The 140,505-nt window shown below is 55.3% G+C and overlaps 2 protein-coding genes across 8 annotated transcripts; both read left to right on the top strand.

Annotated features, from left to right (window-relative positions):
• Window positions 1-41,949: 41,949 nt before the first annotated feature.
• Rasa3 (RAS p21 protein activator 3) lies at window positions 41,950-119,775 on the top strand. Of its 2 annotated transcripts, XM_027938797.2 has the most exons (25): window positions 41,950-42,204; window positions 69,158-69,275; window positions 79,043-79,146; window positions 81,016-81,110; window positions 86,725-86,801; window positions 91,987-92,067; window positions 92,454-92,526; window positions 94,665-94,741; window positions 96,423-96,527; window positions 97,181-97,337; window positions 97,743-97,891; window positions 98,594-98,708; window positions 99,335-99,409; window positions 100,065-100,188; window positions 103,739-103,845; window positions 104,564-104,641; window positions 105,686-105,763; window positions 106,430-106,503; window positions 108,953-109,059; window positions 109,576-109,658; window positions 112,586-112,711; window positions 113,147-113,355; window positions 114,308-114,411; window positions 117,046-117,229; window positions 118,506-119,775. In XM_027938797.2, exons 1-25 carry the CDS (start codon window positions 42,150-42,152, stop codon window positions 118,579-118,581), a joined length of 2,631 nt encoding a protein of 876 aa, XP_027794598.2. In that variant the 5' UTR covers window positions 41,950-42,149; the 3' UTR covers window positions 118,582-119,775. The 2 variants fall into 2 exon arrangements, with proteins under 2 accessions (XP_027794598.2, XP_027794599.2); XM_027938798.2 differs by lacking the exon at window positions 112,586-112,711 and having other exon boundaries at window positions 41,952-42,204.
• A 1,557-nt stretch (window positions 119,776-121,332) lies between these two features.
• Window positions 121,333-130,769, top strand: C4H13orf46 (chromosome 4 C13orf46 homolog). 6 transcript variants are annotated; one of them, XR_003583277.2, is made up of 9 exons: window positions 121,333-122,570; window positions 124,058-124,109; window positions 125,233-125,401; window positions 125,489-125,536; window positions 126,418-126,465; window positions 128,892-128,959; window positions 129,443-129,521; window positions 129,598-129,767; window positions 130,669-130,769. XR_003583277.2 is itself a non-coding variant. In XM_071611683.1 (9 exons), the coding sequence occupies exons 2-9, from the start codon at window positions 122,384-122,386 to the stop codon at window positions 129,646-129,648; spliced, it is 702 nt and encodes a 233-aa protein (XP_071467784.1). In that variant the 5' UTR covers window positions 121,333-121,642; window positions 122,379-122,383; the 3' UTR covers window positions 129,649-130,769. The 6 variants fall into 6 exon arrangements, 3 of the variants coding, with proteins under 3 accessions (XP_071467784.1, XP_071467783.1, XP_027794662.2); XR_003583276.2 differs by having other exon boundaries at window positions 130,568-130,769; XM_071611683.1 differs by having other exon boundaries at window positions 121,333-121,642; window positions 122,379-122,570; window positions 129,598-130,769.
• The last annotated feature ends 9,736 nt before the right edge of the window (window positions 130,770-140,505 follow it).

Genomic DNA, 140,505 nt, shown 5'->3' with positions numbered 1-140,505 from the left:
AATCCATAACAGCTGATATCCAAAACTCCAGTTTGGCTATCCTTACATCTGCGACAGAACCAGAATGCTTTTTTCAATATCTATTTTATTATTGCCCTTTCCGACATCATGAAGTTCTATTTTGTTTTTTGAGCTCATACAGACCTAGGTTAATGTTTTGCTGATCAGTTCTATTTTCTGACTATAGAGTTTTTAAACATTGCAATGGAGATTTCACCTGTAAAAAGTTATAAGGCCTTTACTATTATGTTATGTGTTGTATGTATTATATTATGTGTGCACACTTGTGTTTTATGTTGTATGTTTGTATGTACGTATGTCCATATATCATATATGATGAGCGCTCATGAAAAAATGGATCCAAATATTTTTTTTTATTCACGTGATTTAAGTGGTTTAATTTAAATTGGGTAAACAGCTGTTGAGGATTGTTTTAATATGTGAACAAAAAAGAGGTTAACAGATCTGTTTGTTTACTTTCACCTTTCCTTTTCATTATATTTAATAATTCTGTTCAGGATAATGTAAATTGTTCAGAAAATTGTTTTCTTAATGCCTTCTGGAATGTTACATAATTTTTTTCTTTAGCCATTATTGCCAGAATCCCTATCTTCATCCCAGTGCCAGTGAAGACAAAGATAAAACCAATCTACAGCTTCTGCAATAGCCATCACTGAACTGCTTGCAGAACTTGCCTGGACTATGTATCACTTGTATGCATTGTGAACTATCTGTTGGTGCAGCGACTTGTGGTAGTGTTGGGGTATTTTTGCTGATGATGTCATCTGTGGTACAATTTTTCCAAAAGGAGCCGTCAATTGGCTTGGTGTATCTTCCTCCCTTCTGCTTGTCATGGTCATTCAGCTAAAATTTGGGGGCCAACAGAGGTGAGGCAAAGAACCTCACCCCCCCCCCCCCCCGCTGGTACAAAGACTTATCCACCAGGTGTGTCTGTATGGTGGACCAGTAGTCAATGACGGGTAAGATCCAATTGCAATGGTACCAACCTAAGACAGGAGGCTGACGCCTTGAGGTCAGCTCATCCGATAACGGGTAAGGACCATGTGTACTATTGGACAACCTAAGGCAGGCACGGTCCCTAAGCTGTGGTGAGCCGCTTCTGCCGTTTCTGCAGACTATGGTCGCCATTACGAGATGGTGCTGGCTCCGCTGTAGTATGTGACAAACAACTCCTTATCTGAGAGAGTTGGCACATGATTCTTCACCACCCTGTACACCACCCTGTGAGAAAGCTCCACGCGGCAGCTTTGCATTGGGGCTTGGGATGCTTTATTAAGGCTGGGAGGGGCATCCGGGAAGAGAGAAGAGAAGAAGAAAAAAGAATAAGAAATATCAGGGACCTGAATAAACTGCTGAAAGAAGATTCCCGAGTGTTGCGTCTTCCTTGCGGGCAAGGGGTCGCGACACTAAGCCACATGCTTGTTGTTTAAACAGAGAGGGGGAGATGTTGAGAGCCACAGCCGAAGGGGCCCCAGCAAACTTCCAGCTGCCAGCAAATTTCCAGCTGCCAGCTGATGATTGGCTCACAGCGGCCCCAGCAAATTTCTAGCTGCCAACTGATTGGCTCCTCTGCGGTGATGCTCATTGGGCTGTTTCCCCACCCTTTCAGACCACAGAGCTGCTCATTGGGGGACTTTTTTGGCTCCGCCCACGCGACCCAGCCAATCAGCCTCAAGAGCAGGAGGAGTGGGGGAGGTGGAGAGGCTTGTGGGAAGCCGGTGGTGGCAGTTGGGCTCTGAGGGTTTTTCCTGAGGAGCTGTGTGGTGTGGTGTGTGTGTTCTAAAAATAAAGTTTGTTTCTTTTGACAAGTGGCTCCTGAATTGTGCCCAGCCAGACTGCAGCACATCTCCTGTAATCGCTAGCTTAATTTATTCCTTAGATCTTCTTTTAGTTCATTGAACATTTTAATATTCAGTTATTTATAGCCTTTCTCTGGAATTTCACTTCCATATCTATGGATTTCTTTATTGGGTGTAGGGAGCCACCCATGAAGCTACTTGAGTGGTCTTTTACTCGGTACTGAAGCACAGGGGCCTTAGATCTCCCCTTGGGAATGATCCCAGCATTCTGGTGCAAAGACTGCCCAAGGCATGAGATCTCTGCCCTTGCTCTACTAGTGGGACAGCTCTCAGCTCGGGAATTGGGCATGACCCATTGGACCTAGGCAACCCACCTCCTACTTTATTTGGCAAAAGAACATTCTGTAGAAATTTTTTTTGAGAGAGAGAGAGAGAGAATTTTAATATTTATTTTTTAGTTTTCGGCAGACACAACATCTTTGTTTGTATGTGGTGCTGAGGATAGAACCCGGGACGCATGCATGCCAGGTGAGCACGCTACCGCTTAAGCCACATCCCCAGCCCTGTAGAAAAATTTTGATGTTTCTCCCATACAAATAAACCAAATGCAGGCTCTCACTCTCTCTCTTCCCAGTGTGGAAGCAGAGTCTCTAAGGTCAAAAAGTCGTCCCACCCCTGCTTCCTAAAATTGTGTAGAGTGGTTTTTTTTGCCACCTTCTTTTCTTAGCTTTATGTCACAGCCAGCTCACTCCACGCAGAGGAAATCCAAATTCCACCACCTATGCAGGACGTTAGCAAGGCTTGGGGGTTGTGAATTTTGAGGGGAGATTTGTTTCCTCATGTTTTCAGAGGTCTTGGACTTGTGCATCTGTTGAAATGGATTCCCTTTCCTCTTTAATACACATGTCATTTTGTGTGTAATTGTCTTTTTCATTCTGGGACTTTTCTGTTTTTGATGGGTGAGTAGACGTCCAGGAGTGGGACCTGATCCTCCTCTGGTTGCTCCTCCTTGGGGCCTGGTTGTTGGTTTGGGATTCTTGTCTCCCAAGTTCTATGTGTTGAAGCACTGATGAGACTCAGTTGGGGCTAAATCATATGTGGGTGAGATTTACTGCCAGTTGGTATTGTTCAGCAACAGATCTCTACTCTGTGAACTGGAAGTGTCTCAATCACTTTCTAGCCCTTCTTAGAGGAAGTGGGGAGCCAGGAATAGCACTAATGTTAGTAACAGATGTACAGCCTTAGTGTCTGGAGTCTACTTTGATATCTACAGCACTAACTTCCACCTGTATTGGAATAGTGGGGTCAGCATTTAACATCAGCACCAACTATAAACAACTGGGACTTAGATCAGGCATTAAACAGCAGGTGTCTCCTGCATCGAACACTCCATTAATAATCACAACAATGTGTGTGGACTAGGAATTACATAAACTATGTAATTCTATCATATAGTGTGATTACAGATTCTTACAGATTCTTAGGATGGGAAAAAGTTTGAGATATTTAAAAAGTGAGCACAGGAGAGCTGGGGGAGAGCAGGTGGTGGCTCTAAAGAAGGGGGAGTAAAACCAATAACTAATCCACCTCTTCTCCCAACTCAGGGCCACACCCCTTATCTGACCCTCATGACCCTGAGGCTGCATTTCTGTTCTCTGAAGCTGATGTTCCTGATTCTACCGGATGCCAACAGGATTGCTCTCTGCCTCCTCCCACCCTGACCACAGTAGGTGCATAGGGACCACACCAGCACCATCAACACTAGCACAAGTGCTGGAAGCCCATCCTTCTCCATCACGTGTCTTCAGGGATCTCACTGTAAATGCATGAGTTCTGAGTTGCAGAGGCATTGGACTGGTCCTCTCAATGTGCTCATGACACCAGTGGCATCGACAACTGAGTGCATTTCATTCTCGGTAGTTAGGGATGGTTTAACATGTAATTTCTCTTACAATGTGTGAAATATTTTCATGATTCCAAAGCCAGATATGCCAAATGCTTCTGCTTCCAAGTGATCTGGTTTCATCATCTTAACCCTGTTTCCTATTGACAGTTCTCCTAATCTTAGTTACTTCTTTCATTTTAAAATTGTAAGTATATAGAATATGCATATATATCTTTATATATATAGGTGTGTGTATCTGCATCTGTATCTGTATCTATATCTATATACATATGTACACACATTTCCATGTTCTCTGTTTTAGGCATATTTTACACATTTTTCTCTACTTCCTTTTTTCATTAAGCAAGTTATATTAGTCAGTTTTTTCTTTAATTAAATACCTGAATCAGGCTACTTTATAGAGAAAAGAGGTTTGTTTTGGTGCACAGTTCTGGTCCAAAGTTGGGGAGCCACATCTGATGATGACCATGTCACTGGTGGAACCCCAAGGCAGTGCAGTGCAGTGCTTCATGAGGTGAGAGGGCACGTGTGTATGTGTGTGTGTGTGTGTGTGTGTGTGTGTGTGTGTGTGTGTAGTTTCTGGTCTGTCTCTTCTTATAAAGTCACCAGGAGTCAGTCATAGGGCTTCTACTTCATGACCTCATACAACCCCAACAACCTCCCAAAGGCCCCTCTGCACACCACAGTTGGATTAAGTCAACACCTCATGATGGGGATGACATTTTAGCACAGGAAGCCTTATGAGACACTGAAATCAGACTAAACTGCATGAGAACATTCTGGAGGTACCTTCATGGGGGTGCCTGGGATGTTCACACTGCTCTTCATATCTGTGCAACTCTGCTGTGTGGGAAACACCTACTCATTTACTCCTGCTGGCTCTCTACTGATGGGCCTTTGAACAGTTCCAATTTTGCTATTACAACAGTGCTGCAGCTAACATCTTCAGCAATTTGTTTTTTGTATCTTTGCCAGGTGTCTTTGGAATTGGGGTTGTGGGCTAAAGGGTAAGTGAACATGTGGCTTTGTTAGATATTGTTCAGTCCCTCCAGGACCCTGCCCTTCAGTGCAGGCCAGCATAGTGATTAGCCCCTCCCTCAGAGTGCTGTGGACATCTGGGGATTTTTGCCAGTCTCAGAGTTGAGACCCCGCAATGGAGTGCAAGTTTAATTTGCAGTTCTGTTGTAAGTGTAGTTGATGGTCTTTATAGGTTTCAGAGCAGTTCACAATTCTGCTGTGAGTTTTGTTCAAACCACTTGCCCATTTTTATAGGGCATGATTTTTAGAAATTCTTTGTATGTCAGTATAGTAACCATTGTCTGTGGTGTAAATTGTAATTATTTCCTCAGTTTATATTTGCTTTTTCTTTACTTTGCTTTTTTTGTGTCATGAAATGTCTTTTTAATTTAGTCAAATTTATCAAAAAAATTCCCCTCAATAACTTCTTGATTTTAAATTATGGTTAGTAAAACTTTCCTACTCCCAAGTTATGGAATTATTTCCCCATCTTTCTTTGGTAATTGTAGAGTTGCTTTTATATTTAAATTTCCAATCTACTGGGAATTCATCTAGAGTGTTTGTGGTAGACTGAATACTCATCCTCAGGTCATATTACAGTCCCAACTCCAAGGTGCCAGTGCCCAAAGAGTCTTCCAGAGGGGACTCTGGTCTGTAGGGGTGGCCTTGTAGGATGAGGAAGGGAAAGAGATGCACCAAGAGGCACTGTCCACAAGTGGGGAAGAGGCTCTGCCCAGGAATTACCTCTGCCCTAGAGCTGAGCCCTACCAGAAGCTCGACCTCGGATCCCAGCCCCCAGATCTGTGAGAAACAGACCTTACTCTCAAGGTTGCCAAGCTGTGGTGTCTGCTGGGGCATCTCGAGTGACAGAGACAGTGAGGATAGATCCAGTCCCATCTTTTGCAATATAAACATCCCAGTGACCAACACCATGCTTCCTTTAGATATGAGGCATCATATCTAAACCAAAGTTTAGGTGTTAGGCAATGTAAAAAAAATGTAGAGGTGAAACGATTGGGTTATGAGAGCCTTAACCTCTTCAGTGTATTAATACAGTTGAATGGATTGACTGGGTGGCAGGTGGGGTGTGACTGAAGGAAGTGGGTCTCTGGGCTGTGACTTTGGTCCAAGGTGAGGGGAATAGTCTCTTCCTCTACTTCCTGGTGCCATGTCCTGAGCACTTTCCTCCATCAAGCCCTTCTGCCATCATGTTCGGCTTCACTTGGGCCCAGAGAAAGAGTCAGTCATTTATGGACTGAGACCTCCTAAATAAACTTCCTCCTAAGTTGTTCTTGTAAGGTCTTTTGGCCACAGAGACAACAGAGCTGAGAAAAATTATAAGTGAAGCAGTTTGAGGTGTTTTGTTAAAGCAGCCCAACTAGACACTGCCGTGCCCCAGTAGGTCACCCTGGGAATGTCAACCCCAAAACGCCACCCAGAGCAGCTGTGGTGGTGTGCCAACCCTCAGGATGGACTTACGCTGTTGCAGAGGTAATTGCAGGGGCCCCTCCCCGGCACTTCATGCCAGAACAGGCTTTGTCCCATTGCCCTACTGCCATCTGTCTGCCACGTGAGGACCCCCAGCCTAGGGTCCTGAGCAGACTGCACACACTGGCCTTGATCTTGGCCTCGCTGCCTCCAGAACTGCAGAAATGATCTCTGCCCATGCTCCATGGCCCTCTAAGGCAGACACCCCTTGCGCCGTGTTCTAGTTTCCAGGTGTGGTGAGCCTTTCTGGATATTCTACTCTGCCCTACTGGTGGGTATGGCTGTTTGGGCTTTTTCTCTCTCCTTTCTTTCTTTCTATTTTATTAGTTGTCCATGGACCTTTATTTTATCTATTTGTATGTGGTGCTGTGTGGGAGGCCAACATAGCATGTGACCAGCTTTGTCTCCCCTTTTGATCAGTGAGGCACTGTAGGTCACCCTGATATCTGGATGTTTAGGTAACCAAAGATAGTAGCCCCGATCAATCTTTAGGGTTGAGAAAACCCAAATGTGTCCTCGTGCATGGGCGTGCCTCCTTACATCCCCAAGGGTCAAGCTACACTCACCTGTTCCTTTGTGATATTACCCCTTGCCCTGTTTAGGATAGAAAGTTCCATGGAAACGCCCTTTGTGTGTCCCCTTCTCTTACTCTGCCCTTGGGTGTGGCCTACCTAGATGTCAGTCAACCTGCTGACAGCAGACATCAAGAAGCTGGATTCAGCCCCTTGAAACCTGACCCCTTACCTCATTTGAATGGCTTCTCTTCAATAAAAGGGGTCAGCACTTGCATGCAGGCTCTCTCTTTCTGTGGACCCTTAAGGTCAGAGGAGCCGCCACAGCACCCCCAAAGAAAAAGGTGCCTCTGTCTCCTGTGTGGTTATTTCTTGCAGTCCAGTTCCCTGAAGTGACCCTGAGTGTTTAAGTTGCTGGAACGCAACAGGGCTGAGAACCCAACCCAGTGCCTTGCGCTCGCTAGGCAAGTGCTCTACCACTGGGCCCCAGCCCCAGCCCCTGGGCATTTCTTATTAAGATTCTTCCTGGGTCTTTAGTCCCTTTGCTACTGTTATAAACAGGGTCTTCCTTTCATTTTATTTTTTAAACTGGTATTTGTGTGCTTGTATATATATGCATACATTGTGTATAAGAAGGCTCTTTATAGCCCAACACTTTACTAAATTACCTTATTATTTGTAATAGTTTTTCCAGTGACTCTTTTGGATTTTTCTAGATATTTAATAATTTTGTTTATAAATAGAAAAAAAGTCCAGTACCCATTTTTTCCATTTTCATGCCTATAAAAATTTATTTGTTCAATTGCATTGGCCAATAATTGCAACATGGTTTAGAGATTATAAGAAACAGAACCCACCTCCTCCAGCTACATAGAACATTTTTGTATTCATGTAGTTGTCTGATTAATCAGTTTTATAGTTTTCTTCATGGATCTTGTGCATCTATTGTTGGACTTACACCTAAGTATTTTATTTTATTTTTTTGAGTGCTAATATAAATGGTTATTTTGTTTTAAATTTCAAATTACACTTGTTCATTGATGGAATACAGGAAAACAATTGACTTTTCTCCATTGACACGTAAACTTCATCATTGCTATAATTGCTTATTGGTTCTAGAAATTTTTGTTGATTCTTTGGGATTTTCAAAATAGACAATCAAGTTATCTCAAACAAAGTCAGTTTTATTTCCTCCTTTCAATTAATATACCTTTTATTTCCTTTTATTGTGTTAGTCAGAATTTCCAGTGCCTTGCCTTGCTCCTATTTCTCGCTAGCAAGTATGGTGTAGGCTGTACGTTTTTGTGTAAACATTCATTATCAAGTTGAGGAGGTTCTCCTCTGTTTATTGAGAGTTTTTTATCATAAATGGGTATTAGATTGTGTTAAATAATCACTATATCTCATTTTTAAAAATATTTATTTATTTTAGTTATAGTGGGACACAGTACTTTTATTTTTATTTATTTAATGTGGTGCTGAGGATCGAACCCAGGGCCTCTCATGTGCTAAGTGAGCACTCTGCCACTGAGCCATAGCCACAGTCCTCACTGTATCTCTTGATGTGCTCATGTGACCTTTCTGTTTTTCTAGCCTATTGATATATTACATTAATTGATTTTTGAATGATGACCCAGCCTTGCTTACCTGGGATAAGTTCCACTTGGTGATACTGTATAATTGTTTTTATATGATACAATACTCAATTTGCTAACATTTTTGGAAAATTTTTGCACCTATACTAATTAGAGATGTTAGTATGCATCTATATTCATGAGAGTAGTTTTCTTGTAATGTCTTTGTCTGATTTGGGTTATAAAGTAATTCTGGTCTCATAGAATTAATTAAAAAGTATTCCCTTTGCTTCTATCCTCTGAAACAGATTGTCAATAATTGGATAATTTCTTCCTTAAATATCTGATGGAATTTATCAGCAAAACTTCAGGGCCCAGAGCTTTCTGTTTTGGAATGTTATTAATTATCGACTCGATTTCTTTAATAGATATAGGTCCATTCAGATTGTCTAAATTTTTGAGCTTTTTTTTTTTTTGTACTAGGAATTTGAACTCAGAGCACTCGACCTCTGAACCATATCCCCAGCCCTATTTTGTATTTTTTAAAAATATTTTTTTAGTTGTCAATAGATCTTTATTTTATTTATTTATATGTGGTGCTGACAATCAAACTTAAGGCCTCACATATGCTAGGCAAGCACTCTACCACTGAGCCACAACCCCAGCCCCCTATTTGTATTTTATTCAGAGACTAGGTCTCACTGAGTTGCTTAGTGACTTGCTTTTTTCTGAGGCTGGCTTTGAACTCACAATCCTCCTGCCTCAGCCTTCTGAGCCACTGGGATTACAGACATGTGATTTTTGATAGTTATTCTTAAAGGAATTGGTTCATTTCATCTAGGTTATCAAACTCGCATGCATAGAGTTCATATGCATACAGTATTCCTTTACTATCCTTTCATGTCCATGACATCTGTAGTGATGTCTCCTGTTACATTTCTGATATTAGTAATTTGTGTCCTCTGGCTTTTTTCTTAACCTGCCTAGAGATATTTTCAGAGAACTAGTTTTCAAAGAGCCAAGTTCTCTCACTTTTTTAAAAAAGTTGATTTCCTGTTTTCAGATTTGTTAATTTACTTTTATTATTCCTTCACTTCTTCTAACTTTGGATTTAATGTGTTCTTCTTTTTCTAGTTTCCTAAGGTGAAAACTCAGATTATTTATTTTAGGTCTTTCTTCTTTTCTAATGTATGCCTTCAGTGTTCTAAACTTCCTTCTAAGCACTGTTTTCGTGGCATCCCACGGGTTTTAAGAAGTTGTGTTTTTGTTTTCATTTTGCTCAAAATATTTTAAAATTTTTCTGGATATTTCTTTCTTAATCCATGTGTTGTTTAGAAGTATAATTTTTCGTGTTCAGTGTTTGGGACTTTCCAGTTATCTTTCTGTACTTGTTTTCTACCCCTGTGGACTAGGAGCAGACTTTGTTTAATTTTTGTTCTGATAATGTGTTGTGATGTGTTTTGTGGCCTAGAATGTAGTCCATCTTGGTGAATGTTTCACACTCACTTGAGAAGGATAGTGTTACACCATTGTTAAATGGAGTAGTCTATAGAGGTCAATCCAGTTGACTGATGATATTATTGATTTCAAATATGTTCTTACTGATTTTCTACCCCCTGCAATTGTCCTTCTGACAGGGTGTTGAAGCCTACAACAATGACAGTGGATTCCTCTATTTCTTCTTGTAATTTTTACCAGTCTTTGCCTCACCTGGTGTGTCACTCCATTTTTAATGTATACATGTCAAAGATCAGAGAATTAATCCTTTATCTTTGTGTACTGTCCTTCTTTATCCTTGATAACTTTCCTTTCTTTGAAGTGTAATCTGCCAAAAATTAATACCCACTCTTTCTTTCTTTTGATTAGTGTTAACATTATATATTTTCTCTATTTACTTCTAATCTATGTATTTTTATAGTTAAGATGGGTTTCTTTGGGACAACACACTCTTGACAATCTGTCTTTTAACTGGAGCATTTAGACCATTGATGTTCATAAATAATCCAATTCATTATTTCTGCTATTATTTTGAACAGTTTCATCTGTTATATTAAGAATAAGATAAATGGAAGATTTTATCTCATCTTCATTGATTTCTTCCCTGATGCTCTTCCTTTTTATATAGACCAAGCTTCTGACAAGCACAATCTTTCTCTCTGAAGAAATGCTTTTAACCTTTTTTGCAAGGCAGTTCTGTTAATATCAAGCGCCTTCAAATTTTGTCTGAGAAAGTCTTATTTCATTTTTATTTTTGAAGAATAATTTTACAGGGTACAGAATTCTCAGGTTTTCCCCCCTTTTAACACTTTGAATTCACTCCATTCTCTTCTTGATTGAATGTTTTTTAGATTAACTCTTTCCTTTTTTCCTCTATAGGTAAGGTTTGTTTTTCTGTTTCGTTTTGTTGTTTTGTTTGTTTGTTTTAACAGCCCTCTGGATCCTTTTGGAATCTTTTTCTGTATCCTTCATTCTCTGTGGATTGAAAGTCCTTACTTAAGTGTCATTTGGACAGTTTGCCCTTGTCCCTTCCCTGAGCTCCCTGGGTCTGTGCTTCAGTGTTTGACATTGGCGTGGGGAAGACTCTTACTCACTTTTGCTCCAGTATTTCTCCTGCTCCTTTCTGTCTCCTTTTCCTTCTCGAATTGTCCTCACAAACACACTGCACCTTTTGTACTTGTGCCAGTCCTTGGATATTCTGGTCTGTTTTTTTTTTTTTTCTTCTGTATTTGTCCTCTTTATTTTAGTTTTGAAGGTCATTGTGGTTCAGGTATGTGTCTCTCCATAGTTCATGCTGAACTTAATCCTCCTATAGTGTCAAGATGGAGGCCTTTGGGGAAGTGGCTGAGTCACAAAAGGGGTTCAGGACCTTAGGCATGAGGCCTCAGAGCTGCCTGCCCTCCAGCTCCTCCACTGCACGAGGAGTAGGGTACCATCTTGGAAGCAACCCTCACCAGATGTGGACTCTGCAGGCACCTGGAGTTTGAATTTCCAGTCTCCAGAACAGTGAGCAACCGATTTCTGATATGGATCAGTTACCCAGGCTGAGGTGTCCTGTTATAGCAGCAGGAAGGAACTGAGACAGGCTTCTGCTGATACATCCTCAGGTGTAGAGTTCTTCCCTGAGCAGTGTGCAGTGTGTTAGTAAGCCCTCAGAGGGGGAAGGCCAGGGAGCACAGTGCAGGGGGAGGAGGCATTTCTGACAGTCAGCGAGCAGGACAAAGGTGATTTGTCCACCTGATTGGACAAATCAGGTGCAAGTCCACCTGATTGCCAGGTTGAGAAAATAGGAAGAGCAGCCCAGACTCTAGGACATAGGCTTGCTGGGATGCAAGATAGGGACAGAGGCATGGCCGTAGGGATGGCTCTGGGGATCTTACTAGGAGCTGGGCACTGTGTCCTCTTTGTTGCATCAAATCCCTTGTGTGTCCAGGGACTCTCAGCTGGCAGCAAGATATCAAGCTACATAGCTGCCATCCCTGCTCTTCACAGATCAGAAGGGGAATGTGTTTTCACCCCCACTGGTTATCTGGGTGGCAGAGAGCTCTCTTGTTCTGCTTCTAGGCCCATGTTCCTCACCTTTCCCCACCTACCCATGTTTCCCCTCACTGAGTGGCACCTTTGGCACCTGGTCCACTGTGGGAGGCTGACTAGCACGTGACTGAGTCTGACTCCCCTGCTGAGCAATGTGGCATCCGGCGGTCATGCTGCTTGATAGCCCTGGTCTTCTAGGGTTCAAGTGACTGTGTCTTGTGCATGATGTGCCTTCCTACAGCCCCATGGGTGGAGCTCCGCTCACCTGTTCCTTTGTAATATTACCCCTTGCCCTGTTTGGGATAGAATGTTCCATGGAAGTGCCCTTGGGTGTGGCCTACCTAGATGTCAGTGACATGTGACATCTGACAGCAGACATCATGAAGCTAGATCAGCCCCTTGAAACCTGACCCCTTGCCTCATTTGAATGGCTTCTCCTTGATAAAAGTGGTCAGCATGTACGCTCTCGCTCTCTCTCTCTCTCTCTCTCTCTCTCTCTCTTTCTCTCTCTTTCTGCGGCCCTTAAGGTCAGAGGAGCCATCACAGCACCCCCAAATAAAAAGGTATTTCTGTCTCTTGTGTGGTTATTTCATGCAGACTAATTAGTCCAGTTCCCCTCGAGTGACCCCTGAGTGTTTTAGTTACAAGCAACCCGGCAAATGTTGTCCCTGGGTGGGCAAAAGGTTTGAGTGTTTATGTTGCTGGGACAAAAGTGGCAGTACATGATCATGTGCTGCCCCCACCCCTTTTCCTATGCCTGGGGGGACAGTCCTGCCAGCTCCCACCTCCATTCTCTGGCCCTCTTTGGTCCTGCATCCACTGTGGTCCTCACCCACAACTGTCCCCTCTCCAGCTTCCTGGTGCCAAGACTAGTTCCTCACCCTGTGACTTCTCATTCTTGTCTTGACCCACTCTGTCCTCACTCTTTCTCTCCAGCAAGGTGCAGAGTGTGCTCTTCACTCCTGCATTTGAGCCTTTGATTCCCTAGCCGTGTGCTCGGTCACTAGCCAGAAGCCACCGCACTATTCCAGAAGCCGGGTTTGGCCCCAGCAATCACAGTCTCCAGGAATCAGACATGGGAGCCAGTGCTGTGAGCCAGAGCTCCAGCCACCAGGGCTCCTCCCTACCAGCAGCCTCACTGAGCCACTGTTCCATCATGGTCATTTCCAACCTTCTCTGTTCTGCAAAACCTCAGGTGCAACTCTAGACTCTCAACGCAAGCAGGGGTGTCACTGACAGCTATCTCAAGCAATTCCCAGGGACACAAAAGAACCACGAAACACCCACAGGAACACCTTTCTTTCTCCCTCCTCCCTCCTTTCCTTTCTTCCTTTCTGGACTGGGGTTCAGATCCAGGTCCTTACTTGTGCTGGACAAGACCTCCACCACTGAGCTACATCCCAGCCCAACCACAGGTATAGACTTGAAGATATTCAGAGAAGCCATGCTGACTGGCACATTATTGCCACATCCACCTTCTCACGTCCCCTGGTGACAGCTCTTTACTCCGTGGTCCCTATAGGCTGAGAACATGGCAGCAAGCAGAATGGGGCCAGCACTCATGGAGTGGGAGAAGCAGGGGTTCCGATCAGGAACATGCCTGTCAGTTGTATGGTGGGATGGATTAGTAGAACATGGAGCTAGGAAGTGACTCCCCCTGGGGACATGTGGCCTGGCAACTGCCCCTCAGGGCAGCATTCCCAAACAGCCTCCATATCTGCACCCAGTGAAGGGCAAGAGGTACCACTACCTCTCGCAAGGCACAAGTAGGCTTTTAGTCCCCTCTGCACATGGGGTTCAATGAGGAGGGAACCCATGGGTGTTTCTGTCCTGAGATGCTTCTGTCCTCAGGGGAAGATTAGGCACTTTAGAAACAATGCGCAGCTGGAGTTTGGAGGCTCCTAACGGGTGGCACGTGAAAACTGTATTTTATGGAGGTAACAGTCATGCTTGGCCACATAGATGACAAGCACTGGGGGGCAGTGGCGCTCCAGCCCCCACCCTGAGTCTCCTCAGTCTCGCCTCTGGGTCTGCCACAGCCTGCCCTTGTGGCTGGGCCACTGCCTGCCTTGCTCCTGTGATCCTCATGGGCTTTCTCCCACTCTGCTGCCTTCAGAGAGGAGCTGGCTTGGCCAGCAGCCCAGCTGGCCTGTTGTGGAGTCCTGTGACAGTTGCCAAGGAAGAAGAGGTGAAGGAAGGGGGAGGAAGAGCCTCCGCTCATCTCCCCTGCCCAGTGTCCTCCTTGGTGCCTGCTGCCTGCCTCCTTCTCTTCCCTCCCCTACTCCCTTGTCCCTCCCCCACCTCTTGCCCCTTCTCCCCTCCTCCTCCTGCTTGTCCCCCTGCTGTTCCCTCCTCCTCCTCCTTTCTCCCTCCTCCCTCCCTCCCTTCAGTCCTCTCCCTCCCCCTCCTCCCTCCCTCCCTTCAGTCCTCTCCCCTTTTAACTCCTGCCTTACTTTAGGCTCTCCTCATCCCTGGTGTCCAATCCTCGAATCGTGTTTTTTTGTTTTTTTTTTTAACTAGACAGCTCCAAAATATTTTAAATTGTTGCTTAGGTAGCAGATTTCCATTAATATTTTTTCAATTGGCTCTAGGATCAGTCATGGAAAGTTGTAGTCATTCAAAGCTTTCCCCCTCAACTGCTTCATCTGGCCAGAATAAGCTTCTTCTGAGACAGAGGGCAAGAATGTCCAGGGCAGCAGCTGGTGGTCCATCCTGTGACCCTACAGACAGGATTTTGCATACACCATGATTAGAGATTGGGTACGGTGGAATGGCATTCAAAATACTGCACTTTCATACCCACGGCTGTGGTCAGATTAAGGATGGGAGACTCGTTCACTTTTGTATGAATTAAGACTAGGGTGGGTGTTTCATAAGGAATGCTCCTCATTTCACATGAACCACTGGCTGTGAGCCAGGCTGACTGACTGGAGGGGTAGGGGTGCGGGGCTGGTGAGAAGAGAGTGAGGCGGCCGCACTGTGGGGTGCACGGGGTGGACAGTCTGCATCTGCGAAGGCTGATAAGATCGTTGGAAGTTACAAAGTTTTCTGAGATTTTGAAAGGTGATTTATTTTAATCCAGAATTGTTGACAAGTATTGACTTCTGGGAAACTGGGCCTGAACGGTAGGACATGAATGTGAGAATTATCACCTAAAAATACATCCAGTACCTTAAGACACAAGGCTTAATTAAGATTTCCTGTCTGAGAAAATCTACATGTCATATTCAGAAGCATTCTATTATAATAATTAATTTCCTTGACCTGTTGTTGGTGAGAAATAGAGAAGTGCAGTGACCAGGAGATGCCCGGTAGACACCAGCCTGGCCGCCCAGGATTGGATCAGATGGGGGCTTGCTCCTGGACCTCCAGCCTCCTGCCTCAGCCTCACAGCAGAGAGGGTTCTCATATGCTCTGTGAGATCTTCTGAGGGTGGAGACTGTCCTGCCCCGGGTGCTCGCTAACTCAGGACAAAGTGGACGGGACACGCGACGTTCAGAGTCTTTCTGCCTTCCTCACGTTCACACATGCGCACTGCTATGCTCAGAGACGTGTGGGCCTGGAAAAATCAGACGAGCAGAAGCCCTGGCCCCAGCACCCCCAGGCGCAGACAAGGCAGTTCTCAAGCAGCTCCTGCAGTCCCTCCTGCAGGCAGACCCGAAGGCTGAGGGACACTGAGAGGCCTGGAGCAGTTCCTCATGCCCGGGAAGCTGCACAGGCTGTGACTCAGTGCACAGTGTGAAGGCTGGTTCCCAACAACACACTTCTGTGCCAGGGTCCAATCCCTGATCCACTTTGCATCTTATGGCTTTTATATTGTGAGAGAGAGAATATCCAGTGGTCCATTTTCAAAACACAGTATTTAGCATTGAATGTAAAGTGACTTGGGATTTAAGAAGGGGGCACAGCAGGTTGGAAATTTACAAGCAGGTAACATGGGAGTGTGAAAATTCGGAGCCCATTGACAGACATAAGGGGAGAAGGAAGGGCCCCTCTGACCAACGGAGATAAACTGTGTAGGTGCAAAAGGCACTCAGTCCAAGGGACTTTCCCACCACAAGAGAAAAAAGGGAGGCAGAGACAACTAAAGACATATTTCTTTAAATAACCCTGTGGGAGACAGTAAAACCTAGGCATTGTACACCCCAAAGTACTCAGCTAAACCCTGGTTGTGCCCAATCTGGGGGTCCCTGATCACTAGGCACCCCGTCTTGCAAGACCCTGGCTTTTTGCTGTTTCTGTGGCTCTCAGTCCATTTGGGGGCTTGGAGAGGGCCCCTCCTCCCTGACCCCACTTCTCTTAGCCCTGGGCTTAGAGAATTCAGATAATGCTAAGCCACCTACGTCCTTCACTAACAGATCTTCTCCTGAAGCAACAAGCCCTTAGCTTCTGGACCCCACCATTCCTTCCTGGGCTCATGTGGCCAGGGGGTCCTCTGGGGCTCAGTACCTGTTTCCATGGTGTCTGCAGAGGGTGTCCCAGGGTGTCTGCAGAGCTCCTGGCCTGCAAGAGAGAGCTCTTGGGTAGGAGGCCCTGACACAGCCCCTGGCTGCCTTCCTCCCTCTGCCAGACCAGTCAAGGGAAATTCAAGGGCTTGAATTTCCAGTTCTCTTTTGCTGGGAAGCTGGACCCACCTAAGTAGCTGGACCCACCTGAGCTCACCTGCAGAGAGGCTGCAGCTGGACCCCTCATCAGGACAGGGCCTGGCTCCCATGCTGTGGGCGAAGGCTCCCCATCCTGACCGACTCATTCTCTACCCTCCCTTCTCTCCCTCTCCCCTCTCCCTCCCTATGTGATTCTGAGCCCAGGGCTGTGCCTGGGAGGACTTCCAACAGCCCAAATGGGCACAGGGCTCTGGAGCCTTCCCTGTTGCCCTATTAGTGGGATGCAGTGGTACAGCAATAACCACGTCTAGCACCGTCCCAAGGAAGCAGTGCAGAGGGATTTCTGGCAACATACCCTTCCCTCAGAAAAAGGAGAAAATGCAACTCAAACAACTAACCCTTTGTCCAGTTGACAAGGAAAGCGAAATGCAGGGTTGAGGCGGGCGGGGGACAATGTTCATCTGCCTTGGCCTCCTACAAGGGTGGACATCCCAAATGGGAGATTGCAGGGACGGTTCTGTGCCCCAGATGCTTCTGTGTCCCAGGATGGTGTTATGTCCCAGGTGGGGGCTGTCACTGGAATAGTTCCTTGTCCCAGGTGGGGGCTGTCATGGGGGCAATTCTGTGTCCCAGGTGGGGCTGTCACTGGGGTGACACCAGCCCTGCAGCTGTGGCTCCACAGTTCCCTGCTCTGCCGCACAAGCTTCCTGACTCCCTCTGGACCCGCTCCAACCTTAGTCCTGACCTCTGACCTTCGTGGAGACCCTGCCAGTGAGGATTTCCCAACATTTCCTTGTTCTTTGCCAAATCCAGAGTTTCCCGTTCCTTCTCCTTGCTTCTGTCCAACCCTGTGCTCTCCAACCCACTCTGACACACTGGCCCCTCTCCAGGAAAAATGTGCAGGCTGACCACCAGCTGAGGAAGGTTTGCCAGAGCCAGTGCAGGCCCTAAGGCCTGAGCACTTTCTCTACCACCAGGTCCCCCGAGTTGTCACGGAATACGCAGGATAGGAGGCTGGGAGTGGGTCTCACATGTTCTACCTACCAGGGCAGCTCTTCTGGAACACACTGAGTACACTGGTGTTGTGCACAGTTAGAGGAAAATGTCCAGAGCCCACAAAGCCTGAAGAATTGGCTGTCACACAGATGCCATGCTGAGGCATGCAGCACTTTGCCTGTGAACACAAGGAAGTAATCTGCTTGTAAGATCTACTTTTTAAAAAGGTGCTGCTTCAATTCAAAATAGCTAAACTATGGAACCAACCTAGGTGCCCTTCAACAGATGAATGGATAAAGAAAATGTGGTACATATACACAATGGAATATTACTCAGCCTTAAAGAAGAATGAAATTATGGCCTTTGCTGGTAAATGATTGGAGCTGGAATATCATGCTAAGCCAAATAAGCCAATTCCAAAGAACCAAAGGCTGAATGTTTTCTCTGATATGCAGATGCTAATCTAGGGAAGAACAGAGTTACTTTGGATTAAACAGAGGGGACTGAGGGAGAGGAGGGGTTTGGGGCAGGAAGGACAGTTGAATGAATCGGACATTATCACCCTAAGTGATATATGACTGCAGGACCAGTGTGATCCTACATCATGCACAACCAGAAGGATGAGAAGTCGTACTCCATTTATGTAGGATGTGTTAAAGTGCATTTCACTGTTGTGCAGAACTAATCAGAACAAATTTTTTAAATGAGAAAAAAAAACAAGTGCTGAGGACTGGAGAAGAACCCGTGGAGACGCAGGGCGGCAGGCGCTAGGGCTGGACGCGCTGGCTTCTCCTGTCCTGAGAGGCTCCACCAGGTGACGCTCAAGAGCAGCTCACAGCCTACTGGGACCTGGGGTCATCTGGCCTTGCTCCTATGTTGGAGGATGTTGGGAATGCTACATGGGGTTTTCAGGTACAGTCCTGAGTGACAACTGTGGCATGGAGCTGGCGCTGGGAACCCCAAGCACCTGCCTGGCCTCCCCCATCCAGCCCTGGATCAGAAGAAAATGAGAATGAGGTGCAGCCTGCAGCAGAGAATGCAAGACGGCCTGGGCAGGGGAGGGACACTGACCTCTGAAGGTGAACAGGTCGGGGTTGGCGGCCAGGCAACGAGACGGCGAGGTGCCAGAGGTCAGCAGCAGAGGCCTGGGAATCATGCTGTGGATCCCAGAGAGCTCAGAGCTGGGTGTGGGGCAGAGACTCCTATTGCCGGTTAACAGCTACTGGGGGTAGACCTGATGCTACCCCACACCACGCAGGTCCCAGGGGACAGACACAGGGGCTGCCACCCAAAGACTTCACAGTGACAACCAGGTCAGGCCACAGCTTCCAGCAGCAGCCTGGGACCCCAGAGTGACAGCTTCATTCTAGCTTGGCTTGAGGTCTGGCGGAGGGGGGTGGTCTGTCTGCCTATGGCCAAGCCTTCATCTGTCCACCCTAAGTAACACAGCAGCACCCTGCCTCTGGACCCCATTTTCTTTCCACTCAGGAGAAGTCCACAGGGAAACCATGGCAGCTCCTTGGGATAGACTCTGAAACACAGAGTGTCCAGGTCCCCTGTTGCAGGGGACAGATGAGGCAAAACACCAAATAGGAACAGGAAGCAGGTCTATTTAGCGATAGCCAGGTTAAGAGGGCAAAGCTTTCGCTGTAATCGGTCAATCCCCCTGAACCCCGAGTTCAGGCAGTTTCAGAGTTTTATACCCAGCGCTGTGAGGGGAGGGGCTCAGAAGTTCACAGCCTGCAGCAGTTCACATAAAAGCAGCTTTTCACTGTTCTGGGCAAGTTAACCCTTGAAGGACAGCGCCTGAGAAGGGGAGAGCTCCTTCTCCCCTTCCTTTCCTCCCCTGCCAGCTGTGACCATGGAGCCCAATTGGTAACTTCTCTGATCTTAGAAATGTAGACATCTCTGTGAAGCCCAGCTCAAGGCCAGAGGCCTTGTTAAAGGATTTTTTTTTAATCACACTCTGCATTTGCAAACACACTTCTACAAACTACTATACTGGATACATGTTTGTGAAAAACAAGTAAAGGGGCCTGCAGCACCTGGAGTGCTGATCTCTTCCAGGCCAGTGGCCAAGTAAAATGGAGCAACAGGAAAATAGTTTAATTACACTGAACTCTTTTGTAGAGACTCTTGCTGATAGTCCTAAAATCAGCTGTGGTGAAGATTTCTGGAGAAGCTAGTTAAGATTCTCTGTGGAGAAGGGGGGCCACTACATCCAAGGCTTTCAGAGGTATCAGAAATTCCTGTTGTTGCAGGGATCCAAACACAGGTTTTGAAGCAGCTCGGCAAGGCAGACTTCACTTCTGTCAATGGGTGCACCCTGAACCTGGTGAGCAAGCAACCTGGGCGGCCATCCTGCTTTGATCCCTCAGACAGCACTGCTCCTGGCCCTGCTAGGAGGAGCTCAGGGTCACAATCTACATCCCTGGATGATGCTAAAATTGGGGCGGGGAAAGGGAAGAGCTGTAGTTAGAATGGGTACGATTGGATCTTGCCTCCCAATTAAGGTTATTTTGAAAATGGACCGCCAACTTTATATTTCTCACAGAAGCAAATAGCAGAATACAGAACGGGGTCCATGAAGATGGCAGCTGACCCTAGAGGAAAGAGTAGAGGTAGAAGACAACAGACAGCAAGGCAGGGCTGGGGCTGTAGCTCAGTCATAGCACACTCGCCTAGCCCAGGTGAGGCACTGGATTCGATCCCCAGCACCACATAAAAATAAAATAAAGATGTTGTTTCCACCTAAAACTAAATATTTGGAAAAAAAAAAAAAAAAAAAGCACCTTTGTCCTCAGCATTTAAAGGGCAGGTGCAGGGCTGGGGATGTGGCTCAAGCGGTAGCGCGCTCGCCTGGCATGCGTGAGGCCTGGGTTCGATCCTCAGCACCACATACAAACAAAGATGTTGTGTCCGCCGAAAACTAAAAAATTAAAATTAAAATTCTCTTCTCTCTCTCTCTTTAAAATAAATAAATAAATAAATAAATAAATAAATAGTGCAGGTGCAGGCCTGGGCAAAGTGGTGCACGCCTATAATCCCAGTGGCCTGGGAGGCTGAGGCAAGAGGATCATGAGTTCAAAGCCAGCTTCAGGAATGGCAAGGCACTAAGCAACTCAGTGAGACAAAAAGAAATATATATATATATATATATATATATATATATATATATATATATAGAGAGAGAGAGAGAGAGAGAGAGAGAGAGAGAGAGAGAGAGCGCGCAAGTGAGCGCACATGCTCGCGCACTGGTGATGTGGCTTGGTGGTCTAGTGCCCCTGAGTTCAATCCCCAGATAACAGGAGAGGCCCTGGAAATAGCATCACTGAGCTCAAAGCTCCACAGAGAAGGTCAGGGTCAAAGGAGCCTTTCAGAACACATCTGACAAGAGAGAGGGAGAAGCCTGCAGCAGGAGAGACCAGGTCGGAGGTGATAGCAGAAGAGCTTAATGCCCGACTGATGGGGTTTCAGAGGACAAATGAGGAATGAGCCACTCAAAAACAACAGGAGACTTTCCCGGAGCAGAAAGATGCCACTCATAGACTAAAGCCCAGAGACTGAGTGGGCAGGGCTCACAGTGAGGGGCTCTCAGAGCACCCAGAGCAAGAGTCCCCTGGAATCCCCAAAGGAAGGACTGTCTGGTGACAGCTGAGGACCTGATGGAAGGCCTCAGGCAGTTACAAAGCAGTGACACCAGAGAGCAAGTGCAGAGATGCTTGACTTCTAGGGAAAAGTAGAATAGAAGGAGAAACACACCCCAGTGCCAACATAAGCCTTGAGTCTAACCCACAATGGGCTAGGACAAGTGCCAGGAGGGGCAGGCAGGCCCCAGAGCCCTCAGTCCTCCTGGGAGGCAGCCTGTTGTCAGACGAGACGAGACGGGTTGACAGTAAGGGTGGTGCTGGGGACCCAGTGCTGTGAACAGCCCACCCTGCCGTGGCCGTCACTGTCACTGCACACACCCAGCTTGACTCACAAGGGCTTCCTGCCTTTGTGACATGGCGCTGACATGCCCCAGGGAACCTCCACAAACAGTGCATCCAGGGAGGGCTCTCACCCGGGTGAGGTATACAGTCACAGAGGAACCGGCAGGGGGTGTGTGCACAGATGAGAATCAGAGAGGAGGCCAGAGGCCAGTGCATAGGGAGGGGAGAGACCTGGCAGGACTGGGGAGAGCCGACCTCGCCTGCTGGGCCACAGGTTCGCCTCCAGAGGCAGCCACTGCCCACAGGAACAGGAGGATCTGCCAGATTCCTTAGAGGCGCCATGACAACCAGGCAGCAGCACCAACCCGACCAGCAAGTCCCCAGGGAATGCACTTGCCTGTCACAGTGAAGGACACTCAAGGACTCTGGCAGCAAGACTCCCCTGTGTGCACAAGAATACCTAGGGCAGCAATTTGGAGAGCTTGCAGCGATAGGGTTTGGGGCCACATGTGCAGGAGCTGGGAGAATGCCCGCCCTCCTGGATTGTTTCCACCCAGACAAGGTAAAGAATCAAACTGGCCCAGAAGTATCTGAAGAGCACTGATAGGTGGTGAGGTAGTGCTGTTCATAAATGCATGGACCAGTGGACAAATTAGGAAGCCCAATCACACTCAGGTTCATGCAAGAATCCAGGGGTAAAAGGGCACTGCTAATCTTAAGGAAAACGCTACCTCAAATGGCCGTGAAACCACTGCATATCAAGTGGGAAAATTAATGTAGGAACACACCCCCATATTACACCAAAGTAAATCCTAGTTAAACAAAAAATTAGTGGAAGAAAAAGAAAGTAATAAATAAATACATAAAAGATTTAAAATATAATATGATACAAAGTACTTTCAAAATGATCCAGAAATTATAGGGTAAGATTAATAAGTAAGGTTACATGAAATTATAATATGTCATCAATAAAACCAGACAAAAACCAAACGGGGAAAACCCTCTGCAACTTGTAATTATAGAAAAGATGCTTAATAATCAGAAAGGTGTAGAGAGCAGGCTGCACATGCCATGAGAGCCTCAATGGTGTGTAGCACAGCAGTCCTCAGGGTGCGCCTGCCCTGGTGACTCCATGGTGTGTAGGACAGCAGTCCTCAGGCTGTGCCTGCCCTAGTGACTCCATGGTGTGTAGGACAGCAGTCCTCAGGCTGTGCCTGCCCTGGTGACTCCATGGTGTGTAGGAGAGGAGTCCTCAGGGTGCGCCTGCCCTGGTGACTCCATGGTGTGTAGAACAGCAGTCCTCAGGCTGTGCCTGCCCTAGTGACTCCATGGTGTGTAGAACAGCAGTCCTCAGGCTGTGCCTGCCCTAGTGACTCCATGGTGTGTAGGACAGCAGTCCTCAGGCTGTGCCTGCCCTAGTGACTCCATGGTGTGTAGAACAGCAGTCCTCAGGCTGTGCCTGCCCTGGTGACTCCATGGTGTGTAGAACAGCAGTCCTCAGACTGTGCCTGCCCTGGTGACTCCATGGTGTGTAGAATAGCAGTCCTCAGGCTGTGCCTGCCCTAGTGACTCCATGCTGTGTAGAACAGCAGTCCTCAGGCTGTGCCTGCCCTAGTGACTCCATGGTGTGTAGAACAGCAGTCCTCAGGCTGTGCCTGCCCTAGTGACTCCATGGTGTGTAGGACAGCAGTCCTCAGGCTGTGCCTGCCCTGGTGACTCCATGGTGTAGAACAGCAGTCCTCAGGCTGTGCCTGCCCTGGTGACTCCATGGTGTGTAGAACAGCAGTCCTCAGGCTGTGCCTGCCCTAGTGACTCCATGGTGTGTAGGACAGCAGTCCTCAGACTGTGCCTGCCCTGGTGACTCCATGGTGTGTAGGACAGCAGTCCTCAGGCTGTGCCTGCCCTAGTGACTCCATGGTGTGTAGGACAGCAGTCCTCAGGCTGCACCTGCCCTGGTGACTCCATGGTGTGTAGAACAGTAGACTTCAGGCTGTGCCTGCCCTAGTGACTCCATGTTGTGTAGAACAGCAGTCCTCAGGCTGTGCCTGCCCTGGTGACTCCATGGTGTGTAGGACAGCAGTCCTCAGGCTGTGCCTGCCCTAGTGACTCCATGGTGTGTAGAACAGCAGTCCTCAGGCTGTGCCTGCCCTAGTGACTCCATGGTGTGTAGGACAGCAGTCCTCAGGCTGTGCCTGCCCTAGTGACTCCATGGTGTGTGGAACAGCAGTCCTCAGGGTGTACCTGCCCTAGTGACTCCATGGTGTGTAGAACAGCAGTCCTCAGGCTGTGCCTGCCCTGGTGACTCCATGGTGTGTAGAACAGCAGTCCTCAGGCTGCGCCTGCCCTGGTGACTCCATGGTGTGTGGAACAGCAGTCCTCAGGGTGTACCTGCCCTAGTGACTCCATGGTGTGTAGGACAGCAGTCCTCAGGCTGTGCCTGCCCTGAGTGACTCCATGGTGTGTAGGACAGCAGTCCTCAGGCTGTGCCTGCCCTGAGTGACTCCATGGTGTGTAGAACAGCAGTCCTCAGGCTGTGCCTGCCCTAGTGACTCCATGGTGTGTAGGACAGCAGTCCTCAGGCTGTGCCTGCCCTAGTGACTCCATGGTGTGTAGAACAGCAGTCCTCAGGCTGCGCCTGCCCTAGTGACTCCATGGTGTGTAGGACAGCAGTCCTCAGGCTGTGCCTGCCCTAGTGACTCCATGGTGTGTAGGACAGCAGTCCTCAGGCTGCGCCTGCCCTAGTGACTCCATGGTGTGTAGAACAGCAGTCCTCAGGCTGTGCCTGCCCTGGTGACTCCATGGTGTGTAGGACAGCAGTCCTCAGGCTGTGCCTGCCCTGGTGACTCCATGGTGTGTGGAACAGCAGTCCTCAGGCTGTGCCTGCCCTAGTGACTCCATGGTGCATAGAACAGCAGTCCTCAGGCTGTGCCTGCCCTAGTGACTCCATGGTGTGTAGAACAGCAGTCCTCAGACTGTGCCTGCCCTAGTGACTCCATGGTGTGTAGAACAGCAGTCCTCAGGCTGTGCCTGCCCTAGTGACTCCATGGTGTGTAGAACAGCAGTCCTCAGACTGTGCCTGCCCTAGTGACTCCATGGTGTAGGACAGCAGTCCTCAGGCTGTGCCTGCCCTAGTGACTCCATGGTGTAGAACAGCAGTCCTCAGGCTGTGCCTGCCCTGGTGACTCCATGGTGTGTAGGACAGCAGTCCTCAGGCTGTGCCTGCCCTGAGTGACTCCATGGTGTGTAGGACAGCAGTCCTCAGGCTGTACCTGCCTTAGTGACTCCATGGTGTGCACAACAGCAGTCCTCAGGCTGTGCCTGCCCTAGTGACTCCATGGTGTGTAGAACAGCAGTCCTCAGGCTGTGTCTGCCCTAGTGACTCCATGGTGTGTGGAACAGCAGTCCTCAGGCTGTGCCTGCCCTAGTGACTTCATGGTGTGTAGGACAGCAGTCCTCAGGCTGTGCCTGCCCTAGTGACTCCATGGTGTGTAGGACAGCAGTCCTCAGGCTGTGCCTGCCCTAGTTTCTCCATGGTGTGTGGAACAGCAGTCCTCAGGCTGTTCCTGCCCTAGTGACTCCATGGTGTGTAGGACAGCAGTCCTCAGGCTGCACCTGCCCTGAGTGACTCCATGGTGTGTAGAACAGCAGTCCTCAGGCTGTGCCTGCCCTAGTGACTCCATGGTGTGTAGAACAGCAGTCCTCAGGCTGTGCCTGCCCTAGTGACTCCATGGTGTGTAGGACAGCAGTCCTCAGGCTGTGCCTGCCCTTGTGACTCCATGGTGTGTAGGACAGCAGTCCTCAGGCTGTGTCTGCCCTAGTGACTCCATGGTGTGTGGAACAGCAGTCCTCAGGCTGTGCCTGCCCTAGTGACTTCATGGTGTGTAGGACAGCAGTCCTCAGGCTGTGCCTGCCCTAGTGACTCCATGGTGTGTAGGACAGCAGTCCTCAGGCTGTGCCTGCCCTAGTTTCTCCATGGTGTGTGGAACAGCAGTCCTCAGGCTGTTCCTGCCCTAGTGACTCCATGGTGTGTAGGACAGCAGTCCTCAGGCTGCACCTGCCCTGAGTGACTCCATGGTGTGTAGAACAGCAGTCCTCATGCTGTGCCTGCCCTAGTGACTCCATGGTGTGTAGGACAGCAGTCCTCAGGCTGTGCCTGCCCTAGTGACTCCATGGTGTGTGAAACAGCAGTCCTCAGGCTGTTCCTGCCCTAGTGACTCCATGGTGTGTAGGACAGCAGTCCTCAGGCTGCACCTGCCCTGAGTGACTCCATGGTGTGTAGAACAGCAGTCCTCATGCTGTGCCTGCCCTGGTGACTCCATGGTGTGTAGGACAGCAGTCCTCAGGCTGTGCCTGCCCTGAGGACTCCATGGTGTGTAGAACAGCAGTCCTCAGGCTGTGCCTGACCTAGTGACTCCATGGTGTGTGGAACAGCAGTCCTCAGGCTGTGCCTGCCCTGAGTGACTCCATGGTGTGTAGGACAGCAGTCCTAAGGCTGTGCCTGCCCTAGTTTCTCCATGGTGTGTGGAACAGCAGTCCTCTGGCTGTTCCTGCCCTAGTGACTCCATGGTGTGTAGGACAGCAGTCCTCAGGCTGCACCTGCCCTGAGTGACTCCATGGTGTGTAGAACAGCAGTCCTCAGGCTATGCCTGCCCTAGTGACTCCATGGTGTGTAGGACAGCAGTCCTCAGGCTGTGCCTGCCCTGAGGACTCCATGGTGTGTAGAACAGCAGTCCTCAGGCTGTGCCTGCCCTAGTGACTCCATGGTGGGTAGAACAGCAGTCCTCAGGCTGTGCCTGCCCTAGTGACTCCATGGTGTGTAGAACAGCAGTCCTCAGGCTGTGCCTGACCTAGTGACTCCATGGTGTGTGGAACAGCAGTCCTCAGGCTGTGCCTGCCCTGAGTGACTCCATGGTGTGTAGGACAGCAGTCCTCAGGCTGTGCCTGCCCTAGTGACTCCATGGTGTGTAGCACAGCAGTCCTCAGGCTGTGCCTGCCCTAGTGACTCCATGGTGTGTAGAACAGCAGTCCTCAGGCTGCGCTTGCCCTAGTGACTCCATGGTGTGTGGAACAGCAGTCCTCAGGCTGTGCCTGCCCTAGTGACTCCATGGTGTGTAGGACAGCAGTCCTCAGGCTGTGCCTGTCCTAGTGACTCCATGGTGTGTAGAACAGCAGTCCTCAGTCTGTGCCTGCCCTAGTGACTCCATGGTGTGTGGAACAGCAGTCCTCAGGCTGCGCCTGCCCTAGTGACTCCATTGTGTGTGGAACAGCAGTCCTCAGGCTGTGCCTGCCCTGAGTGACTCCATGGTGTGTAGGACAGCAGTCCTCAGGCTGCGCCTGCCCTAGTGACTCCATGGTGTGTAGAACAGCAGTCCTCAGGCTGCGCCTGCCCTAGTGACTCCATGGTGTGTAGAACAGCAGTCCTCAGGCTGTGCCTGCCCTAGTGACTCCATGGTGTAGAACAGCAGTCCTCAGGCTGTGCCTGCCCTAGTGACTCCATGGTGTGTAGGACAGCAGTCCTCAGGCTGCACCTTCCCTAGTGACTCCATGGTGTGTAGGACAGCAGTCCTCAGGCTGTGCCTGCCCTAGTGAGTCCATGGTGTGTAGAACAGCAGTCCTCAGGCTGTGCCTGTCTTAGTGACTCCATGGTGTGTAGGACAGCAGTCCTCAGGCTGTCCCTGCCCTAGTGACTCCATGGTGTGTAGAACAGTAGTCCTCAGGCTGCGCCTGCCCTAGTGACTCCATGGTGTGTAGGACAGCAGTCCTCAGGATGTGCCTGCCCTGGTGACTCCATGGTGTGTGGAACAGCAGTCCTCAGGCTGCGCCTGCCCTAGTGACTCCATGGTGTGTAGGACAGCAGTCCTCCTGCTGTGCCTGTCCTGAGTGACTCCATGGTGTGTAGGACAGCAGTCCTCAGGCTGTGCCTGCCCTAGTGACTCCATGGTGTGTGGAACAGCAGTCCTCAGGCTGTGCCTGCCCTAGTGACTCCATGGTGTGTAGAACAGCAGACCTCAGGCTGTGCCTGCCCTAGTGACTCCATGGTGTGTAGGACAGCAGTCCTCAGGCTGTGCCTGCCCTGGTGACTCCATGGTGTGTAGAACAGCAGTCCTCAGGCTGTGCCTGCCCTGGTGACTCCATGGTGTGTAGAACAGCAGTCCTCAGGCTGTACCTGCCCTAGTGACTCCATGGTGTGTAGGACAGCAGTCCCCACGCTGTGCCTGCCCTGGTGACTCCATGGTGTGTAGGACAGCAGTCCTCAGGCTGTGCCTGCCCTAGTGACTCCATGGTGTGTAGGACAGCAGTCCTCAGGCTGTGCCTGCCCTGAGTGACCCCATGGTGTGTAGGACAGCAGTCCTCAGGCTGCGCCTGCCCTAGTGACTCCATGGTGTGTAGGACAGGATTCCTCAGGCTGCGCCTGCCCTAGTGACTCCATGGTGTGTAGGACAGCAGTCCTCAGGCTGTGCCTGCCCTGCGGACTCCATGGTGTGTAGGACAGCAGTCCTCAGGCTGTGCCTGCCCTAGTGATTCCATGGTGTAGAACAGCAGTCCTCAGGCTGTGCCTGCCCTGGTGACTCCATGGTGTGTAGGACAGCAGTCCTCAGGCTGTACCTGCCTTAGTGACTCCATGGTGTGCACAACAGCAGTCCTCAGTCTGTGCCTGCCCTTGTGACTCCATGGTGTGTGGAACAGCAGTCCTCAGGCTGTGCCTGCCCTAGTGACTCCATGGTGTGTAGGACAGCAGTCCTCAGGCTGTGCCTGCCCTTGTGACTCCATGGTGTGTGGAACAGCAGTCCTCAGGCTGTGCCTGCCCTAGTGACTCCATGGTGTTTAGGACAGCAGTCCTCAGGCTGCACCTGCCCTAGGGACTCCATGGTGTGTAGAACAGCAGTCCTCAGGCTGTGCCTGCCCTAGTTTCTCCATGGTGTGTGGAACAGCAGTCCTCAGGCTGTTCCTGCCCTAGTGACTCCATGGTGTGTAGGACAGCAGTCCTCAGGCTGCACCTGCCCTAGTGACTCCATGGTGTGTAGAACAGCAGTCCTCATGCTGTGCCTGCCCTAGTGACTCCATGGTGTGTAGAACAGCAGTCCTCAGGCTGCGCCTGCCCTAGTGACTCCATGGTGTGTGGAACAGCAGTCCTCAGGCTGTGCCTGCCCTAGTGACTCCATGGTGTGTAGGACAGCAGTCCTCAGGCTGTGCCTGTCCTAGTGACTCCATGGTGTGTAGAACAGCAGTCCTCAGTCTGTGCCTGCCCTAGTGACTCCATGGTGTGTGGAACAGCAGTCCTCAGGCTGTGCCTGCCCTAGTGACTCCATGGTGTGTGGAACAGCAGTCCTCAGGCTGTGCCTGCCCTAGTGACTCCATGGTGTGTAGAACAGCAGTCCTCAGGCTGTGCCTGCCCTGAGTGACTCCATGGTGTGTAGAACAGCAGTCCTCAGGCTGTGCCTGCCCTAGTGACTCCATGGTGTGTAGGACAGCAGTCATCAGGCTGTGCCTGTCCTAGTGACTCCATGGTGTGTAGAACAGCAGTCCTCAGGCTGCGCCTGCCCTAGTGACTCCATGGTGTGTGGAACAGCAGTCCTCAGGCTGTGCCTGCCCTAGTGACTTCATCATGTTTAGAACAGTCGTTCACTAGCTGTGCCTAATCTCGTTCTGTTCCAGTCTGTAAAGCAGTAATTAGCCATGAGCACCTCTATTTCAAGTGGAGGGGCCAAGGTAGAATGACTGCACATCTTATTTTACAAGTGAACAACCACCATCTTCGTGGCACCACTATAAGGCACAAATTGATAAATATCTAGTAGAAACCAACTTATCAAATGATACCAGTAACACCAATTTTTGGAGCTCCTCAGCTTTACCAGCTGCAAACCCCCCTCCCCGCCCCCACGTAACATTCATAAAAGGAGGAGCCACCTGAGCTGGTCACTGGGCTCCCAGACCCTGTCATCAGGTCACAGGTCACAAGTCTTGCCCAGGAAAATCACCATAGTGATGAACCTCAGATTCCTTATTCCTTTGGGCTTTGGAAGTGTTTAGTTTTCCTTCCCGCGATGACAATGTGTGGTCATCAATCTGACACCTCTAGCTGACACTTGAAGCTGAAAATGCTGACATTCTAGATCCTCTGTTTTGACAACTCTGCAGAACTGTTGTTAAATTCTTATCTCTTCCCCTACAATATCTCTTTGACTCTGCACTCCTCTCTCTCTCTCTCTGTCTCTCTCTCTCCATACAGACACACACATTGTGACTGAGATTGGAGTAAAAGTACCTGTGCTCTCCCAGATTATGACTACCGGAGGACCCACAAGTATTCCATGACTGCGGTGGCTAAAAGTGGTGTAGCCTATGGATTTGTTACTCAATACGCTCTTATACTGTGGGAAGTCACAAGGGTGCATGGTCCGTGCTGATGACAGCTTACTCATGCCACAAGGGGTACCACCAACTCAACACAAACACTGCAGGCCTCAGAAGAGTGAGCAATAAAGGAGAATGGAGAAAGAACACAGCTCTCCACATGGCCCGAGTGTGGTTTGTCTCCTCCGTGCACACGCTGGAGTTCAACACCAGTGTGGCAGGACTGGGAAGGTCAGGCCCTTTCAGGGGTGACCTGATTGGTGAGAGGGTCATCACTGCTCTTTGACTGATCTGTCCCCAGAGAGGTGGTCATGATGGAGGAGTCCCTGGTGTCTCTCCCACCTGGATGTAAGTCATAAACCTTAATTCTTTATAGATACCCAGTTGGGTATTCTTTAATAGCAACAGAAAACGAGTGCAGAAGTCTTTCTAGTCATGGAAGGGTTCACGTAGTGAAGAAATCCATATCATTCCTGGGGGGAATCTTGAACTGCACACCCAAGCCTGCCTCACTGCCACCCTAGGTGCTGGGTGGGAGCAGCTCTGTCCCCAGTGCTGGCCCGCTGCCTGCACACACAGGAACATTCTACTGTTCCAGGGCACTCTTGAGCTGGGCACAGAATGGGGCATCCATGTGCCACATTCCCTTGCACCATTGAAGTCTGTACCAGGTGTCGGCATGACCTGTTTAAAAGTGAGTGGCTGGTACCAAAAAGGAGCCAAGCGAGAGAGAACAGCTATGGTTCTCCAGCCTCCTCCTCCTGAGACCCTCATAAAAGTGACGGAAGAGAATTCAATATGTGCAAAGCCAGGGCCAGGAACAGGATGGAGGCCACCTGCAGATGGGAGTCCAAGCAGAGCAGATGAAGGAACAACGGTCATTTGGGGCACAAGGCTCGAGATGCCCGGGGCGCAGATCCCCAGAAGCAACTGCCAAAGGAACTCAGGAATGCTGACCATGCAGCCCCACTCCAGTGGGTCAGATGTGGTGTCTAAATAACAAGTTCACAGAGGACCGTAACGAGGCCAAGAAGACAAAGGTAGAGACGGTAACCCTCGGAAATGCTGCGATGAGGAGAAGGCCAGCCTGGGGTTCAGGGCAAACCACCTGACAGAGCCACACCAAGGGGACAACCCGAGGGATAATGCCATGTGTCCCCATGTGCAGGGCATGTCTTCAGACTGGGAGAGCCGGTGGAGACCCCGTCCCACCATGCATTCACACTGCATCTTGGGACCCAGGGAGAGGCTCCCAGGATCTTCTGTGGGGGGAGGTGCATGGAGAACCCTGTGGAGCAGCTCAGGACCAAGTTGTGAGTCACGAGCGCTTCATCCCAAGGAAGCTTCTACTCTGGCATGGGGACCCCTGCCCTGTGGGCCACAGGCCTCTGTCCTCCAGCGGTGCACATCTGGAGAAGAGTAGCCAACCCCACCTCTGCAGGTGAAAAGCCTGTGTAGGTCCTGGTCTGATGAGTAAGTCAATAAACAGTGGCATAAGAAAATTATATGGAAAATCACCCTCAGCAAGAGACCGAGCACCACGGGAGGGCTGGAGAACCCAGGTTTATTTACACCAGTGGACATAGATAAGTAGTGCTCTGAAGTCCTAGGCCCCGAGCTGGGGTTGCAGGGGGCTTTTTATAGGAAATTTGATAACACTTCTTAAGCATCACAACACTGGTGGGTAAGAATTTTTGACCTTCATGACCAAGGACCATGCATAGAAATTTTATAAGTAGTTCATAGGTGCAGAACAAAAACAATGAAACACCTGTGAGTGTTATCGTGAAATGGCATTTTCACAGGCAGCAGTAACTCAAGATGACTGAGTTTATCTCCCTAAGAGCTACCATTCTAAGAACTTAGCCTATGAGGTTATAGTGTAGACAGCAGTTAATTGGCAAAGTGACCTAAAACTTATACTAGCAATTAAGTTAATTGCTAGTATAAGTTTTAGGTCATTACATGCACCTACATTCCTAAAAAGTTTACAAAATATAAGAAGAAAATTCACAGGTGTCTATTGCATCTCTGTCCTTGAAAGCCCGCCACAGACATGTTTACATAGCAAGAGAGATGGTCAGTCTCCTAGAGACAGCTATCTACAGGGTCCCATGGTTACTTAGGTTCCCTGAAGGGGTGGGGAAGCAGGTGGAGGAACACTTTCCCCAGGCACTGGTTCTTTATCATAATGTTCTTATAATTTCATTTTGCAACCAGGTCTCTACCACCCATGTGGGGCTCCAGGCGTTTAACCAGAGGAGCTGACTGAAGAAGTGATGTGTCCCTATCCTGTGCCCTTTTAGCCAGATGCATATATTTTGCCTAAAGGAAGGAGTGTGTGGAGATGACTTTCTGAGTTCTGGCTCTAAAGCCACTCTGAGATCACCTTTGGCTGTTCTGGGCATCAAGTTTTAGGCTCTTTGTGGGATAGGAGGAGACCCCCCACCAGGCTGTTAGAGTAACCATGGTCCAAACTCCTGACAGGCTGGTGTCGCTCAGTGGTGGAGAGCTGGCCTTCCACAGGTAGGCCCTGGGTCCATCCCCAGAATTGAAAAATCAGTTTCACTCTTCATTGTAAAATAATATTCGCTCATTTAACCAGAGTTACAAACGGATCACTTTAAAACAAACAGGTCTTTTTAAAAAAACTTGATTCTAGCTGGGCGTGGTGAAGCACACTGGTAAACCCAGCGTCTTGGGAGGCTGAGGCAGGAGGATAGTGAGTTCCAAGCCTGCTTCAGCAAAAGCAAGAGCTAAACAACTCAGTAAGATCCTGTCTCTAAATAAAATACAAAATAGGGCTGGGGATGTGGCTCAGTGGTTGAGTGTTTCCCCGGTAACAAAAAATAAAATAAAATTTAAAAACCAACAAAAAGAACTTAACTCTTTTAAGACAATTTTCCTAAGTAACCAATCCTATTAACAATAGTAGAAAACACAAGAAATTACCTCAATAGGACAACGTCTATTTCTGGGCCAGGTCTAGTGAATTGATAAAAACAGATCAATATTCTGAGAAGTCCATTGCTGAAATGTGAAGAATGGGATTCTGGCTTTGTCAGTGCACTGAGTGAATTTTAGAAAGCCCTGGAAATGATGTTTCCAATGACAACAACCTGAACACACGTAGCTCTTCCTTCCTGAGATTCATCCTTCACAAACGTTTGCAGCCCACTCCATTTTGCCAGGCTCTTTTCCTTCCGTCACTCTACCTCAGGGACTTGGAGGCTGGGATTTGCCACTTGCAGGGAGAACTTCCTGTGTTTGAGTGGACAAGTATGGCAGCTGGTCAAGGATGGAAATGCTGATTTACAATGATGAGTGATACATGTTATTCAGAACCCTAAAAACCGTGTCGATGGCTCTGGGCAATGCTGTGAATCATGACTGCTATCTTAAAATTCTATGTGCAATAAAAGTACCTAATCTTTTCCTTCCTTGCAAAACTCATCAAATCATCCCCTGTTCCTGTTGTCTCTCCGTGCCTTAGCAGTTCTGTGTTTTTGCATATGAGACCCGGAAGTGTTGGTCTTCAGATGGTTGGCAGGGAGTTGCTGCACTGTTGAGACTGAGGTGCACCCTGTCTTCCAGAATGTGGCGGTAGGTGGCGATCTCAGCCTCCAGCTTGATCTTGATGCTTCGCAGGCCTCGTGTCCTAGGCTTGGCGCTGCTCTCTGCCTGTGTCTCTGCAGCTCTGACCCGGTTGGCTGCTCCAGCTGCATGCTGTAGTGGGTCTCCACATCCCTTAGATTGCTCTCTAACTTGGCCTTTAGGTTTCTTCTGAGTCCAGGTCAATCTCAAGGACAGGGTAGTGAATCCCATTTCTGTGAGCCTCATGTGGCAGCACGCACCTCTGTGGTTATGAGGTGACACTGCGGTGCTCTCTTCCATCTGCTGGGACCAGTACTTCTCTCTTCTTCTGAGCCATCTCATCGTGGTGGGCCTGGATGTCTGCCATAATCTTGCTAAGGTCCTGAGATTTGAGGTGTCCACCTCCATGGTCTCCTGGAAGTGGCAAGCCAAGCTTGAAGGCTATTGCTTCTTCCTCTTGGCTCTTCATGAACATAAGCTTCTTCTTGAGAGCCTGGTTCCCCTCTCTAGCTGCAGCTGAGTGATACTGATGTTGCTCTCCCCTGACTGACACATGATCTCCTCTGTCTCACACTTGACTCTAATATCTTCAGCAACAAGACAGATATTGTCATTCTGAAGAATGAAGCAAGCACTGTCCATAGAATTTGCAAAGATTTGCCCATGGCTCTTCTATGGCTCAATGGTCTAGAAGCAATGTTTGTTTGCCTCTCTGACCTGGGGCCCTTCTTCTCCAGATGTTCCTGGATTTTGCTGTCTAGTCTCTGATCATTAGTCACCAGACTCCTCGCTCTGTTCAGATAGGAGGCTAGGTGGTTGTTCAAATCTGGCATGGTCACCTTCTTTTTCTGGATGCCACCCATTTCTGCCTGACCTCTGCCATTCTTGCCACCAGAGCCCTGATCCCCAGCTGCTCTGGAAGCTAGTGGATTAGGACACCAAACCAGGAGCCCGAGCCCCTGGTGCCTGCAGAGACACAGACTGTGTTACTGGCAGGTCAAACCCAGTGGCTAGGCAACTGAACAGAGCCCAGAGGCTGATGGTTGGTAGAGAAGGTGGGGGGACAGGTGGGGAAGCTCATGGTATCTGGGGAGGGAGGTGAGAGACCAGTACTCAGGCTCAGGTCACCAGCACACATTTTTAGGAAACAAAAAGGAAGGTACTCTGAAATCGTAGACCTGCTTCACTCAACCACAGTTTAGGATCTGTGTTGGGTAGTGATGGGCCATGGTGCTGGTCTGCCAGACAGGAAGGGAGGTGGGATGGCTGGGTGGCTGAATGGAGTGGATGAGTGGTCTCTTTTCATTTCTTATGGGGAAATTTAAGACAAAGAAGAGACAATGGCTCTCTAAATATGTGTGGGTTCCCTATTATTTCACAGCTGCCTTAAATAAACCCATGTGTTCTAGGTTAGTTGTTTGGGAATTGCCCATGGTGGTGATCTAATGATGACTTCCAAGTGCAGCTTCTGGGGCCTGGGATCAGTGTCTTGAACAAATAGCAGAGAACTGATGATTTGGGGCTACTTTTGCAGCTACAGCCAGGGGCAGAGTTGGGTGCCCACAAAGAGAACAGTGGCCACAGCATCTGTCTGGCCTGTGGTGGACCCTTAGCATTGACCAATAGAAAAGGCCACTCAACGCCCTTGCTACGGCTGAGCCACTGGGCGGCACAAGAAGCTGCTGTCCCTTCTCTCCCTGCAACCTGGAAGGAAAGTAAGTTGGAATGGTGGTATTGAGTACATAGCCTTGCCGCTGGTACTCCATTTAGCAGGGGGTGGAGAAGGCGAACACAGCAGCCCTGAGACTGCCTTGCTGGTCAGTTCCAGGAGCCCCGTGGAAAGCCAGGTGTGCAAGGACCTGTTGAGCAGAGCTGGAGGCATAAAAATTCTGCTAGGAGGCAGAGCAGAGGCAGGAATGAAACTCCAATTCTGGATTCTCACAGGGCCGAATCACCTCTGAGTTCTTCCTTCCTCTCTTCATGCCTTAACCCCCTCAGGAATTTAAGAAAACCAATCTTCCCACCCCAGACCTGACACAGGGCAGGGCGTAGCGTGGAAACAGACTCTGAGCATTCTGCAGGCAGCATCCCTGCCTCGTGGTAGGCACCAGTAGACTAGAGTGCGTGGGCTTGTCTAGCTATGAACTCTGTAAGCTCATAAAATCTAATTTTAGAGAAGGCTTTTTTATACCAGCTCACAGATTCCGGCTATTCAATCTTGGGGTCTGCTCCTCTGGCACCTCCAGCTCGTGACCGCTCACGCTCTAGTTGAGAGTTCTAAAGTCAATTTTTAGAAATTAAATAAACCAGACTTAGCCAAGTGAAGCTGCAGGAGAGTGTGAGATGTCAGACTATCACAGCTGCGCCATGAGGACTGCCTGGTACATTTTCTGTGTGGTGTGTGTTGTGCCAGGACCTAAAGTGTGTCCGTTCTGTGGGTCTTTCCATGAGCGGTTTGAGCCATTCTGGAATTGACACTCGAAGCCTGGGCTCCTTTCCTCTCACGGCCGTGCAGGAGGGCCACCCATAGGATGGCTGTGGCCCCAATTCTCAGACAGCTGAATGCCATGGGTCCAAGGCACTGTGATCAGAAACGTTCTGGAATGGGAGACCTGAGACAGAGTGAGCAGAGAGGACCAGACAGCAGCTAGGTAGAGCCTGGCTCCTGGCGCTCCCTCTAAAGCTTCAGGTCCAGATTGACAGCTTCCCATCTGCAGAGAGGGTTCCTGCAGTGGAACTGCCAGGGCCACAGGTCGCTCAGAGTTCCTGCGGTTTATTCTGACCTCAGCCTCCTCCCTTGACATGAGGCCGAGCCCACAAAGTGCTCTGCCCTGCAAGGTGAGTAAACATAAGGCTACACCCTTCCTGTGCCAGGGGAGGTTTCGGTTTCCCACCCAAAAGGACTCAGCCTCTGAGGCTGCAACAGAAAGGAGTCACCAGTGAGCTGGTACCCACCTATGTCCTTCGCTTTTAAACATTCTTATTCCAAATAATTGTAGATTCACATGTATTTGTAAGGCATAGGAGAGAGATCGTGTGGACCCCTCACCTATTCCTCCCCAAGGGTAACATCTTGCAGAACCATGATATAGGAATCGACTCTGACAGACTGCACTGGCCTTTTGAGGTTACACAGGCCTATGAGGGGAGGTGTGCATGAAGGCATGTGAATACATGTGTGGAGCCAGACCTGTGCAGTTCTGTCACACGTGTGCATTTATGACAAACACAGGGCATTGCATTCCTTTCACAGCCACAGCCACCTCCTTCCTGTTCCTCATGCTGACAGCCTCCCTCTCTATCAGGTTGTCACTGAAGAATGTGGTGCACATGGATCACACAGCGGGGACCTTTGGGGATTGCCTCTCCTCTCTCTGCCAATTCCCCTCGAACTTCTGCAAGCTGTGAGTGTCAGCATCCCCCTCCATCTTGCCATGCTCCATACATGTCCAGCAGTATCTGTTAGCCACATATCTGCTGGAGGAGAGGCAGAAGGCTGCTTGAGATTCGGACTCAGCCCGAGCATGAACACTGCTTGGTGTGCATATCTTTAAGAGGACATCTCCCTGATGGGAGAGACAAATCATGAAAAGTTGCAATGTGAAGACAGGCCCTAGTCAGGCTTCCTCTGAACTGGTTTCTGAGCAAAGGGAGGGCACTAGACATCCCACCCAGACCTTCCTTGTGCTTAGGAGGGGGTTAAACATGGAGAACACACAAGCTCTGGGGATGGCCTAGTTCAGAGGACAACAAGTTGTTTGCAGGACCTCCATGGCTCCTTTCCAGAACCTGTGTGAGGCCTTCAGGTCCACTAGGTGCTCAGCACCTCCCCAGCCTCTCCCCATGTTCCAGTGTGAGGCCTTCAGGTCCACCAGGTACTCAGCCCCTCCCCAGCCTCTCCCCATGTTCCAGTGTGAGGCCTTCAGGTCCACCAGGTACTCAGCACCTCCCCAGCCTCTCCCCATGTTCCAGTGTGAGGCCTTCAGGTCCACCAGGTGCTCAGCACCTCCCCAGCCTCTCCCCATGTTCCAGTGTGAGGCCTTCAGGTCCACCAGGTACTCAGCACCTCCCCAGCATCTCCCCATGTTCCAGTGTGAGGCCTTCAGGTCCACCAGGTACTCAGCACCTCCCCAGCCTCTCCTCATGTTCCAGTGTGAGGCCTTTATGTCCACCAGGTACTCAGCACCTCCCCAGCCTCTCCCCATGTTCCAGTGTGAGGCCTTCAGGTCCACCAGGTGCTCAGCACCTCCCCAGCCTCTCCCCATGTTCCAGTGTGAGGCCTTCAGGTCCACCAGGTGCTCAGCACCTCCCCAGCCTCTCCTCATGTTCCAGTGTGAGGCCTTCAGGTCCACCAGGTACTCAGCACCTCCCCAGCCTCTCCTCATGTTCCAGTGTGAGGCCTTCAGGCCCAACTTGGGGGCAGGGCCCTGTGCAGTTTAAGAAGGATGTAAGGAAACAAAATGTAGCCCTGGATCTCAGGAAATATAACACCCAGCCCAGCAGACACAGGGGACTCTTGCCTACTCGGGAGATCTGGTAGTGTTGCTGTGCACACAGTGTTGGCCCCCCAGCTGAGGGTAGCAGTGCTGTGAGCCCCCTTTTACGGACAGGGAAGTTTGGGGATAATCTGTGAAGAACAGTTACATTCACATGGGATTGCTTAAGAGAATGAGGGTAATGTGGTGGTTGCTGCAGTCCATGGATGAATGAAGGCACCGTCTGTGTGGCTCTCCACACAGTGCTCCTGTTTGTGGGTCAGCCAGTGTCTACCACTACATCTGCCACGCTGCTCGCCTGGGGCACCTGGGCTCCCAGTGCTGGGCACTCTCCACCAGCTAGCTCACTGCCAGAAGGTGCACAGTGGGGGGTGTGCTCCTCTGCCTGTCCACCCTCCTCTGCCAAGGTGGAGCCCAAGCTCCAGCGAGGGTCCTGGGTGTGATAGAGCTGAGGGTAGATGACTTCATCTCCCCAAAGTCACCCCACGCAAGAAGATGGGCTTTAGGCTTCTGGGGACTTCTTGTGGCTACCTCTGAGCTTTCCCCCCTTTCCTCTCACTGTTGCAGAAGCACCAGCCTCAACCACCCGGCAGTGAGTGTGGGTTGCGTATCACACAGCAGGGCTACTTACCCCAGAGCCAGAACCACCAGAGAGCCCTGTTCTGTTTGGGGCACATTTCCCAAACTGTCAGCCTTTTACCTCCCCCTGGAGAGAGACAGAGAAGGGAGTCCAGGTCTGCCATCTGCTGCTTCCAGAAGCAAAGGCACCTGCCAGGGATCACGCTTTCCCATGGCTGGAGTGTGCGGTGCAGTCGCTTGTCTGCAGGGAGTGTCCTGGCACAGCTGAGCCACTGGCGGTGTCCCCAGGTGCAGAGCCTCAGGATCTCCCAAAGTTTCCTCTCCACCCTCCAACAGCCAGCCTAACCAAAGACTCCAGTGAACTGCCCACCTTCTCAGTTGGTGTGATCAAACCATGGCACCCATGCAGGAGCCAAGTTGAGATGGCCAGAGCTCTCTGGATACAGCCGAGGGCAAGACTGAGGGTGCTGAAGAGGACGCCATGAGACCACAGGTGCCTCGACTTCGTCTCACAGAGCTGGGGCTGCACCTGGCAGCTGCATGGCAGGCATGGGCAGCTGGGCTCCTGCCCACGGGTTCTGTTGTGGCACCTCAGCTGCCATGGGCTTGCTACTTGATTCAGTTTATGGCAACCTGCGGTCACCCTTCTACATCTGTTTGGCTTGTCAGGAGCTGGACTGGTGACTTAAGGAATCCCTTGGGCTTTTCACGATAATATTGAGCTCTGTCCTCCAGCACGCAATATGGCTTTTTATTTTCCATGTTGCCACCCCACCTGGTTTTCCCGACTGGGATGGCTCTTAGCCCATAGGCCAAGGACCAATGGGGGTGTTCTGAAAACCACCGAAGACATCCACACAAAGTGTACATTCAGTACAAAGGGAGTGATCCTGGATCTGTGGCCTCACTATGAGCCAGTTCTGGCCAGGCTAACTTGATTCCCGAGTCTCACATGTTCCCACTTTGAGGCACAGTCTCTGGCTCCTTAGTGGTGATGTGGTCTAACCCTGAGTACAACAGTCCTCAACATAGCTGTGTCTCCTTTCCCTGGTAAGTGGCCACAGGTCCTTTGAACATCTCACATACACATTTGTGGCAGGTACTGTCTTGGGACACAGTCTCTCCTCCATTTGGTGGGCTCTGGAAGTTGGACAGGGACGACTTTCTTTAGTCTCCTGAGTTCAATACTTGATTTCTTTTGGCTTTATGAACAAGTCTCTTCCTGGCCGACTCCCCATCCTGCAGTCTGTTTGGATAACTGTCTCTGCAGCTCTTTGCAACTGGGTCCCTCAGCCACCCTCCAGCCTCAGCGCTCATGACAGTAACTGCAGCCACCTCTGGTGGCAGTTCATCACCACTTGGCCTCTGTCAGTTCCCTGTCCGACAAACCCCACTGCGTCAGGAAGCCCAGTTCTGTGAGGGAACCTCTGAGGGGACAGCACCCTGAGCGTCTCACTAGTGTCCTCTGGACTTCCCTTGAAACCTGGTCGGCCTGGGTGCTGATCTTGTGGAGAGTGCTTACTCTGGTGTGCAGCTTCTCCAAGCACTGTGGGACCTGCCTCTGCTCTCTGCTGGACAGCCTGGGGCTTGACTGAATGAGAGACATTGCTTTCCAAAACTGCAAGAGGCCATCCAGCAGACTGGGGGTGCCTATGAGGACACTGGGTCCCCTGTCCTGAGCAAATCTCCATGGCAATGAAGTGACCCTTCAGACCGTGTTCTGTGGCTGCCTCAAGCTCCTGCTGCAGTGTTCTGGCAGAGCCTGTCAAGCTCCCTCGTCAGCACTTGTCCAGCTGACAGGTGATGCTGACCTGGTAGAGGGGATACCGGTGGACTGCACGCATGTCCATACTTGAAGAGGTTTCCAGGGGTCTGCTGGCACAGAGCCACTACTTGCTTTTAACAGGGAGTGGTAAGATCTCTTCAGGCCTGGCCACTTTGGAGGTATCTGGGATACCAGATTTTTTGAGTGATTAGTTCGGATGACCCCACCCCAGACCTCAGGGTCTACCTTCTTCCCATCCAGGGTCCTGACTTTGGTGGGCTGAATATCGATCCTTTCTGGCCAGCTGTCTCTATGATTCTCGGTCTTTCAGTTCTCAGGCTGCAGGAGACCAGTGTCTTCCCATGGACCAGGAGACCCCTTTATGTGAAGCCACAATGCCACAGTCCAGATAAGCACTGTTTCCCCAGCCTCTGCTGTTTCTTCCACAAGGATCCAGCTCACAGCACTGCAGCCTGCCTGCGTGGGGTGGTCACGCATGCCCAGCATGTCTGTTGAAGGGTGGTCCTTGTTGCTGGTGGGGCAGCAGGCCACCCTGCAGCATGGCCCACAACAGTGGCTGTTCCCCAGGCTTCCTACCTCAGGATGTGCTCCCCTGCACACAGACTCTGAAGCAGAGATCCGTGTGCAAAACCTTTGGGAACATTTCTGTAAGCTAGTGGGCAGGGGAGTAGCTGAACTCACAACCTCAGCTCAGGAGTAAATGGTGGAGCATCTGTCCTAGAGGAAGGGGTGTGGATGGACACCACAGCATCAGTTGTAGAAACTACCAAGGCCCTGAGTGAGATGCCTAAGCGCTGGAGCAGCGGCCAAGGAGACACTTCTCTCAACTTCCAAGTTAAACTACGGGTACACATCCTGTTTGAAGGTCTTGCCGGGACTCTTCAGACAAGCCAGTGAGGAGAGGTCGTGGGTAGACAACAAAGGGGCAAGTAAGGCCGTTCTGCAGGGTGCGGAGGTCCACTTGGACCCCACCTTTCTTCTACCAGAGCCAATCATCGGCTTGTACCTCGTGATCTCTAGGTGGTCATTTCTGGATAATGTTTTAGTACTCGAGGTTGGGCCAGATGAAATCTTTTCCTTTATATTTTTATGTCTGAATTTTGCTTTTTAAAATATTTTTTATTTGTAGTTGGAAACAATACCTTTATTCTATTTATTTATTTTTATGTGGTGCTGAGGATCGAACTGAGGGCCTTGCATGTGCTAGACAAGCGCTCTACTGGTGAGCCACAACCCCAGCCCTTGAATTTTGCTTTTTAAATCTCAAAAACGACTTAGTCCCACGGAACCTAGCCTTATACGTAGACTGGCACATGCGACCTTCCCTTTGTCTCCCGAGCCTGGAGGAGCCTGACGAGCGGGGACCCTTGCTTGGTAGACATCGGACTTCGGAAGCGCGTCCGGATGCTTGGGCCGACCCGCGGGGCTCGGGTCTGGGCCGAGGCCGCTCCTGGAGTCGTGGTCCAGGTTCCGAGCCAGGCCAGTCTCCATCACCGAGAACGCCGCGCAGTCGGTCCCCCCAGATCCCGCCTCTGAGGCCGACCCCGCCCCTCGTCGAGGCTCCGCCAGTGGAAAAATAAATCTGGGTTGTGGGTGGAGCAGTTTCCTCCCCATCCGTTTGGGGCTCCGACCAATGAGAAGAGGGGGCAGGACAGAGGGCGGAGCCTCTCGCCCCCGCCCCCTCTCTCGGCCAATGGGCGGGATCGTAGGCGGGGCCGGACGGGAAGGGCGTGGCAGGCAGGGAGCGCGGACCAGCAGCCCCACTGGGGCACAGCCGCCTAGATCCTCCGCTTGGGCTAGGTCCTCTTGTTCTCGGGTCTCCCGGGCTCCGCCGTCTGGATCTGCGGTTCGAACTCTGGCTGCCCCTGCCCGCTGCGGCAGCACTGCCCTGGGCCTGGCGCGCGCTTCGGGAGAGGCTCTGCGGGCTCCCGCGTGTGACGGGCGCGGGCACGCAGCATGGCGGTGGAGGAAGAGGGGCTCCGGGTCTTCCAGAGCGTGAGGATCAAGATTGGTGAGTGCCCGCGCGGCCGGCGCGGGGCGGGATCCCTGTGGCCAGCCAGAAGTGTCCTCCCGGCCCGGCGCCCTCTGGGCGCTACCGGAGACCCAGGCGGCCGTCTCCTCAAAGACGCCCTTCTAGCCCGGGGCCAGGCGGGGCCAGACCAAGTTGGGCCCACGGCTCCGCGGGACCAGCTCCCTGTGCTGTTCTGCGCCCTAGTGGTCCTGGGTCTCCGAAGCAGCTGACGGAAGATCCGGCACCGCGCATCTGTCTGGATGTGCTTGAGTGTGCATGCATGAGGGGCCTGCCTGCGTGTGTCTTGGGTGCAGGAGTGTGCGTGGGGTCTGCTTGCGTGTATCTGTGTGTGCAGGAGTGCGCGCAGAGTCTGTCAACGTTTGTCGTTTGTCCGTCCGTTCAGCAGAATGCGCGCGCGCGGGGTTTTGTGTGCGTCTCTGTTTGCTTGCTTGTGTACACGCATGTGGGTCTGTCCTGATGCTTCCCTGTTAGGGGTCAAATCTGCCGATATCAGAATCTCCGCATCTCACCACAGCGGCTGTTCACAGAAACTTCCTTGCAGTGGGGTGTGAACACTCCTCCACCCTTTCCCCAGGGGTTGCTGGCAGGAAGGGTGGCAGGCTGGTGCGTGGGCACAGGACTCTGTGTGTCTGTGTGCTCCGTGTGCCGTTTGGAGCCTCTGGCAGAGGGTTGCCAGGCGGGAGTCACAGGAGCCACCAGCACCTCCTCCTTCCATTGAGAACTGACCGTGGGAGCTTTGGCCAGCAGGCCGGCCATTCAGGCGCTTACCCCACCCCCATGAGGCCTGACTCTGGGCCATCAGAGCTGGGGGAAGGGAAGGGAAGCAGACTCTGAAGTGGGCTGGGGAAAGCGTTTTTCAGGGAAAAGGGATAGGATTTCCTGGTTTTATCAGGAAGGGTTTGCTTTTCCCAGTGTTTTGCTTTCAAGGTGAAATGGGAGTTTGCCCCTAGATTAGGGTCTTGTTCTGGGGACCATTACCTGTGTACCAAGGCCATTCAGGAGCTGAGTGTGGTTTACCTTGGAGAGGAATTCTGGGACTTCCAGGGCTATGGCCTTTCTCCCCCACTGAACCCACTCCACATCCTAGCCTGTTCCCCTGTGAGAAGGGCCTAGGCACTGCGGCACCCAGCAGCTGATGGGGTGTCAGCTGTTGATGACATTTGATGCTGCCCCAGGGATTCCAGCGACCCAGTCAGCGTGTTGTTTCCTGTCAGCTTTATTTTGGTTTTTGAATCATTGCTGAGACAGTTTTGTCTCTGGCTCAGAAGTCCTGCAGAGCTTTGAGCAGTGTCCACTCATGTGGTTGGAATATGCTTTCAGTTTCCACTGTTCTCTACCGGAGGTGCCTCAAGTGTGCCCTCCCTGCCAGAGCAGGTGAAGGCCTCTCCCTTAAGGGTGGGTTTGCTGTGGTTCCCTTCAGCCCAGGTTCCAGTCTGTGAAGGCAGGGATGCAGGAGGGGCCTTGGAGTAGGTAAGGCTGAGAAGGAGCCAGGCCCTCAGACTGGGTGCTCAGCACCCGGGCTAGCCCAGCCCTAGCCACTGTGCACAGAAGGAAGTGTTTGTGGCTGAATTAAAGAGGATTCATTTCTTTGCAGAATGGCAAAGACAGGAGGTCAAGGAAATCCCTGAATGTCAAAGACAGAGCTTCACTGGTCTGCCTGCCAGAGACTGCAGACCATACTTGGTGTTGGGAAGGGTCTGTCCCTCAGTGAGAAGCCTACCTGGGAGGAAGCAGCTTTGAGGAAGCTGCCCCAGAAGGTTGTTCTCCTCCTCTTTGGTGTCCCACGTTGAATGAGCACGTGAAACGCCAGTGGCTGGAGCTCTTGTCTTTAATTGGGAAATGGGCAGTGCTGAACTTCTGGGGAGAGGATAATGAGGATGGACAGAGGTGCCCGAGCTCCAGCTGCTCCCTGCCAGTGTGCTCTGGCTCCAAGAGGCCCATTTCTGTCTCCTCATTCTTAAGGGCCCTCAGCTACAGGGCTGGTGCAGGAGAGGCACCTGGGCCCCTTCTGTGCACACAGGAGAGGCACTTGGGCCCCCTTTGTGTGCATATGTGAAGGGGTGTTGCCCAGTTAAAGAGGCTGGCTGAAGCCTACAGCGACTGTGGGTGAGCTAGGTTGGAGTTTAGTGGTGTCCAGCTGTCCTGCTAGCCGAATGCTGCCGGGTCCTGGGGAAAGCTGTTAGTGGAACAGGAGCAAAGAGGACCTTCGGCATGCCCTGGGGGTGCTGAGCTCCTGGGCTTCTTTGTACAACCTCCACTGTGGCCACTCCCTGGCTTGCCCAGACCAAGTGTGTGGGGTCGTGACACTGCAGTTGCACTTATGTCTCCCTGACTCTCTCTCTATTTCTATCGCTGTCTCCCTGTCTTTCTCTGTCTCTGTCTCTCACACACTCACTCCTTCTCCAGGCAAGCTGGCTTCCTGCCTGTGACTTGTGGGATGACCAAGGGCAAGCGTCTTCCCCTTAGTAGCCTCATTTCCCTTCTGCAGGAGGCGGGCAGTTGTCTGCTGTATCCGGTGGGAATTCACAAGGCAGTGTTTGTCAGGCTTCCTAACACTCCCCACCTCCACCCCCAAAAAGGACAGAAGAAAACTGTTTCTAAAATTGCACAAATATACATGATTACCACTACTGTTGCTGAGGAAAAAAGGCAGAACATTTCTGAAGGGTGGGGAGCTTTTTTTTTGGCATGGACCTTGGCCTCTGTGGTTCTTAGTTTTGGAGCATGTGACAGTACTTGGTCTCATTCAGAGGCTAATGTTGGGGAAAATGGAAAGACTCTCCTTTCCCCTTCCTCTTTCTTGTTCCTTCTGCATCTTGCAGAGGGATGATGTAGAAGGAAGAGCCAAATGGAAGTTAAGTATTTTATTGTAGCCATTTTGTTCTTGTCTTGGAGAATCTGTCTCTTTCCATTTCAATTAGGATTCGGTACACTTAGAATGTTAAGCACCCGTGTCTCTGGTAACAATTCCTGCGTTGTTACGGCAGTGCCTCTGCCACTTCCTTGAGGTCACTATGTTGAGGAAGTGTGTAGCTGAGCTCTCCAGAGTTGGGACTGGTCAATGGTGGCAGCTACAGGGACAGCTTCTCTGCTGGGCAGTGATGCCTGGGCCCAGTGCTCCCTGGCTTTGTATGGTAGCTTCGCTGCCCAAAACTTTCCTTTTACATAATATTTACTACTTGTTTTAAAAAGTGCCATCTTGTCTTGATAAACATTCAGTGAAAAACAATACACAAACGTGTTTCCATTGAGCCACAAATAAAAATTTAAAATCCTAGCCATTCCAGGATGAGAAATCCCTCTCCCTTCACAGAGGTGCAGGCAGAGCCAGGTCTGTGTGGGGCACATGGGTCCTGGGAAGCTGGGCTCTGCCTTGGTCTTTGCTGCTGGGCTTCCTTTGAATCTCTGGCCACTCCTGTCTTTCTCCCTGGACCTTGGTGCTCCAAGGGTTCTCCTGCTCTTTGCTGGAAGATTGGAAGCAGGGCACAGGCAATCTGAACTCAAACCCCACAGCTCCACCCATTCAACTAAATGTGGCCATGGCAGACAGCTGGTGCTGTGGCAGGAGCTGTGGTCAGGGCTGGTTTGCCTCCAACTGGCACTCTCCCTTGCCTGGCGACAAACCAGATCTCACCAGAAGCAGGAGGGACCCAGTGAGAGGAGAACTGCATGGGGGTGGTCAGGCAGAATGACAAGTGGGGGCAGGGAATCCTCGCCCTGGCCTCGGAGCTGCAGGTGGTGCCCCAAGCCATTGGCTGGACGCTCAGGGCTTCTAGATCCAGCTCTGCCTGAAGTAAGGCAGATGGCATACTGGATCAGACTTGCTCCTCCACCGGGGCAGAAACACACCATTCCAGGGTCCTCGCGGGGGTTAGAACTGCCCATGGCCCTGAGGGAGGGACCAGGTATGTTGGGATAGGTTTTGTAGCAGCATCTTCATGCAGCCAGACTGGGCTCAAGGAGAGGTATTTTGTAATAATAATAGTAATACTGGAGGCTCCCCGAGTGCCTGAGAGTAAGGTGGTATCATGCTAGCCACCCGGTCCCTGGTGTCAGGGATTTTAGATTCTCTTGAGCTCTCTGATGCTAAAATTAACTTGGCTATTCCATTAACCGAGCTCGACTAAGCTGCCCATGCTATTTTTAACTGCCGAGGACTGTGTATGACTGAGCTGTACCTGCGGAAGCTGCAGGGGGTTAGGGCCAGGGTGTCTTTGGCCTGTGGCTGCAGGTTTTGCCTGGGAAGAGGTTGGGTTTACTGTGGGTTTCAGGTGGTGGAGATTTAAAGTGACTCGTATATACCACCTCATCTGTTGAGGTCCTCAAAACTTCACAACATTGAAATAAGCTGCCCAAAGATGCTGCCCTTGGGAGCTGAGACCAGGTCTGTGTGTCTTGGCGTCCTCCTCTTGACAGCATCAGTATAGTGGGCTGCTTACTTTGTGTGTGATCTTGGATTTGAAAGGGGGCAGAGAAGGGTGGGAAAGGACAAGTGGTGACTGCAGAATCAAGACAGATAGCAGTTGGAGGGCCAGGGGGCCGCTGGCCCTTGAATGTGGATAGCAGGTGGAGAGCTGGCTGTGAGATCTGGGACAGCCTCAGACCAACCTGTGCAGGGAGCTGGAGGGAGAGGTGATTCTTGAGTAGGGCCACTGGCCACCCAGCCAGCCAGCCCTCAGACAGGTAGGTTCAGGTAGAGGCCTTGAGGTGATCTGTGGACATTCTCATGTAACTGGAGTAGAGCATTTGCAGGGGACAATTTGATTAGGGTCTCTGGAGCTGGTGAGGCATTTGAAACCACACATGGGAATAAACTGCATCAGAGCTGTCAAACATCAGGTATCAGGGCAGCATGTAGTGCTCTAAACAGACATAATGTGTTCAGAAGGGAGATGCGAGTGTGGGCTGCACACTGCCTGAAGGCAGTGGGAGGTGCTGCTTTTGTTCACAGATGTAGAGTGTCCTTAGAGGTGCCATGTGGCTCATGGGGTGGAAGCTCTGGAGCCTATAACCAACTTGGAGGCAGAGACCCAGGACAGGGTGCCTCGCATGTTTCTCCATAATTCTGCAATTTTAGAAGGCTCTCCTAGTCCCTGCTGCCCTTGGTTGATTCGTGTATCAAAGTGGCATAGCACCTGTCTGGAGGGATTTTAATGACGACTCTGATCTTCATTAACAGAAGTTGCTGTTTCTAGTATAAGTTGAAGCGACTTGTTGTGTTAATTTTGTGACAAAGTGGAGCTCCACTTAAGCAAGTGCAAAATCAAATGCTGTGCTTTAGTAAGGGACACTGAGACCTGGAAAGCTGCCGGGGAAGGGCCTTGAACCTGCTGCGCGGCAGGTGGAGACTCCCAGGCCTGCTGGGTGTGGAGCTGCTATGCTGTGTTTGGGTTGGAGTTTGTCAGGAGTTACCCTGTGGTGAAAGTTCAGGCCTGGGGTAGGGGCAGGTGGGCACACAGGTGGGTCATGAGGGACAAAGGACTCTGGCGTCTGTCCCGCAGGTGCTGGTCGGCTGCTGGAAGGTGGGTGCTGGGCCTGGAGGGACCTTTGGGGTCAGCTGGTCTCTGTAGCTGCGTTCAGGGTGGCGAGGGGCTGGGTTAGCCAGATAGCTGTCCTTTGATCATATGTTGGAGATGATGCACAGAAGTGTCTCCTGCAGCAGTCTCTGAGCAGCAACTGGATGAACACCAAGCGAGGGGCCTGCTCTGGACCTGCTGTGTGGCCTCTGAGGACTGATGGAGCCACAGCCAGGCTGGGCCAGGCAACACAGGTGATGGCCGCTGGTCGGCACTGGGTGTGAGCTGTACTGGGCCAGCTTGGGCCTCCCTGGTAGGTCCCACTTCAGTTTTTATTCACTGTTAAGAGGCCACACGGAGAATTCCCTAACTGTCAGGTCCCCCCTGACCCACGGCCCTCACCCATGTCCCAGAGCCCCCTTTGGCTTAGTTTCAGGTTCTCTTCTTTTTCGATTCCTTCGAGGACAAGATCTTGGTCTACAGCTCTTGTGGTTTCCCCTTCTGGTTGGGTCACTCCTGGAGGGTCTGCTTCGATCCCATCTGCCTCTCTACCTTTCTCCTGCCCAGCGTCCGCCCTGCGCCTAGAGCCCCTGCCTGAGCTGAGGCCCTGTGGACAGCTGTGGACTCTGGCTATGACATGTCAGGACTCATATTTTCCCTCCTGCTCGTCTGAGGCTTGGAGGAGTGAGGTGGCCTTCCCAGTGTGACACTCACAGAAAGCCGTGGTTGGGCCCAGGGACCCAGTGCCATGCTACAGCGCTTCCTGAGAGAACTTCTGACTCCTAGACCCAGGCATCCTGGTGTTCCCAGGCAGTGGCTCTTCTCAGCTGTGCTCCCTGGAACAGGAGCATCGGGCTTCGAGAGCCCTTTCTTCTCCACACCTTAAAGGCAGCCGACTGGGCTCGGTCAGGAGAGCTTTGCCTTGACCAGTGCTCCTGTCTGTAGGCAGCCGGAGTGCAGAGAGGCCAGGGCTTGGCATCCGGGTGACACCCTGCATGCCCTGTCCTGACTGTGGGTCTCAAATCTCCTGGAACGTCTCAGCAACATCCCCCAAGGGCACTCGGGGCTGTCTGTGTGGATGCCTGTAGGCCCGGGTCATGGGGCATAGCTCTCTTTGAATTCGATGCCCGGCTCCACCTTCTGGTGTCTTTCTCCCATTGGAGGCCAGGTGCACCAGGAGAGGAGGTCACAGTTCTGTGGTGGGCAGGGGCAGGAAGAGTGGGGGACAGTCAACTCAGGCATCTAGGGAGTGAGCCCCAAACCTCTGGGCATCTGCTTTATTTTGACTCTGGCTGGACTGGGGTTCTCCAAAACTGGGGTCAGACTGGGACACAGTGTTGTTAGAGAGAACTGGGAATAGGGGCTTATTCCGGAAAGCTCACTGTAGAGACCCCAGGGCCGCTGGCCAGGCCAGATTCTTGCTCAGAGTCTGGGTTGGAATGTTGGTTTTCCAGTGGCCTTTGGGCTAAGGCTGAGCTGGGGAATTCCAGACCCCCTTCTCAGGAAGACTGCAGGGCTGGCATGTGGCGGACCACTGCAGGGCCAGAGTCCTGGGAAAGCTCTGCCACCACGGGGCTGGACAGGGCGCTGCCTCTCTTCCTGACCTAACCTCCCAGACTCCCCGCACTAGATTTGAGGGTTTGCACTGGGTCTTTGTGGTGCTGAAGGTGGAGCCCCTGGCCTAGCACATCTCAGCTATTCTCTGCAGAGAGGTTGTGGTTCTGTGCCCAGTCCACAAGCCTAGCCCTAAGGGCACAGGGAGGGAAGCAGACTACTACCTTGAGGCAAAAGGACACAAAGATGCCTGCTTGTGGGTTCCAGGACCCTCAGTGTGCTCCAGTTGCAGTGGTAACATTCATAGCTGCAGTCAGTTCTTAACCCGGGATCACACCACAGGGTGTGGTGTAGGGGCTGAATGCTAGGAGCAGGAACTCTGCCCCGGGCTCGTAGGGTGCCTGCTGCCAACATGCGCACCCAGGAATGGCCCTGGATGCCCCCAATCTTGGGCATCACAGAGGAGCCAGGAGGGCAGGGTTGGCTTACTTTCCTTTCTTGGGAGGTGTCCTCCTGTGAGGTTGCTGCAAGCACACTCAGATGCATACACATGCATACGCACCCATGCATGCACACAAAGCAACATATGCATTCACAGATGAACACTGTGCAGCATATACACTCATGTGCACACACGTGTACACACGTGCACACACAATGCACATGCATGGGCAGCACATCATGTGTACCCAGTACAGTGCACATATGGGCACGTGCACATGCACACACAGGAACACACACACATGCACGTGCTTGTGTGTGCACAACCTGGGGCCCTTGCGGGCAGAGGTGCACGTCTCCACTGCACATGTTGCAGCTGGGCTGGGGCGTAAGGAAGGCTCACTGCAGCTCCCACTGCCTTCCCCTTTTCTGAGATCCACGGCAGCAGGAAGGAGTCAGTCAGTGCTGCATATGATTGCAGAGTTTAGAATGGCCCCTGTCTTCTTCCCGACAGAGCTGGGGTTGTAAACACTCTCTGATCGCACAGCCTGACACCCCAGGCTCCGATTGTGTATTGGGGGCACTTGGGTCGGAGAACCCTGTGAGTGCTCAGCCCTGCTCCGGGCCTCTGTGCTGGGGGCACCATCCCTTCCACCTTCCAGGACTTGAGGACTTTGCCCACAGTTGCTTCTGAGTTTTAAGTATTTAAGTGTTTCGTGTTTGTGTAACACATTTTGGTTTGAAGCTCGCAGGTTGGGTTTTTCTTGTGTCTTTTCTCTTCCACTGGTTTCTGACCTGTCCTCTCAGATGGCCATAAATTGGAAGGTGCCCACGTCCAGCTCCAGCATGCTGGTCTGTGTGCTGGGGAAACCACATGGAATTCAGGTGAGAGGAATTTATTGCAGTGTAGCCTGAGTCTTCTTAGCTCTGTGCAAACTTTGGTGTTAGAGCTATACCTAGTAAGAAATGACCGGAACTGACCCCAGCAGGTACAAACTGTGGCCTAGTGGTCAGGAGTGGCAGGTGAGTGACTGGCCACTTGTGACCCTTGGGTTCTGGTAACAAAAGCCCTCCCTTGGTGACTTTAGGGAAGGCTGGTGGGGAGCTTGTTTCAGGCCAGAGCTTGTGGGTGCAGAACTCCTGACCATGTGGATGCCTACTGGAGGGAAGCACAGAGGCCCCGCCAGGCCAGGGCTCTCTGAGTGTCGGTACACACCCGGGGGTGCTCTGTGCTGCAGTGATGTGCAGTGGCTCCCTCGAGGGGCTGTGGCAGTGCCGGGGCCTCATGGGGCCTGACCCCCAGCTGGCCCCGTCTGTCTGGAAGCTATGGCATTCCTTTTACTCTTTGTCATTTCCTGCCCCACGCAGTTCTGCCTGCAGCATGTGGAGAGTTTCCCAGAAATAAAGGGTCCCGTGGAAGATCAACCACTTTCACTGTGTTCTGCCAGGGGCTTGATTTTAAAATTGTCCTGTTTCATGAGTGTATTTCTGTGTTTTCTCCAGGGAAGCTTCTTTTCCCTTCTTGGCCTCCTTCCCAGGCCCAGAAAATCGTGTCCTCCCAAGAGCTGGAGGCAGCTGGGAGGGGCGGACGCACCACGGACGCCTCGCTCTCCCTTCTCCCAGCCCCCGTTCACTGCTGCCCACCAGGCTGTTCTGCCCACTCCCAGGCCGCAGGCCCTGCTGCCCACCAGGCTGTTCTGCCCACTCCCAGGCCCGGGCCCTGCTGCCCCCCAGGCTGTTCTGCCCACTCCCAGGCCCGGGCCCTGCTGCCCCCCAGGCTGTTCTGCCCACTCCCAGGCCCGGGCCCTGCTGCCCCCCAGGCTGTTCTGCCCACTCCCAGGCCCGGGCCCTGCTGCCCCCCAGGCTGTTCTGCCCACTCCCAGGCCCGGGCCCTGCTGCCCACCAGGCTGTTCTGCCCACTCCCAGGCCCGGGCCCTGCTGCCCACCAGGCTGTTCTGCCCACTCCCAGGCCCGGGCCCTGCTGCCCACCAGGCTGTTCTGCCCACTCCCAGGCCCGGGCCCTGCTGCCCACCAGGCTGTTCTGCCCACTCCCAGGCCCGGGCCCTGCTGCCCACCAGGCTGTTCTGCCCACTCCCAGGCCCGGGCCCTGCTGCCCCCCAGGCTGTTCTGCCCACTCCCAGGCCCGGGCCCTGCTGCCCCCCAGGCTGTTCTGCCCACTCCCAGGCCCGGGCCCTGCTGCCCCCCAGGCTGTTCTGCCCACTCCCAGGCCCGGGCCCTGCTGCCCCCCAGGCTGTTCTGCCCACTCCCAGGCCCGGGCCCTGCTGCCCACCAGGCTGGCACTCCCCTGGCAACTGCCCTTGAGCCACAGTTTTGCGTTGTTGTTTTTAAGGGCGTACCGCTGACTTCAGTGGGAGGCTGGGCTGCTGGAAGCTGCTCTGTCAGTCACCCTGTACCCTCTCACAAAGGCCCAGAGTTGGCTTGTGCTGCCGAGGCCCTGGGCGCTTGCTTGCTGAGGCACTGGGTGGGCGTGGCCTGCTTATAGACGCCAGACCCCAGAACTGTCTGGAAACCTGCTTGCCGTGATGTGGGGAATGATGTGAGGTAGAGTGGGCGTGCCTGCTAATGGGTGCTGCCAGGTTGGAGTGGTAGAAGGGGGCGAAGCTTGGGATCGGGGGTGAATGGCTTTTAAGGCCCCCACACCATGGTGCAGGTCTCTGTTTTACTGGACGTGTTGGTCACAGATCTTGGGTGGGGGTGAAGTCATTGTTTTCAAGGGTTCCCTGGGAGTGGGCGCTGGATGCAGTGGGGATCTGGGTGTCTGCTCCTTGGAGCCTTTCAGAACAGCTTCCTGCTGGCCGCAGGCTGCCCTGAGCTGGGGGCCACAGTTGTGAGGGAGGTCGGCCTCGTGGTCCCAGACTACACAGACCCTGGAGGTGAGAAAAGCCCTTCCACATGGCCACATGTTCATGGGGTGGGGCTGGGTGTGTGAGGCCCCTGAGAAGGGGGTACTCCATCAGGCTGAGGAAGATGGGAGGGGTCGGGGTGTACATAACACACTGCTGCTCGCCTGTACCTGCACATGTGACAGGCATGCTCACGGGTACCTGCATGGATGCATATACATGTGCGAACACACCAGTGTGAAGTTTTCCAAATCTGAAAACTTTCCACAGGTAATGAGAGCTGTATCTTCAGAATTAATTTTTAATTCTATAAAATGGCCACTTCTGATTAAGAACACACTTTATCATTAAAAATAAACACGAGGTCTCTGTTTCACGTCTTCCAAGACTCTGCCCACTGAGGTGCAATTCTCCCTCGTTGCAATGGCTCTGAGGAGCGGTGCCAGCCCCTTCCCGGTGGCATGGGAGGATCTGCCTCAGTTGCATATTTCCCTTGGAAAGCAGAAGCAGGCGGGCTGGGGACAGGACTGCAGGCGGATGGGTGGCACCACAGGACCCTGCTTCATGTTCTCTGCATGTCACTCTCACAGCCCACCAGAGGCGGAGTAGGGGCAGGCTGGGCCCAGGGGGGCTCAGGCATCACCCTGGGCCAGGAACACACACCTGTGCCTTGGTCTCAGTCTTCCCGCTTCCAAGGTGCTGCTCAGGTTACACAGTCCTCATTATCTCAAGAGAAAGTGAAGGGTCACACAGGATGGTGGTCCTCAGAGCAGGCACCAGGGAGAAGCTCAGAGAATAGCAGGACACCTGGGAGATGCTCACCCCTACCCAGGGTCCTCCTGATGTCCGGGCCCCCAAGGGTCCTCTTGGTGTCTGAACTCCCAAGGGTCCTCCTAATGCCTGGGGCCTCAGCTACCCGCCAGGGGCAGCTGTAGCCATAGAACCCCTCACTCCCAGCTTCCTGGCATTGCTGCACATCTCTGGGAAGTCACTTTTCTCTCAAGCACTTCAGAAACCAGGAGGCGAGGCCTGGGTGTCTTGCAGGCTTCTGTTGTCAGGTGCCTAGTGAGCCTCCCCTGGGTCTGAAAGCAGGGGCTTCTTGGTGGCAGGGTGGCCTGCTGCTTGCCTTGGTGTGCTGCACTAGCTGGTCCAGGGGAGCATGTGCAGATGAGCATACTTCTGTGATGCAGAGGTTGGAACCAGGCAGTATTGTCCCCTGATGACATTTGGCAGGGATTGGAGATTTTTTCTAGTGATTGAGGGGTGCCATTGGCACACACTCAGGTGATGCAGGGTGCTGTCCAGCACCCACAGTGCACAGGGTCCCCCCAAAATAAGCAACGCAGGATGTGAGTGGAGCAGTGGGCAGGAAGCCCTGTGTATTCCTGAATGGCACATGGCAGGGAGAGAAGAGGTGTGGACCATTTTGGATACCTGCAGGTATCAAGGTGTGTCTGACCCCAGGACTTTGATCTTGAAGAGCTGTTCCACATTTCAGGGGCAGAGAGCAAGTGAATCTCTGCACATCTGCTGGTGAAGATGGGTGGCGTGGACTGCATTGTGCTGTCCAACATTCTGTGGACCCAACATCAAGGCCCTAGGGTCAAGGGGCAGTGCTACACTGGGGGCCAGGAGGCCTGGGTGGACCCAGCTCTGCAGTTTACTAACTGCATGTCCTCTGCTAACTCACTTGACCTCTCTGCCTTAGTTTTAGTGCCATCAAACAAGGCTGGTGACAATCGTCCCTTTCTAGGATGGGAAGGAGGGTGGCTTAATACGTGTGACCTACTTGTCCCTGTTGGCACAGACCTGTCTTACCTGGATCCTGCTGCTCTCTTTGTAGCAGCTCAGTGAGGCTTGGGGAGCACCAGGACATGCTCAAGGTCAAGGCTTCTTTTGGGGAGCCACGGACTGGGTTCATGACTGTAGAAAAGACTCCGTGTGGGAACGTGGGCTTTCTCAATGAGCGTAGCAGAGCATACGGGCTGGGCCAAGCAGGCACCAGCTGGGGACCAGCTCTACCACATACTCCCACTGTGCTGTGCCCCCACAGGCCAGAAGCAGGGGCCAGCTGGTCGCGGGCTGGGACCTCCAGACTGTGAGCCGAGATAAACCTTTCTCTACGTCGTCATCTAGGCATTTGTCACAGCAGCAGAAAGCTGACTCATGGGCATGAGTGATTCCATGGGCAGTTTTGTAGCCCGTAGGAAGTATTCCCATGCTGCCCCAGCTCAGAGCCAGTGCCACCTATTGCCCACAGTGCAGCCTCCATGGAGAGCTGGTGCAGCCTGCAGGGGGATTCGCCTTGCTGTCAGTCATCAGGTTTGTTCATCTGCTGAGCCCACATCCACAAAGCTCACCAAGTGATGCAGCTGGGACCCCAGGTGCTCTGCTCTATGGTGGCACTGGGCAGTGGCCCTCCATGCTAGGTGGGCATGGAAGTCGTGATTCAGACCCTGCAAGTGAAGCATCAGGGGATCTGAGGTGTTTTCTGATTCTAGCTTGTCTATGGGAATCTCCTTTCCTGTTCAGGCCTGCCACTGCTTGCAGCATGGACACTCGAAATACCGGAATCTCCCTGCCTCGCACCTTCCTCTCTGTTGATGGGTGTGGAAACAGGAATGCCAAGAAATGACTACCAGAGCAGGCTGCAGTGAGGCTGTCTCCTGGCCCCTAGGTGGACACTAGATTCTGGTCTAAACTTCTCTAAGGGTTAAGAGTGAACAAAGGTTGGTAAAGAAGAGAGACTTGTTGGTAAAGAGACAACTTACTGTGACAACTAAACTAAGTGCACAGTGGGGTAGACTCCTCTGGGACTGTACTGTGAACAAAGCATCAGCCACTTGAGGGTCAGAGGAGGCATGGGCATGGTGCACGTATACCCAGTGAATTGCAGCTTGCGCTGGCCATCAGGGCTGACAAATGCTGATTAAGTGACCAGCCTGTCCTCAGTCCCTGCTCCCCCACAGACCTGCGAGGCAGAGATGCCCCAGAGCCTGTTTCAAGATAGCTTTGGACTCTAGTCTAATAAAGGAAACCTCAGGAAATCCAGAATAGAGAGCACAGGACCAGAGGAAATTCATTTTAAGCTCCACAGATGAGTTTGCAGTCTAACAGAGGAGTGTGGACTGCCTTGCGTGGCTAGGGTCCCTGGCACTGAGCTCCTGTCTGCTTGGGACTTAGAAGTATGGCTTATGGCAGTGGAGACCGAAGAGTGTGGGCTGAGTGGCTAACCTTGAGCCTCCCGTGCCACAGCCTGGGTTCTGGTGGCAGCACTACCAGGCAGGCTTCCTGCTGGCCCTGCTCTCTGTGGAGGTTTGTCAGGGGCAACTGGTCTGCACAGCACTGCCCACTGATCTACCATGTCCAGGGAGTATCTGCAGTGTCCTTTGGTCCACCGGCAGCCTCACTGCAGTGACAGGCAGCTGTCAGTGCTGGGCGGCACTCGTGGCTGTCAAGCCCCTTCAGGGCTGCCTTGCTCCTCTCATCCGTACTTGCTGTCACCAGCCGGGTCTTGTTCAGAGCCTGACTGCCACTTTAGGTGTTGAGGGCTCTGGCACTGCGGAACTTAAAACACTTGCTTCTAGTTGGTCCTGGGAACAAAGGCAAAGGGGGCGCCTGTTCCTCCCCAGCAGCACCCGGGTAGGGGGCTCTCTTCTCTGAGCTGCCGCTGGTGTTGTCCACCAAGATGGGTTTACAGTCCCCAAGAGACCTCACTGCCGACCGGGAATAAGTCCTAACCCTGCCACTGCCTTTGCAGGTGTGGGAAGAGCTGATGACCAGAGGCTGGGATAAGAAGGTACTGCAGCCTGCAGTGGAGATGGCTTTTGTGTGGGTGCCGCAAGGCAGTTCTGTGCAGGGCAGCAGGAGGGCCTTCTTTCTCTCCTGGTGGAACGGAGAGCTGGGTGGGCTCCTGTTGGCTTCCATTCCCTGCCGATGCTGTCACTCAGCCAAGTTAGGATGGCACCTGGAGGGTGGGTCTGCTCATGCCAGTTGCCCTGCCCTGCCACATGGGGGTCTTTAAGGGGGCTTCCCACTCCCCAGCAAGCACCAAGAGTACGTGGACTTGCAGGAATTTGTGGTGTGTGCTCCATGCAGATCTTCACAGGACTGAGGAAGCCTGGGAGCCCAGCCCGTGCAAGCCAGAGCAGGCGGTCAGGAACAGCTGGACTGGCAGCCACTGGCTGCCCTGTACTGCCGCAGCCATAGATGGAGCACCGGTGGGGACAGGCTGCCTCTCTGTCCCATCTTACTTATGGACACTGACATTTAAGCTGCACATAATTTTCATATGCCATGAAATGTCCTTTTGATAATTTGAAATCATATAGAAGTGTGAAAACCTGTTTGCAGGTTTTATTATTTTATTACAGAGACATTTCAGGGACTGTGGTCTGTCTCTCCCGGGTCCAGGGCATGGCAGCTGTGGGCCCAGATTGGGCTCAGTCCCAGGCCACTGGTCCATGGGTCTCCACTCTGTCCCACCTTCATTTTTCAGTTGATCCTGACCAGTTCTCTTTGTCCTGACTCATCATCTTTCTGATTACAGTAGGAGTGCTCTTTCCCTTTCCAGGAGTGGCCTCTCAGTTCTGTGGCGTGCAGGAAGGACATGGCTTTCAGGTCTGCATTCTGAACCTCTCACTTAGGTGGCTCTGGTGGTATCCACACCTTCAAGGACAGATGGGGTGGCTCCTCTGCCCTTCTGCACACACAGGCCCTCCGAGCCAGCTGAGCTCAGCCCCTGAAGGAGAAAGGAGCTTCAGAACCATGAGTGGGCCTGTCTGCTTCGTGGGCAGGAGAGCCTGGGTCCTGTTGCTGCTAGTCAGAGGGCATCTTCCGCCAGGAGCCAGTGGGTCTTCCTGGTATTTGGAGCTGAAACCAGCCTCTGCAAGTGCAGGTGGGGTGGGCATCCGGGTGCAGAGGGCCCAGAACCCCTGCCCTCTGAATCTGGAACCTGTGCCTCAAGGCAGACGTGTCCCTGGGAAAGTCTGGCGTGTTGTGCTTCGTGGATGCGGGTGGGCGTGTGAGCACTGCAGGTGTGCCAGCCTGCACCAGGGGTGGCACCTGTGGTAGGAGAAGCAGGGATGGTGCTCTGAGGGTGCTCCAGGTGAGTCACAGCTGGACCTGTGCCATGCTGTCAGCCGGGAGCTCTCTTGTCAAAGAGCACCTGCCCTCCCAGCAGCCTGGAGCTGCTGCCGTCTCAAGGCCTGGGTCCCAGAAGGACCGCAGGAAGGAGCCTGCCAGTGCCGTCAGAGGTCCGGGCGCATTCCTGCCTCAGTGGATGTCCAGGCTCTGTTCGTGGGTCCTGCCCTGCTCTAGCCTGTGTGGTGTGCGCTTTGACAGCCGGCCCTGGTGCCTCGGCCTGGTCAGCCTCATCTCTGCATCCTGTGGCTCTCACCTACTGGGAAAGAGGAGAAGTAGGTCTTCTGTGCCGGGGGCGTGTTGGTTGACTTTCTCCACATTGTTTGATGGCTGGATGCAGATTGCCACTGTGAGGGACCGACAGAGGCTGGAGACAGGCGTGATGGGAGGGAACCAGATGGACACGGAAGGCCAAGCAGAGTGGTCTGTGCATCAGAGAGCACCTGCTGTATGCCACACTTTACCCTGGACCAGGGCCTTGAGTGGGCCCAGCCTGCATTGCCCTGGGTGAGTCCATGGTGAAGGTGCGGGCTACTCAGCAGGCCTGTTCCTATGACCAGGCTAAGGTCATAACTACCTGGGGACCATTCACCAGCTGGGGCCTCTGCCCGAGTCTGCACTTGAGCAGGACGCTCGCTCCTTGGGAAGCCCTTGGGATTCCACCTGCTCCAGGGTCTCGCTGTGGTGGAGGTGGCCCCGGGTCGCATGAGAAGCAGCCATGCAAGAGTGCTGTGTCCAGAGTGGGCCTGCCTTGGCTCCCCATGCATGCCCAGGTTAGGTTTTAGCCTGCCTCGTCAGGTTGAGTGGTGCTGTCTCCCTGCTGCGGGCTCTGCCCTGCACCCTGACATGCGTGTGCTCTGTGTGGCTCGGTGGTGCCGAAGCTTGCAGGAGGGCCATGCCCACCATGGGGCTGTGCTGTGGCCCCGGTAATCCCCGAGGGACTCAGAGACCCCTTTGAAGAGCAGCTGCGTCCCAGCAGGCAGGCGGGACCATCCCCATAAACTGGTGGGAAAACTGAGGCTGGAGAGTGGCTCGGCCTGCTCTGAGGCGATGGCTGTGGGCTTGGCTGTTCCTCCCTGGGGCTGGCCCAGGGACGGGGCCCTTCCTACGTAGGCACACCAGTGGAGAGTTAACTGGCTACAGCTAGTATTTTGTAATTAAAATGTCTTAAAGAGAGGAAAGGTAGTTTCTTTATAAGACTTAATTTCAAACGTACACAGAGGTCCTGGACGCTGTGGAGCAGCCCTGGGTACCACCAGGGTTGGGCTGGGGCTCTGGGAGCCTATGGGGAGGTGGCTGTGGCCATCCCTTAGGCTTGCACACACCTGGGAGGCCACAGCCTGTGCCCTTATTTTCAAGTGAGCTTCTGTCAACAGAGGCTGGGCACTCTGCCTGGTGCTGTCTCCCTATCTCTCTCTGTCTCTGTCTCTGTCTCCCTATTTCTCTCTCTCTCTGTCTCTGTCTCTGTCTCTTCTCATGGATGCTTGGGTTTCGGAAGGTCTTCCTGACCTGCTTCCTCTAAGCAACACCGACCTGCTGGTTGGCAGAGTGAACAGGTGCCTATCTACATTTCTGGCTCCTCCCAACTTCGTGGACGCCACTGAGTCATGCCCAGAAGATTGGGGGTGCCCTGGGGTGCTCTGGAGGCCTGGAGGAGAGAGGGGCTCGGTGCAGGAGGAGGTGCCCTCTTCTTCCTTACAGAAGGTGGTCCACATGGGGGATCAAATCAGTTGAGAGTCCCGCAGCTTCTTTGATTGGCTTTTTTACTTTCTTCCTTATTCCAATGAATTCTGACACCCTGTGTTACGTGTACCATCTGGTCTCTGTCCCCGGTGGCCTATGGCCCTTCCAGTGCAGATAGTTAGGTCAGACCAATATGGATGCTAAAAATAAGTTTGGGCCAGGCCTGGCGGTGCACACCTGTCATCCCAGGATGACATCTCAGATCAGGAGGCTGAGGCAGGAGAAGCCTAAGTTTGAGGCCAGCCTGCACAATGTAGCAAGACAAACTGAAAAATAAAAAGGGCTGGGGATGTGGCTAGGTGGTTAAGCGCCCCTGGGTTCAATCCCTAGTACTTAAATAAACACATAAATGAACTTGGACTCAAAAAGCTTTTGAATTTCAAATAAACCCCCGACTGCTTGTGTGTGAGTATCAGGGGGAGCCTGAGCTCACGTGGAAGTGCCGAGGGGCTCAGTGGAGGCTGTGGTGGAGGCAGCAGGGGGCATCAAGGGGCTGCCATGGGGCTCCACTGTGGCTGCCACCGAGCAGAGCTGGAGTTAGGAGTGGCCTCAGTCCCTTCTCCTGTGTAGCAGGGACAGAGATGATGCTAGGGGACGGCAGTGGAGTTGCTGAGACTGTGGTGCTGACCAGAAGGATCAGGAGGCAGAAACCCGTGTCCTGGTGGTTCCTGAGAGGGGCAGGCCTGGGTCGTAGAGCTGGCTCTTGGCCTTGGCAGAGAGCTTCTTCGTGCATTTTGGGCTCCTGCCCAGAAATAGCAACAGCAGCTCCTGGTAAGTAAGTAGAGCCTCTCAGGAGGGAAATGGCATGTCTCCACCCCAGCCTCACCTCGAGGCCCTGCCCTGGGCTGCAGGTCAGGCCCAGGGCCAGCACCTCCTCTCCCAAAGAAGGAACTCACTCTCCTCGGGGCCAGGCTGTGAGTTTAGAGGAAGGAAGCCCTGCTCACGCATGTGCCTGTCCGCTGCTGGTGGGAATGTGGGTGTAGTTGCTCAAGTGTGTGAACCCGAGTCCCTGGAAGACACAGCTCCTGGGCACACGCAGGAGCACTGGGAGTGCACTCAGGGATGACGTCTGTGGCCACGTACAGAGCACCATACAGCAGCTGAGAGCTGGGACACCCAGGGGCCATCAGCCTGCCACAGGTGGACTCTGCACAGTTGTCCAGCCATGAGACGGAATGGGCTCTGCAGCCATGATGTGCCAAGAGCAGCTCTTCAGTAAAACAATCCGGCCAGAGACCACTAGTGTGGCTCATCCAGAGATGGTGGGCTGGGCCTGTGGTGCGGGCACTGGGCAGAGTCTGGCCGGAGTCTTCCCGGGTAGAGAGTGTTCTCCCATAGGCATAGCTGCCCAGCTCCAGGGACTTGCTGTGCACAGCACTATGAGGTCCTCCCTTCCTGGTGAAGCTGCCTGAGAGACAGCCATGGAGATGGTGTGCCAAGAGCAGCAGGTGTGAGGGGACTGCTTGGCTGGTGTCCACTCAGCCTGGCCCAGGCTTCTGTCCTTCTGATGGGGGGAGCAAAAGTGGGGTGTTCCCATACTGGACTGCAAAGCAGAGCCAAGCTCAGGAGGGAGGCCTGAGCAGAGGGCAAGGAGATGGACAGCCAGGGCTGAGGCCATCTTAGCAGAGCACTGGCCATGGACTCCGGACTGCTGGTGTCCTCAGGAGCCCAGCTGTGAGACAGCCAGGAGCAAGATGCTCCTCAGGATCTCCTCTAAACACCTATAAGGGAAGACCAATTCAGATCTCAGCAGGTTTTTCAACCCAGGCTCTCAAAGCCAGGAGATCCTGGAACCACATGTACCAAGCTCTAAAAGATAATGGATGCCAACCATGAATCTTATATCCAACAAAATTAAGTTTCAAATTTGATGATGAAATAAAAACCTTCCATGATAAACAAAAGCTAAAAGAATTTACCGCAAGAAACTCTGCACTTCAGAACATTCTTGGCAAAATATTCCAGGAGGAGGAAATGAAAAACAATAATGAAAATCTGCAAAGGAAAGAACTACAGTAAAGGAAAAACCAACCAAAGGAGAAACCGAGTCAAGCTAAATACCAAAAATAAACAACATGAGTGGTGATACAAATCACGTCTCAATAATAAGCCTAAATGTTAATGGCCTAAACTCAACAATCAAAAGACATAGGCTGGTAGATTGGATTCAAAAAAAAGAAGAAGAAGAAGGTCTAATAATATGCTGCCTTCAAGAGACTCATAGGAAAAGATGAAGGTGAAAGGTTGGGATAAAACATACCATTCACATGGCCTACCTAAGCAAGCAGAGGTTTCCATCCTCATATCAAATAAAGTTGATCAACAGGGATAAAGATGGACATTTCATATTGCTTAATAGAATCACTCATCAACAAGACATAACAACAAGACATATATGCCCCCAAACAACGGAGCATCTGCATTCATCAATCAAACTCTTCTCAAGTTCAAGAGTCAAATAGATCTCAACACAATAATTCTGGGTGACTTTAACACACCTCTTTCACCTCTTTAACACACCTCTTGATAGATCTATCAAACAAAAGCAAAACAAAGGAACTATAGAACTCAATAATACAATCAAAAACTTACACATAACCGACATATAGAGAGTATATTATCCATCAACAAGCAAGTACACTTTCTTCTCAGCAGCACGTGGTTCCTTCTCTAAAATACACCATGTTATGCCACAAAGCAAATCTTACTAAACACAAAAAAGTAGAGATACTACCCTTCATTCTATCAGACCATGATGGAATGAAATTAGAAACCAATGATAAAATAAAAACTAAAAGCTACTCCAACACCTGGAGATTAAATAATATGCTATCAAATGAACACTGGATTGCAAAAGATTTCAAGGGGGAGATTAGAAGAGGTAAATGAGAACACCAATACCACATATCAAATCTCTGGGACTCTATGAAGGCAGTGCTAAGAGGAAAGTGCACTGCATAGAGTTCATTCCTTCAAAGAAGAAAAAGTCAACAAATGAATGACCTAACATAACATCTCAGGGCCCTAGAAAGAGAAGAACAAATCAACCCCCAAAGCAGTAGGAAACAGGAAATAATTAAAATCAGAGCTGAAATCAATGAAATTGAAACAATGGAAAAAATTGACAAAACAAAAAGTTGTTTCTCTGAAAAATAAATAAAATTGATAAACCATTAGTCATGCTAATGAAGAGAAGGAGAGAGAAATTCAAATTACTAACATCCATGATGAAAAAGGAAATATTACGATGGATCCTACAGAAATATAGAAAATAATTAGAAATTATTTTGAAAATTTGTACTCCAATAAAATAGAAAAATATCGAAGGCATCGACAGATTTCCAGAGGCACATGATATGCCTAAATTAAATCAAGATGATATACACAATTTAAACAGATCAATTTCAAGCAAGGAAATAGAGGACACCATTAGAAGCCTATCAACCAAGAAAATCCCAGGACTGGATGGATACATGACTGACTTCTATAAGACCTTTAACGAAGAACTAACACCAATACTTCTCAAACTATTTCATGAAATGAAAAAGAGGGAGAACTTCCAAACAATTCTATGAGGCCAATATCACCCTGGTTTCAAAACCAGACAAAGACACATCAAAGAAAGAAAACTTCAGACTAATATCTCTAATGAATATAGATGCAAAATTTCTCAATAAGATTCTGGCAAATCAAATACAAAAACAAATCAAAAAGACAGTGCACCATGATCAAGTAGGGTTCATCCCAGGGATGCAAGGTTAGTTCAACATATGGAAATCAATAAATGTAATTCATCACATCAATAGACTCAAAGATAAAAATCCTATGATCATCTCAATAGATGCTGAGAAAGCATTTGATAAAATACAGCACCCCTTCATGTTCAAAACACTAGAAAAACTAGGTATAACAGGACCACACCTCAACTTTGTAAAGGCTATCTATGCTAAGCCCCAGGCCAACATCATTCTAAATGGAGAAAAATTGAAAGCATTCCCTCTAAACTGGAACAAGTGGATCCAGGACCTAGGGATGCCCTCTGTCACCACTTCTATTCAACATAGTTCTTGAAACTCTAGCCAGAGCAATCAGACAGATGAAAGAAATCAAAGGGATATGGATAGGAAAAGAAGAACTCAAATTATCACTATTTGCAGATGATATGATTCTACACCTAGAAGATCCAAAATATTCCATGAGAAATCTCCCAGAACTAATAAATGAATTCATCAGAGCAGCTGGATATATAATCAATACCCATAAATCAAAGGCATTTCTGTACATCAGTGACAAATTCGCTGAAAGTGAAACTAGGAAAACCACCCCATTTACAATAAATACTTGGGAATAAATTTAATGAAAGAGGTGAAAGACCTCTACAATGAAAACTACAACATGCTAAAGAAAGAAATCAAAGAAGACCTTAGAAGATGGAAAGATCTACCTTGTTCTTGGATATGCAGAATTAATATTATCAAAATGACCATACTATCAAAAACACTATACAGATTCAATGCAATCCCAATCAAAATCCTAATGGCATTCCTTATAGAAATAGAAAAAGCGATCATGAAATTCATCTGTAAAAATAAGAGACCCAGAATAGCCAAAGCAGTCCTTAGCAAGAAGAGTGAAGCTGGTAGCATCACTATTCCAGACCTTAAACTGTACTACAGAGCAATAGTAACAAAAACAGCATGTTATTGGCATCAAAATAGACCTGTAGACCAATGGTACAGAATACAGGACACAGAGTCTAACCCACATAACTTTAGTTATCTTATATTAGACAAAGGCACCAAAAACATACATTGGAGAAAAGATAGCCTATTTTTAAAAAAATGCTGGGAAAACCGGAAATCCACATGTAACAAAATGAAATTAAACCTCTATCTCTCACCATGCACAAAACTCAAAGTGGATCCAGGACCTAGGAATTAAACCAGAGACCTTGCACCTAATAGAAGAAAAAGTAGGCCCAAATCTCCATCATGTTGGTATAGGCCCCAACTTTCTTAATAAAACTCCTATAGTGCAAGAATTAAAACCAAGAACCAATAAACAGGATGGATTAAGAAGCTTCTTCTCTGAAAAAGAAACAATCAGTGACATGAATAGAGAGCCTAGAGAATAGGAGCAAATCTTTACCACAAGCAAATCAGATAGAGCACTTATCTCTAGGATATATAAAGTATTCAAAAACCTTAACACACACACACACACACACACACACACACACAACAAATAACCCAATCAATAAATAGGCCAAGGAACTGAACAGGTACTTCTTGGAAGAAGATATACAATCAGTCAACAAACATATGAAAAAAATGTTCAACTTCTCTAGCAATTAGAGAAATGCAAATCAAAACTACTCTAAGATTTCATCTCACTCCAGTCAGAATGGTAGCTATCAAGAATACAAACAGCAATAAGTAGTTGGCGAGGATGTGGGGAAAGAGCAATTCATACATTGCTGGTGGGACCGCAAATTGGTGCAGCCAACCTGGAAAGCAGTATGGAGATTCCTTGGAAAACTTGGAATGGAACTACAATTTGACCCAACTATTCCACTCCTTGGTTTATACCCAAAGGTATAAAAACAGCATACTACAGGGACATAACCATATTAATGTTTATAGCAGCACAATTCACAATAGCTAAATTATGGAACCAACCTAGATGCCCTTCAGTAGGTGAATGAATAGGGAAACTTTGGTATATATACAAAATTCAACATTACTTATCATTAAAAGAGAATAAAATGATGGCATTTGTAGGCAAATGGATAAAGTTGGAGAATATAATGATATGTGAAGCAAGTCAATCCCAAAAAACCAAAAAGCCGAATATTTTCTTTGATATGAGGATCTTGACTCATAATGAGAATTGGGGGGGAGTATGGGAGGAATGGAGGAACTCTAGATGGGGCAAAGTGGCGGGAGGGGGAAGGAGGAGGCACGAGGGCAGGAAAGACAGTGGAATGAATTAGACATCATCACCTAAGTACATGTATAAGACACAAATGGTGTGAAAATACTTTGTGTACAATCAGTGTCTATATGTGAAATATGAAATGAATTGCATTCTGCCATCATGTATAACAAATTAGAATAACTAGGAAAAAAAGAGAAGAAAGCAGTTCTGTCCGGCCTGCTGGTGGAGTTCTGCTCAGTTCGGCACCAAGGGCTGCAGGGCAAGGTGGTCGTGGGCGCTGCAACAGCAGGGGTTTGGGGCACAGCGCCATTCTTCTTGAGAACATGGCTGTTGCAATGTCTTGCCAAGTGTCGGAGCCTAGGACACATGTGCTCAGGTGGGATGGCTGCAGGCTTGCCTAAGGCCGGAGCGGTGGGTGCTGTTGGTGGGTCCGTGAGGGAGGCTGGCCTCCAGGGGGCCAGGGCTCTGGGCACAGAACTGTTCATGCATCGTTTCAAGAGTGGTCAGTCACTGTGCTAAGTGGGCGAGAACAGAGCTGGCGGTCCTGGTGCTGGGAATTGGGTTGTGCTGCTTCACGGTCTACATCTGTGTGATCATTCTTCAAGTGCTGCTTTGGCTTCTGTTGTTCACTGAGAGTGGAGAGGGCTGGTGAGCAGGTATGGGCGTCCCCAGCTGTGTGGACAGGGGTGGAGCTGCAGGGATGCAGCAGGCAGCTCTGGGGATGAGCCCGAGTTGCTTTCCTTCACCTGTGTGTGCACTCCCTAGCAGTTCAGCATCTGCTGGGTGCCAGGGCGGCTCTCCCTCCTTCTGTGGGCAGCTGTGTGCCTAGAGGGAGGAACAACATGCTCTTCCTCTGAGCAGACAGAGGAGGCCATGATGCATGGTCAGGAGGGAAGGCTTGGCCTTGGGCGTGCAGCCAGGGCTCAGCACCCGGGAGCTGGCTGCACTCCTCCGTGGCTCCTCTTGGATGACTCACTGCTCCTGGGTCTGCTCTGCTGGGCCAGGTGGAGCCCCCAGCAGTGGGGAACCTGCCAGGGGACACCGCCTGGAGGGGGCATGGCAGCTGCTCTGGTCCTCCTGGTCCGAGGGGCCTGCTTGACCTGGCTCAAGCTGACCAGTTACTCTCTGGTGTTGCTGTTACCATAGCAACCAGCATGCTTCCGGCTGGTCCAGACTCGATGCCAGTTGGTGCCTGTCTCACAAGCTGTTCAGAGGACGCACCCTGCTTTCTCCGCCAAAGGCACCTTGCCGGAAAGTGACTCCCGCTGCTTGTGTCTGGAGGTTCTTTGCATAATAAACAGGAAAAAAAAAATCTCAACTCTGTGTTTTCCACTGAAGACCATTTCCCACAGGACTTCCAAAGTTTTTCCCTGAGAAACATAGGAACTTCCAACATCCACACTCATTGCCACAACAAGACACAAACCAACCAAAACAAAAAGCCCAGAAAACCCAAAACGGAAAGCAAGTGAGAATGCAAAGGTGCCAGAACCCACTTCGAAGGCTGGGGCTGAAGGTCAGCAGAATGGCGCTAGCTTCGGGTTCAGATTTCTGGACTTTGTGAGAGCCATCAGTCCCCATCCAGAGCTGGGAGGTCACAGGGCTGCCTGGACATCAGCAGTCTCCCCATCCCCCCTCCCATTCTGGGCCTGCTTCTCCTCCTGGCCTGTGATTCCACCAGGCGTGTGCGTGGGGGGCTCCTGCCACAGGTGCTGCAGGAGGTCTGCCTCGGACCTATTGGAGCTCGCGGGTTTCTTCAGCCCTCACCAGACCGTGTCTTCATGACTCCCCCCAACAAGAGGCCGTCAGGAGAGCCGCCAGGGCAGCCCCCACGGGCAGCAGCTCCAGAGGCCTCCTTTGGGTTCTCCCTGCACAGCTGATAGCCATCGATTGTTCCTCTGTGATTCCCAAATATGAATCCCAGGGCCTTCTGGTCTAGATGCGTCTTGGAGCAGAGGGGCAGAGTTGAGTTCTGCTTTCACAGGGGAGGAGCCTGAGGTCCCAGACACAGACGGCATGGGAAAGGTCACATGAGGGTGAGACCCCAGGCAGCTCTTGAGGTCACAGCTGGTGTAGTCACACACACACCCCAAAGCATGTCAGTGCATGGCAGACAGGGTTCATTGACACCGAAAACCTCACCCAGTTAGACTTCTGCGTCCAAACTGCATCAATGAAAAGCTAAAAGAAGCAACAAGTTGCATCTGTCCTGCCTTTGGGCTCCACTTTCAAGTTGGCACTTCTCCAGTGAGCAGGCCTCCTGTCCCCGCCCCTGGTGGCAGCACCGGGCCTTGGCGTGCAGAGGCCCAGTGGAGCTGCAGTTCCCCTGCCACAGTGTGCGAGGCGACTACTGGCCCTGGTGTGGTGCTCTCCACTCTGAAGACGGGGTGCTGAGGGGCTTCTGTCTGGATTGGTTTGGTTCATTTTGTTTTCAGGGTCAACAGGAGACAACTCCCTGGTCCCTGAGCAGTGCTGGCAGGCATCAGTGTGTGCCCCCAGTGGCACTGGCCAGGGGGTGTCCAGCATCTGTCTTTCCCAACCTGTGCCTGATGCAAGTGGAGCCCAGTGCCAGGTGCTGCTAGTGTCAGAGTGGCTCAGAGGCAGACGTGGCTCTTTGAGGTGAGCCCAGGTCCTAGATGATCCTTCCAGCACGCTCAGCGTCAGACCTGCTGTTTGGGCCTGCAAACCCCTGAGGCAGAGCCAGGGCAGGAGCCTTCTGCAGGGCCACTGGGCGCTGGTGCCCTGAGGCACCATCTGTTTTCTCCAAACATGTTCAGATGTTTCTGGGAGCTGCTCTGAACAGGAAGGACCAGTGGAGGGTGCACAGGGACCCACACAATTCATGTTGCTGAGGATGTGGGGAAAAGGCACACTCATACATCGCTGCTGGGACTGCAAATTGGTGTAACCCCTCTGGAAAGCAGTATGGAGATGCCTCAGAAAACTAGGATAGGAACCACCATTTGACCCAGCTATCCCACTCCTCGGTCTATACCCAAGGACTTAAAACCAGCATCCTACAGTGATGCAGCCACATCAATGGTTATAACAGCTCAATTCACAATAGCCAAGCTGTGGAACCAACCTAAGTGTCCTTCAACAGAAGAATGGATAAAGAAAATGGATAAAGATAAAGTAATATTCCATTGTGTATATATGGTACATATACACAATGGAATATTACTCAGCCTTAAAGAAGAATGAAACTATGGCATTTGCTGGTGAATGGATGGAACTGGATAATATCATGCTAAATAAAATAAGCCAGTCCCCAAAACCAAAGGTTATATGTTTTCTCTGATATGTGGATGCTAACCTACAACAAGGGAGGATAGGGAGGAGAAGTATAGAAGTTCATTGGATTAGATGAAGGGCAATGAAGGGAAGGGAGGGGGCATGGGAATAGGAAGACAGTAGAATGAATCAGAAATAACTTCCCTATGCTCATATATGAATACACGGCCAGTGTAACTCCATACCATGTACAACCACAGAATGGGGTCAAAGTTGTAATGTGATGCACCCTATGTCCCTATGTATGTATAATATATCAAAATACACACTGCTGTCATGTATATCTAAAAACAACCAAGAATAAGCAGAGTGAGTGGACGTACAGAGGTTGAATCACATGCCTTGCCTGAAGTAAGTTTGTTATTTGGAAATGTCCCTGTGATTGGGAGGTGCTGAGCGTTTGCGTGCCAAGTGACGATACATGTCGTCTTCTCTCTTTAGGTGAAGCCAAGAACCTCCCCTCCTACCCTGGGCCCAACAAGATGCGGGACTGCTACTGCACAGTGAACCTGGACCAGGAGGAGGTCTTCAGGACCAAAATTGTGGAAAAGTCACTCTGGTAAGCCACTGTGCCTTTACTTGTTAGCCACCGGGTTCCCTCTGTGGCACCCGCCACGTCCCGCGTTCTTGGCCGTCGGCCCAGATGTGAGGGCTCTGCTGGCAGGCGGTCACTTGGGAGCTTCTGACCTGGGCCCTGGTGTCTGCTGGATGCTCCTAGCTGGCCACCACCCCTTCCCACCAACACCAGTTGCTCTTTTCAGTAGAGACCACTGCCAGGAAAGTGTCAAGGGGTTTCTGAGAGGGGAGAACATTCTAGAAGTTTTCTTTTCAACATCTCCTTTTGCATTTTCCTCAGGAGAGTGTGTTATAGGGGCACTGAGGTGACTTAGTTAAGAGGCCTAGAAAACATCTGTCCATCAGTTAGATGACGGCATTGGTAGGAGAACTGACCGGCCCTGGGTCTGAGCCTCCCTTGTGATGGGGTTGTGGGGACTGGTCAGGATGGCATGTCCTGGGCAGGGGAGCCAGCCTGTCTTCTGACAAGCTCCAGCCCAGGCGCCACTGAAGAGGCCTGTGCCTGGTGGCGGGAGCAGGTGGGGACAGAAAGTGGCAACAGGGAGGCCAGCGTGGCTGTGCAGGGGCTCAGAGCTCCGGCAGGAGACCTGGGCGGCCTGTCCGTCCTCCGTGTCAGCGGAGTGGGCCGCTGTCTGGTGGGCAGGCAGCCTGCCAAGCAGGCACTCCACGGGACCAGAGGAGCCGTCTGGAACCAGTGACTCCCCTTCAGCCCGAGTTCAGGGCTTGGGGTCTCAAAACAGCTGTTTTCCTTCTGAGAACATTTTTAGCAGCTGAATGTTGCCTGGCTGTTGACTTCCAAGTGGCAGCACCCTCCTCGTGGGCTGGAGGCTGTCCAGTGCTGGGCAGCGGCCGAGGCCTGGCCCCAGGCTGCTCCGTCACCCTGGCCCCTCCATCTGTGTATGCCCACCCCCTTCCATTGTTTTGACTGGGACCCTTAGGGCTGGTGGGGGTCTGGAGTCAGTCCAGGGCGAGCCTGGGGTTGGCGGTGAAGTGGCTGAGTCTCCAGGTAGAGAGGCAGGAGGGCGAGGAGCCTGCCCTGAGTTGCAGCCGGTTCATGCAGGAGACTTCCCTGCTGCCTGCACCTGGTGTGCCAGAGGCCCGAGGAGGGTGCACCCGGGACTTGCCTGGGTCCTGGCCAGGCTGGCTCCTCTCCAGACTGCTGAGGGGTCGGTGGGACTCGTCTCCGTCGGGGTCTACTCTCAGGTGAGGTGGAGAGGCAGGGCCCACTGTCTTCCAACATTTCGCAGAAATCATGGTTTCTGGCTTGGGGGCCCCAGAAGCTGCCTTTGGCACAGGAAAGGAGGCGTGCCCACGGCCAGGAGCAAGCAGTCCGCAGGCAGAGCCCCTCGCCGGCAGTCCACGTTCCCACTTCTTGGCTTTTGGCTGGGCAAGTGCTTCACAGAGCTCAGACAGACAGGCACAGGGCCCAGGCCCCAGGCACAGAGAGGGGTCGGCAGAACGGCCCCTGCCCCGCCGCCGGGCATTTGCTCCTCACGAGTTTGCAGCCTGGGAGGGCTGTGGTTCTCAGCCCCACTCCACATGGGCCCTGGCCAGAAGCCGGTTAGTGTCTGCTGTGGTTGAGCACCTCCAGCCCCCTCTTTCCATCACACACTAAGTCCCAAAGAGCAGGATTGGAAGGGAAAGAGCGCAGGTGTGCAGAGCCTTGAGTCGACCTGCAAAAGAAGCTCATGGCCCTTGGCGTCTGCAGCACCGAGGTCCAGTAACCCAGCTTGACATGTGGAAGCAGAAGCAGGACTCCAGGCTGAGCAGGCCAAGGCCGAAAGGAACGACCCTGCCGATTTGAAGAGTAGAGCTCCTAGAAGTGAAGGACAGCGTCTAGCTCCCTGGTGTACAGCTGACTACAGGAGGCCAAGGGAGATGGGAGGCCATTTGGAACCTTGCTCAGAGTCAGCAGGAGGCCCAGGGACGTGGAAGGTGGAGGACAGGGCGGTGGCAGCCCCACTGGTCTGGGCATCCCAGGAAGAGTGTACTAGGGCTAGCTCAGGGTCCCTGTGGCCTCAGCTTGGGGGCAGGCCCAGAGGCAGTGGGTCTCTGTGGAGGTGTCTGCTGGAGTCTAGGTGACAGGAGGGTGCCAGACCTGTGGGAGGCTGAGGAGCAGAGCTGAGGGCCTGGCCCTTGGAGGCCCTGGACACCTCACTCCTCCAGCACGATGCTCAGGAAGCCAGGGCTGCCCCTCCCGTGTGCCCACAAGCTCTCCCAGCTCAGCCTCTCCTTTAAGAGCCAATGCTCCGGACACTCCTCTGGCAAAGTCACTGTAGGAAGCCAAGGAGCCCATACTGTGCATCTGACCTGGCGAGAGCCCCAGAGCCCAGCCCTTCTACAAAGATGTGCCACAGACTCTCTCCACTGGCAAGGGAGAAGGCAGCCCCTGCCCTCTTCCTCACTCACAAAAGCTGCTTTCGGGGTCCACGTGCGCCAGGCCTTCCCCGTGGGATGGGCTGGCTGGTGCCCTGGGTGCATGGCCCTGTCGGTGGCTACAATGCGGTCCTAGGAAGCGTCCCCTTCTCCTTTTCCAGTGCGGGCCAGAGGCTGCCAGCTGCCCCCTCAAAGTCTGAGCTAAGAACTGCTGGAGCAGACTCCCCCAGGAGAACAAGCCCCTCTCCCCTGCCTTGTCCTGTCTCCAGGAAAGTGACTTTGGGAAGTTTCTGTGCCACTAAAAGACCTTCTCCTGCTGTAGAATGTGAACTTGTCACATTGCAAAGCTGGGTGCCCAGCCCTCCTATGGCAGCCTGTCACCATCCCCTCATACACCAGTGACTCTGTGACAGGAACGGGAGTCTGCTGAAAGCTCATAGGGCCCCAGGGGGACACCTGGCTTCCACCCCAGGGTGCTGCCCCCCAGGGCCTAGAGGGACAGCTGAAGGGCAGAGCAAGTCACACAAGCAAGTGAGCATCTACTGCAGGTTCCTCAGTCCTTGCAGGAACATTCCCCGAGTGTCTGCCTCTCGGTCTCCCCGCGTCCAGGTCAGGATGGGGATGCGGTTTGCACTCAGGGCTTGTGGTCCTGTGTGGCGCTGACACGGCTGCCTCTCCACAGGGTTCTGTGGTGAAGACGGCTCCTGCTCAGTGCGAGCCCTGGGTCCTGGTCTCTCTGTGGCCCCGCAGAGCCATCTGGGGCTGTGCAGAGACCCTGGCTCCCTGAGCTCTGCACCTGCTTCCTTCATGGTTACGTCTGGAGTGGCAGGCCCCAGAGCCCCCTCCCAGGCTGAGATTTCTCCAGAACTGATCTGGAAATCTAGACACAAAGGTCCGCCGGCAATTGTGCTCAGTAGTGGAGACCCGAGACATTTTCATTCTTTCTTTCCTATGTATATTCTACATCAAATTAGCAGTTAAGAAACAAAGTAGGCAGCCCTGTAGTGCTAACGAAGTTGGGCTGGTTGGTGCCCAAGCCTGTGGAGTCTGCAGGGAAGCGATCCAAGTGTCCCTCAGCCCTGGGGTACACCTCTTGTGGGGTCCCAAGAGGGCACATTCTGCCCAGACCAGAACATGCCCTCACTTGGGAAATATGCTTTGGTGTGGTGGGAAGATCTCTGCAGCTCCGAGTTTTAGGCAGGGCAGAGGTCATCTGGGTCAGAAGTTAAAGGGACAGTAGTCGGTGGTTTGGGAGACAGACCCCCTGGAGTTTTCGTAAAAGCACACTGTTGACTCAAAAATGCCAACTTTGAAATTGCCGGACGCTCCAGGTCACGTTCTCTCTCCTGAGGTTGACTTTTCTCTAACTCCCCACATTCGTGAGCTTGAATTCCACGAGCAGGGAGTGCCTGCTGCCCAGGGGTCACCATGCTGTGTGGCCTGCGGGCCCCTCCTGGATGTGGCTGGGATGCTGCTGCAGGTTCCCTTCCCTTGCAGGAGCCTCCAGGGTCCCTCCAGCCCTGGGCGGCTCCCTAGCCATGTCTTCCCAAGGGCCTGGTGGGGGTTCTGGAGTTCAGGGCATCGCCGTAGCATGTGGGGCCAGTGTCAGACTCTGGCTCCCCCAGAAACCCTTGCTTCAGCCACTTTGAGTGTCGTGCTTAAAGGATCCAGTTCAGTTTTAGTTGTGTCCTTAGCCAGGACTTCTGGGCACTGCTGCTACCAGTCCTGACGCCTCAGCCTCCTGGGTCAGTGGCAGGTGCCTCTAGGACCTAGAGGTCGGGCAGGACCACCCCAGCCAGCAGCTGCTCGGGCTGCTGTGCCTGTGGCCACACTATGCACAACCAGCCTGCTCTTCTCTAGTCTGGGGGTGGGTCTGAAGTTCACAGCCTGTGTGCACTTCAGGATAAAGCACCCCACCCGTGTCTTGGACTACGCCGTGGGGCCCGGCAGCTCCAGGTGTGCTGCAGGCTTCTGTGAGCTCTGGCCCAGGTGGGAAACGCCCCGCCCCGCCCCGCCACTCAGCCAACTGGCCTCTGGCCCCCACCCCAGGCCCAGGAGAGGGCGACTCCCTTCCCCTCTCTTGCTCAGGTTTGCTAGGTGGGACAGCGACCCCTGCAGTTCGTCACCTTCCTTTTGGAAGACTGAGAAACTTCCCTGGCTGGGGAGGCCCCCCCGAAGCTGCTGAGGACGGACAGGCAGTGAGTGGGGCTCAGGCTCGGCCACGGCTGAGGATCGGAGTTCTTGACAGGCTGAAGGGAAAGCTCACAGGTACAGGTGCTGTGCAGCCTGGGAGCTCCAAGGAGCGCTGGGACCCCAACTGAGGGACTCAGAGCAGACTTGCAGGACTCCTCAAGGCCCTCCTCCTGGGTCCCTGGGGTAGGTGCCAGGCTCCCTTGTGAACAGCCTCTCAGGACTCCTCTGTGCCTAGCACTTCCTTCCACCCCAGCCCATCTCTGGGGATGTTTGGATACAGCATTTGCTTTAATGAAATTCAAGTTCAGCTTTCAGTTCATGGCTTAGCCACATGCGTGCTTCATTAGCTGGATGCCCCGCCCTTGAGAACTAGGCTGGTGTCCTCTTACTATCCCTACCCAGCTGCCTCTGGAGCCAGAGGGGTCCTCATGCCCACTGCCCTGGGCCGGGGGTCAAGCAGGGTCCAGTGGGGCCTGCCTGCAGCCCCTCAGACCCTGGAGCACAGAGACACTCAGGGGAGACCCAGCCCTCCCCCTTGCCCAAGCCCTCAGGCCCAGATGTTGGGAAACGAAGGCAGGAGCTTGCGGCAGAGCAAGACACTGGGGACTCAGAACTTGTTCTTTTCTCATGACCAAGTGTCACTTGTCACGAGGCTCAAGCAGCCATGGTGGGGTGGGGCAGCGGTGGCCTCGCACAGATGTCGGGAAATGACTCAAGGAGAAGTTGGTGGTTTCTCTGTGAGTCCCAGTGAGGCCCTGTGTGACCCTCCCGGCCAAGCCCTGCTGGGCTCGGGGGATAAGGGAGGAGGGAGTCGGCTCAGGCAAGACCCAAATGAGAGGCCCACTGCTTCCTGCAAGTGTCTCTTTCTCTGTGGAAGTTTGTTCACTTGAAACTGTGCCGGCTCCTTCAGCGTCTCCCTCTGACCTGGCAGCCGGAGGGAGGGAACGCTGCTGCCCTCACACAGCGCACCTAAGAGGCCCCGGGTTCCAGTGGACGCTTCCTTTATTTGAAAAGAAGGCCCTGGAGCCCGAAGGCCGCAGGCCCAGCCTGTGGCTCCTTAATCATGCATTTGACTGGGTTGATCCAGAGGGACAAAGCCAGGCCTGTGCAGGAGACGCCCTGAGGCTGCCCTGGGACGGCACTGGGACCCTTGGAGGCTGTCAGAAAGGATCCCTTGTCTGCAGGGCAGCCTGGGCAGGACGAGGGTGGGGATGCCCTTGTGCTCGGTCATTTCCTTTCTCTTTTTGAATACATGCTGTAAATTCTGCAGTGGGAAGAGGTGGGCAGGGCTTCCCATGGAGGGGAGAATGGTGGAGCCTGTCACCTAGGCCCTGTCCCGGTCCTGGGCTGTGCAGCTGGGAGCCCGGTGGCCAGGTCCCTCCCCTCTGGCTCGTCCTCCCTGAGCAGGGGCCACAGTAGCACACCTAGTGTCCGCCAAGCCTGCAGAGGATGTGCTCTGGCTGCTCGGACCCTCCCCACCATGGAGCAGGAGCTGGCGCGGGAGGAGGCTGCTCTCAGGGCCGGCCATGGCACATGTGTCCTCGCACCTATGACAACATTGTTGTTAACAAGTCTGTGGTGTTTTTAGTTAAAAAAAGAAATTCCTCATGCTGTGAATTAGTGGTTTTGTCTTCAGCACAAGCTGAAAAGGTCCAGTGGGTCAATCCTGAGCATGAGAAGGCCCAGAGGGAGGGCGTGTAAAGAGGAAAGGAGATCTTACAGAGTGCCCAGGCTGTCACCTTCACCTTGGCTAAAACATTCCAACATGAGTGGCTTGCCTTCTGTCCCTGCACCAGTTTAGCAAGGTCGAAGCAGGTCCACCAGACTCCATGTGGGGCTGTAAGTGATGTCGGGGTGTCCTGCCACAGCTCTAGGCCCCCCGAGTAGGACGAGCATGTTCAAGGACCCTCTCTGCCTTGCTGCTCTGCTCCTGGCTGTGAGCAGCCTTGGGAGGCTGCACCTTGTCCTTTCTGTGTTGCCCAGTGCGTCTCCCCGCCCAGAGCTCCAGGGCAGGGCAGGACCTGGCAGCGTGAACATGTTCAGGAGATCTGTCCCCGCTTGGTCTTTGGCAGGGGCTTCTGGTGCTGCTGCAATAGTGGAGGGCCAAGCATGGGTGACCTGATGGGGCAGCTGCTCCGCCCCCAAGAGCTCCCACCTCCCCGGGGAGGGTGGTGTTCCCACAGCCCCAGCTGGAGAGATCAGCACACCTGCCTACCACCACCCCTGGATGGTGAGGAGCGGAGACTCGTTCTCAGAGTTTCCACCCTGAATCTCACTGCTCTCACGGGAAGGCCTGGGTGGACAACTGCATTCTGCATGGGCAGTTCAGGGACGTGTGGCCCCACTGCTTGCATTCCCGTAACCTGGGGGCTGGACGGGGCAGGAGGAAGCTCCTGGTACACAGGAGCTGGGACTCTGGCTCAGCAGGGCTTAAAGAAATTACTGGAAGGGTCTGGGTCTGCCTGTCCCTCCTGCCAATTTCCACAAAGCTTGGCTGGACATCATTCTGAAGGCAAAGGAGTCACTGGCCCACTGTGGGCAGAGTTGGGCACAGGCCACAGAGGGACAGCCCCTGGCTCAGGGCCTGCATGTGGATGGGACTTCCCGCAAGCCCAGACATGGTCTCCATCTGTTCCGTCCAGCCTGGTGGCCGCAGAGGAGGTCAATTCCAAGTGCTATGGACTCTGATTCCTGTAGCCTCCAGCGTGGTGCTGGGTGGCCCACAGCATGGTGCTGGGGTGGCCCTCAGCGTGGAGCTAGGGTGGCCCTCAGCGTGGTGCTGGGTGGCCCTCAGTGTGGTGCTGGGTGGCCCACAGCATGGTGCTGGGGTGGCCCTCAGCGTGGTGCTGGGGTGACCCTCAGTGTGGTGCTGGGGTGCTCTCAAGCATGGTGCTGTGTGGCCGACAGCGTGGTGCTGGGTGGCCCTTAGTGGGGTGCTGGGTGGTCTCCAGCATGGTGCTGTGTGGCCGACAGCATGGTACTAGGTGGCCCACAGCGTGGTGCTGGGAGACCCACAGTGTGGTGCTGGGTGGCCCTTAGCATGGTGCTGTGTGGCTGACAGCGTGGTACTAGGTGGCCCACAGCGTGGTGCTGGGAGACCCACAGTGTGGTGCTGGGTGGCCCTTAGCATGGTGCTGGGAGACCCACAGCGTGGTACTAGGTGGCCCACAGCGTGGTGCTGGGAGACCCACAGTGTGGTGCTGGGTGGCCCTTAGCATGGTGCTGGGGTGGTCTCCAGTCGGCTGCCTTGTCACCTGTGAAATTCTGGAGTCGGACGTATTCATAAAGGAGGGAGGTTTCTTTGAGCTCGGGGTTTTGGAGGTCCAAGGCCTAGGGCTGTGTCTGGAGGCCAACAGAGGCAGAGCGTGTGCCTGGCAGGAGACCAGAGTGTGACTGTGTGTGTGTGTGTGTGTGTGTGTGTGTGTGTGTGTCTCTTCAGGGCTTTCCCTGTAGCCAGCACTCACTCCTGGGGGATCCACCCTGAACCTTATCCAGTGTTTATTTGAGACAGGATCTGCCCTCTAATTTTCGATCCTTCTGCCTCAGCCTCCTGAGTGGGTGGTATGATGGTAGGAGCCATCATGCTCACGGCTCACATCCCAGATCCTACATTCCTTCCCAGGCCCTCTTGGGACATCACAGGTGGGTTCCATTTCCATCTCTGAACCCTTCAGTGGGGATTGAGCTCCAACACGTGGAGCCCTGGTGACACTTGGACATCATCCAAACCAGAGCTGCACGTGGCCCATGGCCACCTCCCAGGAAGCCCCCATGGAGGGACAGAAGTGGGGTCAGTCCTGGGCAGACCCTGGCAGGAGCATAGGCAGGCAGGGCATGTCAACGCTCCTGGTGGGGCCCTCAGCGTCTCCTTGGGCTGTGGATAGTCAGGAGCATTCCTGCAGGGACAGCCAAGTCGGGCCCAGGCCCGGGTGTCCCAGCAAGGCCCACAGCAGCCCTGTGGGCGGCGGTTAGGGCTGCCTGCTTGGGTTGCCCTCCAGCCCAGCAGCCTTGCCCGCCAGGTCAGCCGGGGTAGCCACAGCTGTCCATATTCCAGCTGCTAAAGTGTGGATCTGGGGCATCTCCCGGAGGCCGGATGCTAAGGGCTCGGTCCCCAGGGTGGGGATCTGGGAGGGGTGGGAACTTCAGAAGGGCCCTTTCTCCTCTCAGGGGATTGTCTCAGGTGTTTGTTAAACAAAGCTGACACACAGCTGCCCTGGGCCGTTATGACAGGGGCCTTGGACATGGCCCGAGTCACTTGGCTGACAGGGGGCCTCACATCTGTCACTCTGGCTGGGGGTCGGTGCAGGCCCTCATTCTCAGAGGCTCTGAGGGCCTGCCGAGAGCTAGCCAGCAGGGACAGAAAGACCCAGAGAGTGCTGAGGCTGGTGCTTAGTCCTTCTCATCACTCGGGCACTGGTGCCCCTGCAAGCTCCTCCTGCGGCTGGCCAAGGCCCGCAGAGCTGTGGTCTTCTGGTTCGGGCCTGAGTCCTAGACGTGCCTGACTCTGGGGTCACTCCTCATCTCAGGTGAGGCCTGTGTGTCTCCTGCAGCAGCCACCTGCCCCACACAGCCCCCAGGTTCCATCTCCCAGCCCAGAACAAGGAGGTCTGTTCAGTGAGAAAGCCCTGGCCTCTGTCCCTCCATCAGAGGCCCTCCTCATCTGAGGGCCGCTACGGCTGCGGGTGACTCAGGTTTGGGCTGCAGAGTCAGGGAGCTGCAGGGTAAGCAGGACCTCTCCCGTGAGAAGTGAGAGCCACCGCTCAGTGCACCCAGGACTGTGCACGGAACTCTCTGAGAGCAGCACCGCGTCCTCTTCGTGGGGAGTGAGTGCTGCAGCTTAGCAGCACGCGCAGCTCCCTGGCTCTGTGGAGCAGCATGAGGCAGAGCCCACACCAGCTCTCCCGTTTCCTGAACTCTCTCTCGCCAACTGTGGAAGTCCATGCTTGGCTCTGGGTGGCCTTGCAGAGTGGCTGGCCATTCCTCCAAGATGCTGGGCAAAGTGCCCACGGCGGGTCCCCTGTGAGGCTGCTTCGTGTCTCGTGGGACACCCAGTGCAGTTGTTCCTGTGGCTGTCACAGCAGACTGCAGTGAGGCTCCTACTGACAGCCAGTTGGTCTGTCCAGCACCAGCATGGACGCCACAGCATGACCCTGACCCTGTGTCTTTCCTCTGTTTGTCCAGCCCCTTTTATGGAGAAGACTTTTACTGTGAAATTCCTCGAAGTTTCCGTCATCTGTCATTCTACATTTTTGATAGAGATGTTTTCCGGAGGGATTCCATCATAGGTAGGTGCCTGGGTGGGTGTCCCTTCACTTTCCCTGCCCTTGCTGCTCGGGGTCTCATCTGGTGGAGGTGGGCAGGTCTGGTCTGCAGCCTTCCTGGTGGAGCTGGGTGGCCTGAGGGGAATGGCCTGCGGCTCATGGGCCTGGTTGGGCCTCCCTGTACACAGGTCCTGGGTGAGCTGAGTGGGCTGTGGGTCTGCAGGTCTGCCCTTCCCTAGACAGGGCTTCCACCCCACCTCTGGCTCAGATCCCAGGCCAGTGGGCAGCAGGGGAGCCCACCTCTGGGGTGTAGGCATTGTCACCCAGTGCTCCAGTACCTTCTAACAGCCACTGGCATGTGCAGACCAGACGGCCATGGCCCAGCCCTCACCCCCCACCAGAAGGGGCTGCTCTCCCCAGGGACTTGGAAGCTCCCGGAGATTGTGAGATGCCCCTGGTGCAGATGTTCTGAAGTGTGTCTCTGGCCCGGATGTCTTTCCTGAGGATAGGGACTTGGGCTCTGGGGGCTCTCTGAGGGCTCTGGGGTGCCCCGTGGGGCCTGGTGGGAAGGGCCAGGGCCTGGTCATGCCATGGCCCTGCGGTGCAGACTCTGGGGCTGAGAGGTGAGGTCGGATTTACAGAAGCACCCGAGGAGGGGCCGAAAAGGCAGCCTGCAGAACAAGACCTCACGACCCCCGGCAGCACACCCTTCCACCCGGTGCCGAGTGTCAGCCCTCAGTGCGGAGTTCCCACCTGCGTCAGCGCAGATCCTGGATCCCTGGCGCCTGGGCCGACACACGGCCCTGCAGGCACTGTCTGCACTTGTGTGCTTTGAGCCTGACTTGGTGTCCGGGGTGCCAGCAAGAAAAGGCGTGCCAAATAGGCTGCGCGTGTCTGGTTCCCAACTGGCCCCCAGTCTGCTGGGCCGCTGCAGTGCAGGGTGGTGCTGAGTTGCCCCTGCAGGCCAGCCCAGCAGCACCGGCGGCCCGGTGTCCCAGTGTGTCTTGGTTTCTGCAACAAATACCCCAGCCTGGAACTTTGTGGACCAAGAGGCAAGTCCTGCTCACAGTTCTGAGGCCAGAGGCCCTGTGGCCCCTGTGACATCACAACGCCGGAAAGGAGACCCTGAGCACAGGAGACCCAGCATGTGGAGGGTCCAGTGTGACACATTCCTGGGAAGCAGGGCCATTCCTGCAGGAGGGTCGTCCTGGAGGCCAGGCCACAGGGAGAGAGGCTCTCGGGCTCTTTCATAGCGAAGATGGGCACTGCTGTGTAAGTTACAGAACACACAGGCGTGTAAAATATGTGACCATGTCCCCGGCCTGTCTCAGCTCCTAAAAATGAACAAACACCACGGGATGTCAGATTCCAGAGGCACTCTCCTGAGCAGCCAATGGACCTCAGAGTCTGAATTTTTCCTTATTCCTGTGAGACCACATCATATCCCACGGAGGACAGAGGACAATTCTTGCAAGGGCCCTGTGGCCGCTGTAGAGGCAGGAGAGTGCCTCCCTGGTGGGTCAACATCACGGCCAGTCGTACAGCCCTGCCTGCAAGTGGGCTGTGTCCCTTCCAGGAGGACAGAGTACTGGCTGCGTGAGTGACAGGTGGCAGGGCAGGAGCTGCTCCAAGGTGTCCCGAGGCTGTGCCTGGAGTGGGGTGCGAGGCAGCGGCCTCCTCTGAGCTTGTGAGTGGAGTCAGCAGTAGGCCCGGGGCGAGGTGGCTGCCCCAGGGCCCTTCCTCTGGCACCTGGAAAGCTTCCCACACTGGTCGGCGCCTTCTGGGCCAGGCGTTTTAGGTATTTCCAGGGCTGTGTGCTCTGACGTGCAGGTGCCACACCCAAGCCCTGCCGAGGGCTGGGCGGCCAAGTGCCTCTTCTGCTGTGTGTTCCAGGGAAGGTGGCCATCCAGAAAGAGGACCTGCAGAAGTACCACAACAGGGACACCTGGTTCCAGCTGCAGCATGTGGACGCTGACTCGGAAGTGCAGGTGAGGTGGGGAAGTGGCCCAGAACCTGGCCGGGTGCCAGGTGGTGAGAAGAGACGTAGCTCCAGGCCTTCCCAGGGAGGAGTGATCAGCAAACACCATGTCCCCTGTTCACATGCAGGTTCTGAGCACAGGCTGATTTGCCAGTTCCTTTGGTTATCATCACACTTGTCGGGCAGATGGAAATGCTCTAAAAATCATAAAATAGCTGGGCACCAGCTGCCCGGTCCTTCCCTCTGCAGCACAGCTGCTCTCACACAAGTAAGGTGGCAGGTGGTATGGATGGGGGCCATGCTGCTGGGGTCAGATCCCTGAGGGCCCTCCTGAGCTGTGGACCAGGAGCAGCACAAAGGCCCATCACCACCAGCAGCCTGGTCCTGAGTTGCAGGGGTGTTTTGTCAGCCTGCATTGCTGTGGCCACGGTGTATGGCCAAGCCCGGTGCAGGCCAGCCAGGCTTGCTCAGAGCCCAGCTCCCACACCCAGGAGTGATGTGCAAGAGGGGGGTCACTGCAGGCTGGGTGCATGCATGTGGCTCAGCAGTGCTGGTTGCTGGTGTGATATGGGCTGTGGCCATCACTGCTGTTTTTATACCTGGGGAGTGGCATCATGAACAAAGTCCCTCACGTCCGTGTCCCGTGAGAACTTGTCCTGAGACTTCATTGGAAGCTACTGTGGTCAGCTGGCGAAGCTGAGTGCCACCCGTGCTGGCCTGCCTGCCTCACACCCCAGGGAACCTCTTCCTCAGCTGGGCTGTCTGGGCAAAGTGCAGAGATTCAAGGTCACAGGCCACTCAGACCCTGTGGCCAATGAGGGTTGGTCCACAAAGTTGATGGTGAGCCAGGCCTGGGGGGAGATGGGGTGTGAACTTCCCACCCTGGGGGACATACTTACTACTTAATTAACTCTGCCTCCTGGGAAAGCCTTGGCCAGAGCCCAAGTGAGCAGAAACCCAAGGTACTGATCACCGCAGAACTGGTGGTTACCGCAGAGCAGCACCTGGCCCTGTGCCAGCTCTGGCTTCACAGCCTGCTCTGCAGGGGTTCAGAAGGCAGCTGTGAGTGGGAGCTGTGACCCCTGCTCCTCAGGCTGATCAGAGCCGCAGATCTGGCTGCCAATGGGAGCAGCCTGCAGAGACTGCTTCCCCAGCTGGCTTGATCTTACTGGCAGGTGAGGCTTTTCCCACTTCTTGCCTTTTTCTATTCTTTTTATTTACGTAAGTTTGAAAAGGTTATAGATTTATGGAAAGTTGCTGAAAAGAGCACCCAGGAGTGAGGATCATCAGGCTGGTGCGTCCTCCCTGTGCCTGGAGGTGACACAGCAGAGGGCGGCCCTGCCTGGCATCGCCTGCAGGCTGCGTTCAGGTCACACCATTTACACGTGTGGCTCTGTCCTGCGCAGCCCCACCCCCAGTGTGTTTGGTGTGGGCAATGGCAGACCACTGTGCAGGTCCCCCCGGGCCCCCACCCCGTCCGTCTGCAGAACTCTCTTCTTCCCAAGCTCTGTCCCCCTGTCACCAGCTGCCAGCCTCCAGCACCTGCTGCTCTATCTGATGGGCAGGGCCTCCTGGGAGCCGTCGGGCTTCTCCCTCCCCTGGGCATGGTGTCCTGGGCTTCCCCGAGGGCGGGCTGGGACTCCCTTCCTCCCGGGCGTGGAGGGACGTGCTTGCTCATGGGGGCGGCCCGTGGGTTGGCTCCATCCGTTGACTGGTGGGTATTCTGGGAAGCTATCTGGCGTGTAGACTTGTGTCACTGCCACAGTCAAGATTCAGAACAGCTTTGTCACAACAAAGCTATAAATACTGTACACATGCAAGCCTGTGCTGGGCAGGACAGCTCCTCGCTGCTGCAGGAGGCAGCTGGGGTGGGGCAGGTCCCTCCACCCCGTGCAGGCTGCTGCCTCTGAATGCAGATTCCGCCTCCTCCCTGCCCGTCTCCTGGGAACTCGGACAGCAAAAGGCAAGCGAAGCTCCTTGAAGGGCCAGAGGAGGACGTGTGGACAGCCCCAACGGGTGCAGTGGACGCTGTGCTCAGTGCTTCTCTGCTAGGCCTGGCTCTGGACATTTCTCACCCACAAAGTGGCTGAGATGGGGAGGCGGCTTCTCTGCCTCAACCTGACCTTCAAGTTGCAGGACCCATCTTTGCTCTCATTTCAAAATGTCAGTCACAGTTTTAGAAGGGCAGAGGGCAGCCTCTGGCTTCCTGGCTCTACTTCCCTGTAACTCACAGGAAGCAGGCTGGTGAAAGAGGGCCATGGTGTGGGCAGTACCTGGCCCACAAGGCGGAGGGGGAAAGGCAGGTGAGCAGCCTCTCGCCTCCTGCTGGAATGGCCGGCTTTAGAGGTCTTGGACCCACGCTTCACTACGCAGGCCTCGTCACCTCCGTCCTCACCCCCCACGTGGAGAGGGCAAGAGCAGGACCCAGCGCCCTGCAGTGCTCAGGGTCCTAGGCACTGAAGGATGGGGGGCAGCCGCCAGCCCTCCACCCCTGCTCCAGTACACCCTGCGCAGGGCGGAGAACCGACCTAGAGTTATCAAGGCCCCGGCTTCCGCCACCCCAAAGACAGCCGGCCCAGAGAGAGGGGGAGACTCCATGGCTCCACGGACATCGGGGAATTTTGCCTTGTGTGTCAGACAACTCGAAGGATGGCCAAGGACCAGCTTGGCTCTCACAGAGGGCCCGAGGTGGCAGGATGGGTGAGGTGGGCCAGGCCTTCCTCTGCTTCTCTTCTGTCCCCTGTTTCCCTGGGTCCTCGACGTTGTCTTCTCTCCCCACAGTCTCTCTGGGCCAGGCCCAGGACAGCCTGGGACCAGCTCTGCAGGGCACAGCCACACACAGGGAAGGCCTTGCTGAGGAAATGGACAGGGAGCCTGGGGGCTTTTAAAAAAATTAATAAGCATTACTTATTTATTTTGGGCAGTTGTGAACTATAGGGAAACTGAGCAGAACAGAGTCCCATGTGCCCTGCCTGACCCAGCGCTGGGGTCTTATTGCTACTGGACACCTGGGTTCACCCTGGGGTCAGGCTTGTGCCATGGCTAAGGCCGTCTCTGTGCACACCTGCTACCCATATGCACCTGCTACCTGTGCGCCTGTGGTCACCCTGTGGTCGCCCTGTGGTCGCCCTGGGTGGTGCCCTGTTCTTGGCCTCGGGAGTTGTGCTGTCTCTCTTTTGTTCGTGGTCAGCCTGGCTAAGGTCTCTCGTCTTATTCATCCAGCGGACGTTGGCTTTTGTTCCCCTGTTGATTTCCTCTTTTCAGTTTCACCCATTTCTGGTCTAATTTCTATCACCTCCTTTGTCTGCCTTCTGATTTAATCTGCTCTCCTCGTCTAGATGAGGTCACTGATTTGGGGTCCTTCCCTGCTTCCAGGAAGCGCGGCCAGGGCTCTGAATTTCCCTCCCAATAGTGCTTTTGCAGCATCCACAAATTCTTATAAGTTTTAGTTTCTTTTTTTAATTCATTTCAAAATATTTTGAAATTTCTCTTGCGTTTCCTGTCTGACACGCATGACCTTGAGAGGTGTGTTGTGTGATCTCTGGGTAAGTGGGGTCCAGCTGTCTTTGTTACTGATTTCTAGTTGAACTCCCACGTGACTGATGGGACTTCCAGGTGTGTCCAGGGTAGTCTGGTGACAAGGTGATGATCGTCTCTGCCCTGTGGTTTGGAGGGAACAGCACTTGGGAGCAGCCACCGGCAGAGCTGCCCGCCTGGCTTGGCTGAGGACACTGTTCACTTCCAGCACTTTCCTAGCTTCTCCACATCATTGTTCAACTTACATAAGAAGGAAGGGCCAGTGGTCAGGCAGCCCCAAGGCCACTGTTCTCTTGGAGAGAACAGCTGCCCGCAGGACACCTGCCCACCCATCAGGCCCAGCAAGGGCTGACAGGTCAAGGAAGTGGCGGTCCCGAGTCCCCTGCCCTGGCCATGAAAGCGCAGGGCACAGGTGTGTTCCAGGAGGCTGTGCTCACTGCCATCAACCAGTAGGGTGTGACCCTTGAGGGTCAGGGCTATTTGTGCCAGGAGGTCACAGCACCCTGGAAGGCACTGCCTGTCACTGCCCGCACAGGAAGGAGGCCACATGTGTTGACGAGTGGAGGGCTGGATCTGGGTGGCTCCCGGGCAGGAGGGCCGGGGTGCAGCTTTGCTGCCTTCACCCTGCCCCGCCTCTCCCAAGCCTCCTGAAAGGAAGGCCAAGCAGCTGTCCAGCGGCCACCCTGGCCAGCAGCACTGGGGGCTGCTGGGGAAAACAGGAAGCAGGAAGGAAGCTGCGTGGCGCTGTTGGCCGCAGGATGGCTGATCTCACCCGCACGTTCCTTAGCCTTCCAGAGGCCACTGGAACAGATTCAAGCTGGGTCCTTCCCGGCAGCCTTGGACACCCCCAAAATCAGGTCTTCAAAGAGTTGGTCCTTGGGTGGAGGGGCCAGACTTCAAGAGACTGCCTCCTGGTGGACCCACCTTGGGTCCTAAGTGCTGGCCCTGTACCCTCTTCAGCCCTAGGACGAGGACACAGTGCCCCCTTTACAGATGGGGAGAACTAGGTGTCGACTCATAGCTCCAGCCGGGCCAGCACTCCGTGAGAGGGAACTGCAGAAACAGCCCTGGTGGCCACGATTCCCTACCCCAGCTTCCTGGCTCCCGCTGTCACCAGCCTCAGGCTTTGCTCTCAGGCCAGGTCACAGCAAGGCCAGACCCAGTCACGTGAGCCTCAGAGCAGTGAACCCGCAGAGAGGCTGTGAACCCAGGGCACGTGGGCAGCAGAGGCCCTGTTGCTCGGTGCCCAGAATTCAGACCTGACGAAGTGGTGGGGACATCACAGGGGCACCAAGGTCCTTGCAGGTGATGGTCAGAGGTGCTGAAGGTACCTGTGCGGAACTGGCCATTCATTCCTCAGGAGGTGAGCCACAAGTGGTCAGGTGCCACAGGGGGGACCCAGCAAGGGTCCACAGGCTCAGGGCAACATGGTCACCATCATGCCACAAAGCAGGGACACCCAGGCGCTCTCCAGGTCCTGCTTTCCGCGGGGGCGTGGGCTTCCTCCCTTCTCAGGGTGTGCAGCTGCTGTCTGGTGCTCTCGTCCACTCTGAACACTGGACATGCTGCCTGCCCATCACTCAGATCCTCGTACAACGGGGGGAGAAGCCAACAAAGGCAGGCCCTGACCCTGCCTGAGGAGAGGGCTGTGGGTCATCACAGGGACGCACAGCGGGACGTTCTCAGCTTCCGGTCACTCTGCTGTCTTCTCTAGCACCCTCCAAGGGTGCTGGCTTGGGTTCCCTGGCTTCTCCAGGAGGATGTGGGGGCAGGGCTCAGGGGACGCCAGGGGCATCTTCCAGCTTTGCCATGTTGCCCTCAGGTCGTGGCGAGCCCAGCCTCAGGCGGTGTGAGTGGGCAGCAGCACATCTGGAACTGCTTTGCTGAGAGTCTGTCCTAACACCTCTGACCCTCTCTTCAGAAACAGCGTGTGCCCACAACGGGGAGACTTTGGCTATCCCAGAGAGGCCTTGTCCCAGTGTCCGAGTCCTGGGTCTGGAGCCTCGCCACTGGGCGTCCTCCTGGGGGCCAGGTAGCTTTCCCGCAGTCGCTTCTCCTCTGTGACCTTCTGTCCTTGTGCCTTGCAGGGGAAGGTCCACCTGCAGCTGAGGCTGAGCGAGGTCATCACGGACACAGGCGTTGTCTGCCACAAGCTCGCTGCACGGTAAGACACACCAAGGGGCTAGGTCCCGACCAGCTCCCCTGGGGACCTTGTGTCAGTCCTTCCGTCCTCAGCACGCCAAGACCTATGCAGGGTGGGCGCAGGCCTTCGGCAAAGTCGTGGCGTTGCCTCCCCGGCATCAGAAGGGAGGAAGGGGTCCGGCAGTTGGAATCAGCCTCCTACCAGGTCTGCCTGACCGCGATGCTTGGTTTATGCGGGGATGCTGGGGGGCAGACACCCGTCCAAAGTTGGGCTCTTGGCCCTTCAGGGTGGTGGCCCTGCAGTGACTGTAGGAAGCGAAGGGCCCCAGAGGAGGCTTCAAGGTGCCTACTCCATTCTGCACAGGTGCTCTGCAGCCCGCCATGGTGCACACACTGGCTGAGACCTGTCCTCTGGGCAAGCCTGGCCTCTAGCTGGCTAGGCCCTCTGCGTCCCTCCTTTTGCTGCCCAAGAGTGGCCAGCATGTCTCCTGTCCCCGCCCTCCCAGATCTCATGACCTCTGCGCCTCCACAGAGAGCCTAGGGTGGGCGAGGGCTGCTGGGGAGCCTGTCCTTCACTGAAGGTGCCCAGGTGTGCTCTGACAACAGGGCCTGTCTCAGTCCGTTCCCGGGAGCGCTGACAAAACCCTGAGCCTGGTGGCTTGTAAGGAGCAGGAGTTTACAAGGCTGCAGTTCTAGTGAGGCCTCGTGCTGCGTCCTCACAAGTGGACATCCTGTGGCAGGACAGCAAGTGTGCCTGCTGTGGCCTCTTCCTCTCCTGGGAAGTCACCCATAGGTGACTTTGGGGATCAAGTGTCCAACCCAGGAGCCTCGGGAACACACTCATGACATCTCTCAGGATAGAGTGAGGACCCCAGGGACTCTCTTCTATGTCCACTCTGTCCCTCCTGCCACATCCTCACCAGCAAGGACGGCACTCTCTCCACCCTCCTCTCCCACCCCAGCACAGCCTCCTGGTGAAAATCATGCTATTCTCCTGCTCCCTCCTCCCTCCTCCATCCACCCTCCTCCCTCCTCCATCCACCCTCCTCCATTCACCCTCCTCCATTCACCCTCCTCCCTCCTCCATTCACCCTCCTCCCTGCCCCATTCACCCTCCTCCCTGCTCCCTCCTCCATCCACCCTCCTCCCTCCTCCATTCACCCTCCTCCCTCCTCCATCCACCCTCCTCCCTCCTCCATTCACCCTCCTCCCTCCTCCATCCACCCTCCTCCCTCCTCCATTCACCCTCCTCCCTCCTGCATCCACCCTCCTCCCTCCTCCATCCACCCTCCTCCCTCCTCCATCCACCCTCCTCCCTCCTCCATTCACCCTCCTCCCTCCTCCATCCACCCTCCTCCCTCCTCCATTCACCCTCCTCCCTGCTCCATTCACCCTCCTCCCTGCTCCATTCACCCTGCTCCCTCCTCCATCCACCCTCCTCCCTCCTCCATTCACCCTCCTCCCTGCTCCATTCACCCTCCTCCCTGCTCCATTCACCCTCCTCCCTCCTCCATCCACCCTCCTCCCTGCTCCATTCACCCTCCTCCCTCCTCCATTCACCCTCCTCCCTGCTCCATTCACCCTCCTCCCTCCTCCCTCCTCCATCCACCCTCCTCCCTCCTCCATTCACCCTCCTCCCTCCTCCATTCACCCTCCTCCCTCCTCCATCCACCCTCCTCCCTGCTCCATTCACCCTCCTCCCTGCTCCCTCCTCCATCCACCCTCCTCCCTGCTCCATTCACCCTCCTCCCTGCTCCCTCCTCCATTCACCCTCCTCCCTGCTCCCTCCTCCATTCACCCTCCTCCCCGCTCCCTCCTCCATTTATCCTCTTCCCTGCCTTCTCTACCCTTTCTGTTCCCCTTCTCTGCTGTCCTGCCCAGGGGCCTGGGCAAGGGTCCCATGTGCATTTCCACTTCCAAGCTCACAGACCAGAGTCTTGTGAACTGACTAAGCCACCCTCTGGCCAGGCCACCGACTGTCAGGTAAAGTAGTTTTGGAGGGGCATCCGCCAGGGGAAGACTCCTTTTCAAGCTTCCAGTAGAACCTTAAGCCCAGAGAAGACCTCGTTTTCCATTATTGGAAATTACAAAAAGGAACGCGCTATAGGCTATAGGTTTGCAGCTCTTTCGAGGCTCAGGAAACCCCCAGAGCCTAGCCCTAGGTCAGAGCACGGGGCGGAGTGCAGGTGGTGCAGGGGAGCGGTGCTGGCTGACGGTGGTCCTGGCTGAGGGCAGCCCTGCATCCCTGAGTGCAGGGCAGGCAGAGCTGGAAGCCACCAGCTTCCCAGGCACCGGAAGGCGGAGGCCCACATCAGCTCCACACGGCCGCTGGTGCGTGTTTTGAGATAGGCTGCATATCAAAACCTGTGATGTCAGCTGCAAAATGGTGTCCTTCTTCTTCAGACCCAGAAAGGCCAGCGGGTCCAGCACAAGGCGCCCCAGAGCACCAGGGTGGGACACTCAGTGATATGTCCTCCTGTCCTCATTTGTGCACAAGATGCTCCCATGTTCACAGAGATGATTCTGTGCAGTCGATCCTAGATAATGTATAGTACGGGGACATCCCTGTTCTCAAATAAAACAAATCTGGTTTTCTGCTGTCTTGGGCAGCCCAGCACAGAGCCTGTGTCGCGCAGTTGGGCCAGGGCTGAGGGTGCTAATGTGGGTGCTTTCGGCATGTGCATGGTAAGAGCCTGTTTCTGCTTTCGCTCTGAAATGTCTGTACACTGCTGGGGGCCATCTTTGCCTTGAGCCACAGAGCAGGCGTTCCTCATGCTGGTCTCTGAAGAAGTGAGAGGTGCTGCTGTGCACTTTCCATGCTCTCCCTCAGGGTGTCCATCAAATGCCCGCTCAACCTCTGGGCCTCCCTCCATGCCCGACCCCACAGAAGTCATGGAATGTTTGCAGAGGATGCAGACCCTGTGATGGGGAGGGCCTGAGACTCCTCTGATGTGGGTGAGCTGCTCTCCCACCAGCTGCCCCATGCTCACCCCTAGGGCCCTGCTGCCTGCGGGATCTGCCTCGTACACACAGCTCTGCTGTTGAATAGAGCCCGTGCTCATCACACAGAGTTCTAGAGAGGTAGGTAGACAGGTAGGTAGTAAGTAGATAGGTAGACAGACAAACAGGTAGGTCAGCAGGTGGGTAGGGAGGAGGTAGTTAGCAGGCAGGAGACAGGTAGACGGCCTTACATTCTTACTTACCGTCTCCCCCTTGGCTGCCCGCCAGCCAAACAGCAGTGAGTCTCTTGGACACCTCTGCCCAGCTGGCGATCTGCTCCTCTTCCTGGAACAGTGCCCAAGAGGTGGCAGGGGTCTTTGGTGGGTGAATCAGTGGACCAGCCAGTGTTTACTTAGTGGATGAGTTGATGGTCAGAGGAAGGTGACCCAGGACCATCTGAGCAAACCAGGGAAGCAGACTGTCCAGAAAGCAGCAGGGCAGGAGAGCAGGGCAGGAGAAGAGGGACGCCAGTCAGCCCACGGGTGAGGAGGGCCAGGAAGCCCTGCGGGCACGGGCAGCCCTCACAGGCCCACGGTGCCAGGAAGAGGAAAGGGGATATGCGGGTTGAACAGGAGGCCCTGGAGGGCAGCAGGCACTCTGGCGGCAGCATGTGGAGCAGTGTCTTCTCTCCTGATGGAGGGAGAGGTACCGGGACACCAAGGTCAGAGAGCCCGTCACTCAGGACCAGGTGAGGGTGCCTGCTCCTGACCTGGTGGGCAACCAGACTGGGTCCACGTCACCCACACGGCCACACATCGTGTGCGTGGACAGTGGACAGGCCCACCTCCAGAATGAACAGGAGGGCTGGGGCCCAGCACTAGTCCCCGCAGGGCAGGCAAGTCGGGGTGGGGTCCTTGGGCCCAGGTGGGTGTGAGAGGCCAGAAGAGCTGGGCTGGCACTCTTCGACCTCCCAGCCCAGGGCCCCAGAGGATGGCAGGGACTTTACGGTACAGCCTCCCTAGAAGCAAATTCCATGCCCATCCCAGAGAGTGGACGTGGCTACTGCCCAGAGCCGAGCTGCAGTCCTGCTCCTCACAGGGTGGCGTTGGGAAATTCTGGACACTAAGAATCACAGTGTCCAGCATCTGCTCAAAAACTCCACGAAATGGAAAATGTGATGCCGGCCTAGAAAGGAACGGCAGAGCTGGTGGGCCAGCAGAGGAGGCCAAGGACTCAGAGGGGCTGTGAGCCAGAGGGCACTGGCTCCGGCAGCAAACGTGGTGACCCAGGACCCGTCCCAGGTGCTGCAGAGAGGCCTGTGGTGTGGCCGCCACCCAAGTCCTAGGCCAGGAGCCTACTCCGGGGGCCCAACGAGTCCAGTCCGGCCCCTCGCAGGAAAACAAATGGACAAGTATGGTGACCAGAGGAAAGGGACGGTGTGACACGGCCATGCTGGGAACAGCAGGCACGCCCAGTGCCACAGGAGTCTAGGTTGAGTGGGCGGGAGGCTGCACAGCAGGAGCCTTGGTGGGCTGGGACTGGCTGGTCACTTACTAGGAGTCGGTGCTGCCCGGGAGGAGTCCTGGCTGTGCCGGGGCGGGCCCCACCTGCTCCGCAAGCTGCTCGTCCAGGAGGCCTGGGCCGTGAAGGGCATTCCGTTCCCATGGGTGACTGCGCCTCTTAGGGTTCTCATCATGGGTGACCTGCCCAAAGGTCCAGTCCTCCTGGAAGGAGTCGGGCGATGGCCACCACCCAGGAGTCCGAACAGGATGCTCTAACAGTGGGCGACCCTGCTGATCTCAAACGCTCTGTCTCGGTGTCTTTGGCCTTGACGAGGGGATAACCGGCGTCGGACGGACACTCCCTGAATGCCTGAGCAGGAATCTGACCCTGCTTAAGGTGATGAAGGGGTGAAGATGCCAGGTCCTGTGGCTCTTGGTCCCCATCGGCCTCTGAGGGCCCAGGTGAAGGGCCGGTGCTCTGCTCTGCCGCAGAGGCTCTGTGTGGCTGTGGCATGGACTGCAGGCTGATGGGCAGTGGGAGCAGTGCTGGGCCCCTGGCTGGGCAGGGCGGGGCACTGCTGCGAGCCTGTGGGCCTCAGCCAAGCAGCTTCCAGAGACGTGACACGCCGACACGTCCTGGCTATTAACCTCCACCACTGGACGGTGAGGAGACAGCCTCAGCGCCCTCCAGCCCTGGAAGGAGGCTGACCAGGTCTGCCTGCAGCTGCAGGTCCCCTCCCCTGACCACTGTCCTGTCTCTCTCAGCATCCTCGAGTGCCAAGGCCTGCCCATAGTGAACGGGCAGTGCGACCCCTATGCCACCGTGACACTGGCCGGACCCTTCAGGCAAGTTGCTTTCCTGTCCTGCCCCTGTTTCCTTCTGGTCCTGGGGGGCTGCGGAGTGGCTGCAGGTCCAGCTCTGGAACCAGAAAGCCAGCACCTCCTTTAGAGAGTGAGGCTGGTGCAGTTTGGGTGGAATATGTCAATTTGACCCCTTTGTGTTTTGTTTGTTGCTCTAACGTTACTTTGTGAAGGAAGGCCACCCTGTGACCTTCACCCTGGTATTTTTGGCTCGGCAAAAGCTCCTGATTTGCATGCCACCTGGAGGTGGGACAAACAGGGATGTTTATGAGATAAATAAAGGCAGAAGCTACTGCAGGATAGCTCCGTTTCAAGACAGATCTGCAGCCAACGAGTCGTTTCTGGTCCTAACCTTCCTCTCTTGACTGCAGATCAGAAGCCAAGAAGACGAAAGTGAGAAAGAAGACCAACAACCCCCAGTTTGACGAAGTGTTTTACTTTGAGGTTGGTACCGGAGCAGGGTGAGCAAGAAAGCCCACCCAGCATTCTGGTGGGGTCCATCGCCTGGAGGGGCTGCCCCTCCGGCCCAGGGCCTCCCCTCCCTCCCTGGGAAGAAAGCTGCTTGTTCTTCCCGGCCTGGCCCAGAGCAGGGGAGTGACAGCTTACTGCCGCCCAGTCCCCAGGACGGGGGTTTTGACTGGCTGTTGGGTTTTGGGGCTTTTTATTTTTCTGGCTGTTCCACCCCAGTTTCCCTCCTCAGGGTGAGGCTTGTTTCACCGGAAACATGAGGGTTTGAAGCAAAAGGGGAAATGATTCAGACCCAGAGGTCTGCTGGCAGCTCCTTAGAGCATGTGGCAGAACTAGAGGAGGGTGAGGCTGAGGTTGCGCAGGCAGGCACGGGTGGACACCGCCCTGGGCGTGAGGGGCATGTGGCAGTGTGCTTCCCAGCGTGTTCCACACACACGCCAGGCTCTGGCAGAGAGGGGCATTCACAGGGGAGGGTGGGCAGGAAGGTAGGTTCACTGCAGCCTCAGGGTCCCTAGGCAGGTGCACCATGGTCAGAAGACGTGGGAAGCTTTCCCGGTCCAGATCACCTTCCCAGCTGGGCCTGCCTGTCTCTGATGTGCAGAGAGCAGGCTCCATTTGCTAAAAACATGGTCTCCACCCACTGGGTTAACTCATGTGGGGACCTAGCTGAGACTGAAAGCCCAGGTCTGGAGATGCCACCTGCACCTCCCTGAGAGCCAGCCTGGTGGGTTGCTGTTCAGGCAGGGTCCCTGCTCCCCTGAGCCCCAGGCCTGAGGGCAGCATGCTGCTGGACCAGCCCTTCTGCCCTCAACTCAGTGACTCCATTTGGCTTGGAGCCTCAGGTGCCAGGGCCTCCTCATTGCCACCCTGCCTCCTGGTTGGGCCAGTGCAGAAGCCTCCAGGAAAGGGGCCCATGACCAGGGCTGTGCAGCTCCCCCAGAGCAGAACGGGGTGCAGTAGCAACAGCCCCCAGTCCATGTTTTTCCATAACGACCCGAGGACACATCTAAAGCCAGCCAGTCTGAACCGCACAGAGCCGCCTTCGCCTGACAGCAGCAAGCTCCAGCTGCCAGTGGGCAGGTGCTCCGTGGGCAGCAGGTGCCCCGTGGGCAGCAGGCGGTGGTCAGGCCAGTGTGGGGCAGAGTGAGCAGATACACTGACAGCAGCACCAGAAGCCTGCTTAGCAGGGGAGCCTCTGACAGAGGACAGGGGCTTCCTGGAGGAAGTGGCATTTCAGAGACCCCTGCAGGAGGTCATGTGACCCTCTGGAGCAGGCTGGCAGAGATGCAGCCAGGAGGAGACAGGGAGCGCACCCAGGACACTGCTAGCTTTACAGTTGCAAATTAAACTTGGAGGCTCAGGGATTTAAACAACATGACCTGGTCAAGTTCTGGATTGCAATACAGCTCCAAAAGCTTCTAGATTTGCATCAGCCCACTGATATGAAGAGGAGGCACAGCCAGCCTGCAGGGGCAGTGCCCTGTGAAGGGCCATGATGGGCTGCAGCAGGTACTGCCAGCTCTGTGGGGCTGCTGGTGTGTGCTGGGCCTCCACTGGGCCTCCACCACTGCACCTGGCCTCCAGTTCCTCTGCTCCCTCCTGTGTTTTGAGAACTGCCAACCCCTGCAACGTTGGGAGGCAAAATGCTTGATCTTTCCGTTTTCTGACACTCACTGGGTGCAGACCTGTGGAGCTGCTCTTGAGGCTGCGGGACCGACAATAGAGCAGGCTGCACCTGGTCACAGGGTGGAGGGCAGCTCCTTGAGTAGGTGTCCTTGTAACCAGCCAGGGCTGGAAGGGAAGCTGCAGGAGCAGTGGAGCTGACCAGAGATGGCCGGGCCCCGCCTGTCTGGGGGCTGAGGCAGCCCACTGCACACTTTCTTGCCCCTCCTGGCAGAATGCAGCCTCTGCTGTGGCGCTCAGTGGCCTCGGGGCTGTGGGGACAGTTCCCAGGTCAGGAGATCGCACTTGAAGCCTGAATCGTGCCCCAGCCCTTCCTGGTCTGGCTGGTCCCAGAACAGGGGGCTGTCCTCTCTGGGCTGCAGGATGCAGTGCCACAGGCTCCTGGTGGCTGGGCTGTGGGTCTGAAGTCCTCTTTCTTCACCTGACACCAGGTCACCAGACCCTGCAGCTACAGCAAAAAATCTCACTTTGATTTTGAGGAGGAAGACGTGGACAAACTTGAAATTCGGTGAGTGGAAAGTCAGGCCGCGCTTCCCACGGGGCAGTTCAGTCTGAACTCTTTGTTGTTTATTTAGTGTCTCAAAGAAGGGGCAAGGATGGAAATGCACTGCCACTTCGTGGTAATTCAGCACCAGGATCATAGGCGTGCTGACCAAAGACCCTGCCTCTAACCTGGTAGACATTTGGGGGTTGGTGAGGACCACCTGCTCTGCAGCCAGCCGGGCTCCTAGGCAGTGTCTGGGTGAAGGTCAGATCATCACGAAGGGTCTGCCAGGATTCCTTCACCAAGACCACCCAAGGCCATGTGTGGGAACGCAGTGGCCACTTCTGTTTGGGATCTTGTTCTAAAGCCCTTAGGGCACAACCTGTGCTTGTCAGAGACCAGGTCAGTTTTAGAAAGCACCAGGGCCGCCCCCCCCCCCCCCCAATCCCATAGCACTGGCCTTTGGAATCCTGCTGGGTGCAGATCTGTGCTATGCAGCTCCTCTCTGAGCAGGTCCCTCACACATCCTCAAGGCTCTGCGTCTGTGGGCTGGACACCCCTGTGGGGCCTGTGTGTGTCCTCCTGCTCTGCCCATGCACACATCATGGCGGCTGGGCCTTCTGTGAGTGCTCTCCTCGGCGCCTTCCTCCAGGGCACTGAGATTCTCCGAGGCGTCAGGACAGTGGCTTGGGGATTGTTCTGCTCCGGTCTGGAGCCTCCCACCCACTGTGAAGAGGCAGATGCAGGGGGAAGGGGAGGGGAGGTAGGGCCCAGAGAATGTGCCAGTCCTCTCTTTTCTGACCCTCCACCTCTGCGCTGTGGCTGCCTGGGATGCTCCTGCTGCCATCTAAGTTGTGTGGTCAGGACTCCCACGGGGGCCAGCACAGTGGGGTAGAAGGACTTCAGCAGCGCCTTCCGCTCCCCACAAGCTCACCTGTTTCTGGCGGAATACCTTGACCCTCTTGGTGAACCGTGCTCACTGGCACTGGTAAGGACAAGGGAACCACGCTGGGTCTCCTAGAGTCTCTCCAGCAGGCACCTGTGAGACTGTCAGTCCCAGGGCAAAGCTGGCTGGGCCCCAGGCTGTCAGTCAGACAGCTCTGTGGCTCAGAATCCCAGGGAGCACAAGCCTTCTCCCGGGAAAGGGGCCGAGAGCCCTCTGCTGTGCTAGGCTGGACTCCTCGGAACACAGTGTGGCCTTGTCTGAGTGCCAGCTCCATGCAGACCTGGCCACAGCCCTTCCTGGGCGGGGTGTAGGCAGCCTGCAGAGGTGGAATCTGAGTTCAGGGTCCTGGGCTGCCACTTCCACACTCACAGGCAGGTCCCACAGGTTGACCTCAGGCCAGGCCTGTGAAAGCATTGTGGGCTGCTCCTTCCTGGGTTGGGCACAGACACTGGGCAGTGGCTCAGCTCCACTGCACGCAGCAATGCCCGCAGGTGCCCTCTGCCACCAGCCAGGAGAAGCTGAGTCCTGGGGCCTGCTGCCCCAGGCCCCGGCTCGGGAAGTGCCGGCCTTTGATTCCAGCTGCCCCGGAGCAGCAGGCCTCTGCCCTCAGCCACCCGGGTTGGCTGTGGTCAGTGTAGGTCTTTGCTGAATGGCTTCAGGACTGGAGGCCTTTACGCAGCTCCCCTGGGAGGTAGCCACCATGCTCTGCCCAGGGCTGCCCTGCTCAGGTGAGGGCTGAGTGCCACTCCTCTCTCTCAGCGTCGACCTCTGGAACGCCAGCAACCTCAAGTTTGGAGACGAGTTTCTGGGGGAACTGAGGATCCCACTCAAAGTGCTGCGACAGTCCAGCCCCCATGAGGCATGGTAGGTGGCTGCACCATCAGCGCCAACCAGGCGAGCCGTGCTTGAGGCCGCCCTCTGCCCAGGGGGCCGCCTGCGGGTCCCACAGAAGCAGGGCCAGCACCACATGGCCAGCTAGAGCTAGGCCCCCTGCCTCTGCAGAGCAGGTCCCAGCCCCATCAAAGGTGGCCACTGAGACCCACCCAAGGTCAAGGGCCTTCATATAGGACCTGCAGCCTACGGGTCTCCAGCAGCCTGACCAGGGAAGTCTAGGTGGAGAGAGGGGACCAGACGGGATAGAACCGAGGGAAGGGTTCCCCTCAGAAACCCCTAGAGCAGCGTGGCCACCGCACAGGCCAAACCTCCCTCTGACACCGAAGCCACGCCGCCTCGTGGAAGGGCTCCAGCGTGGCTGGTGTGGCAGCGCTGCTCTTCAGGGCGATGCCTGCCCACAAGCTTCCCCGCCCTCACCCACTCTTCCTTCCAGAACGTGCACTGCCTCCCCCTCTTGCCCTCTTCTCTCCCCTCCTGCTTCTAGGGACTCTCTCTTCTGTCTGTGGCCCTGTGGGTGCCCCAAGAGAGCCCGCCCTCAGGTGTCCCGCAGAAGGCCTGGAGCTCCGCAGGGTGTCTGAGGCCGGGCTCCTGGACTCCACCTCACCGCACCTGCCTCCCTCCAGGTACTTCCTCCAGCCTCGAGACAGTGGCAGCAAGAGCCTGAAGCCCGACGACCTGGGGTCACTGAGGCTGAACGTGGTCTACACGGAGGACCACGTCTTTTCTTCTGACTACTACAGGCCCCTGCGGGACTTACTGCTGAAGTCTGCGGACGTGGAGGTGTGTGGCAGCCAGCTCTGCAGCCTCAGGGCAGAACTCTGGTGTGGGCTCCCCCCAGCACCCACGCCTGCCTCCCACCCCGCCAGGCGCAGCCCAGGCCCACCACCCCAGCCCCTCTGCCACCGTGGCCACAGAGCCTTGCTGTGCAGACCTTCCACCTAGGACCGTGACCTGCGTCCGGTCTGCCCAGACCCCAGTGCTGCTCGCTGGCTGGGACCCCACCCCTCCATTACAGCTAGGCCTGTGCACACTGCGGGTCCTGATGTGGGCAAAGAGCTGTTCAGGCGCTGACCCTCCCTCCCCCGAGGGGGGGGTCTGGGGCCCTCAGGCCCTGCTCCTGGGAGTGGGGTGCCCATGAGGGGCTGCTGTGGTGGGGAGCTCGCCACTCACAAGGTCTCTGCACAGCCTGTGTCTGCGTCAGCGGCCCACATCCTGGGCGAGGTGTGCAGAGAAAAGCAGGAGGCAGCCATCCCGCTGGTGCGGCTCCTGCTGCACTATGGCCGGGTGGTGCCCTTCATCAGTGCCATCGCCAGCGCAGAGGTGAAGAGGACCCAGTAAGTGCCCCCCCCGCCCTGCCCAGTCCTGTCCGCTGGTCCTGACCTCTGGTCCCATGCTTCCACCCTACAACCTCAGCCCCTGCCCCAGGGCCCTCCAGTGCCCTCTGTCCACCCCACATCCAGCCCCTACCTGCGGCAGCAGTCAGAACCGGTTCAAGCACAGGTTTGAGGGCCGTGAGGTTGAGGGCTCCCCAGGAGCCAGGAGAGTTCAGGGTCACACACTGTGTTGCCTTCCCTGGGAGAACTGAGGAGAGCATCTGGGAAGGAGGGACAGGATGCTCTCCTGGGGACAATTGTCCTGCTCTGGGAGCTGCAGGTCCCTGGGAGAGCTCCCTCTGGAGTCTAGGGCTAGAGGATGTGCTGCTTCCCCAGGACCGTGCCTGGAGGCCTTGTTGATGGAGAACTAGGGAGTGACACTGCAGGTGACCAGTGTCCAGGCCACTGAGTTTTGTCTCCCCTGGACTCATGAAGCACCTGAGGCTTTGATGCAGAGACGCCTGGATTCTCTGAGAACACTTCACAGGGCGGAGGCCAGCTCCGAGCTGACCAAGGGCAGCATAGGGCAGCATGGGAGACCCTGTCACTTCACAGCAGACCCTGGAGCACTCCTGTCCACTCTCGATGACTAATGCCTAGGGATGGGTCCCGCTCCTTCTGCCTCCAGGAGATGACAATCACCCCCGCCCCCCTGTTTTCCAGGGATCCCAACACCATCTTCCGAGGAAACTCGTTGGCATCCAAGTGCATAGACGAGACCATGAAGCTGGCGGGCATGCACTACCTGCATGTCACCCTGAAGCCCACCATAGAGGAGGTGAGGCCAGGGTGCCCCACCAGAGCCAGCACCCAGCAGCCCAGGTGGTTCATGTCCTTGGCTTCGTGAAGAGGGTACTCTGCATGTTCCAAAGTCTTCATTGCTTTCTCAAAGAAAAAAACACTTTAAAACCCCGTATTCTGTTAGAGAGCAGGACTCGTAAGAAGACCTGACTTTTCCCAGGACCCACCTTTCCCACATTCTGTGGGTCCCTGCGTCCCCTGAGCACTGCAGCTGTGGCAGTCCCTGTCCAGGCACTGGCCATTCACTTGCCTGACCCCTCGTGGTTGCCCCAGCACCTCTGTGTCCCTCTGTGTCTCTCCTCTGGCCCCTGCTGCACGTCCTGCCGGGACATTCTGACCTCAGAATAGGTTTCAAATCTAGGGACCTCAGACAGTGCTCTGCCTTGGTCTGTGGGCGGAATCGTGGCAGTGCTTTAAGTCACAACCTTCTTAAACATCTTTGAACAGATGGGGATCTGTCTGGAAGACTCCTGGCGTGGCCTCAACTGAGGGCTGCCCCTGCCTCCTGGCTAGGGGGCTGGGTGTGCTCCTTGTGGCCCTGCAGTCCAGGCCCAAGTGCTCTGCCTGGCCTCAGGCAGTGCCCTCTTCTTCATGTCCTTCCAGATATGCCAGAGCCACAGGTGCTGTGAGATAGACCCCGTGAAGCTGAGGGACGGCGAAAACCTCGAGAGCAACAGGGTGAGGGGCCGCTCTGTTCCAGGACTCTTCCAAAGCCTCCTGGTGGGGGCTTCGGCCTGGGGCCTCTGGGACACTGTTCCGGGCAGGGAAGGGACGCTAGCTGGGCATAGAAGCTCTTCCCTGGCCCTAGGTCCTGACCGTGGCCATGAGCCTGTGGAAACTTGTCACCCCAACTCCTCTCCCCTAAGCTGCCTGGAGGGCCAGGGCCCACTCAGCAAGCCCTGCCTGTCCCCCTCTGTGACAAACACAGGTGCCCAAACTGGACACCTCAAGCTGCTCCCAGTGCTCTGCCCCATTTTCCAGAACAGCAGAAACGGAGGCCAGCACTTCACAGCCTGTTAATCCCCTCCCCTGACTTCAGTGCAGCGAGGCGACACTTGGGTCAACCTTTAAGCCAGAGTGTAGATTGTCGCTTTTAGAGGCACGTCCTGGTGCTGGGTGCCACACCCACAGGGGAGGAGAGAGGGATTCCGTGTGGCTGCCGGCTGTGATCTCTCCACTGATTTTGGCAGCTGTTCACAGCGAATTTTAAAGGGCAGACTTTTTAAACAGAAGTTTATCTGCTGTCTGGCCACTCTGAGCCAGTCCCTGCCCGCCTGGCTCGGGCACTCCCTGTGGCCTCAGGGAACAATGCCTAACACTGTGTCCCCTGCAGGAGAGCCTGCGGCATTATGTGGACCGAGTCTTCACTGTCATCACCAAGTCAGGGGTGAGCTGCCCCACCGTCATGTGTGACATCTTCTTCTCCCTGAGAGAGGCTGCCGCCAAGCGCTTCCAAGGTGAGCCCTGTAGGCCCCAGGTGGTGAACAACGACCAGCTGCCCTGGGCCCCTCCAGCTGCCAGCGTCCCCAGTGGGCATGAGGGGCCTCCGTCCCCTGGCTGACCTGCCTTCCCACGGGGCTGTCTTTCAACACATGCCCCTGGTGGCCCTTTCCCTCACCAAGGCCCTGCAGCACTTTGGGGACTAGACAAGGAGGTTTGCTGGTGATCTCGGCACCTCTCAAAACCACTTCCTCACCAGGCCTGCTGGCACCTACCTGTAATCCCAGTGGCTTCGGCTACGGTGGGAGAACGACAGGGTCAGAACCTCAGCTCCTGAGGGAGGCCCTAAGCAACTTAGTAGGACCCTCTCTCAAAATAGAACCTAAAAAGTTCTGGGGACTTGACTCAGAGGTGGGGTTCACCTGGGACCAATCCAGGATCAGAAAACAATCATCAGATAAAACGCGTCTTCGTCACGCTGGCTCCTGGAGAATGAGGAGCATTCCCTCCTACACCCGAGGCCCCACAAGCCCTCACTACGACCTGCACACGCCTCCCTGCACCCCTGGTCCCCTGCTGCACAGACCCCTCAAGTCCCCACCTCCCTACCCTGCACACACCTCCACGCACCATTGGTCCCTCCTGCATGGACTTCTCACGTCCCCACCTCCCGGCCCTCCTCACAGCTCCCTGCACCCCTTGTCCCCTCCTGCATGGTCTCTTCAAGCCCACCACTCCCGCCCTGCACACACCTTCCTGTACCCCTTGTCCCCTCCTGCACGGTCTCTTCAAGCCCACCACTCCCGCCCTGCACACATCTCCCTGTACCCCTTGTCCCCTCCTGCACGGACCCCTCAATCCCCCACCTCCCGCCCTGCACACACCTTCCTGTACCCCTTGTCCCCTCCTGCACGGACCCCTCAATCCCCCACCTCCCGCCCTGCACACACCTTCCTGTACCCCTTGTCCCCTCCTGCACGGACCCCTCAATCCCCCACCACTCCCGCCCTGCACACACCTTCCTGTACCCCTTGTCCCCTCCTGCACGGACCCCTCAGCCCACCACTCCCGCCCTGCACACATCTCCCTGTACCCCTTGTCCCCTCCTGCACGGACCCCTCAATCCCCCACCTCCCGCCCTGCACACACCTTCCTGTACCCCTTGTCCCCTCCTGCACGGACCCCTCAATCCCCCACCTCCCGCCCTGCACACACCTTCCTGTACCCCTTGTCCCCTCCTGCACGGTCTCTTCAAGCCCACCACTCCCGCCCTGCACACATCTCCCTGTACCCCTTGTCCCCTCCTGCACGGACCCCTCAATCCCCCACCTCCCGCCCTGCACACACCTTCCTGTACCCCTTGTCCCCTCCTGCACGGACCCCTCAATCCCCCACCTCCCGCCCTGCACACACCTTCCTGTACCCCTTGTCCCCTCCTGCACGGACCCCTCAGCCCACCACTCCCACCCTGCACACATCTCCCTGTACCCCTTGTCCCCTCCTGCACGGACCCCTCAATCCCCCACCTCCCGCCCTGCACACACCTTCCTGTACCCCTTGTCCCCTCCTGCACGGACCCCTCAATCCCCCACCTCCCGCCCTGCACACACCTTCCTGTACCCCTTGTCCCCTCCTGCACGGTCTCTTCAAGCCCACCACTCCCGCCCTGCACACATCTCCCTGTACCCCTTGTCCCCTCCTGCACGGACCCCTCAATCCCCCACCTCCCGCCCTGCACACACCTTCCTGTACCCCTTGTCCCCTCCTGCACGGACCCCTCAATCCCCCACCTCCCGCCCTGCACACACCTTCCTGTACCCCTTGTCCCCTCCTGCACGGACCCCTCAATCCCCCACCACTCCCGCCCTGCACACACCTTCCTGTACCCCTTGTCCCCTCCTGCACGGACCCCTCAGCCCACCACTCCCGCCCTGCACACATCTCCCTGTACCCCTTGTCCCCTCCTGCACGGACCCCTCAATCCCCCACCTCCCGCCCTGCACACACCTTCCTGTACCCCTTGTCCCCTCCTGCACGGACCCCTCAATCCCCCACCTCCCGCCCTGCACACACCTTCCTGTACCCCTTGTCCCCTCCTGCACGGACCCCTCAATCCCCCACCACTCCCGCCCTGCACACACCTTCCTGTACCCCTTGTCCTCTCCTGCACGGACCCCTCAGCCCACCACTCCCGCCCTGCACACATCTCCCTGTACCCCTTGTCCCCTCCTGCACGGACCCCTCAATCCCCCACCTCCCGCCCTGCACACACCTTCCTTTACCCCTTGTCCCCTCCTGCACGGACCCCTCAATCCCCCACCTCCCGCCCTGCACACACCTTCCTGTACCCCTTGTCCCCTCCTGCACGGACCCCTCAATCCCCCACCACTCCCGCCCTGCACACACCTTCCTGTACCCCTTGTCCCCTCCTGCACGGACCCCTCAATCCCCCACCTCCTGCCCTGCACACATCTCCCTGTACCCCTTGTCCCCTCCTGCACGGACCCCTCAATCCCCCACCTCCCTCCCTGCACACATCTCCCTGTACCCCTTGTCCCCTCCTGCACGGACCCCTCAATCCCCCACCACTCCCGCCCTGCACACATCTCCCTGTACCCCTTGTCCCCTCCTGCACGGACCCCTCAATCCCCCACCTCCCTCCCTGCACACACCTTCCTGTACCCCTTGTCCCCTCCTGCACGGACCCCTCAATCCCCCACCTCCCGCCCTGCACACATCTCCCTGTACCCCTTGTCCCCTCCTGCACGGACCCCTCAATCCCCCACCACTCCCGCCCTGCACACATCTCCCTGTACCCCTTGTCCCCTCCTGCACGGACCCCTCAATCCCCCACCTCCCGCCCTGCACACATCTCCCTGTACCCCTTGTCCCCTCCTGCACGGACCCCTCAGCCCACCACTCCCGCCCTGCACACATCTCCCTGTACCCCTTGTCCCCTCCTGCACGGACCCCTCAGCCCACCACTCCCGCCCTGCACACATCTCCCTGTACCCCTTGTCCCCTCCTGCACGGACCCCTCAATCCCCCACCTCCCGCCCTGCACACATCTCCCTGTACCCCTTGTCCCCTCCTGCATGGACCCCTCAGCCCACCACTCCCGCCCTGCACACATCTCCCTGCACCGCCATGTTACCACTCTTCCCAGACCTCCCATGAGCATGGCAGGGTAGGAGGTTCCACTGAGGTCACAGCTCATATCTGAGCTGCTTCCAGGTCTCACTTTCTGGGGATTCTGATCCTGGTGAGTGTGTCCTCCCAGCCCCAGAGGACACCATCCCCACTCTCGGAGGGTCAAGGAAGCATTCCCCAAGAACAAATGGGAAGTAAGAATACTGAACAGGACTGTCCTCCCACCCCAGCTGAGAGCCAACCACCAGTGAGACCCCGAGGCTGGTGGGTCAGGGTTATGACTCCAGATGGTGCCGTGGTGACCGTAAGACAGACAAGACTGGGGCCAGGCACGAGGCCCTAGGAGGGGCAGGATGATAGGAATCTTTGGGTGGCTGTGCTGTGGCACCCCACTGAAGTGGCGTCCTCTGTCCCCAGATGACCTGGACGTGCGGTACACAGCCGTGAGCAGCTTCATTTTCCTGAGGTTCTTTGCTCCTGCCATCCTCTCCCCCAACCTCTTCCAGCTGACACCTCATCACACGGTAAGAGGTCAGCCCGTGAGCTAACCTGTCCTCCCCTAGTCTGGCCAGTCCCCTGAGCCTGCCCACACGTCAGCAGGGGAGAAGGTGTGAAAGTGGGAGGGCTTCTCTGTCCACAGAGACATTCAGCAAACTTTCTGCCCCAACTTCTCTGTGTTGCTGGAGGGATCCACAGTTGGGTGTTGTGACGGGGGCCTTGGCTGTCACCACATGCCCTGTGAATACCTTGGTGTGCTTCCAATTCTGTGCACATTCATGCATCTCTTTGTGTCAAACATTGTGGATTGTGCCATGTGGCAGGCCCTCTCTGGTGCTGAGGTGACAGTTGAGGGTGCCCGGGGGAGAGGCTGGAGAGACTTTGCGTGGTGGCCCTTTCTGCTTCCCTTTGATTGAAGCCAGCATCCCTCTGCCTGTGCAGAGTGGCCCTGGCGCCTCTGCTTACCAGGTGGGAGGGCTGGAGGAGGGAGCCCTTCTCTGTTCACGGTGCCAGGGTCCAGCACCCAGCTGAAATGCAGGCCCTCTGGGGTGAGACACCGTCCCAGGTGACTGGGACCTTCTGGAGCCCGAGACCAGGAATTATCCAGGTCACCCCAGTGCCTGCTTAGGCCATGGCAGCTTTTGGACAATGCCACCCATTTTGTCCTCTGTGTAACTCTGGGATCGATCACAGCGTGTCCTAAAACTGGAACAAGGCCAGGTTTCTCTTGTCTGCCTCCGACAGGACCCACAGACGTCAAGAACCCTGACACTTATCTCAAAGACCATCCAGACTCTCGGCAGCTTGTCCAAGTCCAAGTCTGTGAGTCTCTTTCCACCCGTCCAGGAGCTCTGCTTTGTTTCTCTCTTTAGAAAGTGTAGATGAAGCGGTCCACACTCAGGAGCGAACCCCAGGGACACGGAGTGGGAAGCACCCCAGCCTTCCAGTGCCTCCCGTGTCTCTGGCCTCGGGGGAGGCCCGCAGTGCCAGGGGCCTGGTTCCTCTGACTTCTCTCAGTCTCCTGGGAAGGTAGCCAGGCCTCCTAACCGATTGTCCCACCTCAGCTTTGCTCCTGGTCCCCTAGTGGCAGAGCTGGGAAGGTCACCTCAACCGTGAGCCCCCGGGATGCTACGTGGGTGCACCTGTGGGTGGGGGCGTCCTTGGCAGGAGGAGCAGAGCCCAGCCACAGTCTTGGTGACAGCCTGCACTTTCTGTCATCATCACTCCCTCAGGCAGGTGCTGTGCTAGAGGGTCCCTGTCCCTCAGGGTCTTCTACCCCTGGACTGCCATCCTATTTCCATGCAAGCAGGCCTGCTGACTCACAGCTTGAAAAGCAGGCTCTAGGGCCAGAGCTGGATGCCAAGTCCTGACTGGGTATATGAACTGTCCATGGCCAGGTGAATGGCGGTCTGTAGGAGCCCCCTCCCTGACCTCCAGGGCCTCAGGTGGGATCCCTGAAGACGAGGAAGCTTCTGTGGAGGCCCAGAGGCAGTGGCTCTTCCCTCCACACCCAGGTGGTGGGAACTGCAAGGTCTTCACACCTCCTGTGTACATCCCTACCCCAGGGGACCCCACAGGAAGTGCACTGATCTGCACCAAACCCCGAGTGGTGGCCAGAGAGGTCTCCCCGGGTCCCCAGGCTGTGACTCGGCCCCTGGGCCGGGCAGCCCGAGACAGCAGGGGCCTGCTCCCTGGGGCACTGGAGCACCTGGGGGCCGTTCACAGCTCCAGGAGCCTGAGGCAGGACTTCAGCCAGAGCAGACACTGGTCCTCTCGAGCACCACCTGGGCTGGCCACAGGCGCCTGAGTCCGATCTGGGCCCCCCACCAAGACCCCGGCATCACCTGGCGCCCGGCTTCATTTCAGGGCAGTTTCAAGGAGGCGTACATGGCGACCTTCTACGAGCTCTTCAACGAGCAGAAGTACGCAGATGCGGTGAAGAACGTAGGTACACATGTGTGCAGGGAGCCCGCACCCGGGGACCTCACACGTGGGGGCCTGCAGGCGGATCATGCCCCGCTGGCTGTCCACTGTGGGCCAGGTCCAGGGCCACCTGCAGCCACCCTTGAGCCGATTGTTGGCCGACGTCCATACCTGCAGCACAGTCCTGTCCCATCATGGCCACAGTCCCTGGTGCCTCTGTCCCAGCTAGGTCGGGGACACTGTGGAGAGTGCCCTGCACCCTGTAGCTTGGCCATCCCCACCCCCTCAAATCAGAGGGCAGAAGGGGTTGGAGCTCAGAGCAGCCTGTTGGTGGGAGGGATCTGAGAGGCCCTCGGATGGGGCGGGAAGTCAGTGCCAAACCCGGTCCCCAGGTGGGACCACTCGTGGCCAGGAAGAACAGCGGGGCCAGGCTGGGCCTGCCTCCGCCGTGTGTCTTGGGCGCCGGGAGGGTGCAGAGCTTTCCAGTGCCTGGCTCCCCGTGGACAGGCCTGGCAGGGTCGGGGCAGGGCTGCTGCCTGGAGACTCCCACAGGCCTCGGGACCCTCCTGCTCTCTTCCGCAGCCTCGACAGGCTGTGAGGGAGAGAGGCATCTCGCCGCCGTCACTGTCGGGGAGTTGCATTCAGACGGGCTGCCCTTCTCATGGCCTGATTTCCTCCCTGCTTTAGTTCTTGGATTTGATTTCATCCTCTGGGAGAAGGGACCCCAAGAGTGTCGAGCAGCCCATCCTGCTCAAGGAAGGGTAAGGCCTCCGTCGGACCTGGGAGGAAGGTGGGTGGGCTTCCAGCCAGGGCTGCACAGCTGCCTGTCCTTGACTTGAGGCCCCAGAGCTCTGGTCTGGCCCATGTGGACAATGGCTTGCAAGTTAGGGTCAACCTGGACCTTTCCTAGCCACTGGCCTGGGGCGGGGTGGGGTCCCGCCTCCTCATCCTTTCCCTACCAGGCTCCTCTGGGCAGGCACAGCCCACTGTGGTTGCTCAGGGCCTCTTCTCTGTGGGCTTTGCAGAGTGTCCACTCTTGCTTCTGAGGGGTCTTCTGTCAGGAAACCAGGGTCACAGGAAATGAGATGGGCACTCGGTCCCAAGGGCCTCAGCCAGGATTCCCTGCGGTATCTTGGAGGTCCTGGAGGTGGAAGTGCTGTGACCTCTCGGGGTTCTACCTCAGCATGGGCATTTCCTGCCTTGGCCTCACCCGGGGGTCTGGGGCTCCAGGGGCGGCACGACACCTCTGCCCCTCATTGGCACGAACTTGGGCAGATGCACCCGGTTCCTGCAAAGCCTGCTGGGCTGGCCCCCGTTTCAGCTACCACTCTGAGGCTCTCAGCTTCGCCGCGCCCCCAGGCCCAGGAGCGGCCCCGGACCATGGCCCTGTCGCTGTTTTTCTTTTAAAGCAGCCACGTGTCGATGGTAGCACAGGTGGCTTCACACAGTCACACTGAGCAAGCCTGCAGCCCAAGGCAGCACAGCCTTCTGTGATCCTTCCTGGCTGGCACACTGTATGTGGAGTGTGGCGATTGTAGAGTGACCTCCTGGTGCCGGGTTGTGACCCTTCCCTGGGCCTCTGCAGCGCAGCCAGGTTCCTCCAGCTCTTCAGTGGCTGCAGCCCACAACTCACTGAGGTTTCGGTCCACGAAGACCCTTAGGCTTCTACCCCCAATTAAGCTGCCACCTTCTGCTCCCCAACTGATTGTCACCTGCAGTGTCATCTTGGGGGTGGGTCTGTCATCTTGCTCTGGGTGGTCATTTTGTCCTGTGCTTGTGCACACTGTAGACTCAGGGTGATAACCCTGCTCACTGAGGTTCACTCCATGCCGAGGTATGCCTATACTCCTGCTCTTCGTGACCCTCCTCGTGTTGTCACCTGCCGAGATGCAGAGCCATGAGCCAGCTCCAGGGGCTTAGTGTTGAACCAACTGTGCTCACGTGGGGTGGCACACCCTGTTTGCAGTTGGCTCCCACCTCCCCTGTTCCACGGGTGCATGGTTGTGGTTAGAAATGGTCACTCGTGAATGAGGTATCTGGACCAAAGCTTGAGTGAGTGACCCTCACAGACCCTTTCTCCAGAGAACTGCCAACACCCTCCGGCTGCATGCACCTTCTCCTCCGTGCCCAATCAGCTAGAGGTTTCTAGGAATGTATGTGCACAGAATTTGCATAAACCCCATTTATGCGTGGCCCTCAGAAAATAGTGTTCCCACAAAATCCTGTAGCAGCATGTTTGTAAGACCTTCTACCCACGGCTCATCTGTCCCGTGACTGAGGATCTCTTAGAAGCGTTTTCTGACCTTTAAGGACAGTGGTGCCCAGCTGATCAGTGTGTGTGGAGGCTGCGTGGGGCCCCTTGGGGTCTCAGCTGCCCTCCTGGCTTCCCCAGTCGTGGGAGGACAGCAGCATGCTGTGTTGCTGGCTGTGGACCCAGTTGGCCTCAGTTTCTGCCCAGATCATGGCAGAAGGTCCTGCCCTTAGCTCCCTCCAGACTGTTGCCAGGAGCGCCCTGGCTCCCACAAGTGCACCTGTGCCCAGTTCTCTGGCCCACACTGTGAGGCCTTGCTGGCGCCCAGCATCCCCAGCTCCGCTCCTCAGGGTAGTCACAGCTCCACATTCCTCCAACAGAACACATATCTCCTGGTCCAGTGGCCTGGCCATCTGCAGCTCTGCTCTTTTCTGCCTCTGCCCTCCATCCACCGATGGGTGTTTCCTGCTCTTCCTGTTGGCTGCTGGCTGTGGTCAGGAATCCCTCACTCCCATGAGGCTCCAGGGGCCGCCAGGAGTGGTGTTGGGTGGGGGAGGCCGAGGTCCGACAGAAGCAGCCCGAACGAGGTTGCCTGGACACAGGAAGGCCATGGGCTTCCCCACACAGCAGGCACCACACAAGAAGTGTGCTCCCCACCACCCCCAGACCTGGCTCCAGAGCAGGCCTGTGTGGCCCTGTGACCCCTGCTGCACTTCCTGCAGAAGGCCAGGCTATAGGAAGCCGGTCAGTGGGTGCTGGATGGGTGGGGGCTGGTGCTGGGGTCTCAGGAAGCCCTGTGTGGCCTTGCAGGTTGGGGTGCTCAAGGCAGAGGCACGTACCCCCCCTTCTAACCTGTTGACGGAAGTAGAGGAGAGCGGCACTGTGCACCCGTCTGCCTGCGCACCGTGGCATGACAAGGGGGCCTGACACTCAGTGACCACTAAGTGCCTTTGTGACAGGTTCATGATCAAGAGGGCGCAGGGGAGAAAACGCTTTGGGATGAAGAACTTCAAGAAGAGGTGGTTTCGCCTGACCAACCACGAGTTCACCTACCAGAAGAGCAAAGGTAACAAGAGTGGCCCCCCCCATGGGTTTCCCACCCTGCTCGGAGGGCTCCGAGCCTTCTCCAGGTCCTGCTGGGCGAGGACTACTCTGTGGGGAAGCCTGGCAGGAAGCTTTGTCCCCAAGCACATGTCCTTGTCCTGCAGCCCCTGGCAAAGGTGGGGAAGACTCCTCTGCAGGAATTCCACTCCCACCCACCAGAGCGCAGGGTCCACCTGTGGGGGAGGCCTCCTGGCTGTACTTGATGTCCCTCTCCGCATCCTCCCCAGGCCATGGGGCTGGTTTCTCCTGGGTCTGAGCAGCTCACCTTAGGAAGTTCTAGCAAATGACTTCCTCTCCTAAAGATGTGGCCCTGGGCTGGAGGCATGCCTGAGAGCTTATCAAGGTCCTGAGAAGCACCTGGCTCCTCCCTGCATGCCTGTGGCCTCTGGGGTCCTCAACTGTCTGGCTAGCGAGGAGGGCACCACCACGCACCACCACTTCAAGGCCAGGCACAGCACTCATGCCCTCTCTGCCACAGGAGACCAGCCCCTCTGCAGCATCCCTATCGAGAACATCCTGGCCGTGGAGAGGCTGGAGGAAGAGTCCTTCCGGATGAAAAACGTGAGTGCAGCCCTCTCCCCCAGGTGCGTCCCACGACCTGGCTCCAGGCCTGGATCTCCCTTCTCCTGTGCTCACCAGGCCCAGGGAGTGCAGCCCTCTCCCCCAGGTGCGTCCCACGACCTGGCTCCAGGCCTGGATCTCCCTTCTCCTGTGCTCACCAGGCCCAGGGAAGAACCTGAGGGGAGCCAGGGGCTGAGCTTGGCCAGGTGCTTCTCGGGCCAGTTCCAGAGGCCAAGGGGCCTTGCCTGTGTTAGTCAGCTTTCCATAACTGTGACAGACACCTGAGATGATCCACCTAGAGGCAGGAAAGCCCTATTTAGCCTCACAGTTTCTATGTCACCTGGCCTTGTGGCTTTGGCCCTGTGGTGGAGCAGGCAGCTGCCTCGTGGCAGCTGGAGGCAGCGCTGACCAGGAAGGGGTCAGATCCCAACAGCCTCCTCGAGGGCGTGTCCCCAGTGACCTCACTTCCCTCCCTGAGGCTCCACCGTCAGCTAGAGTCTGAGCCTTCTGCACCTGGACTTGGGGAACACTTAAGATCCAAACCACGACATTCCACCCCTGGTTCCCACAGGCCACGTCCATTTCCAAGGGTCCACATAGTCTCACCAGTTCCATCATTGCTCAAAAGCCCAAGTCCAAAGTCTTCTCTTAGACACAAGGCAAACAGCTCTGAGCCCTGAAAATTTTTAAAAAACCAAAAACTTACATAATGGTGCAGGGCAATCATTCCCATTCCAAAAGAGAAATCAGGGACATAGAAAGGAAGGTTCAGGCTGCAGCAAGACCGACACCCAGCAGGGCACAGATTCAACCCTGAGGACTTGGCTGGGGCAGCCCTGCCTGGTGGCCTTGCTAGCTATGGTCCCCGTGGCCACTCCTGGCTGGCTCTGCTCCCTGTCTGAGCTTTCCACGGCGATGTTCCATGCTCCTGGAATCTCTTCATCCCAGGTCTCAGCTGAAGCCGCAGCTTTACTCCCGTGGTGCCACACATGGCCCTCCAGGGCTGCCGCCTGCTGCCTCCCAGACCTGCCTGTGGAATCTGAGGGAAGCCTCTGTCGCTGCAGGACTCTTGCGTTCTGTGAGCCTGCAGAACCAGACCCCTCGGCGATGCCAAGACCTCCCGGGGCTTGAGCAGGGGCAGAGACCCTTAGACCCTGGCTGCAGTGGCTTCTGAGTACCTGGGCAGCTGAACTCGGAGGCAGTGTCCTGGGGAGACAGTTCCCAGGCAGACCTGTATGAGCTGGTACTGAGGCACTCCGCTCAGATGAAAGTCTGAGCCTGTGAGGGGTGGGGTCTTGCTGAGATGCCCTCAAAGCATCTCTCTCTTATTATCCACGTGCCAGGTTACAGCACCTTTTAGTGTCACTGATTTCTTAAGTAATCACTCCTTCCTTGGCCCCAGTTGTGCACATATCTTTCTGCCCAAATTTCAAGTTTTTCAGATCTTTCGGTTCTGCTCTTTCTTTCTATTTCTCACTGTGAATCTGGTTAAAAGCAGCCAGCAATGCCCATGCCATAGCCTGAATGCTCTGCTGCCTTGAAATCTCCATTGCCAGATTAATTAGTTCCCCACCTCTTGTACTCGGCCTTGCAGAAAGCCTCAGGACTTGAGCAAAATGTAGGCGATTCTTTGTCAGAATACAAATTGAAGGGCTCAGCCCTCATCCCCCCTCGAAACCTCAGGAGCAGTCTTTGCTGTCCACGTTCCTATTGGCGTCCTGGTCTTCTAAACTCCACCAGAATCTCCCATTAAACAAACTCTACTTCTCCAGCCTACATCTCCAAACTTTCCAAACTCCTCCTGCAAATCAGTTCCAAGGCTCCTGAACCACGTGGTGAGGTGCCATCACACTTCACCTCTCAGTGCCAACTTCAGTGCTACTAACCTTTTCATTGTTGTGACCAAAATACCACGACAACAACTTGGAGGAGGAAAGTTGATTTTACTTGGGAGAAAGACCCCTTAAAGGATGCCAGGAATAGGTCCTGAGCCTGTTGGGATTTCCTCTCAAACCTTTTTTGGCTCTGGTGTGATTTTGAACTTAGAGAAGGGTGCACAAGGACACAACGAGGGGTCCCAGGCACCCTTGATCTGGCTTCACTTTACCCTGTGTGCTTGGTCATCCTTGGTGTCCTCGCTCCTCTCTGTGTGACGGCTGCATCTTTCCTGAACTGCACGAGTACTTCAGTGTATGCTTCCTAAAAACAATTCTCTTCAGAACCACATGGCAGTTGCCCACACCAGAAATCTCACTCTGGCCAGGCCAGCACATCCCCATCGGATTCGCAGTGGCCACCCTGCTCCTTCCCCGCTGTCGCCTGCTCTCAGACCTTCCCTGCCCTGCTCGGTGACTCGGGCCTGATGTTTTACATGCCTAGAGGCAGCTTGTTTTCTAGTGGTCCATCAGCTTGGCTTTCTGGCCCCTGTGAGTGCCCAGCCCAAAATGATGGTCAGGTTGCTGTCCATGGGGATCAGAGCCATGAGCACACTCAGGCAGAGGTGGGGTTTACACACACGGGGGCGGGGGCACAGGGGTGTTCCCATCTCCTAGTGAGGCCCCAGCTATTCACCCAGGAATATGGAGCCAGAACTCCCTAAGCCCAGAGGGGCTATCACCTTGGATAGCCACCTGAGTCCTGCCAAGCTCTGGTCTGCCCACCTCTCCAGGCACCATCTGGGTGCAGCTTGGCCTGTGCTTCTGGGGTCACCTGACCCCTCTGGCTCCAGGACCTCTGTTCCCACTGTCTTCTGCCTGGGAAGCCATCTGTCCCCCCGCCTTCTGCGCTCCACCTCATTGACCCTTTCCCTGCTAGTTAACTTGGCCTGCTCCAGAGCTCACCCAGAGGACGGCTCAGTCTCCCCTGACCTGTTAGGCCCTGGCCCTGACTTGCTGTTTGCTTTCATCCTTCCCCCTGGCTGCAAGTAGCATGTCCCTGGGACCCAGGACAGTTGCTGGCACTTAGTAATGTTGGTGGAGAGAGAGGCAAAGGCGGTGGCCCTGAGAAGCCTCATGAGGAAGAAGCCCCTGAGTGGAGCAGTCCCCTGTGGTCAGGTGGGCACCAGGGTACCAGAGGGCGAGAACAGCTTGCCAGGCCCCGAGGCAGGGCTTCATGTGCCAGCAAGGTGGACAGGAAGGGCTTCACGACACGTGTGGCCAGCCCTGCAGTCCCAGGAGAGAAAGCCGGTGGGTGGGGGATTCCAGCTGAGGCTTCTGAGGCTGCAGGCAGAGTGTGCCTGGCGAGGCTCACCCTGGTGGCCAAGTTGCAGTGGCCTCCCCAGCTCTGCCTCTTCTGTCCCACAGCCCCATCCTGTGGCAGAGCTGCAGGCAGGCCCTGGGCCCACCCAGGTTTGCGTCAGCCCTGGCCCCTGGGGGCCCATCCAGCCCAGTGTCCCTTTTCAAGCCATTGATGGCGTCTGAGTGCCTGTGGCTCTGGAGCTTCCTCAGAGCTCCTCTAGGAGCCCTCCTGAGCCCACACTGTGTCCTCAGATGTTCCAGGTCATCCAGCCGGAGCGTGCGCTGTACATCCAGGCCAGCAACTGCGTGGAGGCCAAGGACTGGATCGACATCCTCACCAAGGTCAGCCAGTGCAACCAGGCTCGCCTCACCGTCTTCCACCCGTCTGCCTACCTGAACGGCCACTGGCTGTGCTGCAGGGCCTCCTCCGACACTGCTGCCGGCTGCACCCCCTGCACTGGGTAGGTCTGGGCCCCCGCAGCACCCGGCACCCACCACCCCCACTCAGCCAAGCACAGTCACCTGGCTCGTGTGCTGTCCAGGGGGCCAGTTCAGCCAGGGGGCCCAGCCAGGCAGATCTCGGTCCCCACTGATGGAGCACCTGGGCGTGGGCCTCTGGGAGGCCGTGTACCTGCAGGGAGCTCCAGGCCAGGGAGGTTCCTCCCAAGCCCCTGCTGGGGCAGAGCTGACCTTGGGGAAGTGGTAGGCAGGGAAAGGAGGGCCTGGAAGTGCTCCATCTCCTGCTCAGAGCCCCACCCAGACTCTCACCAGCACCTCTGCGTGGAAACTGAGGCCAGTCATGGCAGCTGAGCCTCCTGTGGCTATTAGAGAAGGGAAGGTGGCCAGGGTGCCCAGCCTCCCTCGGCAGTGCCCCTGATTAGCTCTCTGTGCCTTGTCATATGGGGAGTATGACAGCCTCATGTGACAAGCCCCCGAAGTGTGCTTGTCACACAACCTTCACGTCTGGCCATTTGCTCCCCCAAGCCTTGGAGGGTGATAGATACAGAAGCCAGGGCCACACCTGTCAGTCCCCAAGACCTCTCTCCTGTCCTCACCCAGGACAGGACAGGAACCCACAGCCTCCCGGGAGGAAAGGAAAGCTGACCTGTCCTCTGGGCAGGTGAAGCTCTGGGGAGGTAGCCCAAGCCTTACACGAGGTCATTTCTGCCCTGTCCATGGTCAGTCTGGATCCATGGGTCCCAAGAGGCCCCAGCGGTGGAGGCTGGACTGTTCTCTCTCACATTCTATACATGTCCTAAGCCAGCCGGGGGCCACCCTGTCACCAAGGTCAGGATAAGGTTTTAAATATGTTCTCTCCAATTTCTTTCTTACTTGATTTTCTTAAAAGTAATATGAGTAAAAGCATTGTCTAAGTCATGTTTTTTTCTTTTTATTCTTTCCCTATCTGGGCAGTGGCCTCCCAGCAAACATCCAGCTGGACATTGACGGGGACCGCGAGACGGAGCGCATCTACTCCTTGTTCAGCCTGTACATGGGCAAGCTGGAGAAGATGCAAGGTGACCACAGCCCCTGCCCGTGTCGGGCCAGGCAGCTGTCCCAGGCACAGGGCCATCTGCAGGGCAGCCTGGTAGAGCTCTGGTGTCCGTGGGGCGTCCGTGGGCAGGCTACAGCCCTGGTGATAGGAAGCTGTTTGCTGGCTAGCCAGCACTCTAGAGAGAGATGTGTTTGTAACATTTAATAGCTTAACAGAACTGGAAGCTCAACAGTCTGGGCAGGACAGATTAGGTGGCGTGGGACCTGGTCTGTTCCTCAGTGGCAGGCAGATCCAAGGAGGGAGGCAGGGGTATCTTCTCCATGAGGGGTCTGGGAGAACTCAGATACGCTCATGTAGATCACAAAACAGCTCTCAGCCCACAGAACAAAACATAGGGGAAAGTCTGGAATCCAGCCCGTTAGTCTTGCTTCCTCCCTGCTTTCCTGACCCAGCCCAGAAGGCCAACTGCGCCTTGGCCGGCCATGCACGGGGTCCTGGGCATCATGTCCCGCCCGTGTGTGAGAACAGGCTCCAGGCTCACACAGGCTCACATGCCTGTGCACACCCAGACGGTAGCATGGTGCCCAGCAAGCACGGCATGCGCAGGGCCTGGTCCTGCCTGCACCACAATGCTGCACACTGTGCATGGCCTCTACCCCTCTACCTGGAGTGCCCTCCTACTTCAGTCCAGCCAGTGCCTGCCCTTCCTGTGAGTCTGTTCCTCCTGGGAGCCTTCTCCAGCCCCCAGCCCCATAGCCTGGGTTCACCCCATCACTCAACTGCAGCCCTCTCTGGTCTGTTCACTTTTAGTTGTTATCTGGGGCCTTTTGAGAGCAAAGGAAACATCCTTTTTACCCCAGGACTTGGCACAAAGGGGGTACTTGTCCTGTTGGATGGATGGATGGATGGATGGAAGGATGGAAGGAAGGATGACTAGATGGGAGGGAGGGAGAGAGGAAGGAAGGAAGGAAGGAAGGAAGGAAGGAAGGAAGGAAGGAAGGAAGGAAGGAAGGAAGGAAGGAACAAGTGTATAGATAGACGGATGGATGGATGGATGGATGCCCAGATGGGAGAGAGGGAGGGAGGGGGAGGGAGGAAAGAAGGAAGAGACAGGTGTATAAACAGATGGATGGATGGATGGTCGGCCAGATGGGAGAGAGGGAGGCAGGGATGGAGGGAGGAAGGAAGGGATGGAGGGAGGAAGGAAGGGAGGAAAGAAGGAAAGGTGTATAGATGGATGGATGGATGGATGGATGGCCAGACAGGAGGGAGGGAGGAAGGGATGGAGGGAGGAAGGGAGGAAAGAAGGAAAGGTGTATAGATGGATGGATGGATGGATGGATGGATGGATGGCCAGACAGGAGGGAGGGAGGGAGCAAGGGAGGAAGGAGGAAGGAGGGAGGAACAGACAGGTATATAGATGGATGGACGGATGGATAGGTGGGTGGATGAATGCATGATGCATGGATAGATAGGTGAGTGGATGGATGAATAAAAAATGGACAGATAGACAAATGGAAACAATTATGCTCTCGTCCTTCCTCCCAGTAACCAACAAACCGTCTTGATAGCAAGGGCTCATTGCTGTCAACGCAGCTAGACTCTCAGCTCACTCTGCCCACATGCACCTTACAGGGCGTGGAGTCCCTGCATCCTCCAAGCCTCTGCCCGAGAACGTGGTGCTTCTTGACAGCCTTCTAGATGGGCAGCTCCGATGGCTGTGAGACACTGTCTCCCCAGACACATGACCATGGGGCCTGTGCCCGTTGGTGTAACAAGTCCCTTTCTGCCCAAGTCCTAGCCTTTGGTGCTGGAGGGCTGTGTTGCCATGGCCTTGGCCACAGGCCATGGTCAGACCCTGGCCCCTCCTGGACGCTCCTGTGGCTAGGTCTCTGTGGCCCCACATCTGCAGACTCAGTGCAGGGTCATGGCATTCTGTCCTGAGGGCTAGTGCTGGGCTGGGAATGTGGGCCAGTGCAGAATGGCTTGTCATGATGGTGGCGAGAGTAGAAACATCTCTGTGGGGGATGGCAGGCTTGCCGGGTGTGCTGGGGGCAGGCCATCTGTCCATCTGTGCAGTGACACAGGTACCTGCTTGTTAGGGTTTTGGGGAGGCTGCTCATGTGAAACGGAACCAGTGTCTCCTGCACGGCCTGGTCACCAGGACTCCATTTCACCTTGATCAGTTCAAGGACACTGTTCACAGGGCACCAGGTCCAGGGTCCAGGCAGAAGGTGGTTTTAGTTGTTATTTTGTGTCCTAGTGAGACAGACTGGGCTCAGGGACGCTGCCATCTCTGCATCCTGCTCGGTCCTCCTGCCTAGTCGGGCCTTGCGGAACAGCCTTGGCTGGTGCATCCTCACCAGCACCTCCCAGGAGGGCAGGGATACCCTCTAGCGCCCTCCACCTTCCTCCACAGCCGTCCTGTCACTCGACTGTGCAGTCAGCAAGCTGGACCTGTGAGGAGAGGTGGCTGGGCCGAGACATGCTGGGCCCAGGGGCCTGCAGGATGGACACTCAGGCTGCTCCCTCACTCACGTGCCAATAGCCAGCCTTTCCTGGAGGGGACTGCCGTGGGAAATGCATGCCCCGAGCAGACACCCAACAAAGGGGTGGTTGCCACAGGGACACCGCAGTGACATCCCTGCCCCCACAGAGGCCTGTGGGAGCAAGTCTGTGTACGACGGCCCCGAGCAGGAGGAGTACTCCACGTTCCTCATCGACGACCCCCAGGAGACCTACAAGACACTGAAGCAGGTCATCGCAGGGGTGGGGGCCCTGGAACAGGAGCACGCGCAGTACAGGAGGGACAAGTTCAAGAAGACAAGATACGGGAGTCAGTGAGTGCCTCGGGGATGAGGCTGTGGGCAGGGTGTGGCCAGGTCCACCTCAGACCTCTGATGGTGCCCACCTGGGGAGGAGGCTGGGCCTCCCAGCCTGTCTCAGCCAGTGTCTGGCCCCATCTGCCTCTGCCTCACACGCCCTCTGCCATCTCCCAGGTCACTGGCACAGGCTGGCTCTGGAGTGGCCACATTCTTGTCCCAGGAGGGAGGGGGTAGGGCATGCGGATGCTCAGGACTGAGTCAGGTGGACCACACTCGACCCATCACCAGCTAAGGCTGGCAGGTAGCATGGCTTCCACCCCCACTTCTGCACAAGAGCAGAGGTCATGGGAGATTGAGTTCAATGAGGCGAGGGCTAGAAGAGCCCATGGCCAGGGGTGAGTGGGCGTCTTGACTGTGCCCATCCAGCAGGTGCCAAGGGACTCCATGACAGAGCCACCACACAGCCTAGAATGGGTGGGTGAGCCTGCAGGGAACGCCGACCATGCAGGGAAGAGGCCGGGGTTCTGGGAAGGATCAAGTGAGGCTCAGGGAGAGTGACCACTCCCCACGTCCTGCTGGATAGAGCCCGAGCACCTCTAGGGCCTCCAGCGTTGAGGCAGGTCTTGGACACACCTGGCAGGGAGCCCACACCCCCTTCTGAAGGCCTCCCTCCTAACGTCAGAAGCCAGCAGCCTTGCAGTCCAAAGCCAGGGGGCTGACCGCAGCCCAGGAAGCAGAAGCCTGTTCTAGGGGAGGTGTGGCACCCAGAGCAGGCAGCGACCCACCCCAGACACCCACTACCCAGCACCGGGCATCCTTCAGCCACAGGTGGACAGAGCCCGCCTTCCCCACGCTCACAACACACACTCCATAGTGTACCACACACCGTGTGCACACAGGTCCAGCCTACACACGTGAACCTCATGCATGACAACGTGTGATCTGCAGCCGGGGTACACTGCACGCCAACATGTGTGCGTGCTGCATGTACCACCTTGCGTGTGGATGCTGCGCACGTGTGTGCACACTGCATAGCGCAGACACACAGCACCTCTCTCCTTCAGGGAGCACCCAGGGGGAGAAGCCTCCTCCTCCCCTTCCAGGGAGCACCCAGAGTGGGGACCTCCTGTTCATGAAGCATCCTATCCCCACTTCTTCCAGGGACACACAGAGTACAGAGCCTCTTCACCCTCATCTTCCGGGGAGCACCCAGAGGAGGGAGGGAGCCTCTTCTCTGCCTCTCTTCCAGGGAGCGCCTGGGGTGTAACTTTACCCTCTCCCCGTCTTCCAGGGAGCACCCCATTGGAGACAAGAGTTTCCAGAACTACATCCGACAACAGTCCGAGATCCCCACCCATTCCATTTGAAGTGTGTGCGTGCTCTAGGGTGGCACCAACGTGCTGCACAAGGCCACCCACCGCCGAGCAGCAGAGGGAAGCAGGACCAGTCCTGGCTGCCAGGGCTCCGCACGTCGCCACTCAGAACTCTTAACTCCTGCTTGCCTCACCTGCCAGTGCCCAGTGGTCTGACTGGCCTCTGGAGTGTGGGGTCATTGTCTTCTCATTCCCTTTGTCCTGTGGAGGTGCAGGGGTCAGATGAATGGCCAGGAAGCATGGACTGCCCAGTAGTCATCCAGGCCCTCCTCTGGCCTGGCCCTGGCTCTTCTGCTGCACCCCTCCAGACGTGGACAGTGTCACTCCATCCCTACAAGCCTACTGCCCCCCTGGCTGTGGCAGGGGCCTCCCTGTCTGTTTGTGGCTGGCATCCCTGAGGGGCCTGGGCTTTGGGGGCCTGGGTCCCTTCTGCAGAGTCCAGGCAGGGAGAGGCAAGATTCAGTCTCCTCTGGCTGACTGGCCAGCCCCAGTCCCAGCACAGCTGTCCCACTGTGAGTCAGTGTCCAGTCCCAGCACAGCCGTCCTACTCCGGGTTGGTGTCGGGAACCACAGTCCACTTGCCTGCCACCCCATGGGGAGGTTGGGGGGAGATTTTTGAAAAGTGCATTTTTCAAGCCGTCTTTCTTATTGTTTCTAAAGGAGTGTTTTTAATTAGCTCTTTGATGTAAGGTAACTCAGAACATTGAAACCTTTACCTGCTCAAGAGGGCTCTGAGAGGCAGGTAGCCGGGAACTGTGTCTCCAGCTGCCAGAAGGTTCTCCCAGGGACTGCTGCGCCCCGTCTCAGGAGCCCAGGAGGAGAAGGGCATGGCCGTGGCCAGAGCTGCTGTCTTGTGACAGGAGGGTTGGGGCAGGAGGGCACACCTCTTCAGCTTGGTGGCACACTGGTGTTGCAAACCCTTGCTCTCCAGCACCCCTGGCCTGTGGCAGGGGGTCCTGGGGAAGCACTGAGGCACATGTGGACTTCCTTGTCCAGGCTTTCCATCTAGGGACAGATAGTCACATCATTTCTTGTCACAGAAGTAGTGGAGGAAAGTGTAAAAAACCTCTGGACACATGCTCTCAGGCTGCGATTTTTAACAGGGATTTGTAACAATGTTTCTGTTTATAAAATACTAATAATTTGCAATGTATTTTACTGGCCAATTAAAACAGAGGTTTTATTCTTTCTGAGGACTGGCCTGTTTTCCACAGGAGCCCACTGGTCACTGCGCTCGTTGGGTAGGGGCACCATGTGGGGAGTGGCAGGTGACAAGAGAGGGTCTGATGAGAAGTGGCATCCCTCCGGCAGGCGACATTCAGGTGACATGTGGAGCTTTAGGTGGGAACTTGGCCCGCGGTGCCTTCAGGAGAGGTGTAGCCCCAGGAGAGGGGAGGGCAGACTGCACCAGGAGCTGAGCTGTGCAGCCTCAAGATGCGTGGAGCTGAGCCGTGGCCCTGGGGGTGGAGGGATGGGCACCCCCGGGACGGGGGGAGCTGCTGTCTGCTGTTCTGCTGCCCCTCCTGAGGCCAGGAGAGGGTCAAAGGGCGGTATAGGCAAAGACCCCGTGGCTGGGGCCAGGGATGGCTGATGTGGTTTCTAATTTCTTTAATCTTTTCTCCATTTTGTTTTTCTTTACTTTTTTTTTTTGCTGGGGGGCTACTGGGGATTGAACTCAGGGACACTCAACCACTGAGCCACATCCCCAGCCCTGTTTTGTATTTTATTTAGAGACAGAGTTTGCTGAGTTGCTTCTGATTTCTTGATTTCTTCCTTCTCTCCATTTGGTTTCCCTCTCTCTCTTTTTAATTCCCTCAGTTGGCTCCATCAGGAGGAAGGTCTTGGGTCTGCCTCTGGGGACTCAAGTCAGACATTTCTTGGGAGTCATCAAGTGGCTAAGGACTGTGCCCCAAAGGCGGAGGCTGGATTGTCCCTGGTTAGCCTCCTCCATCCACAGGAGGGCGGGGTTGGGCAGGGAAGGTGAGCATCCCGGGCTGGGCTCTGGGCAGCACCAGGACCTGAGGACCCAGTTCACACTGGGGGGTATGCAATCAGAGTCAGGATGAGAAGGAACACGGAGGTAGGAGGCTGGCCCTGGAGGAAGGAGATGGAAAGGCCAGAAGGCCACAAAGTGGGCCCTAACGGCCCCGTGTTCCCATGAGGGGTCAGAGGCTCCTTGGAGACCCGTCATTCTGCTCATCCTCTTGCTCACTAGCCTTGGGCCCGTGGCCTGTGCCCTCTGGGATGCCCCAGGAGGACCCGTGTGTGGAGGCTCCCTTGCTCCCTCCAGGTGCCCATGAGCCTCATCCTGGGTAAGCTGGTGGTCAGGAGGCATGTGCATCAGCGGGTCCCCTGAGGGTGCAGAGCAAACCCCTCAAAGTAAGCTCCTTTGGTAGAAGAGTTATTTTGAGCCAAAGGCACTTTAAAAACCCAGCAGTGCAAGGAAGGTCCTCTGACCTCCCTTTCTCCCGAGGGGAAGATGAGGCCCCAGCCACAGTTTCTGGAGGACAGCAGCTCCCACACAGACCTGGTCCAGCTGACCCTGGTCTTCCCACTGCTCCCCCACTGTGCACCGTGACACCGAGCTCTCTGTTTCGCCCGGGGGAGCAGCCCCACCTCTGGGCCCCCGGTGTCAAGCAAGGCGTGCTGAATGCACACTCCTCCCCAGGACCTGCCTCAGTGGGGTCCACAGCCTCACCCCGCCCCCCAGCCCTCCAGGGGCAGGGCAGTTTTGCTCCCTATCCCTGCTCTGTGTGGCCAGCTGGAGCAGAGGAGCAGGGATCTCCTGTTGGGCTGCACTGGGCTGAACTGTGCCCCCAAGTCACATGTTGAAGACCCCACACCCAGCACCTCAGAGTGAGGCTGTATGTGGAAACAGGCCTTTGCGGAGGTAAGAGGTGATATGAGGTGTTGCAATGAGCCTCATCCAGTCTGCTGGGTTCCCCTGAGAAGAGCTCATCCAGTCGCCCAGAATGGTGGTGCTTGTCTGTGATCCCAGCGGCTCCAGAGGCTGAGGCAGGAGGATCACAAGTTCAAAAACAGCCCCAGCAACTTAGTGAGTCCCTAAGCAACTCAGCCAGACCCTATCTCTAAATAAAATATATTTTTTTTAAAAAGAGATGGGGGAGTGGCTCAGAGTTAAGTGCCCCTGGGCTCAATCCCCAGTACCAAAAAATAAATAAGTAAAACAAAATAATAAAAAAGACAGAGACGTACAGGGATGGCCACGTGCAGACACAGACGACAGCATCTGTGAGTTGACAGGAGCAGCCTCGGAGACGCTGAGCGACCCCGACCCTGCCAGGGACGCAGTCTGCAGAGCTGAAGGGGTGCGTTCCGGGTGGAGGCACCGGCTGTTGTCCTGTGCTGGTTTTCACATCAGCACAATTCCAGTCTGCCACAGAGAGGCTCTCCAAGCCCTCCTCTCAGCAGAGCACCTCCGCCTCACTCTCCGGGCAGGAACCCTGTGACCTTGCCCTGGGCTCTCCTTCACTTTCCTGAGTCTGACTCAGCCCCACGTTCCTGGTGGAAGGCTTGGCCCAGGCCACCACCTACCCTCATCTGCAGGAGAAGCCCAGGCAGCCTAGCCCTGCTCCAAGCCCTAGCTGGCGGGGAAGGCTGCTCTGGGCTGGGCCTGCTGACCCTTGACCCCTGACCTGCAGTGATGTCACAGCAGCTCCACAGCAACCACCCCCATTCTGGCTCCTCCCTGGAGAAGGGGCGACAGGGAGAGAGGGGCAGCAATGCCCTCAGTGTGAGGCTGTGCAGGCCACAGCTCCCTCCTCCCGCAGGCAGAATGGAGAAGGATCCAGCCACACACAGGAGGCACCGGCCGGGCCCTGGGGCCCTGCCCTCAGGAGTGGCCCCTGGACATCTCAAGGCAGCCAGTGAGGGGGCCGAGCTCCAGAGGAGCCGGAGCATGGGTGGCTTGCACCAGAAGGGAGACCCCCCAAGCCGCATCAGGAAGCTGCGCAGGGAGCCGGGTAGGAGGGTAGGAGGGTCTCTGCTGGAGGGCCCAGGGCTGCCTGGGCCGGCAGCTCAGGAAGGGATGGATCCTGCGGACACCCACCTGGGGCATCCCCAAGCACAGGGTGCTTTCCTGCCTGGGGCTGTGAGACCACCTCACTGACTCCTTGCCAGATGCTCCCGGGAACTTCGAAGTCCCACAGTAAGCTCAAGAGCAGGGGGCGTCCCCTCCGTCCAGGCAGGCCTTCCTCACCTACTTTGACAGGCCATTCACAGGCTGGTCAGGAAGCAGCAGGAATGGCCTCCAGGTCTGGTCCTCAGCGACCTCAAGCAGCAGCCCTGAGACAGATGACGAAGGACCCAGCTTAAGGCTGGATGCACTGGGTAGGAGGGGTGAGCCCCCCAGCAGGAACAGGTAGCAGGCTGCCTGGTCTCCATGGAGCATGACCCTGGAGGACGGGCAGAGTGGACGTGGCATCCAGCCAGGGATGGCTGGCAAGAAGGCTCCCCCATCTGCAGGTCTTCCCTGGCCCACTGTGCTGGGCTCAGGGCTTGCTGCTGGCCAGTCCCTGCAGGAAGCCCTCCAGGACAGGGCGATCCCCAGTCCCCAGGGTCCCGGCTGTTCTTCATCAGAACCATGGTTCAAAGCTTTGGGACCCCCCGGCCACGTTCGGGGTGGCCCACGCCTCTTATCCCAGTCACCCAGAAGGCTCAGGCAGGAGCATCACATGTTCAAGGCCAGCCTGGGAAACAGACCTGGATCAAAAACTAAAAGGGGCTGGGGCATAGCTCATTGGTAGAGTCTCACTACGTTCAACCCCTGGTACCAGACAGTAAATAGATAAATGATGAGTTCCCTGGGCTGCGTCGGCTCCTGGTGGTTTGCAGGAGAGGGGGCTGCAGCAGGGAGCGCAGTCGCGGCACTCAGACCTGGCAACCTGCCTCTCCCTAAAGGGCTTGCACAGCCACATGCACGTGCAGGGACCTAGGTCAGGAAGCCGGCAGGTTGAGGAGGCCCATCCTCTCCAGAATCACCAGGAAGCTCACAGGGTTCCCTCACCTCAGGCAGATTCAGGGTGCTCCTGTGCCCTGCCTAGGAGAGGGGACTGCTAAGAGCACCTGGCTGGGGGCCATCCCACCTCCTTCTGTCTTCCTGAAAAGGAAGCCTGGGGTGACCAGCAGGAGCAGAGGCCCCTCCCCCATCCTGTTCCTGTCACTGTGCTGGGACAGGGGGTTTCTAAATCCTAGGGCCTCAGACGTTCACTGTGAGGCGCCTGAGTCCCACAGAGATGGCAGAGCTGGGAGAGGCCTGTGCTGCAGACGAGATGGGGTCCAGCTCCTGATAGCCACTCCCCCTGCTGCCAGGTGGTCCTGAGCACACTGCAGGAGGAGCTTCAGACCAGGACAGTGCTGCAGGTGGCAAGCCCTGGGCTGGGGCAGACTGGTCTCAGGAGCCAGGGCCCATGTGCCAATGGTGCTGACCAACACTGTCCTTGCTTCTCAGAGTCTGAAGACCAGGGGCAAGACCCAAGGAGGGATGCAGATGATACCATCTGGTAAGCAGGTGTGTGTGTGTGTGTGTGTGTGTGTGTGTGTGTGTGTGTGTGAAGAACAGACCCCACCAAGGTCAGGCTTGGGAGGGACCCGAAGGACCCAGTGTCCTGAGAAGATCCACCTGAGGGCCTGTGGGGGGCGTTTCAAGAATTCACATTTATTGGGAGGGACTCCCCACAGAAACAGGACCCTCTGTCCCCTCCTTGCAGCCCATTCCAGCTGGCCCTGGCCTCAGGTCAACTGGCTTGGCCAAAGTGTCAGAGCAAACAACCCCACAAACCACCCTGGAAAGGAGGTGCTGGACCCAAGGAGGTCTCTTCTGTTGGGGTGGGAGCGTGCCCAATGGCTCCACAGAGGGAGGCCCCGACGGACTCTCCCAGCATAGCCCTGCCCCCGGCTCCACCCACCTAGGAGGCCTCAGTCACTGAATCTCCCGAGAATCCTTCTTGGACATCAAGGTCCAACTCACCACCATGGACCCGGAGTGGCCTCGTGGAGACCAGGGTGCTCGGCCACCAGTGTGGCTGGAGGGCAGAGGGCCTGGGGGAGGCCTGGAGCACCCTCCCTGCCCAGCTGGGTGTGGGTGGCAGGGCTGAGCCAGGAGGCCCACTGTCCTCTTGGTGGTACAGTGAGACGCTTGCCTTTGCCCCACCATGTCTCCCCACCCGATGCTGGAGAAGCCCCTCCCTGCACCCTAGATTCAACAGAGTGCTGCAGGGAGGGTCACCCAGGTGGGGTGGGTGACGGGCCCAGACCCAGCCCAGCCCAGTCTCCATGGATGGCAGCTGGTCTTCAGGCAGAGGTAGCCATGCACTCACTGATGCTAGTCACCTCTGCACAGCGTATTCTGCTCCTTTGAGCAGGTGGGACCTGCTTTCTCCATCAGCCCAGTTAATTGTTGCTAGCAGGATACTGTCATTCAGGGTGTGTCTAAACAAGAGGGGTCATTGGAGAAGTCAGGGTAGGCTGGCTTTCAGTGCCAGACCCTCTACCCACAGAAGGGCCCCACAGACTCACCTCAGCTGGGTGCCTGTTACCCAGCACTGGCACGAGGCACCCAGGCAAGGGCAGGTCCATCTCCTCGTCCCATGACACCTTTCCCTCCCTGTTTCCCTTCTCTCACAGTCAGGCAAATCTAGAGGAAGACAGGAAGGAAAAGAATCAGGATGCCCTGGGAAGCCTGGACCTTGAGTGTGGGAAAACGGAGTCAGAGGTTGAGAAGAGCGACTCAGAGACCAGCACCAAGGACCAGCAGGCAGGAGCATGTGCAGGCAGCTGCGTCCTGGAGGCTGAGGTGAGCCCCACTTGGTGCCTGGGGCCCTCTGTCATCTTGATGGGGGTCTGCTTGTATCAACCTGTGGGTGTCTTCTTTGGCTTGCAGGAACAAGAGCTGGAGTCCGCGAAGCTGAATGATCTTCTGACAAAAGAGGCAAGAGCTTCCTTTGGTGACAGGAGCAAGCCCGCCCGGCCATGAGCGCACTGCAGACTGGTGGTCCTGGGGTCACCTCAGCAGAATCCATGCTGTAGAGCTGCCCCAGGCCCTCCCCTTCATCCAGAGAGGCCGGGGTCCAAGCTTGGCCTCTGCTGTCCCAGGGCATCCTCGCCCAGCTTGCCAAACAGGGCAGGCACTGATGGAGTTGGGGCCGAGGAGAACAAGCCAGAGCCACCTGCCCAGATGCAGTGTTAGGGATTCTCACGGACACTTGATACAGGAAGGTTGATTCTAGTCTCCTTCCCAGACCAAGTGCTAGTTATGGAGAGGGTGGACATGTTGCTTACCAGGATTTTACAACAGACCACCTTGGGTGTGGTTATGGGCCAGCCAAAGTGCCCAGACGGAGACCCTGAGGCAGCTATCAGCTGAACTGCAGGGCCACTGCACCCCAGTGTGAGTCTTTGCCAGCGGGTGCAGTGTGGCTCCAGGTGAATCTCTGGAGGCAGAATCCAGCTGAGCAGGCCTGGGAGGTACCTCCCCAGGGCATGGCCACTGCCCAGAGGCCCTGGTGGGTGAAGGTGTGGGAGACCCTCTGAAGTCTCAGGAACCTGATGGGAAGTGAGTAGGGTGGACGGGAAGGCCATATTCCTCCCTCTCGCTCCCTGCCAGAGTCAGCCCCACAGATACCTCATGGCCACACTGCCATTAGCCCTCCAACCAGCTTTGCCGGACGCCCCACCCTGAGCATCACCAGCATCTGATAACCCTGGTGCCTGCCCTGGCCTGCCTGGCTGCCCAAGGCCAGGAGCTGCAGCCCCTTCCAGGAAGTCTGCTTTCTTCACAGCTCACCCCAGCTCTGTGATTTCCACCCACAGAAACCATCTGCATTCGTGGAGATTGACCTGGGAGATCATGCCGAGGAGGTACAGACAAAACCCCTCACCACCTACCCAGAAAGTGCCTGTACCCAGACTGGGCTGGGCAGGTTTGGGGGACTTGCCCATAGCAGGCCTGTTCAGAGGGTGAGGCAGAAACCCACGACCAACAGCTCCTTGGATGCTCCACGGTGATGCGACTTGGCCTCCCTTATTCCCACTCCCACGTACCCTGGGGCTGTATTCTAGGGCCTGGGTAAACTATTGGCTCCAGAACCTCTTGTGGGATCACACCAGGTAGTAGAAAGGGTGAAGCCTGGAGATTTGGACCCAAAAATACCTTCTGTGCCTCAGTTGTCTCCTCTGCCAAAAAGGGACTGTAGAAGTACCCCCAAGTTGTTTTGTAGAGATCTCAGAAGAGAGCACCATACCCAGAAATCCACAGTATTAAGTATCACCACCATGACTATCACAACCATCAACATTGTCATCTCCAGCACTGTCATCACCATCATCACCATCACCCCCCCCACCACCAGCAGCAGCATCACTGTCATCCCCACCAGCACCACCCCTCATCCCCAGTCATCACATCATCTCCCATCAGCACTACCATCACCACTATCACCATGACCCACAGTGGATCATTATCTGTACATCACCACCATCACCATCATCATTACTGTCACATTACACCATCACCATCATTACTGTCACCATTACACCATCACTATCACCATCATCATTACTGTCACATTACACCATCACGATCACCATCATCATTACTGTCACATTACACCATCACCATCACCACCATTAGTGTCACCATTACACCATCACCATCACCATCATTACTGTCACCATTATACCATCACCATCACCATCATCATCACTGTCACCATTACACCATCACCATCATTATTACTGTCACATTACACCATCACCATCACCATCATCATCACTGTCACCATTACACCATCACCATCACCATCATCATCACTGTCACATTACACCATCACCATCACCACCATTACTGTCACCATTACACCATCACCATCACCATCATCATTACTGTCACATTACACCATCACCATCACCATCATTACTGTCACCATTACACCATCACTATCACCACCTTCATTACTGTCACATTACACCATCACGATCACCATCATCATTACTGTCACATTACACCATCACTATCACCATCATCATTACTGTCACATTACACCATCACCATCACCACCATTACTGTCACCATTACACCATCACCATCATTATTACTGTCACATTACACCATCACCATCACCATCACTGTCACTATTACACCATCACCATCACCATCATCATCACTGTCACCATTACACCATCACCATCACCATCATCATCACTGTCACCATTACACCATCACCACCATCATCATTACTGTCACCATTACACCATCACCACCACCATCATCATTACTGTCACCATTACACCATCACCATCACCATCATCATTACTTCACCATTACACCATCACCATCATCATCACCATCACCACCATCACCACCATCTTTACTGTCACCATTTCACCATCACCATCACCACCTTCATTACTGTCACCATTACACCATCACCATCACCATCACCACCTTCATTGCTGTCACCATTACACCATCACCATCACCACCTTCATTGCTGTCACCATTACACCATCACCATCACCACCTTCATTGCTGTCACCATTACACCATCACCATCACCACCTTCATTACTGTCACCATTACACCATCACCATCATCATCACCATCACCACCATCTTTACTGTCACCATTACACCATCACCATCATCATCACCATCACCACCATCTTTACTGTCACCATTACACCATCACCATCACTGTCATTGTAATTATCACCATCCTCTTCATCACTGTATCCTGATAACACTGTCACCATCCCCACCGTCAGCATGACCACCCTCACATCACCATCACCATCTTCATCACCATACCTGGATAGCCACTGTCACCAGCACCAGCACCATTATTCCCACTGTCAGCCTCATCACATTGTCACCACCATTAAAAAAGACGAAGTTGACATGAGGTTCATCTAGGGCCTTCCAACACGAGGGTCCAATTCTCTGCTCTGGCCAGCAGTCACCATTTTTCGAGTTTCTCGAAGTTCTCTTCTGGAGAGTTTAAGTTCTGCCTGAGAGTTGGTTCTTCTCCATGGTGCACTCTTTCCCCTCAGATCACACCCTACTGTGCAAGGAGCTTATTAAGTCCCCACCAGGCTCCTCCTGGGGGTCCCCTGGGTTCCAGGGATTCCAGGGGGTTCAGCCAGCAGCAGAGTTGCACCAGTTGGGATCCCTGTCAGGTGGAGGCTGCTCGAGCCATGGCCTCTGGGACCCACCTCCCCTGGCCTACTCCTTGGCAGACCCCACAGGTGGACACCCCCACCCTCTGAACCTGCCTGCCTCTCCCACAGGTGGCCACCCGTGCTGTGAGAGAAGAGAAGTGGGGCGAGATGGACATAGGGGATCTGTCAGAAGACGAGTGAGTGGGGCCTGTGGGCTTGCGTGGGGATGAGGGCAGGGCTTGTCCTCTCTGCATGGCACACTGGACCCCCAGTGCCCCTCATGTGGGTGCACGCAGAGGTCAAGAAGGGACTGAGGGGCAAGCACCCTATTTCCCTCAGACCCTACCCTACTGAGATGATGGGATTAAACCCCTGTGTGTTTGGCTCTGAGTCCAGGGTTCCTGCAACGGGAAAGGGGGGGCGGCTGCCTCGCTGCAGGGGAAAGGGCTGGCTGCCAGATTCCAAGTGGCTCACTTCTGGACCTGGGGCTAGCTGGAGGACAGGGTAGCAGACTGGCTCTGTGGGAGTCTGCTTCTGCCATAGCCTCAAGGCTGTGGACAGAGTGCCCTGGGGGGTGGAGTGAGCACAGTCCAAGTGGGGAGCAGGCTGGAGCACCGCAGGTGCCCGACAGGGCCAGGCAGGGTCTTTCCTTACCACAACACCCTACTTCTGGCCTCTAGGACCAGGACCAGCTGGGTGTGCTGCATCCCTTACCCCACCAAAAGGAAGGCGGAGGGCTGTGCGGCAACCCTGGAGCAGGTACTTAGCTCCTGGAGAAGAGGGGGGGGCGGGGTGGGGATAGCACCGGTGGTCACACGCCCTGTGCCCTTCCCAGGACCCCTCGGACCAGGCTCCCAGGGACTCTCTCGGGATTGGCCAGAGCTGAGAATGAGGGTCAGAGGAAGCGGTGATGCCAGCTCCCAACGCTCCCCAAGAGTGCAGCCCTGAGACCATCGGCCGAAGCCCTGGACACTGGGCGCGACGTCAAACTTCAAAAGACGCAGGGTGAGTTGGCTGGACACACTTTCTCTGAGGTGTGGAAAGGGGCAGGAGTGTGGCTCAGCCTTGCAGGCCATGTGGTCAGAGACTGTAGGTGACCACACTCAGAACTGCTGAGGGGCCAGGTACAGGACCCTGCAGTGGGGGAAGCCGCCCAGCAGCCTGACATCCTCCTCTGACAGTTGCCTGGAGTAGCCCTGACGGAACTAGAGGACAGGGATCCCAGTGCTGCACTGGGGAGCTGTATGGCTCAACTTGGCAGAGGAGAGAGGGACCTCCCCCTTGGGCAGTGGTCAGGATGCCCGTCCCCCACTCCCCAGCCTCCCCAGCTTTCCTGAATCATGGCTCCAAGAGGCTCAATGCTCAGGGAGGTTCTCATAACCCAAACCCCGAGCCCCAGGCGCGACAGGCTGGGTACTGCAGGGTACAGCCCTCCTCCATCTCAACTCAGTCACGTGGACTTCCTGAAACTAGCCAAGTCCTCTGGAAAACTGACCCTGATTCCTGGTCCAGGCTCCGCGCAGTCCCACCCTTGGGAAAAGGCCACACAGACTGTGGGGCCTGCAAGAAGTGAGCAGCCTGGGTCCCTCACTGTGCCATGAGTAGCCTTTAGGGGGCCTTTAGGGAGCAGGTATAGGCCCAGGCCCTTCTAGAACATTCTGCCTGCACTAGTGGGCCCCATGTCCCTTGGTGGGTAAGGAGACGGGGGTGCCTCTTCTGGCAGCCAGGACAGGTGTTGGCTGCCTGCTGCGCGGCTTGTGGCTGCTGCAGGTGGTCCTCAGTCAGTCCTGTGCTGTCACCTTCAGGAAGCAGCCCTCTGTGTGCACCAGGTCCAGCAGCCCTGCAGGTCTCGGCTGGCCAACAGCGCCCCCTGGTGGCATGCTTCCCCACACGGCTCTGCTTTCAGTCCCAGGAAACACCATCCAAGAGGGGCCGCTGCGCTGGACTCGACCTTCACAAAACCCACACTCCTCCACTGCTTATTCATTAAAGGACAGCCAGGATGCGCTTGGTGGCTGCACTTAGTCATGACTCTGCATTGGAGCCTATGGGGCCAGGCTCTGCCTGGGGGGCCTGCGTCCTGACCAGCTTGACTGTGGGGCCCCAAAGCAAATCCCCACAAGCTCTGCACAAAACAAGAAGCAGAAGCACAACCCCTCAAAGGAAGACATGAGTCCCCGAGTGCCCCACAAGGGACATGGGGATGTGCAGGTCAGGGGAGGACAGATGTCTGTGGGCCAGGCCAGGCCCTGCAGGGCACAGCATCTGCGCTCTGACTGCCAGAAGGCAGGGAAGTGCAAGAAGTCCCCTGGAGAGATGTCCAGGGGGACACACTGGGGAGGGGGACCTCCCGCCTCCCTCTTCCCTACAGCTGAGGCTCCCCCTGGGACTCAGAATTCCTCATGGGGATACCCGGGGGTGCAGAGGCAGAGAGAATGCTGGGCTAGGAGGCCTCCGGACGGGGTGATCCAAGCTGAGACTCTCAGGGTCTTTCTCCTCCACTGGGCAAGCCTAATCATGGAATATGTGGGGACTCAGCCCACTGACTGGGGCCCTCTGAAGGGTGGGACAGTGTCCGGTGCAGGGCAAGGAGCCAGCCCCCGCGAGGAGCCCAATTGATTCATCCAGTTTGGTTCTGACAAATACTGGAGGGATCAATAGGAAAGGAAGCCCATTTCACACTAGAAAACTCACAAGTGCAAAGGGCAGGGCAGCGGGCAGCTGGGCAGTGGGTGGACCTCCACAGCACTATAGCCAGCATGATCCATCCTCCCAAGAAAATGGCCCTCAACCAGCCCCGTCCCCCATGGACTTGCCACAATGGGCCCTCATGGCAGGAATGCAAACTACTCAGGAAAACGCCAAACCTCCAAGACAGGACACATCTGCAACGGGTCTGTGTCCCAATAGGTCAATTCATCCATACCTCTCTGCCCTTGGAGGCCGGTCCCCAAGTAAGGAGATACTGTCCTCAATCAAGGAGACTCTATCCTCACAGCAGTCATCACTCTGCACCTGCCTAGTGACTCCATGGTGTGTAGAACAGCAGTCCTCAGGCTGTGCCTGCCCTAGTGACTCCATGGTGTGTAGAACAGCAGTCCTCAGGCTGTGCCTGCCCTAGTGACTCCATGGTGTGTGGAACAGCAGTCCTCAGGCTGTGCCTGCCCTAGTGACTCCATGGTGTGTAGAACAGCAGTCCTCAGGCTGTGCCTGCCCTAGTGACTCCATGGTGTGTAGGACAGAAGTCCTCAGGCTGTGCCTGCCCTAGTGACTCCATGGTGTGTAGGACAGAAGTCCTCAGGCTGCGCCTGCCCTGGTGACTCCATGGTGTGTAGGACAGCAGTCCTCAGGCTGTGCCTGCCCTAGTGACTCCATGGTGTGTAGGACAGCAGTCCTCAGGCTGTGCCTGCCCTGGTGACTCCATGGTATGTAGAACAGCAGTCCTCAGGCTGTGCCTGCCCTAGTGACTCCATGGTGTGTAGAACAGCAGTCCTCAGGCTGTGCCTGCCCTAGTGACTCCATGGTGTAGAACAGCAGTCCTCAGGCTGTGCCTGCCCTGGTGACTCCATGGTATGTAGAACAGCAGTCCTCAGGCTGTGCCTGCCCTAGTGACTCCATGGTGTGTAGAACAGCAGTCCTCAGGCTGTGCCTGCCCTAGTGACTCCATGGTGTGTGGAACAGCAGTCCTCAGGCTGTGCCTTCCCTAGTGACTCCATGGTGTGTAGGACAGCAGTCCTCAGGCTGCGCCTGCCCTAGTGACTCCATGGTGTGTAGGACAGCAGTCCTCAGGCTGTGCCTGCCCTGGTGACTCCATGGTGTGTAGAACAGCAGTCCTCAGGCTGCACCTGCCCTAGTGACTCCATGGTGTGTAGGACAGTGTTTTTCATGCTGTGTCTGCTCTGAGTGACTTTGTTTGGACAGAGGTGCTGTTGTACACATCATGGTGTCACTCAGGACAGGTCATGGTGTGCTCTCCTTTGGTTCTCCCTGGTAGTTCCCTCTCCTGCCAGTACCCCTCTTCCTTGGTAACCTCCTCGTCATTCTTGTGGCTAGCTCTTCATCTCCAGTCTGGTTCCCCAATCCCAGCTGCCCAGAATCCACTTCTGCTGTTGGGAGCTGTACCCGAGGTCTGATGTTTTACCACAAGGCAGAACAGTAAGGGGAAGCAATTTGTGACCATGTGTTTTCCTGTGTGCCTGTGTGGAGACCCTGGGATATGAGGCGTATCTGTCGGATGCTTTCAGCTCAGCCAAGAGCAGCCTTCTTCCAGAGATAAGACGGGAAGAACAAGGACCTGGGTTGGCAGGCTGGGTCCTGTGTGAATCTGTGTTCCAACTGTGCACACAGGGAGAATACAAATCCCACCTGCCATTCCTTCCTGTCATGGCTCAGGATACTCGGAGCCCACCCCTGGAGTTAAGGGAAACCCAGAAAATGGGCTCCATCCCCCAGACTGCCCATGTCAGCCCAAACAGCAGCAGACCACGCTCTTCCCTCACAGCCACGCGTCCTGCATGCTGGGCCCCTGGGGTTCCCTGGGATCCACAGCATGGCCACAGCACCACTTCCTCTCAGCACCAGTCCAGATGCACACAGCCCTGACTGAGAAGGCCTCCACCATGGGCTTGGCTCCGTCCTGCCCTCCAGGGAGGTCTTGCAATTACATCATGGCAGGTTCTTCTGCAGCCGGCCCCATCCTGAGTAGTCTGGCGGTCCCCCAGTCCCTGCATCAGGCTGAAGGCAAGAGTGTGTCATGAAAACCCTCAGGGACCCCGGAAGCCCTGGGCCTGGCCCGGAGACAAAGGCTAGGCTCCTCTTCACCTCCAGGGTGTGTCTCCGTCAGCCTGGTCTTCGGTTCCCCAGAATGGGCAGGCGCTGATAAGTGGCAAACGTGGATCCTTTGGCGTATTAAAGGGTCTGGGAGCCAGTGGCCCCTACGCCAGACCTCAGAGCTGCAAAGCAGCTCTGCAGCACACCAGGCAGAGGGACACTCCCTGGGGCTCTCAGAGGGAGCCATCTGTGGGAGCAGCTGAGCCCTGGAAAGAGGTCCATCTTCGGTCCCTGGTAGGCCCAGTTGGACTGCATAGGGCACAGCAGAGGCCCTGGGAAGAGCGTGGTCTCTAGGTCCCTGGTAGCCCCAGTTGGCCTGTGCAGGGAGCAGCCCAGCCCCCAGGACCCCTCTCTTTCTCCTTTTTTTTTACAGTGCTGGTATGAAACCCAGGCCCTCTACCTGAGCACACCTCCAGCTCTTTCTTTTTTTTTTTTAATCTTGAGACAGGGTCTCGCTGGGTTGCGCCAAACAGAAAGAGACCAGGGCTGGGGGAGCAGAGCAGACCAGAACGCACAGGCTCCTGGGACTTTCTGTTCAGGGTCAAGCCAGGGGACACCCCACACAGATGCTGGTGGAAGGGATTACTGGGTTAGGAGAACTGTCCCTCTCCAAGGCCCAACTGGTGGCTCGTGCCCAACAAGATGCCCCTGAAATGGTTTGTCCTGGTCTGTGCCCCACACAGGACCTTTACCCTGAACCAGCCTGCTCCAAACCTGCTCACACCTCGGCCACACTGAGGGCTCTTCCATAGCCCCTCTCCACCCGGCCTCGCCAAAAGTGCATTCACAGGCTCAGAGCCCCATGGGGGACTGGGCAGAGTGACTGCATGTGGCCACATTCCCTGTGCCAGGAACCGCGCGTGCGCTCCGCCAGGCACCAGCGTCCAGTGTTCATGAGTCTGGGCATTGAGATACCTGTGCGTACGCGTCCTTGTGTGGACGGCACGGCATCTCTTTGGGCATACGTGTAGGAGTGGAGCACATGGCCAGGGAATGGGCAGCCCTGCTCCTTCATCAGCACTCTGGAGGGAAGCGGGTACGCACACGGCAGGCCCTCCTGAGCCTGGCGCACCAGGGAGTCTGAGGAGACACTCTTTCATTGGCCCTTTCTTTTCAGTTCTTAATTCACTGAGGTCACATCACCCTTCAAAACGGCTTCGGCTAAGAAAACTGTCCACCCCAGGCAAGAGGCTTTCTCTTGTTTCCTTGCAGAGTTTTATGGTTTTAGAATTTACACCGAGGCCTTTAATCCATTTCCAATTGTGTGTGTGTGTGTGTGTGTGTGTGTGTGTTGTATGAGTTAAAGGCCAGAGCTCCTACCTCAACATAAATCTGGTGATATGTTATAAACCTTTATTTTACCATGGTGTTATTTGGACCCTTATTGCATATAAATTATCCAAGAAGCTGGGCCTGGTGGTGTGCATTAGAGACAGCAGCTCCGAAGAAGATGGAATCGGGAGGGTTCGGATCTGAGGCCCCTCAGAGAGATCTCATATCAAAAGTTTAAAAAAATAAAGTACAATACATGTGGTCTCATTGGTTTTAAGTGTGCAAAATGGATAACCACACCTGGGCTCAGATGCTGGAGGAAGAGGGTGGGATGTAGGCATCCTAACAGAAGAATAGGAGAAGAAAGAGGAGGAAACCCCATCATCCTACAGACCAGGGACAGGAGAGGAAGAGGAGGGACACCATCACCTGACACACAGACCAGGGACAGGAGAGGAAGAGGGGGGACACCATCACCTGACAGACCAGGGACAGGAGAGGAAGAGGGGGGACGCCATCACCTGACACACAGACCAGGGACAGGAGAGGGGGGACACCATCACCTGACACACAGACCAGGGACAGGAGAGGAAGAGGGGGGACACCGTCACCTGACACACAGACCAGGGACAGGAGAGGAAGAGGGGGACACCATCACCTGACACACAGACCAGGGACAGGAGAGGAAGAGGGGGGACACCATCACCTGACACACAGACCAGGGACAGGAGAGAAAGAGGGGGACACCATCACCTGACACACAGACCAGGGACAGGAGAGGAAGAGGGGGACACCATCACCTGACACACAGACCAGGGACAGGAGAGGAAGAGGGGGACACCATCACCTGACACACAGACCAGGGACAGGAGAGGAAGAGGGGGACACCGTCACCCGACACACAGACCAGGGACAGGTGAGGAAGAGGGGGGACACCGTCACCTGACACACAGACCAGGGACAGGAGAGGAAGAGGGGGGACACCATCACCTGACACACAGACCAGGGACAGGAGAGGAAGAGGGGGACACCATCACCCGACACACAGACCAGGGACAGGAGAGGAAGAGGGGGGACACCATCACCTGACACACAGACCAGGGACAGGACAGGAAGAGGGGGACACCATCACCTGACAGACCAGGGACAGGAGAGGAAGAGGGGGACACCGTCACCTGACACACAGACCAGGGACAGGAGAGGAAGAGGGGGGACACCGTCACCTGACACACAGACCAGGGACAGGACAGGAAGAGGGGGACACCATCACCTGACAGACCAGGGACAGGAGAGGAAGAGGGGGACGCCATCACCTGACACACAGACCAGGGACAGGAGAGGAAGAGGGGGACGCCATCACCTGACACACAGACCAGGGACAGGAGAGGAAGAGGGGGGACGCCATCACCTGACACACAGACCAGGGACAGGACAGGAAGAGGGGGGACACCATCACCTGACACACAGACCAGGGACAGGAGAGGAAGAGGGGGACACCATCACCTGACACACAGACCAGGGACAGGAGAGGAAGAGGGGGACACCGTCACCTGACACACAGACCAGGGACAGGAGAGGAAGAGGGGGACACCATCACCTGACACACAGACCAGGGACAGGAGAGGAAGAGGGGGGACACCATCACCTGACACACAGACCAGGGACAGGAGAGGAAGAGGGGGGACACCATCACCTGACACACAGACCAGGGACAGGAGAGGAAGAGGGGGGACACCGTCACCTGACACACAGACCAGGGACAGGAGAGGAAGAGGGGGACACCGTCACCTGACACACAGACCAGGGACAGGAGAGGAAGAGGGGAGACATTGTCACCTGACACACAGACCAGGGACAGGAGAGGAAGAGGGGGACACCATCACCTGACACACAGACCAGGGACAGGAGAGGAAGAGGGGGGCACCATCACCTGACAGACCAGGGAGCAGGAGAGGAAGAGGGGGACGCCATCACCTGACACACAGACCAGGGACAGGAGAGGAAGAGGGGAGACATTGTCACCTGACACACAGAACAGGGACAGGAGAGGAAGAGGGGGACATCATCACCTGACACACAGACCAGGGACAGGAGAGGAAGAGGGGGGCACCATCACCTGACAGACCAGGGAGCAGGAGAGGAAGAGGGGGACGCCATCACCTGACACACAGACCAGGGAGCAGGAGAGGAAGAGGGGGGAACACCATCACCTGACACACAGACCAGGGACATGAGAGGAAGAGGGGGACACCGTCACCTGACACATAGACCAGGGACAGGAGAGGAAGAGGGGGACACCGTCACCTGACACACAGACCAGGGACAGGAGAGGAAGAGGGGGACACCGTCACCTGACACACAGACCAGGGACAGGAGAGGAAGAGGGGGACACCGTCACCTGACACACAGACCAGGGACAGGAGAGGAAGAGGGGGACACCGTCACCTGACACACAGACCAGGGACAGGAGAGGAAGAGGGGGACACCGTCACCTGACACACAGACCAGGGACAGGAGAGGAAGAGGGGGACACCGTCACCTGACACACAGACCAGGGACAGGAGAGGAAGATGGGGGACACCATCACCTGACACACAGACCAGGGACAGGAGAGGAAGAGGGGGGACACCGTCACCTGACACACAGACCAGGGACAGGAGAGGAAGAGGGGGGACACCGTCACCTGACACACAGACCAGGGACAGGACAGGAAGAGGGGGACACCATCACCTGACAGACCAGGGACAGGAGAGGAAGAGGGGGACACCGTCACCTGACACACAGACCAGGGACAGGAGAGGAAGAGGGGGGACACCGTCACCTGACACACAGACCAGGGACAGGACAGGAAGAGGGGGACACCATCACCTGACAGACCAGGGACAGGAGAGGAAGAGGGGGACACCATCACCTGACACAGAGACCAGGGACAGGAGAGGAAGAGGGGGACACCGTCACCTGACACACAGACCAGGGACAGGAGAGGAGGAGGGGGGACACCATCACCTGACACACAGACCAGGGACAGGAGAGGAAGAGGGGGGACACCATCACCTGACACACAGACCAGGGACAGGAGAGGAAGAGGGGGACACCATCACCTGACACACAGACCAGGGACAGGAGAGGAAGAGGGGGGACACCATCACCTGACACACAGACCAGGGACAGGAGAGGAAGAGGGGGGACACCATCACCTGACAGACCAGGGACAGGAGAGGAAGAGGGGGACACCATCACCTGACACACAGACCAGGGACAGGAGAGGAAGAGGGGGACACCATCACCTGACAGACCAGGGACAGGAGAGGAAGAGGAGGGACACCATCACCTGACACACAGACCAGGGACAGGAGAGGAAGAGGGGGGCACCATCACCTGACAGACCAGGGAGCAGGAGAGGAAGAGGGGGACGCCATCACCTGACACACAGACCAGGGACAGGAGAGGAAGAGGGGAGACATTGTCACCTGACACACAGAACAGGGACAGGAGAGGAAGAGGGGGACATCATCACCTGACACACAGACCAGGGACAGGAGAGGAAGAGGGGGGCACCATCACCTGACAGACCAGGGAGCAGGAGAGGAAGAGGGGGACGCCATCACCTGACACACAGACCAGGGAGCAGGAGAGGAAGAGGGGGGAACACCATCACCTGACACACAGACCAGGGACAGGAGAGGAAGAGGGGGACACCGTCACCTGACACATAGACCAGGGACAGGAGAGGAAGAGGGGGACACCGTCACCTGACACACAGACCAGGGACAGGAGAGGAAGAGGGGGACACCGTCACCTGACACACAGACCAGGGACAGGAGAGGAAGAGGGGGACACCGTCACCTGACACACAGACCAGGGACAGGAGAGGAAGAGGGGGACACCGTCACCTGACACACAGACCAGGGACAGGAGAGGAAGAGGGGGACACCGTCACCTGACACACAGACCAGGGACAGGAGAGGAAGAGGGGGACACCGTCACCTGACACACAGACCAGGGACAGGAGAGGAAGATGGGGGACACCATCACCTGACACACAGACCAGGGACAGGAGAGGAAGAGGGGGGACACCGTCACCTGACACACAGACCAGGGACAGGAGAGGAAGAGGGGGGACACAGTCACCTGACACACAGACCAGGGACAGGACAGGAAGAGGGGGACACCATCACCTGACAGACCAGGGACAGGAGAGGAAGAGGGGGACACCGTCACCTGACACACAGACCAGGGACAGGAGAGGAAGAGGGGGGACACCGTCACCTGACACACAGACCAGGGACAGGACAGGAAGAGGGGGACACCATCACCTGACAGACCAGGGACAGGAGAGGAAGAGGGGGACACCATCACCTGACACAGAGACCAGGGACAGGAGAGGAAGAGGGGGACACCGTCACCTGACACACAGACCAGGGACAGGAGAGGAGGAGGGGGGACACCATCACCTGACACACAGACCAGGGACAGGAGAGGAAGAGGGGGGACACCATCACCTGACACACAGACCAGGGACAGGAGAGGAAGAGGGGGACACCATCACCTGACACACAGACCAGGGACAGGAGAGGAAGAGGGGGGACACCATCACCTGACACACAGACCAGGGACAGGAGAGGAAGAGGGGGGACACCATCACCTGACAGACCAGGGACAGGAGAGGAAGAGGGGGACACCATCACCTGACACACAGACCAGGGACAGGAGAGGAAGAGGGGGACACCATCACCTGACAGACCAGGGACAGGAGAGGAAGAGGAGGGACACCATCACCTGACACACAGACCAGGGACAGGAGAGGAAGAGGGGGACACCATCACCTGACACACAGACCAGGGACAGGAGAGGAAGAGGGGGACACCGTCACCTGACACACAGACCAGGGACAGGAGAGGAAGAGGGGGACACCGTCACCTGACACACAGACCAGAGACAGGAGAGGAAGAGGGGGGACACCATCACCTGACACACAGACCAGGGACAGGAGAGGAAGAGGGGGGACACCATCACCTGACACACAGACCAGGGACAGGAGAGGAAGAGGGGGGCACCATCACCTGACACACAGACCAGGGACAGGAGAGGAAGAGGGGGGACACCATCACCTGACACACAGACCAGGGACAGGAGAGGAAGAGGGGGACACCATCACCTGACAGACCAGGGACAGGAGAGGAAGAGGGGGGACGCCATCACCTGACACACAGACCAGGGACAGGAGAGGAAGAGGGGGGACACCGTCACCTGACACACAGACCAGGGACAGGACAGGAAGAGGGGGACACCATCACCTGACAGACCAGGGACAGGAGAGGAAGAGGGGGACACCGTCACCTGACACACAGACCAGGGACAGGAGAGGAAGAGGGGGGACACCGTCACCTGACACACAGACCAGGGACAGGACAGGAAGAGGGGGACACCATCACCTGACAGACCAGGGACAGGAGAGGAAGAGGGGGACGCCATCACCTGACACACAGACCAGGGACAGGAGAGGAAGAGGGGGACGCCATCACCTGACACACAGACAAGGGACAGGAGAGGAAGAGGGGGGACGCCATCACCTGACACACAGACCAGGGACAGGACAGGAAGAGGGGGGACACCATCACATGACACACAGACCAGGGAC

Source organism: Marmota flaviventris, chromosome 4 (assembly GCF_047511675.1).
Source record: "Marmota flaviventris isolate mMarFla1 chromosome 4, mMarFla1.hap1, whole genome shotgun sequence".
NCBI lineage: Eukaryota > Metazoa > Chordata > Mammalia > Rodentia > Sciuridae > Marmota > Marmota flaviventris.
This window is presented reverse-complemented; position numbering and strand designations above follow the sequence as displayed.

What these genes read in the sequence shown, in the direction of transcription:
- Rasa3 (XM_027938797.2), top strand. Translation starts at nt 42,150, where the DNA reads ATGGCGGTGGAGGAAGAGGGGCTCCGGGTCTTCCAGAGCGTGAGGATC. An exon ending in ACACTGGCCGGACCCTTCAG is followed by an intron (nt 92,068 to 92,453) that starts GCAAGTTGCTTT and finishes TCTTGACTGCAG; the next exon opens with ATCAGAAGCCAAGAAGACGA. An exon ending in ACGCAGATGCGGTGAAGAAC is followed by an intron (nt 105,764 to 106,429) that starts GTAGGTACACAT and finishes TCCCTGCTTTAG; the next exon opens with TTCTTGGATTTGATTTCATC.
- C4H13orf46 (XM_027938861.2), top strand. Translation starts at nt 122,252, where the DNA reads ATGTCACAGCAGCTCCACAGCAACCACCCCCATTCTGGCTCCTCCCTG. An exon ending in GAAGCTGCGCAGGGAGCCGG is followed by an intron (nt 122,571 to 124,057) that starts GTAGGAGGGTAG and finishes CTTGCTTCTCAG; the next exon opens with AGTCTGAAGACCAGGGGCAA. An exon ending in GGGGATCTGTCAGAAGACGA is followed by an intron (nt 128,960 to 129,442) that starts GTGAGTGGGGCC and finishes TCTGGCCTCTAG; the next exon opens with GACCAGGACCAGCTGGGTGT.